This window comes from Ceratosolen solmsi, unplaced genomic scaffold, assembly GCF_000503995.2.
Source record: "Ceratosolen solmsi marchali unplaced genomic scaffold, CerSol_1.0 scaffold63, whole genome shotgun sequence".
In the NCBI taxonomy this organism is placed as follows: domain Eukaryota; kingdom Metazoa; phylum Arthropoda; class Insecta; order Hymenoptera; family Agaonidae; genus Ceratosolen; species Ceratosolen solmsi.
This window is the reverse complement of record NW_011948437.1, coordinates 715,245-859,423: the sequence shown is the minus strand read 5'-3', so window position 1 is coordinate 859,423 and position 144,179 is coordinate 715,245. Positions and strand designations below refer to the sequence as shown.

The window sequence follows — 144,179 nt, the reverse complement described above, 5'->3', positions numbered from 1 at the left end:
TTCTAATTCGTTTGTATTTGAATGATTATTATTGTTGCCGTTATTTTCACATAAATACAAATTATATTTTTGTATAATTTTCTACGTAAAGTATTATTGATAAAGTTAACGTTCTGTTTTTCTTTACACGAAGCTTAATAATTCATGAAAATAATTCTCATATGTTTCAAAATAATCTAATTATTATGGAATCAAATTTCGTAAAATTCAAATAATTATTTATCAATAGCAATTAAATATATAATTATATACCTGTTTCGTGATTTGTAACGGAGCTTTACCAATTGCATCAGGATTAAGAGCAGAGCCAGACATGAGAATGGCTCTTTTAAACAAACCTGTGTATAAGTATGCTTTATTAATTTTTTATTTTTAATTTTATTAAAATAATCATCTTCAAATGTTATCTAATTGAATTTGAATCTTAGTAAAAAAAAAAAAAGACATTAAAATGACGAACATGATTATTTTAAAAGATTTATTTAATATTATTCATGAATTGTAGAGAGAAGATTCTTCTTTAGTATTCGGGAAATAAACTTAATGTTATCCTATACTAACCGTCAATGGGACTAAGCAGAAGTAAATTAACGAAAACGGCACCAGTACCATGACCAAGTAATGTTATTCTATCAGGATCACCACCGAACTGTCCAATATTATCCTTGAGCCAGGCCAAGGCCGCTATCTGATCAAGTAGACCAAAATTACAAGCAGTATTATCCTTGGTTCCAGGCCGAAGGAAACCTATGCATATAAAAGAAACATAAGATGTTTGTTATTACCATTGCTGATAGAAGAGATTTGTTTTAATTGAATAGGGGGACGAGAAGGTTTTCATTTGAGGTTGGCTGCATCGGTTTGGAAAGATTCCTTCAACTCGCATGATTAAGGATAAAATGATGCTTCGAATCTATAGGAATTATTATGACATTAATTAGTATTTACTAATTTAATATGCTTTTTTCTTAAACTTTGAGCTTGTAATATTATGAACCCATAATGACCAAATATCTTATGAAGCGAGTAGAAAAAATAATAAAAGTTTTCTAATATATATAATATAATAAATAATATAGGATGTATACAAGGATTAGTGAAGAAAGAATTAGTCAAGCTCTAAGTAAAGTGATATTGCAAAGTTGGAGATTATTTGACTTTTGGGCTTAAGTTTGTGAAGATTCTCATTAGTAAATGTAAATACATTGAATTATGTATCTATTTAGTAAACGGCTTATTTTACCTAAAATACCCAGTCGAAAGTTGACAGTAACGAAAACAATGTTTCCATAAGCTGCTAAAACGCTACCATCGTATGGATTACCGCTGTTCCATTCGTAACTCTCGCCGTGAATGAACACTATAACAGGAAATCTTTCTGGCTTATTTCTTTGGCCTAGAATAATAAAAATGTATTATTGAAGTATTTAGTTTAATAAGAAATCCGCTGAAATATTGTAATTTATTATTAAACTAATTGAAGATTTTTGAAATGGGTATTATTATTATTATTATTATTATTATTATTATTTATTTTATTATTTATTTAAAGTCACGAAATATGTTTGTATATTATGATTTATAAATGGAAATATTGCACCTTTGTATGTTTGAGTTGATGAAATAAATCAATTTCAAAGTATAATTTTACTTTGAAATAAATTGAATTACAGTTATACGTTACATTATCCTATAATTGTTACGAACATATTTTTTACATTTATTACTGTTATTTTTAATAATTTATTAATTTTTTTTATTAAACATAGGATAAATTCATAGAAATGAAAACAAATATTAATATTAATGTTTCGCATATTTTAATCCAGCGTAATTTTATGGCCCACGTTTTATCAAATAAACAATCATTTTAGTAGAGGAAATAAATACATAATTATCTTTAAATACATTGATACATAAAATAGTTAACACTAATATTATAAAATATGTTCTGTAAATTATGACATTTTAAATTTGATAAATTTCTAATGTAGCTGACATATTAAATATTATAAAATATATTTATATATTTAGTTTACAAAACATTCGTATCTTACAATAACGGATATTTTATAAATATATGTGAAATATTCAATAATCAAGTGCGATTTAAAAATAATAGAGCGTAAATAAAATAATGATAAGTAATAGTGAAATTACAATAATTTTAAAAAATACTGATTTGTAACTAAAGTCAACTGTAAATTAATATTCAATGTAGTAGGATGAAGTAATTTAGACAGGCAGTTGTTAAAATGAAAAAAATGACCTTCTCTCATATACTTCATTTTATATTATTTTAATTTTTGTAATTATTTGTAGGTAAGTGAGTAATAGAAGTTAAAATATATCTATAAGGGTATTTAAAAATTAGTGAATGCAAATTTATGTATTAATTGTATTACTTGTCTCTTTCTCGATATCTTTTATTATTATGGAATAACAAATAAATAAAAAGTCGTACATAACGTATGGGAAAAGATAGATGTACCTTCTTTTCTTTTCAGCAAATGAAACAATCAGATTTGCATAAATTTTTTACATATTTTGTTTGTATCTTAAAATAGAAGTAAAATTTATTGGTATCGTTCAATAATGAAGAAAAAAGACTGATTTGCAACTCTGCAATTATTCCATTGTCTCTGTATTATTAGTATTTTTATTCAATTGTCGCTCTTTTCTTCCCTTTCTCTCCCCTTCTTCTTCTACTTCTTCTTCTTCTTCTTCTTCTTATTATTATTATTATTGTTGTTGTTATTGTTATTGTTATTTTAAAAAGCATTTCTTTTAAAGTTGAATAAAAAGTTTTAATGTTAGTTTACATTTTGAATTGTCATGTATAAATATAAAAACAGGTAAATAATATTTTATCTAAATGTTTGTTTTTTTCATATTCTCGAGTACACTGGAACACTGAATCAATTTCATATTCTTATAACGAGCGAAAAGAAGACTAAAGTACTACGATTACTTATACAAAATCTAAGCATGAAATATTTTATTCTTAACATTACTCAATGATAATATAAAAACTTGTGATTGTAAGTATGTATTATTTTAATGCTTTTTATCGTCGTGTGTAATGAAAATAAAATTTCCAAAAATTTTATTGAAACAAGAATTTAACATCAGAATATCCAAAGAATTCAATAATATTGTTTATTTAAAAAGCTTGAGATAAATAAGTACGCACTTATTTATGGAAAAAGTTCAAATATTCACATATGCATACATATCTATACTGAAGAAAACTGATTCATTTGGAAGAATTCGAGTAAAATTGAACAGCTTGTAGGATGTTAATTACGTGCATACAATTGGCACATCAGTGAGAATAATTTCAGTCTCTGAATAATTTCATTTTCATTATAACCATTTAGATACTGGTAATATAAATATAACTTGTTACATTTTAATAAAATGAAAAAAATGTTTTGGAAATTACAGTGACTAATATACATATACCAAAATATCTATAATTTTAATATTAGAGTTCTTCAATAAAAAAAGCTTAGTAAAAGTATCCTGCATTTAAATAAAAAAAATCCCATTATTGGTTTAAAATGTTTTAAATTATATTTGTTATATTTTTAATTTAAAATATTATTAAATATGCGATTAATTATAGTGCAATACTTTTCTAAGGATAAAATTCTCTAATGAAAAACTTCTAAAAATAAATTCAAATATTTAAATCAATAATAACATATAATGAAAAAAAGAATGTAAAATTGATATTAAAAGTACGAGAATAATTTTTTCTATAACATATTTAATACAAATGTTAATATATATATTAAGAATATTTGACTAATTATTTCTTTAAAAAATCAAATTAAGTTATTCTTTATTTCATCATTTGTATATTTAACATTTATGATTAGTCAGGTGACTTATATCCGCTTAGAAATTAATCAAATATTATATAATTATATTATACAATTTGTATGTGTTAATATGAAAATTATAATTTATTAGCTTTCTACGTATAATTATTAATTTTAATACTTTACATAGCTTAATCATTAGAATAGTCTATTGAACAATTGTACAATTGTACAATTGTATGAGAGTGTATTTTAAAGGACATGATGCCAGATTTGCAATATTAACTTTATTGTAACAATATTCAGTTATGTGCATGCACGACAATGTTTGTACATCCTATGGTAAACTCTTGGATGTATGTTAAAACAGGATCATTGAGCAATAGTAAGGAATTAACAAGCTGCTGCCATCACTAAGCTTGAAAGAGAAATTGCATGGAAAGTTTACGTTTTACCGTGTAAGTAGATAATTTCCAGACTCGGCCAATAGATGTCTGGACCAGTCTTTACTTCGAGCATTATCTAATTTATGAATGTATACATATATATATATATATATATATGTACACACACACACACACAGACAAAACACGTATATATTATGTTTCTGTATATTTGTATGATTTATGATTTATAAAGATTATAATCTTATAACTGAAGTATATTAAAATTTAACCTCTAAACTATTTATACTCTCAGCTCAATTTACAATATTCTTATCTATGCAATATTATAATAAAAAATTTTCTATGATTTTTTCTATTCTATAATAGATGTATCTATGTATGATTTCTATCTATCTATGTATGAAATCTATGTAGGATTTTATGATATAAATTTACTCGTATCCTTTGCTTATAACCTTCATTTATATAAAAGAATCAAGCGTTTATTTTATTTTTGTGTAATTTTTAAATTTATTATCTGAGTCATTCACTGCATTATTATGTTTTAATCAAAACGAAATATTTGAATAAAATATATGTTAATCTTATAATAATATATGTATAAGAAATAATTTATAATCGAATTTATTTATAATAGAATTGTAAATTTTTCATTTATAAATTTTTAAATCAACTATAATTCTCTTTTTTCACGATTATCAATATAAAATTAATGCAGCGATTTATTGGTAATAATAAACATTTTATATTTTTGTATAATATAAAATAGTTATTCTTAAACATATGCGTTTAGCAAGTTTTTGATATTTTCATATTTATAAAATGTACTAAAGACAAGAAATTGGCAAAAACTATATCTTACAATATTGAAAATAAATTTCCAAAGTTATAACTCGCAGTTCATTATTATTTTTTTGCGCCAAGCTTTTTCATCCTTATCATTATACTTTGATCTTTTCTCTGTGCCAATGATCGTGGCATATCAACACACGGAGGAAGCCATAGTGACAAAAGTTTTTCATGGTATAGTGCAAAGCTGTGTTCGATGGGTCGAGTAACAGTTTTATATGCAAATAAAAATGGAGCAAACAGTAGTGTGCAAAAGCCTGAAAAATAAAAACATATTGAAAATTTTTTTTATCTTCAAAATTTCAATCACTTTTTTTCAATCTTAAATAATATGTTTTATAAATGAAATAAATATGTTCAATAACAACTGTAAAAAATGATATCCTTGTTTAAATAGTTTTTTTTTTCATCAGTAGTACTATTGTTAAAAATGTTATTTACATTTCCTTTAATAAATATTTATTTACGGTTAATTGATTTTGAAATAAAGCAATTTCATGTCTCATATGATTATCTATTTTTAAAGAAAATTGTAAATTCATCGACATTAGTTGAATTTTTTTAAGTTATTTTTAGCTAATGTTCAACCCATTATTGTACAATTCATTATTATTTAATATTTCTTCAATTTTATAAACATACCATATAGTTTTGTCAAATCAAGCTTATTTACATAACAGTCATTGAATGTAGATACTCGTTTCAAATAATAAACATTTAATTGCAATTATTTTGAAAATACATAAAAGAATACATTAAGTATTCATCAATTAAAAGTAAGGATTTAAAAGTTTGAAAAATTAATCAGCATAATCAGTCTTGTATGATATTAAGACATTAGTTATAACTGTACAATCATAAATACTTTGGCTACTCTATATCGAACGAAGACACAAACTAAGTAATAAAGAGAAGAGTATAAATATATCTTCAAAGACAAGCATCTGTTAGTCAATACTACAATATCTCAAATAAATCTAGTACCATAATAGATATCTGTTGAATTTGATATAATGAAAGGGATTTCGGATTAATCTTCATTACACATAAATTTTATACTATAAATAGTCGATTACATTAGAGTATGAGAATGTAAAGAAATTTGATAAAGAAAAAATAATAATGATATTAGTATATCTTGAATAATATTAGGTAAATAAAAATTATTAAAGATTCAGTATGTCGAGCGAGATATCGCTTTAAAGGTGAATTTTACTTTTAAATAACTGAAACGGGAAAGCACTTTATTTGTCAACATTGATCCGAATTCTACAGATAAAAGGTTAATAAATACTATCATTTCAGTCTAAAATACTAATTTTATAAAATGTAGTATTAAAGAATTCATAAATTTTACTGTTTATTTCAAGATAATAAAGATGTAAGATGGCAATTAATAAAAATAAAAGACAGTATAAGCCATAAAAGGCATACGTATGCATATGTGGATTTATATTTAAGCATAAATATGTGCATATTTATACAATAAAACTATAAGGTAATTTTACGTAATCTTTTGAAGTAAATTGGATTTTCATCGGGTAAAATCCTTATACATAGAGATTTATTGCCAAAAGTCCCCTTCTTATCCTACATATTAACTTGAATAAAGAAAAACGTTTTATGTAAAAATTGTAGTATTAATAGAATTTTAAAGATTTTTATATAACCTAGAAGCTTTTGTATATATATATATATATATATATATATATATATATATATATAAAAGCTAAACCCTTTTGTAACGTGTAATTGTACAAGTATTAACCTTTACATTATTCTCTTCTATTAATAATAACACCAATTAAAAAGTGATTAATATTAAAAATAAAAATTATAGTTTATTTTTACATTAACATTTATTTTTAAAAGAGCAATTTTGTAAGCTGTTAAAATATTTTAAATTAAGATGTAATTGAGTTAAGTAAGTTTCTAATGTTGTTAGTTTTGGTACTTTTATTGCTAAAATAATCATTTTATTCTACTTTTCCTTTAAGTATTAAAGTAAAAGAAACTTTAAATTTATAAAGTCGTATGATTGTCTATATGGATACGAGTATACGTAATTTTTAAATTGTATTATTACATACAACATAACTATATTATAATAATAATTGATAAATTATGAAATACCAGGAGAACATAAAAATATGGAACTAAATATGGAATCTATAATCCTCGCTCGTATAGAAAATAATTAAGAAATATATGGCATAAAAAGTACTCATTATTATAAATGCTTATTGAATATATATTATAGTCAATAAATATAATTGATAATATATATAACTGAAGATATAATTAAATTAAAGTAGGAAAGAATTTAGTCCTATTTAAAATGATAAAACTAAATATTCAGTTTGATCGATGAACATAAACACTATTCGTACAGTTGAAATAATATTATAAAATTACCAAAAAGAAGAAAACTGCGTTAAGTAAAAAGAGCTAAACTGGAAAGAGAGCTTCACGTATATTTTACGAGTCGGCGAGTCGGCTTAGCAGAGTGGAAAACGACTGACGCCATGAAAAATTATGCTATTAGTATACAAGGAATTTGGTTGTTTTGTTAATGGTTAAAGTATTTAGTTGAATAAAAATTGACCTAGAATAGGTCAAAACAAAAGGAAAAATATACAGGAAATATGGTGAAACAAAAGAGTATTCACTATTCTTGTGGAGTCTATACTTTTATTATTACTTCAATGATTATCACCAAAAATACGAATGTAGAACAAAAATTAGGTATACATTGAAAATATTTCTTGTTAATTATACAATTTTTAATCATTTTATTAAAATTTCAGGTTTTAACGTATAAATTCTTTAATATTTTTTCCATAAAGCACTAAAAATTTACTTTGAATCTAATTGAATGTCCGATTCGTAATTAGACATTTAATAGCCAAATTGTGACAATTATCAATAATAATAATTATTTCATAGAAAAGTATAAGCAGATGGTATAAGCAACCTGATTACACCTCTATAGAATTTTTCTGCATTAATAACTATCTTGGGACAGTTGTTTACTTGCTGTCTGATTTATTTTTTCAAGATAGAATGATATTTATTATAGTTTTTGTTTACGCCAAGTTATAACTTTTTTTTTTCTCGTTGCGCTTCTCTGGAATATACTACCGATTCGATGCAACTTCGTAGTTTATTTGAAATACTTAATTATCTCGGATTATACACTCAAGACCATGTTTATTGAATCAAAGCTCTATATATATAAACCAGATCTATAAACTACATCAATCGCTACTCACTTCTTATACCAACTAGCATACTAAATTCACACCTCTATTTTAAGAATATTTTCTCTCTCTTGTAAACACACGAAGTCAATTATCACATATCTTGCTTAATATTTACCGAATGATCTTTTAATGTCGAACGTTAAAAAGTCATGAAGTTTGCTCTAATTGAAACAAGATTAAATTTCACGTGCATATTTATATCTCAAATTTTAATGTACGAATAATTATAAAGAATTTGTATATATTTCATAAATTTCAATACAATTGTGCTTCAGTATTTGTATAAACAGTTGACACATTAATTTGTCCAAGTTTCTATTGGTTCAACATAATCGAATATATATATATATATATATATATATATATATATATATATATATATATATAGGTAGAATAAATAAAAATAAGTTCATATAAGAGAAAATTAATAAATACGTGTAAAAATACTCGACGTTTCTAATAAAATCTGGGAGCGTTATAGAGTTTCAATAATGTAAGAGAACAAAAAAATGAAAAACAAGAAAATTATATTTAATTGTGCCAATTACATTAATCAATTAAAACAATGTTAAGAACCTCAAATCAAATAAATAAACTTTTAAAACAAAAGTACCTGACAGCAGTTGCAAACAAGTAGAGAGAGAGAGAGAGAGAGAGAGAGAGAGAGAGAGAGAGAAGCGCTTAAACGCTTAGCAGGTAAAGCTCATGAATAGCGGACCAAGTTGTATAATGAAGTATTAATTACAACTTTTGTATTTCAATGACAGCTTAAATTATGAATTATTTAATAAACTTTCATTATCATTTTTATTAATTTTTACATTTTAAATTATACTATGATTTTTCATATTAAATTCTTATATATCATATATTCGATTAAAATAAATGTTTTCTATTTATATAATAAAAATAAATTAAACTAAAATCAAAATACATATTTTATCATTTTAAAATTTGCATTCGACAAACATTCATGCACTGTATTCACCCTCAAATATAACTTTATATAAACAAAAAACTCTAGATCTCATAAAATAATAAAAGTCTCCATCTATAAACTAGGCAAAAGTTTAAATATTAACACGTATATTTAAATATTAAAATGTATATGATAATTAAATTTAAAAAAGAAAAAAATCGTTATTTCCCTCCGTTTCACATATATTCTGTATATGTATAAAAGTCGTTTTTACGAGCAACTGTAATAAAAATATTCTAAAACAATAGAGAGATAAGAGAGGGCGTGGGAAATTATCTATAAGAGATAGATAGATAAACAGATAAATAGTTATATAAATAGTTATGCAGATAGATAGTGGTATTGAAAAGAAGAGAGTGAGAGAGAGAGAGAGAGAGAGAGAGAGAGAGAGAGCGAGAGATGCAGACAGTAAAATAGATAAAAATGTATATGGTTGAACTAACTAAAGCAATTCGCTGAGTGACAGTGCATGCAATATTCGCTATGAGGGAGTCCGGGAATCAAACTATTTTCTCTAATTTGTTGTTTTCTCTAAAATGTTAAATTTCGGTTAGTGTTTATGTTTAAAAAATATGAATTTGTAAACATTATCGAGTAATTGTATTAAATTTTCGATGTACATCTAAAATTCAATCTGATCTCACATATTATAAAATTAGTGAATAAACCAATGATGATCAGATTATTGTATAATTGTACACATTAAGTCCTCTCTAGCAATTTATGTTCAGTCTTTAAAATTGTATGTACCCATGTATGTAAATGCGGTGGCTCTAGTTTATGTTAGATAAATTATATCAAGAACTTTGCCACTGCGAAGTACTCTGAATCATACAAATTCGTATAATTTTATACGATTATATATATAAAAAACGTGCGTTTATATAAAATAATTTGATTTATTTATCAATAAATAACAAAAATATAAATATATAACATTGTAAGTAATTGATAATTTGATTGCAGATATTGGATGTATTTAATAGTTGAATTCAAATATTTCAATTTGAATTAATGGATCAAATATAATTAAACATTAATATATGTCGTATTAAGTAAGAAATGAAAGAAGCTGAATATATATATATATATATATAACAAATATATGTATGTAACAAATGTACAATGTGCCCCTCTGTATATGTGTTCGCATGCGTGTGTGTGTCTGTGTGTGTGTGAACGCGCGCGTGCGTATTTTAATATATAAGTCAATATTGCGATTGTATTACACGAATTTAATATATATAAATGACAACATCTCTATTAAAAAAATAATTATTTATTTAAACTAACACTACTATTATTATTATTCTTTAAACATAATAAAAAATTACTCTCATAATCTAAAATTTCAAAAATAATAATTATTTGATACTTATTATATATTGCATATTATTATAATTACTTATTCAAAATTTGCTATTGATTTCCTTCTGTAGTTATAACCGAATTATCGCAAGTTCTTCATTATAATTATAATAATTTCTGTATATATTATTAAATGAACTTTTCTGAAACGATAAGAAAACGAGTAATAATTTTTTTGTATCGTTTAATTTAATTATCCAGTTTAATTGTAATAAATTTCAATTTCGTCAAATAAAAGTTATTGATTATTGAAAACTAAGCAAAATGTAAAATATTCTTATATTTTGTAAGGCTAAGTAAATTCATTAATTTTATCATTTTTCCTTTTATAACACTAATTATGGTAGACACTGGTAGTGTGAATAATGAAATTCATCATAATTTACAGTACCTAAAATACTTAATATTTTTAACTAGCAGATAAAAAAATCAACTAAAATAATAAAAATATTCATATTTAAGTAGATTTTTATACTTAGTTTATATCTACCACCATAAGAATACAGAATACCACCATAAGATACGAGAAATTGCTACTTACATAGTCTTGTTAGAGGTCTCAATATATTAAATTTGAATTTAATGTAAAAAAAAATCTTATCTTACTTCAACGTATTGTCTTCTTCTGAAACACATAAACTATGTGTCGGAATGATGATTGTTCTTATTGATTGATTTTACATATTTCTCCCCTTTTGCGATTTATCCAATCATACATGCCTGCATTCATTTCATTTCCGATCCATAGCGACACCGCATACCCAACCGAATTTTAATCATTTGTAATATTAACAATTACCTTTATGAAACTGATATATTATTCATACAAAACACAATTTATGATTTATAAACATACTAATTTAAACAATGCATTTAACAATTTTGTGTTAACTATTTTGAAGTTTTGAAAATTTAAATAAATAAATTTGCCAACTTTCAATGTAAAAAGGGCGTAAAAAAATTTATTATTTCAATGTCCTCGTATTAGTTTAAATTTATATAAAATAACACTAGGAAAAAATTGAATTTTTTTCGTATTTTCGTAGACAATTATCATATTGAACTATTATAGGATTAAAATATAATGTACGAGTATTATAAAAGATTTAAGAATTATATTTAAAGATATCAAATATTTTATATTTTTTATAGGGTCCTTTTAATTGTCGATATTTATTTATTTAATAAACAGAAAGGCGTTTTACTGAAAATTAGATAACGTAGAGTAGAATATCAAATAAAATTCTTTATCATGGAACAAATTAATTTGATTTGAATTGTAATTAAGAATTTTGTTTTCAGTACTTAAGAGAATCTTGAAATGCATTAAACTTTGATGTTAACAGTTTCGCTTTAATGATAGGGTATAGAAAATCTAGCCTTAAAGAAATTTTGTAGAAACTCGTGAGAATAATGTGAGCACATTCGAAAATAACATAAGAAAACTATAAAGGATTAGTTGAGCTAGAAGTAAGAAAAAGTAAGGAAAATAAATATAAAATTAAATGAAAAAGAAAAAAAGTGTGTACGCTCCCACCGACATAGAAACTATCAGACAAGTTTTATGTACTCCAGTGGTTCAAAAGTAAAATGCATCAAGAAGGAAACGATTTTCGATGTTTTGCCTTCTTTTTTCGAACCTGTCGTATGTTTTACACGTTCATTCTATATTTTTTATTTTCTTAGTTTACAATTTTTCGAAATGGTAGAAAGATATTCTATCCATTAATGCTTATCTTCATTGATATCACTTAGCTAATAGACTGCAAAATTAATACAATCAATAGTTAGATAATCAATAATGAAAATTAAATCAATCAGTTAATTAAAATACAATATTGTGAGCTATGATATTGTAATTTTTTTTTTTTCAATCGCAAATTTGACACATTAATGTTTAACAATTTTTTATATATTAATAATTAAATTACAGAAATATAAAGACGAATATACACCGTAAGGTATTTAAATGGAAAATATATTGTTTTAGTACCCATTCGGATCTTATAAACGAAGTCGCTTAAACTAATCTAAATGTTGATTTTTCCATAACTAAGAAGTAACGTTATCAAGGGGATAGCGAATGACTGCATATGATATAATAAATAATATCTGCGTAATATTAATAACTTACTGTTATTTTGATGAGGTGCATAGATGTTCAAATATAAGCAATCTTCGCTTTGATTTTGTAAGAATGGTAACAATCTCTTAAGATATCGATGACGCGTCGTATCGATCTCCTCCTCAGTATTTGGCAGTACCTGGGGGCAAACTGGCGCAAAGCTATCAAAATGCCGGACACCTGTCCAGGGAGTTTGGGTCGTTGGTGGCTCGAATCGATGATGGCCTATAGGGGGCTCAGCGTATGGAACTCCTGCATATTGAAAATATTAATAATAAATAATGTAATGCTAAATTTATGCAATTTATAATTAATGAAGATGCGATAGTATCCATTAGGCGAATGATTTTTATCATCACGTTTGATTTAATCATCATTTAGTTTGACATTGATATTTTAGTCAACAAAATAATACTTAAATAAAATTATTGATTATATATTTACTGAATAATCAGGGAAATCCGATACACACATTTGTAATTTTACCTAAAAAAAAAAATGGAGATTTACAAATTTATCGAAATACTAATCCTATACGTTTATTGGACATTGAAGAACTGCAACATTCAATCATTTTTTATTTCCATAACTTTTCACGAACTTTTAATTAATCATAAAATATATAACATAGTTACCATAGAGTATATTAATAAATAAAGTGGGTATAGAAAATAAATATTGTATATATCTTGTATAATCATATATATATATATATATATACAAATATATGATTGTTAATAAATAATTTATTACAAATACCTAATGTCGAATAATAATTATTTTTAATCTTGTTTTTGATTAGTACATTATATTTTCTTATTCTTTCTGATAGTATTTTAAAAATATTTTTTTAATAAAAAAAATGTCATTATTGATTATATCAATGAATTATAGTGTTACATTATCTCTGAATATATTAATAAATATTAGTAATGTAAAGTATTCGTTCCAAGTAAAAATTATTATTATTATGTTTATTATAATGAAAGTATTTGAAAGGAAATAAAATTTCTTTTTAATTCGCTTTCCAATTTATTTATTAAATTTAAAGCTATGGAACGCTTTGTTATTTTAATTACATTGTTTTTAAAATACTTAATTATATGAACTTTAACGAAGTTTTTGATGTTATCATTTCTTTCATTTTTTTTATTATGATATTTTGTTGTTCGTTTAAATTTACTTTGAGGGCTTTTACTTCTATTAGGTACTAATATTCATGCTTTTAATATGTAACATTTGATAACATCAAACATTTTAACATTAATTGATTTATCTATTTTTTATCAAATTTATGCCTATTTTAAGAATCATAAAGATTTATTATTTGTATATAAAATTTGTTGTTTTCTTTTTAGAATTAAATCAATTTTCTTGGTTCATATTACTTACTCTTGTAAAAGAATGAAAAAAATATTGATGAAGCGATTAATTAATTAAAATTATTTTTACATTATTGATAAGAAAATGTAGCTATGAAAATGAAATAAAATATTTTTATTCTATTAAAATTACAAACCATTATCTTCATTTTTATTATGAAATTAATAAATTTATTTTTTCACATATTCAAAGTTCAATGGATGATAGATTTTTTAAATTATTAGTTACAAAAATGTTTCTATATAATTAATGATTTATACTTGAGTATTTTATACCATTTGTACTTTTAAACTGACTATATCGAATAATGATTTGATTCTAAAATTTCATATTCTGTTTTGGATTTAATAGAAAATCTATTTTCACTTCGTTAAAAAAAAAAATTTATAACAATAGATTTAATTAATTAATTTCATTTTTCATTGTAACTTCCACGAACGATTCTTATTATTGTATTATACATACAAATATATCATTAGTATTAATCATTCAATATTAATATTTGAAATTAGTTGTTATTTGCATTCGACTCGCATCCAATTAATTTCATCTGATATATCCAGAATTACATTTTCTATATTCAATAATTCATAATTAAAAATATTAGAAATTATTTCGTAAATTTTTGACTAATTATTTTTTTTTCATATCTATACTTGTTGGATATTAGACAAAATAATGTAAAATACTGATGTACGAATAGTTATTATTTACTTATCTGAATTTGTAATGAAATATTAGTATAAATTAAAATTCTAATAAAATATTAATGAAGTATTATATAACTTATATAAATGATATGATATAGTTGTTGTGTATTTATGAAATATAAATGAGTAAAATAAACCATAATTTAAACATATATATACTGTTTTATTAGCGAGGAGTTCTTCATTTATAATTTAATTGAGTCATTTTTGAATACAAAAGAAATTATATTTGCATCTAAAAAAATTTGAAGTATTAATAATTGTTAAATGGGTATTATTTAAAAGTTTTATTTTCAATTAAAGCCAATATTGACGGTATTTAAAATGTTTTTTGTTTCAAAATTGTTTATCAAATCCAATAAGTAATTTTGCGCCAAATATTCTTTAATTTACATTAGATTATGTCATATCGTAAAATGTATCATTTCATATAATTTTATATCATATCATATAGTCTTATGTGATATAATTTCATATATCATAACAACATATTACCATACCTATAATAGCCTGTACATCTTATTATGTTTTACCATATATTGGATCATATACTATATCATATGATATATTATTTTCTCTACTGAATTTTATATTATTTCATAAATCGTATAATATCAAATCACTATATTATAATATACAATATATTATTTTAAATATGTGAATTATATTGAATATTTCATTTATACGAAATAATCGTTTCACATTATTTTATATTATATTATGTTAAATTGTATTAAATTTTTATTATATTCTATTACCTTTTCATTTTTACATATTCTACTAATAAATAATTTGTTCCGATATTCATTAAAAATATTTCGACAATCATCCAAAAAGTTAAATAGCGAAATATTACAACAATACATATCTATTAATAGAAATTAATTGTTGATATAAATAATGCAAAAGAATTTTTTATAAATATGATATGACGTCAGATAAATATATACGCTTCTTAAATTAAAATCTATGTAAGGCTGAAGACCATCAATCTATTTTGGTAGTTTGACCGACACACTTCTCTTCCCATTCAATTTTCATTCGCACGATGATAAAATCGTATTAAGTCTCCATGTACGTAGTTCAAATTTAAATAAAATTTAAAAATACAACAGTTCTTAGTTATTATGATGAAATTCTATAACTATATAATCTTGACCTGTACTCGAATGAAAACTAATTCCAGATAAAATTATCATATTTTCAAACTATCGATAATTCTTAGTAATGAAACAATATATTTTAGTATTTAAAAAATCGATATTAATTAAGTAGATTTGTGAATTATACGCAATATTCTGTACTTCAATTGACTTTGGAAATGCAATGATAAAAGTTAATATAAGATACAGTCGTTTTCAGTGAAATGAATTGCAAATTTTAACTTAATATTAAGTGTAAAATTACCATTATTAAATGCAAATTTTTAAAATTATTATGATATTTGAAAAGGTAATTTAAATTTATTGTAGAAACTAATTTTCTTATAGAAAGCTCTAAGATATTTACATAAGAAATTTTAAATTTCTATTCGAGATACCAACTTCATAGAGTGAACATAAAATACTGAATTATATATTGTATATATTGTATATATATATATATATATATATATATATATATATATATATATATAAACAAAATATATATAATTATATATGAATTATTCTACTTGACCTAATGAAGGAATATCGAATATATGATATTTCAGAAAAAAGAGAAAAATACTACATTAAAAGATATTTTGAATCAACACTATTATAATATTCCTAAGATTAAAAAGATAAATATCATTAATATATTCAACATTCGAATTTGCTGCATTTTCCAATGTGAATTTTATTAAATACAAAACTTATTTCCCCTTTACTATTATATTAGTCTTTCTAAATTAATTTCAATTTGAAATCAAATATTTAAAAAATATTGTTAAAAACATATTTTGTAAAACATATTTGTAGAGTTTCGTGTACTTTCCCATAGATGCAAATATAAATTGTTTCATCTATATTAATTTATATATATTTTGATTGTTACTTTCAGTAATCGAATAATAGAAGAGCTCATTCATTACAATTATTACATTATTATACTTTTTTTCGGTTATTAATTTTTCTATAAAAACGATTCAGTCTTTATAATCTGTTCAAATATATAAAAAAATTTGTATTTACATTAATTTGTAACAACACAGATAGTTTCGGTATTATTAATTAAATGTTATATTTATTTACTTAATAAAAAGATATACACACACACACACATATATATATATATATATATATATATATATATATAACACTTTCAATCAATTAATTAAGAAATACATAAAAATAAAAAAAAAATTTGGAGTTGAAAATTTAAAATAATAGAAATACAAGTACTAATGAAAAATGAAGGGATAATATACATAAATAAATACTATTCGTATAATAATACAATAGATATGATCTTTACTTTTAAAAATAAAAAGTTAATATATTCAATCTGCATCTAACATATTTCACATGGAACAACATTACATTCCTTGGATTATTAAAACTGATATAAAGTAAACCATTTTAAATAAATCGGTGTATTAATACATTTTGTACTACTAGAATATAATATTAAATGAAATTTTAGTTAAATTGTAAATAGTAGTTAAATTAAAAAGACAATAGTTTCGTCATAACGCGATTAAATATTTACGTAATTCTGACTTAAACAAAAATAAGAAAAATATTTGAACGGCGAATAATAGATGAATAATATAAAAATAGAAGTATATAAACTAAAATTAAAAGTATATGCAATTGTATCACTTATTACGATTTCATTTTTAATTATATAAAGCCGCAAGGGTACAACCAAAGAAATTCAGTATATTATCAACGGTAAAATTATTAAAATTTACAGTTCCATAATTACTTATTTATTTTTGATTTGCTGTAATATATTTTGTTCGAAATATAAAATAAAACCTTTTATATTTTACATTCATAAGTCATTATAAACATATATACGAACTTAACAATTATACATATATGCATACGCGAAAGAGAGAGAGAGAGAGAGAGAGAGAGAGAGAGAGAGAGAGATCGAATGGAAATTTATATTTTGTATACAAATACCAAGAAAAACGTCGATCAGTTGTAGATGTGCTGTCCTTGGCTGTACAATTGTACCTCTCAAGCGCCCATACTTGATTTGAATTTCTCGCGTTCTCGTGCCATAAAAATTACCTCCAGAATTTCTATAATTGTACTGACTACGATGTCCATGAAAATCATGGTGGTCCATGAGAATTTGAGTACAAGATAGCAATACGAGACTTAATTCTAGTCGCAACATCGTTGTCATTGAATTTTTTGTAATTGACCGAACATAAGAAGTAGTTCCAAGTCAAGTTTTATAAAACCAAACTAAAATCTATGAAGCAAGAAAATAAATATATAAGTAATATATTACATTATTATTTAGCTTTGGTATCAGTAATTCAATATAAATTTTTAATATTGTAACTACAATCATCATTTTATCAATTTTTCCATTCAATGAAAGTATGTAACTCTTGAATTTTTGTAAAAATAATATATTATACATTTGTATGAATGATATACATTTATTAAAAATGATAAATTTTATAATATTATAATAATTATTAATTATTGTTTGAAATGTATTGTTTGAAAAGTTTTATTATTCTTGTCATATTGTTATTGTTGATAATAACACGTTGCCAATTAGAGTAGAATTAATAGAATCAAAATTTTCAATAAAATTGATTTACTTAAAGAAAAACTTTATATTAATTATATAAATTTAATTTCTATTAATTTGAAGGATTCTTAATTTATTTTAAATATATGAATAAAATCAATTACTACTGCTACAAAAATAAAATATATTAATATCACATTAAAAAATAATGATTGTGTAGAAGCTGATAATGATTCTAATAATAAATTTGTAACACTAAATATGTTGTCATTCTATCGAAAAATTAATCTCATAATTACATTGTTATAATATTTTTTAGCATTTAAAATATAATTTAAAAAAGATTTAATTAAGATGTACGTGATTACATTACATTTTTATGTGAGCACTTAAGTGTGATTTATTTATTGAGATCGATAATCTTTCAGACAGGACAATGTAAGACAGTAATATATATTTATATTACATATACAGTATAATGTATTACAGATAAATTGTAAATTGTAATTGATAGAGTATTTAATAGTTTTAATAATTATAAAAACAGTCTTCTAAAGCACATTGTAAAAATCTATAAGATTAATTTGATTAGGTTATATCGATCGTGTCACGTGTATTGAAATTCTTTTGTAGCTACAAATGATTTCATGTTCCTATAGAATATTTAAGAATATTTAATTCTTTTGTTCTTTTTTTTTCCTATGAACATTGATGATGAAATTAATATTTTAATCAGGACTTATCGGAAAAAGACAATATAAAATCCTTTAATTTAAAAAAATTTGGATATACAAATTCTTAAATTTCATTCGATTATAAAAATTATATGACATATATTACAAAAATGTAATTTATCTTTATTTATGTAAGTAAATTAAGCACTTGTACTCGGGTAATAATAAAATGTAATGAAAATCATTCAACATTGTATATAAATTCTTTATTTATTTTTTTTTTTTTTTTTTTTTTTTTTTTTTATAAATTTATATAAATTTTTTATTTTTTTTATTATTTGTCTATGCTAAAATAAATTTCAACACACTTACCATAAGATTTATTATAATGCGGCAAATATTTTTTACGCAGAAAATAGCACTTGTGTTTTAACACTGGTAAGAAAAACACAAAAAAAATAGACGAAAAAACAAAATGCAAGTATTACATACACCATACTTTTGATAATACATTTTAATTATTTATAATTTGCAGTTCTCTGATGTTTTCAGGACTGTTCATGCAAAGCACATTGGAAATGTACGTATATACGCACAGCACACACTTCCATAATCATGGGAACATCTAGCGGTGAAGTTGGTTAAAACGACGTTCGAGTTAAAAAAAAAAACCAAGACATCAACTTCACTGCTGCACTGCCAGTATATCTCTTACTATTTTTAGTTGGCGAGTGAGAGAGAAAGTGTAAGAGAGAAGGGGATAGAAAGCATGAAAAAGTAACAGACGAGAATACATTAGGGTGAACGTCCATGCACATATACGAAATATGGCACATGCCATTAAAAAGGAAGATCAGCAACCATGGAAAATCTTGGATCGTTTTAAACAAACGCAATTTCAATTCTCTATCCGTGTCTTGCACACTATCGCTTCAATTCAGCTCCTTCTATGATGCTGTCGAGAATTTTATTGTGATATATTAATATACACATTAGGCCTTTGTTTAACAATATTCTAAAGCTAAATCACAGATTGACACTGAAAATTACGCTTACGTTAAAGTTTCTTAAGTACTGTTTAGTTGGATATTTTGTTTTCTCAAGCCAAATTACGTAGCGATTCATTCTCATTTCTATAACACTTTTTAATATAAGAGTTTCTGCACGAAATTATTTAAAGGATTGGTTTAATATTAGGCACATCGAATAGATATTGATAAGAACGAAGGCACGTGAAGATCATCAGGCACTACAATCAAAATCCGTTGTAATTTCCAAATTCTTAAGAAGATAATAGGAATTTCCAAATGCCCCGTGATAGATGTAGTGGAAGAGGGAAAGAGCACGAGTTGTTCGTTCGTCGTAAACTGCGGCCGTCGTGACGCTGAGGCCTACGACGAAGTCGGAGGGTACGTAGACCGGCGTCGTGCGGAAATTCGAAATTTCTAAATTTAAAGACTGGCCTAACGTAGAACAGCGAATGCAGGGAGAAAGAGAGATTGCGAGGCACGGCGATGGAGATGGAGATAAACAGAAATCGTGCTTATGTGACAGAGAGAGAGAGAGAGAGAGAGAGAGAGAGAGAGAGAGAGAGAGATAACAGGGAGATGAAAAAGAGAGCACGCACACACATACGCACGCACGCACACTCGGGCACTTTACATACGCATAATATGTATACAAAATTAATATTTCTATGAGCAGTGCAAAATATACGTTTCATACGTATAATATACTTTTAAATTATTATTTCAGAATAAATTCGAGAAGACGAATGGTCGACAAATTTCGATCCTCTATTAAATTAAAATAATACAAAATACAATTATATTAGCATATGGCTTAGCATTTCATATTCCAAAGCAATCTAGGATGTCATTATATTTAACGATATTATAAAAATAATATTAATGTGCACATCTACGTATGATGATATGCTATTATAATTTATTATGTACTGCGTAAATGTAAACGCACAGCGGTCGACTATCATATAATATAATATGTAATAGAAAATTATAATTCTATTTATGTGTTACAATATATTATAATGTATATATAATAAAAAGTATATTATGGATTTCAAAATTATGTTTTAAAAGTTTTACAGTAGTGATAAAAATATAATTAACATATGAAAAACAAATAAATCTAAATAAAAATGACAAATAAATTAAAGAAGAAAAAAAAGGGAATAAATCATGAATGAAATTGTATGATAAATTCTGAAGGGTATAGGAATGAGAAAATTAAAAAAAAAAAAAAAAAAAAAACAATTCACTCCAATCCTGATTTAATGCGTATATTAATTTAACAATTATTGGTCTCTTTCAAATAGACATTTTTCTTGTTCATTCATCTTTAAAATCAATCATAACTCATGATTCGAAAATTATAAAAATCATATGATAAAAGCTAACAATGAATATAGTTTGTAAATGTTTTGTATTAAATATATTTTAAAAAATCATAAATTTTTTCAAACTCTATATTATTATGCATTTAATTATAATTATTTTTCTTCGTTGCAAATTCAATAACAATCAAGTTATCAAATTCTCTAGAAATAATTTAATAACATCAATAAATTAGAAACTATTGGCTTTAGTATTGATGATAAATTTTTAAATAATAAATTTAGAAATTTGAAAACTTTCTATTAAATATGAAATTAAATATGTATTGATATTAAATGTTCAAGATGTAAGCTTTTACCTTATTAATAATAATTTTCAGACAGATTAAGAACAATATATCTCATTCCAAAATGATATATATCTTTTATATCTGAAATTAAAAATTTTCTTTCACATTATTTATTTAATTTAATAAAAATAGACACGATACAATATAAATAATTGATATAATACAATACAAAATATATAAAATATACAAAATATTTAATTCAATGTGGAAAGTATGTGATGTAGTACGTAAAGTAAAAATATTTAATGTAAAAGTATGGTTGTACGTGAATCCTCAAAATTTTTTAATAAATATCTCACTTATTTAATTTAGCATCAAATGTAACAGTAATCAGTTTTTAGTTATTTACAATTGCAGTTCACTTTTGACAGTTTTTTACGAACATCATTAAATTTATACTTTTCTATTTTTTTTTTTTTTTTTTTTTTTTTTTTTTTTTTTTTTTTTTAATTTCATCAACATAATTGAGCCAATTTAATTAATGGAAAATATTGTCGATAATTTTTTTTCTCGATTACACATTTAATAATTTTACTCTCATCGCGAGCTTTTTAATTTTCACTAATTTTTCCATTTTAGAGCTTAACATCAATAGTATTTATTCAATGTAGCCTTGAATAATTTTATAGCTATAATTCAGATCAGTAAGTATAGTAATTAATTAACAAAATCAATTATGAACAAGTATTTATTTTTATATTCACATCTGACAATAAACGAACGGAATCTAAATACTCTTATCAAATAAAATGGATAAATAAATGAAATGAAATATACTTTTTCAATTTAAAAATTGAATTGCAAACACCAACAACAATTATAGTTTTTACAGAATTATTGTATTTATAGTTTTTGTAGTATCTGCAATGTTGCTGTATCACTTAGATTCCGGCATTCGATAATTATAAAATAACCTAACGAAATACCGTAATATAGAATTATTTATTCAGTTTTTGTGATGTAAAAGAAATTGGGTTAATATTTTGCATAAAGTTGAAACTTTATATGAATCTTTAATTTACGCTTATTCTCAGCTTTTTTTCTTTAATATTTACATTGACGACAATTGATAGAAAAAGAAGATGAATAAATCCGTATAACTTCTCCGTTAATTAATTTTGTTTTAATTGTAAAATTTCTATTTTTATGAAGTAATAATATCGCTCTCTCTTAGACTACAATCAAAATATCGTGATGGTAAAAGTAATCCAAAGCTGCATAATGAGGAAAATTATCTAAACAGACGAAAATTCTACGTGACTTTATCGAGAGAAAAAAAAAACGAGAATGATTAGGAAGAAGAAAGGTATCATTATCGCGTCATTGACAACTCTGAGAATCTTATATTATGCACGAAGTGGCGAATGACTGTAATAGAATAAGTTATCGACCTTCGTGTCTCCGTGCATTATCGCCGTGAAAGAAATAACTTACATCGTTAGTTATCGACCTTCATTCTTTTCACGATTTTGCCATAGATAAGCGTCTTATGGGACTGGCATGTTATGTTACACGCCTTTCGTATTATTCTATTTAGATGACACTATTTTTTGTTTCGAACCCTCTTCATAGTTATATGACACTGACACGTCAACGCCACTATTTTAGTTTTCGTAATATTGTCTACCCAATGTATTCTATGTTACAAATACTGTTGCTTTTACTTTCGATGCATATAAAATACAAATGACTTATTTATTTTTCTTTCGTAATGTTTTATTTACTCTTGATAATTTAATTCGTTATAATTGATCGCGTCAGAAATTTATCCAATAAAAACATTCTATATTTATTAGTATTAAAATTAATCAAATTCAGTCGAAATCTTCTCTTAGGGAATTTATTTGGAAAATATATTACTACTAAATAAGAAATATATGTTGAGAGATGAAGAGATATAGTTAGATATAAAAGAGAATACAGAAATATACTAAATAAGAAATTACATTGTTATTCAATTTTATAATACTAAAAAAAAAAAAAAAATCTCAATATTAAATAATTATATACGCCTAGGTGACTATTTCTTCAAATACAAGTATAATTAGAAGTTATGATTAAAAATTATGTTTAGAAGATTAATCAGAAATAGGAATCATATCGAGGAATTATCAATAGCTTTAAAATTTAGAGAAATAAAAAAAATACAGATGTTTATAAATGTAGTGTGAGGATGAAAGACGAAAAAGCAAGGTATAAGTAAGTATTAACGAATGGAAAATATAGAGGACACGGTGATATTATTAATATTAAAATTACGATTCAGTCATATCATGCAATAATGAGAGAAATATCGCGCTCTTCTTCTCTCTATCTTTATTACCACACATAATATGACTAATGATACGCTTACTTTTTCTTTGTACTTGCAAATTTCAATTGTAATTCATGTTAATATTGAGTTGGAATATACATTATTGTCATTATATTTACAATTATACTTGTGTATTTTTTTTATTTATATGTTATTTTATTGTAATTTTTCATTTTATTGTAATTTTTCATTTTATTGTAATTTTTTTATTTATATATATATATATATATATATATATATATATATATATATATATATATAAATAAAAAAAATTTATTCGAAATTAAAAATTATTCATTACGTAGTAATTTGATATCTGAAATTAACATTTATTCGATCTTTTTTACTATTATGTAACATTAATATAAAACTAACTAATTATTTTGAAAGTATGCATTTATTTTGAAGATTTTTATGATAATTATAAAATTTTCATCTATGAACATTATATTCGGATATTATTTTTACATTCAATTAACGTTAATTGTTGTATTTATTGTAATATATTAAAAATACATTATTATGTTATTGTGTGAGGCAATATTTTTTTAATAAGTTTTAATGAATGAATTTAAGCATTAGCGCGTACAAATAACGTATAGAGTCAAACAATAGTTAAAATATTCAATATCATGTAGAAAAAGCCATAAAGTTGGAAAGAATGTATGTGAATTGGAAAATTATTAAAGTCTCCCATCTGTGCCCCGATCAATTATTTATATAATATTTCATTACGTCAATATAATTATATTACCGTCGTGTATAAACGATATATTATTTATCTCTAATCACGCTTATATTATGCAACTTACTGCTTTACAATTTCCATGATTCGAATACTTGAGATGTTTAATACACAAAGGTATTAATTACTCAAATTACGTATAGATGATGATGCCACTTATACACCGATGCCAACTCATTTACTTTCATAAACACATATACGCTTTCGTATTTTGGAAATTATATAATTGTTTCTCATGCTCGATTTATTTAAAATAATTCAATGAACAAATACCTACAGAGATCTTGCATTGGCTGACGGAAGTTACCCGTACACTTAACGATGCCCAGTCATGTATGGTGTGAACAAGAACTTGACTCTATCATAAAACTTCTGAAGAATATATTAAAAGCTTATGGTCGTAATGTGTGACCAACTGCTTTGTTTAATAGAGTAATGATGTAAAATTTTAGCTAAATTAAATTCCTTCGATCCTATTACTATTTATTAATATATTTAATAATATTTCTTTTAATTGTAGGTAATCAATTTATACATCGATAACTTTTATTTCATAGACAACATAAAAGTTTAGAATTTATCATAAAAGAATAAATATAAATTATAAGACTAAGTTAAATTAACTATAAATAACAATAACACATAATTTCAGTAAATTTTACGGTTATTTTGAAATGATTTTGTGTACAAAGAATTTATAATGAACGTATTAAAAAAAAAAAAAAAAAAGACTGCAAGAATATATCAAATAGAAAATTAATATTTACGCAAAATTTATATCTATTGAAATAAAAATTTGATCTTCGAAGTGGAATTAAATGTAGTCACACAAAAATATGATATTATGTATTTTTCACATATAATTCCACATATATATATATATATGTATATATATATATATATATGTGTGTGTTCCATGTATAAATAATATTAATAAAATATAATTAATAGACTATCTTTGGTAGATAGAGTAAAAAATAAGTTAAAAATGTATATTAACAAAAACATTTTGTTATAACAGAAATGACTTTTAACATATAAATACGATCTACATTGTTTTAGAGTCTTTTGATTATGGTTTATTAAATTTTCTAAAAAATAATCAATTGCTTGTAAATTGTAATTTTTTAAATTATAGATATTGAAAAATAATAAAATAATAAATGGTAAGATTTATTTAAATCTATGTAAACGATCCCATCAAATAAGATAGCTTCTTCTATTTAATTAATAATTACATTCGTTTACAAAAATTATATCAAATATCTGATAAAAAGATAAAAATACAATTAAAATTTATAATAGAGTAAAAAATAATTAAACGGAAACTTTATGATACCCTTTTAATTACATGAAATACCTCTTTTAAAGTGATCAAGTCTACGTGTTGTATACTTTACTCATCACAGGAATTTACTTTGGAAGTTAAGGGTAATAAAGTTTTAATTTAAAGAAATAAAATATGCAAATACATAATAATAGATGTTTAAAGAGTCTTATATATACTTAAAGTATTCATAAGTATAAGAAGGAAGATAATTTTATTTTTAAATTAATGAATATTAATTATATTAAATAACACTTATAATTTGCACCAATCAATAATTTCCAAATACAAACATAATGTTAAATATTTATATCATACTTCTGAAATTTCAAACCATAATTTTTTCCCCAGAGTTTCTAACAGAAATGACTATTAATTATTTTAATAACCTGATTTTGTAATAATATAATGATATAATTTAATAATTATGGTAATGACAATTATATTATAGTAAAAGTTCATATTATAGATTATAATTCAATATTTTAATATCTGAAAATATTAAATTACTTTTTAAAAATATATTTAATTGACGCATACTTTATAGCTATATTAAAGCAATATTAAAAAAGTTAAAAAAAATTTTTTTTTATCTAAAATAATACTATTTTTACACATTTTTTTTTTCTTTCCTTGTTTATAATCCCGTAGTCGTATTCATGTGAAAGCAGTGATTAAGTATATCACATAAACATGGAGATACGTATACAGTAAAAGTCATGTAAACTTGCAAAAAAAAAACAATCTGTTAGCTATAATTTTTCTATTCTAATTATGAGCTTTCTGTAACTAAATTTTAAATATTTCATGTCTAAGTAATAAACACTAATAATACATCATCGTATAAAGTATTGAATAAGTTCATTACTAAATTATTGAATTTAGTAATATTACGGTAATTACGTAGAATAATAAACGTATAATACTACAAGAGAATTCATGATAAAATTTTGTTTTCTTAATTTCTTAATATAAATCTCAAGAGTTACTTTTGCCATATGAAAATGTTATTATTTCTTAAAAACAAGATACAATTAAATGATCGATGTTTTATAACGGCAAAGATAATAATAAATAAAAAAAAAATATATATATATATATATATATATATTTCTAATTATTTTAAAAGAAGCTTTTATAAAAATATAAACATATTAGATAATTGTACTGCACATATTCAAAGAAAATTTTGTAAGCAATGAATATGTAAACAAATTTTATAATTCCCGTTGGAATATACATACAATTGAAAATTGGATTAATACGTTACTCTTAAGTGCTTTGACGTCATAACATCTATGTAAAGAGAGGGACAAGGACATAAATGACATAATTATACAGAATTATATAGATGAAAAAATTAAATTATTTATTCATTTAAAATATAAAACCAACGGAAGTATAAAGTATTCGTTTAAACACATACTAATGCGATTGCTAAAAATTAATGATATTAATTCATAATTTTATTAATAATAGATAAATATTTAACCTGTCTTTTATTTAATAATATATTAATGTGAAATTATCGTACAAAAAATAGTATATTTTTTAATTAACGTTGAAACAAGCGAAAAAATATTTTCAATATAATAATAGTATTTCTTAATAAATCCTTGTTGACAATAATGGCGAAAATATCGATAAAGAGTAAAGTTAAGAAGTGATCTCGTCCATTATAGTATTCTATAAAAACAATTCATTTAACGTTACAAGTGTTACTATCTTTCGAGTATATAGACTTTTGTTAGCATCGCACAATCTTCAGTCAAGGAGCTCATTCTCTGAAGCGAATATTGCAGCTCTTCAATAGTCAATGGTTGTTGTGGTTGAAAAATATTACCACAATCATTTGCATGTATAGCTTTGCACTATATAATGATAACAAAATAATGATTATGAATCTTTTGTCTCTTGATTGATGGCTATATGGAAATTGAAATGTGCTTATTAAAAATTTATTGGAAAAAAGAATTGAGCTAAATGTAATGCTAAAAGTAATGAAGATAAATCCTTCATTGCTCGATCATAATGTTAATTTTTGAAATTTCACAAAAGTTTCATTATTAAACTGATTTTATTATTTATAAAAGTTTTAAAGATTCGATAAAATATAATATTAAGGGAATGCTTAATAGGCAAAATATATTATACAATTAGTAAGTTATTGATCTGAGCGAAAGTAGTAATGTATATTATATATATTATATATATATATATATATATATATATATATATATAGTCATCTGAATATTATGGTAATTATTAAATTGAAAATTAAATAATTTAATTTAAAAATTAATAATTATTCGTCGCAGCATTTTCGTAATATATTTTCAACTACAATTGAATTGCATAATATTTATTTAAATTTTCTTATATAAGTAATTAATATACATTATCTCATATTAATCCACGAATAATCTAAATTGGCTATTTTGTATTTCATATTTTACGACTGAAAAATTATTTCAATATTTTTTATTTTATCTTATTGATTTTCATTTTGTTGAATAATTACAGTTACTATTTATTGTTCATTGAAATATTCTAAAATACGTAATATACGTTGCAAGTAATATTTTTCATAAATATTAGAAATGCATTCTTAAAATATTAATTAAAAATCATGACGACTTTTTGTATAATGTACACCTCTTTGAATTATTATCATTTCATTAATGTATTATTTTTAATAATCTAAATCATTTTCTTATCAAATTTATTATAACATACAATTAATTATTTAATAAATAATAATAATAATATTAGTATCAAATGTAAGATAGTGTGAAAATTAATATATTAACATTATTATGAAGTTATTTGAATTATTTTTTACAAAATTTTATTAGATCTGATTTGGATAAAATCTAATTTTCATAGATTTTATAAAGTTTCATTATAATCATAATCATTTTTAATATAATATGTTAGACAGGAAATGTACAAGTAGGCTAAATTATTATTTATATATTCTTTACAATAATCTATCCATAATATTTTGAAGAAATATTGAATTTTCCATAATATTATAATATATACTACGAACGTAACAAGGAATAAATTACCAAACAATATCTTCTTAAAGATGATAAATTAATACATTTTTTAGTTTACCCAGAGACAGGACAATAAATCTTTATTTATTAAGATGCAAAAAAGTATATAATATAATTTAGACAATAATTATATTTATATATATATATATAACGACTCTATAAGATCTCGAGTGACACTTGAAAATCACGTTTGATGAGTTTATAAAACACGTTCTTATGGGTGTAAATACATATAAACTGTTAATTGGAACTTTGTGTTCAAGAATAAATTAGTTATTCAAATAAAAAGGATAAACGAATATTGATTTATACACCATTCCGTTAATTAAATATTAATATTTAATTTTCCAGCTTAATGCAATTGTAAATTCATTTGCATATTTCGATTTATTCAATTAAATGTCAATATTATTGTAAATTTTAGTTTGCAAAAAATTTTGTCACAAGATTTATTAGTATTGATTACATTTAGCTATTGTATGAAATATTTATATATTTATCACTGATTTTATTATTAATTTCAGTTTTTTTTATGAATAATATTACCATCCTAATAGAAATTATTTATATTTGATTTTTAATAATTATTTACATTATAATATATTATTCTGAAGTTAATTCTGATAATTAATCAAGTACTTTATAATATTTATCTATTCAGAGTAAATAGTATTATGATATAATCTAGTTAAGTAGTTTATTTTCAATAAAAAATTAAAATGTCTCTCAAAAATTGAGGGTAAATATATATATATTAATAGTGTAAAGATAAATTATTAAAGGAATTATTTTGAAGGAATGTATCAATGTATCCATCAGATCAGTTGATTCTGTGATGGGTTTTAGAATCGCAACATTTTGCAATTATTTTCGAAACTATTTAAAATTACACTATACTCATACCCGTAACCCCTAACTGTATAAACTTTTTTTGTTTTTAGTAAAACATACGAATATCTTAGAATTGCCTTATTTCTATACTACACAATTGGCATCATAAAGCAATTTTAGTAACATAGCAGTGGCTATGACCCTCGGAGCCCTTCACGTGCATCTTTCATCCGCAAAAATTTTACGCTATTTTTATCTTACTTCCCCTCTACAGCAGAATCTACAAGCTACTTTGTAAGTTGTAAAGGGTACTTGAATTCCATACAAATTTTCTTGTACAGACTATGCTAGTAACCGTCGTTATTGAATTATTTAGCATTCTGGTACACGGGAAACTCAATTTTGTATTAACATTGCAATATATTAAATAACGTTATTAATAACGTTATTTTAAAAATTAGCATATAATCGATTGATATTTTATTTATAGATTTTATTAAAAGTGGAATTTCATATTTTTATTTAGGAATATGAAAATAAATATAAGTAAGAGTATCATTTATGTGCTATCTCATTTCAGAATAAGGATATCAGGATAAAGGCAATTAAAAAAAATTTGTATACAAGCATCGGTAGTTCATTCCAGAAATCATCGGTTCTGTAAATAGAAAATTTCTAACTTCTATTCTCAACTCAGCAAAGCCATTAGCCTTTTTCCAAATTTTCTTTTGTACATAACAAAAAGAAAAAGCGTAATAATAAAAAACATTTGTTTAATTTGCTTTTATGTAATATCAGTTTCATACTATCGATATAATAATAAATATTATATATATGCATGACAGTAACAAGCATCCATTAAAATTAGCTACTCAACATTCGATCTGTGATCAGTTAACAATGCCAATAACGAAAATCTTTCAAAACAATTCGAATACAATTTTCTACTATTTATACTTTACTATTTATATAAGATATATGCTAATTATATTATATACAAATGAACTACATTAAATATATAAATAATGTTTCCTTTAATTCTTAAACAATTATATTTATTCCAAATTTACATTGAATCTCTTACGTATACATTTATTCTATCAAATTATTTAATATTACAGGGTACTTGATAATATATAATCAAATTAAAAATATATAACAACGCAATTTATTTAAGTATTTTAAAAGTTTAAATTTTAAATCGTGTAAATAATGCCATTACTCGCATTGCATACGTATGTAATTAAATGAATAAATAATCAAATAATATTTTTAAATAACGAATAATATAAATTCATCGATCATAGGATTTGGATTTAAATTATACATGTTAAACTAATACCACTACCTTTTCACTCACTTTAAATTCAATTGAGATTATATTAAAAATCCATCATTTCCAAGCTTCGCTGCATATAATTTAATTTTTTTATCCGTCATGTTTGAATTTTTACTAATATCATCAGTTCATTGTCAAGTACAGTGTTATTAGCAAGCAATTACTTTTGCTAATCTATGTTTTTTTTTTTCTTAAAACAAAGAATTAAGTTTTGTAAAATAAATTATTTATATTGAAGAATAATATTTTATACTAAAGATAAAATATATTAAAATATGAAATATTAAAGTATTAGAGTTTTGAATGATGGAATGAAGGGATGATGGAATGGCAATGAATCTGCTTAGATATATCGTCTACAAATAGACTTTTAGCGAGGAGTCTACACACACACACACGCATGGAAATGTGAAGGATAACTTAAGCGTTAGAGAAAAAAGGTAGATACCTAGAAGAACTTTAATAGTAATTTTGTTGTTTCAACTACTGTATTAATCAACGTGAATAGAAAATTTTAATAACATTAAAAACAAACACGATATTCTAATGAGTTCAAAGCAAATGTAATGTAAAATTGATTGAATTTTATACATAAAATAAATCACTTGTATATTATACACATGTTAACAATCTTTTTCTTATGTTGCTATTAAGAAAACATTCATATTTTCATTATTATTAGCTTATAATTAGTATAACATTTAACGATTAACCATTCACGAAGAAGAATAATAAACCATACGTTTTAGAAAATAAAATTTATTTATATATTTAAAATAAAAAATTGATCCGAAAAAGAGATACCCGTTTCACGATAAATTTTCATATTTTTTCGTACAAGTACTTATAATATTTCAGCTTGTGAATTCACTCGAGTACATATAAAACAAATCAAACGTGTCAGGAAATAAAATAGTAAATAGTAATTAGCATCGAAATGTCTTAACAACGAGTTATAATGATGACAATGAATGATATTGAATCGCATATACACAGAAAATTATTGAATTTCCGTATAAATAATACGAACCACGTGAGTTATGCGCGTAGAGATTATTCAGAAAAAAATATTGAAACTTCAACATTATTTATAATTGTTTTTCTTATGAAGTTCATGACTGAATTTCTTTATATATTATAGCAGAATGTAACATTGATAGTGAATTTATCATAATTCTTTGGATAACTTTTAATTGATTGCTCTTAAACTTCATTAAATTCCAATGATATATTTATTATATTAAGCAGTTGACTATCAATATAATTAGATTTTTAGAAATTTTTATATTCGAATAAAATATTGCAATGCATACATTTAAATCTCTTAAATTAAATTTAGAGTAAATGAAAGTATTTCAACCATTAATAGTAATGGATATTTTTATAAAGTAACAAAAAATTTAACACGTTAAAAAGAATTTTTTTTTTTTTTTTTTTTTTTATTATTATAATATAATAAATTGTCTTTGAATTATTTTTAATAATTTTAATAATTTTCAAAGGAAGTCCCAAGAAGTTCAAAATCGGTAATAAGTTATTGATTATATATATTTTTAAATCGAACAGTGATCGATCATTCAGCACATTGAATTGTGGCAAATTGAAAATCATAAAATCATAAATAAATAGAAAAAAAATTCAAAGTAAAATATTTATGTTAAAAATAATTTAAAAATATAAAACAAATAAAAGTAATATTAACTTAACAAGCACAAAATGAAAAGGAAGAGAATGATAAATGGATTAATAATGTTATAGATGAGTAAAGTGAAAATGTAAAGAAGTAAGCTATAGAAGTAAATGAATTTGAAATTATTAAATTTTGAAATCATTCACATCTAATGTCCAATAATTATATAATTATTTTAACAGAAAATTCTTATAAAAAATGGAAGAGAATATATCATGAAATATATTCTGAGATGGTAGTTTTATGAAAAATAGTAGATAAAATAGAAATATAATGAAAGAAATGGTATTTGTATAATAAATGTTATAAATATAAAGTATTAAGATATAAATTCCTGATAAAAGCATTAATATAAACAATTCGAAAATGAAAGCAAAGAAAGATACGAGTAATGGTAGGTTTGCATACTAATAATGCAAATGAATGCAAATTGCTTTTAAAACAATACAGAAAAAAAAGAAGAAAAGAGGCAACTGTATATTATTGGTCAATAGTTTGAAAGCAAAATTAGAAATAAAAAAATAAACGATTTGTATATTCGTCTTATAAATAGTATAGTAGAAATATGAATAATAATAAAGAAGTCAGAAGATTTTATTAGTTAAAATAAATATGAAAAATGTGAGTTAAAGAAAACTGAAAAAATTCATGTAATATTAGTAGAGATTTTGAAGACAGTATTGATGTTTCTATAGCATAGCATTTAATTGTATAAAAATAATTTCTATAAAACTTAAAATATATAATAAGTCTCGAAAACTGAGAAGTAAATTACATAATACGATTTACAATATGATGGAAACATCTTTTTTTAATGTACGCGTAAACATCTGATTAATGTAACTTACTGTTTTAGCACACTTATCCTTTTTAATATAAATGATTAATAATAAAAAAAAAAAAAAAAAAAAAAAAAAAAAAAAAAAAAAATCAATTTAGTCAATAAAATTTAATTTTTCTCTCAATTAATTTAAACTGACAAGTAGTTTTATGCAATATTATAATAGTATTTCGGATCTAGAAATCTTGAAATGGGCAATTTTGCATTATATTCGTTAGACGTTCATTACAGAATCAGTAAACAATTTCTTAAGTGCAGAAGTAATTTTGAATCAATTGAAAAATGAATTGGTCAACTTTCGTGTAATATAACCTGAAAGAAAATTAAAATTATAATTGTTAAAAATAATCATATCATGTAATTGAGTCCATTCATTAGTTTGTATGAAAAAGTCCATTTGATATGAATGTACTTGTGAAAGTACCTGAATAATTAAGACCCAATCATTCGTAATCGCAAAGACAATATCTACATTCCAGTAAGTTTGTAAAAACGTTGACTGTATTAAAAATATATAAGTCATTCAAATTGACATTATCATTGTAGTAGTAAGATTTAAAAATGTTTCATGCTTTTGAAAAATGAGCTGTTTGTAATGCGAAGCATCGACAAGCAAATATAGTAAATCGAAAGTACGAAGGAATTAACAGTTTACGAATCGCCAGACTGGAGCTTACGAGTTACCGACGCGCAAGGATTTCGTCTCTCATCCTTAGAGACTCTCTGCCGTATCGACCGGGCTGCGAATAGACCAAAGTCACTCCCCCGTTTCGACGAGGCGCCTGATCTCTCGCGCAGTTTCCGCCCTTCCGCTACCATCGAATAAACCTGACGAAGAAAGGACGAGCCCCAAAGACAAAGGGGGAGCTATAGTCTGCTATTTCGCATGGATATTGCCGTTGACGAACGAGCGACGGTTATGGTACGGTCAATTTATTCTCTATCAAAGTCCCAGTGAGTGATTGCTTACTCATCATTGCCAATTAACCGATGATAATCTTTCGTATAAATGACCTGTTATTGCAGACAATTTTTAACTTTCAAAGATTATTATTAGTTAAGAATAAATTCTTAATTATCAACTCCCAATAATCTTTAATGCATCTGACAAATGTTTGAAAGTTTTTTTTTCTTTTTTTTTAATAGATTATCTTTTGAACGCTTCAGCTGTAAAGTGAATAAAAAGTATTTCGAAGAATTTCCTTTTAAATATTCGAATTTCGGATTGAGTTAAATTTATATCAAGTCTTTTTTATATAATAATGACATTATTTTTGTAAATGTTGCGATAAATAATATGTGCTTCAAAATGTTTATACTATTTTAATAATTTTAGAATTAAAATTAATAATAAATCAGGCATTTGGTAATTAATTTTCTATAGTAACGAATATATAATAACATTTTTTAAAATATTTTTAACATGAAATATAAATAAATGATGGCTGGTTTTATAAAAAATATTTTTAAAAAAGTCTATCAGTACTAATATGTACGTAACAATATAATTCATCTACACATACTTTCGCAATGCTTTCCTGTGCAAAATGCATATCTCAGTCCTGCGAATATTCAACTATGAGTGTAAAAAGTGTACGTACGAGGACGTGGTCACGTTTCCCAGCTTCATAGCGCGCGCATTTACGATGACTCCTCTACTCCCTTGCGAAAAGAGGGATGTAAAAAGTCAGAAAGGCGAGGGGTGGGGGGAAGAGAGAGAGAGAGAGAGAGAGAGAGAGAGAGTGAGAGAGAACAAAATAGACATGCGCAAACGCTCGAACCTCCCGAACTGCTATACAGAGCACAGTTGATGTCAGTTTGTCGTACCAGAGGATCCAAGTACTATAACATCGTGTTGTTGAATAACCATTGTTAGAAAGAGAGCAAAAGAAAAATTATCTACGCTTTACCAATATCTCTCTCTCTCTCTCTCTCTCTCTCTCTGTGTTTCTCTCAATTTATCTCAATTAGATTCTCTCTCGCACCTTAGCACCTTATCATTATTTTACAATATGCACGTTTTTATTTATTTCTGCGATTTATATATTATTATATCGAATAAACGACTAATTTATTTGTCCATAAATCCTTCAATGATTTGCAGTGAAGAAATATAGTAGTGATATAGTAGGTATTTGCAATAATATCCATTTTCTCTCTCGCTTCCTCCTCACTTACCAGGGTTGTCGTTCTGCTAAATGATTGACGAAGATATGCACGCGACTTCTCATAGGAGATTTTTCGAAGACGATTCAATCAGTTTGGTGACAATGACAACAACGAAAGATGTAAAAGATCTAAGCTGAACTTAGCAAAAATAAAACAATTGTTTTTATACAAGTGAAAGAGAGGTTATTTTGATCTCTCGATTAAGGATATTATTAGCCTCTTGCAATGGTTTATATTTCTTTTAAATTCTCAAATATGTTTAACAGTGCCGTATAAGTGTTTATATCTTTATACTATAATATATACATACACACACGCGCACGCACGCGCGCGCGCACACACACACACACACACACACACACACACACACACACACACACACACACACACACGTAGACAGATATATCTAGATAGATAGATATTTATAATATATTTATATATTTATAAGTGAGTGGGTGGAGATGGTGAGTTTATTGTTTGTGTCTTATTTATTGTGAGAATCTAAGAAGTACTTTCTAGGATTGTTTATTCATTTGTACATTGAATTATCGTCGGTTAATTTGAAATTCTAGTTATGTGAATCTTATAGCACACTACATCAGTCCGAATATAATAAAGTTAAAAAGCATATTTATATCTTAATATTTTATGAACTACGATTAAGAATGTAAAGATATAAAGAAAAACTAATCAACATACAGCAATGTAAACAGTATGAATTTAATATATCGTGGATAATAGCATTATTACATCATACTGATCAACTGAAATTTGAAATATATCCTTTTATATTACAAAAAAAAAAAAAAAAAAAAAAAAAAAAAAAAAAAAAAAAAAAAAAAAACCCAGCACCGAAAAATCGACAAAAAATCATGAGATATATAGTTCGATACATCTCCATCAACATTCGTAGCACATCTGTCCGAGTCTTCGTATATTTATTATGATTAAAAAAAATGTGCAAAAGACTATAATATGACATGAAAGTCCAGAATATTTATATCGAATGAAGTAGCTCCTTGTTTTATAATTAACGCTTCAAGTTTTAAGACAGTTTCCTATCATCAACATTGCAGCGCACATTATGAAAACATTGGTTATTACAATCATATACACAATAAATTAAATTAATTGATAGCAATGATTAAATTTGAAAAATACAATGTGTCTATCATGATTTTGTTAAAAAATTACTTTTTTAATGGGAGTGGAGCATTTGTTTTTCCAAATAAGAGATACTGTCTGGCTACTCGACAGTTAAAATGATTAAAATTATATAAGCAATAGTTGAGTTAAAAGTAATCAATGTAGGTAGAATGTGGAGATGGTAGTGAGGAAAGCACGTATGTAAATGGCGGTTGAATCGTCTTTAGTCTTAGCAAAATTTATTCACGCTCGTCATTTATCCAAGGAGGGGCAATGGGACGACAGCAAAATTCACTTTCACCTGCAGCGCAACAACTTCTCGCCTGGCTAATACTACTACTGAGCCAGAGCATGGCTGAACTAAGTTCGAGGGTGGTTAAAACACAATACGGTGAATTGTCTGGAGTGATAGTATCCTTAGGTCGTAGCCTAGAGAGCGTCGAGGTATATCGTGGGGTACCCTATGCTTCGCCGCCAATCGGAAGTCTAAGATTCATGCCACCCGTGAGTTCCGCTCGCTGGCATGGTGTGAGAGTAGCGGATAAGTTCGGCCCCGTATGTCCACAAAAATTACCACTATTGACTGACAAGATGTCTAAAGGCAGACTTGATTACCTTACAAGACTGTTGCCTTATTTGAAAAATCAGAGCGAGGACTGTCTGTACCTCAATATTTACGCTCCCGTTCAAGGTAAGTTGGAACATTATTTATTACCTCCTTTGATTATTTTAGGTGCAGTGGGTTTTTTCTTTTTTTCTTCTTTTTTTTCTTCTTTTTTTTCTCTTTTTTTTCTTTTTTTTTCTTTTTTTTTTCTTTTTTTTTCTTTTTTTTTTTTTTTTATACTACATTCGTACTTTTTTACTTGTCTAAAAATGTATTAAATATTGTAAAAATTGTAGTTAAATATATTATAAATGGTAAATTGGTACAATAAATATTTCCTCAATGAAAATGATTGTTAATATTTTTATTCAGACGATATATCTAAAGTTTTTCTTTAATAAAGTATTAATATGAAAGTAAATAATAAATTGAATATAATTTACAAATATTTATAATATATTTACCACATATTTTTATGGATGATTTTGTTGAACTTTATTTAACTTTATTTCTTTGCTTTTTATAAAATACTTTTATAATCTTGTTTAAATGTAGCCACCTTCGATTATTGAATTATTTTCAAATATAATTAGTATTAATTTCTTGATAAAGATTGATGAACTAGAAATATATATATATATATATATATATATATATATATATATATATCATCATTATAAGATTCTAATTTGTATATATTTATATAAAACTTTATGAATATTCGTTATTACTTAGTTATTTTTAACACAGTTTTATATTTTAAACAGTTTACTTCAGTTCTAATTTTGAAACTCGATTATCGATAATTCGGTAATCCTTTTAAGGAACGGTAAATAAAATCTAATTTATTCATATATTTTATTATTGTAAACTTTAATAAATACTAATTTAAATATGTATTTATTGTTATTAATTATATAATTAACACCTTTAAAATAAAAATTTATACGTTATACTAAATATTACATTAAATATAATTTTAATAATATTATACAAAATATGAATTATTTTTACCGACATAAGCAAATAAAAAAATCTGATAATAAAATGATATTACAAAATAATTCAATAAATAATGTAATCAATTTTTTATTATAAATATATTTTAAAATCAATGTCAAGCATATTGTATAAAAGTAAATAAAATAATATATGAAATTGTAGATTTTCATTAAAATATTTGTAGAAAAAATTATTTTTCATTACTTATAAAATGCAAATATTTATATATTTACCGTAATATTTACCTTCGAACCAAACCTTAAATTATGTTTAATACATTTCATTCAACAATGTTATAAAATAAAATAGTAAATTCTTACTATTATCTCAATTTTTAAATTTATTACTATATAAATTTATTATATGTCTCGTAAAACATAGTTTTTACGTAGTAATTCATTTTATGATTAATGAACCCAAGCAAAGGCATAGAAAATGTTTAGTCAGTTGAGTTTTAAATGTTTCGTCTACACAAAACTATAATTTTGTTCGTCTATAACAAAAATAACCTTAAATAATACTTTTATTTATCCGAACTAAGAAATTTGGATAAATAACAAAATCAAAAGGCTTAAATAATACAGTAAGTTATTTATTGGATACATAGAAAAATATATAATAAATAGATAGAAAAATGTTTTTAGCTTCAATTCTTGTAAAATAATAACGACTTTAGAAAATGAAATAAATAATAATGAAAATTTTCAAATAAGTAAATTCACATTCCCAAACAATATAATAATAGATTATCTTTTAAAATAATTTAATTATATTAAATTATAATTAATATTATCTTTTAACTATATCTGTTAATAAACAAGTTCGACATAACGATTGAACAGTTTACTATTCGTTCCATTTTCTCAATCTCTTTCACTTACTGACCCTATTCCTTTCTTTTTTCTTTAACTTGAATAATTTGCTTACATTAAAAATAGTAAAATTATTTTTATTGTGAAGAATACTAATAAACATATAGAAATATATAAACAGCAAAGTTATTACTTCACTCATTTTTATATTATTTAATATCATTATAATAGCATCCTTTTATACGCTAATCATATAATAATAATTGAAATGAAAATATCATTATAAATTATATTATTATAATTATAATTATATTATATATATATATATATATATATATATATAGATTGTATACATTACATACATTATATGTATATTATATATATTATATATATTATAATTATATTATATTAATATTATAATTATATTATTTTTATGTATCTTTAAAAGTTGAGAAAAATTTAATGAAATAAAAATAATAAAAATATTTTGCATACACAAATAATATTCATCAGTTGCCAATTATAATATTTATAATGACAATAATAAAATTTTTAATTTTAATGATATTCAACCATATATGAACAATATGTTAATACTTTTGGTTTAGGAAAATTACGTTAGTAAATTTTTTCATAATATTAAATAAAATTAAGAATTATTTATCTATTGATTAACTTTTTATTTATTGAATGTACGTGCTTGAACTAAAGTAATTTTAAAATCTTTTACTTCAAATGGTTTATATTAGTCACACAATTTAAAGTTGAAAATTGTATTCGCTTGCATATTATACTTTTGTGCTTTTGTCCCATGGCAACAAGACTTCTGTTTAAAAAAAAAGATAGATAGATACAGAAGGTGATAGAGAGAGAGAGAAGAGAGAGAGAGAGAGATAGAGTGAGAGAGAGAGGGAGAGAGACATAGAAAGTTCAACAGCGAAAAAATTTAGTGAAAGAGGAAAATTTACGTCTGATCTGTAGTTTCTACAATTACTTAATTTGATTTCTTGCGTACAAATTCAATAAATAGTTCTTTCCTTTTATGTAACTTCCTCAAGTTCGTATAACAATATGTATTTTTTTTTATTTTCCTTTACCTGTTCTTATTTTAAATTTCTTTTAGATTCGGAGGAGTCATTAAGCATTTTCTAATTTTCTACAAATTTAAGTTTTCTATACAAATAATAAAGGATTCTTGTAATTCTATATTATCGCTCTACATCGTTATACAATTTGAATTTATACTATCTGGAAAACAATTAAGTACATCTACAATGAAAATATTAATTAAAATAATTCTATTCCCATTAAGAAAATATCTTTTTCCTAATAATAGGTGTATTAAAATTTTACACCACATCCAATAATTATCTATAAATACTATTTATATTAAGATAAACTGCTTTAAAATAAATTATGGTTTTATTTTTAGAATACATTACGTGCATGTCTTGGGCTCATGATATTTAATACATCATACATGAAAATTTTAAAATAATATTATAAAACATATAACATAGAATTATATATTAAAAAAATTGTCAATCACAATAATTAATTGTTCTTATACATTCTCTTAATTTTTATATAAATATATTAATTTACATAATCATTATGTATTATTTTATTATAATTTTCTAGTTACTTTCGAAATAACATGTAATTATATATATATATATATATATATATAATATATTATTCTTAATTAAACAAAGAATAAATAATAAGATCAATTTTATCGTAAATTTCTAAAATAAACTGTAGTTTTATTTCTATAATCCTTAAATTTAACTAATTGAATCATTTTATTTACAATGATAATCTGTTTTAAACCACATAACGTTAAAAACTTTTTTACCCACCAAACTCATATTAGTGACAATTATTCTTCGTTTCCGACTAATTAGTGACTAATTTATTATTCATAAAATTTCATTGCAAAAATATGAAGAAAATTACTTATTTTTTAACTTCCGATTTGATATTTCATATAAATATTTATTCAAATCCAATAAATATGTAAAATACTTTTCTTTTTGTTTTGAAAATAAAACGGAAATTAAATTGGCTACAAATATTTTTCAGAGCTATAAAGAAAATGATATATCCTTTCACATATTAGTAGTTATTTTTTTAAGTTTATAAGCTTGTTATAACTATTATTATTAAAATAACTTTGAACTTAAACACATATTTTATTGGGATTGCACGTTAAACGCAAACTATTTTGCAATGTAAATATTTTCAGTATTATTTATTATAATCTTCATTCATGTTATTGTTGATTGCGTAATTTATTTCTATAAAAACAGTTTATAAATAATAATATTTTTCTTACATTTATTGTACATACGTTAAGTTAAATTCGAATTATTTTATATAAATTCAAATAAAGAATTAATATCTTGTATATAAGAAACTTCTTTGAATACATGAATAAAAGAAAATAAAATTTTATCAATAATTAAGGTAAATTTCTTAAGAAAAATTAACTACTTATGATTAATTGAAAACTTAATGCGATATAAAAAATATAAAATAAGTGATGGAATTCTAATTTTAACATTATTCATTACAAGAATTATTTTAATGTAAAATTTTAATATCTTAATTACGGAAAAAAAAATCTTACTTTATGGAATTAATATCAGATTGTTCAAAGTTTAAAAGTAACATTTAAGTGTAAATAAATTTTTCATAAATGAATTTTAAACTTTACTTTGTATTTAATTATGTACATAAATAATATATAAGTGATTGTTAAGTGTTTTGAATGTATTCCTGATTATTAAAGAAATTTGAAACAATAAAAAAGTAAACACATAACTATCATAATTGTACAATAGGTGTAGTAGAGAATTGCCGTTTTAAAATTTCAAATTAAATATAAAATTTTGTTCTCGTTTAATTTGTAAGCATTTAAGCTACGTAATTAAAATACGTAATTAAAAAAATAATTATAAATATTAAACGGTATCTCGATAGAATTTTTAATTTTCAGCAATATCGTAATATTTTCAAATAAGTGTGAATATTGTAAAATATATTCGAAATATTTATTTTTGGTTTTCAAAACATTAATTCAATTAGATTTATAATTTCAGATTGTGTCCGACTCATTAATAATTCTATACGACGGACTTATGGTCGTTAAAATATTATGTGCAATTTATAAACCGAAAAAATTCCATATATCTTTAAAGTAAGAGAATAAAAAGATCAATTGCCTTGCAAATACAGTACTAAGACTTTAGATTTGTCGGATCAAAAGACTGCGATCATTGATAGTAGGCAATATGAATGAAGAAAAATACAAGACATTAGATTCTGCATGATAAGGGATCTGATATGATCAATTAGAAAATTTCTAACAATTTGAAAAATAATCAAAGAAATTCAGAAAATCAATGAATTATGTACAAGATATCTAATTGCAAATCAATTTATTCGTTTAACGTGATTAAATTCAGAAATACCAACAAGTTTCTTTATCTTCTATTGAGAAGAGTAAAGTATTTTTATTTTTCCTGATATTAAGAACCATAATATTTTCTTAATGGGAATTTTCTTAATGTAAAATGATAGTAAATAAAAATTTATACGAAATATGAATTTGATAAATTAATAATGAACTTATTTAAATAATAATTAAAAATTGCGTGAATTAGATTTTCCATATTATTATGTATTAGAGTGATTTGAAAAGTATAAATATTTATATAATTCCAATACTTTTGTCAATTTACATTTCATAGGATCAAAGCTTTTGAACATTAAGTTTTTCTATTATCAACGATAAATGTATTTATCTGAGATTTATGTAAGTAATTATCTGTCCTCGTGTATAAAAAATTCTTTGATCCACTAAAATCTACCGCCAACAATTATAATTTTGTAGAATTTATTACCTTACTATTTATAAATCATATGTATTATAAATATACTCTCTACAGAAAAAAATCACTGGAAATTATTTTACTCCTATTGATGAATGTGCGCATTGATTCTAATTGATGATAAACTTTTAATCGTGATAAAATATAAATTAGAAAAAAATGTTAATATGAAAATTGTTAAATAAAAAAATTAATAATGAAATATTAATTCGTCGGTAATTTTAATTACACCGATTGCTCATAACTGAATACGTATTTATGTGTACGTCAATTGCATAAAGTCTACCAGAACATTTATATATTTTTATAAGAATTATACAAGTAAACAAGTTAAAAATTCTAATGTAGAAACGTAGATGCGCAGGCAAACATAAGCATATAAATACGCGAGAGAAAAGAATTTATTGATCAAGGCCGATGTCTCACTATAAAATAGTATTTTATATTCAAATAGTCGAATTAATGTCGATTTCATGGAGTCTTTGTTTCAACCGGAAAGTCGAGTTGACAAACAATGTCATAGACGTTGGTTGAGTTATTATTTGAAATGTGTGTACTCGGGAAGTAAAAATTCATCTATTGACCTGGGAGAATATCAGAAATGTAAATAATTTTTCTCTACGTTAAAGTTGAAGCGTAAAAATGTGAAAGCCAAAAAAGAACTCGAGAAATATCACTTTGGCGTTATTCCTTAAGCGCCATTGTTTTTTCTCTTTTCGATAACCACTGCGACAATTCCAAGAAGTTATCATCGACGAGAAAGTGATAATTTTGCCACTCTAAAAGTGGCACTGAATAATTCTACTGAAAATATATAACTATTGTGTTTGTTTTATATTATTAGCTTCAACTTCTTTGTACACATTTACTATTATGAATACATATTTCTTGCGTCACGCTACACGTATCTGTTATTATTAAATTATTAATTTTTTTATTTTAATCTATATCAAACTGAGGATATAATAATCTATTACATAGAGTTTATTTCATTGAAATTCGATAGAAAAGTTCGAAATCATAACCGTACCGTTGACAGTGAGCATTATTTGAATTATTATTAGAATTTTACATTATCGTTTATTAAAAAATTAGGCAGTTACATAATATAATACTATCAGTGTTAAGTATTTTTTTTTATAAATTAATATCGGTATTATTAACATAATATATATATATATATATTATCACTTTGTTCGATAATAATAATTTTCTTGTGAATTCATGCTAAAAATTTTTTTTATTAATTATAATATTTTATAAGTACTTTTTATTAATAAATTGAACTTTTAATTTAATATATCTTTTGTTTATTGTTCTGCAATCATTATTCGATCCAGCTTATATGATAAAATTTTTCTAAATTACTTTTTGTATTTCAATTGATGAAAATTTTCCATAAATTTGCAGAAAATTCATCGTAACATATTCATAAAAGAAATTACGTTGATCTCATAATATTCAAAGTATGCATAAAGCGAATAAATGAGAGGAGAATACAGATACATACACATTATTATTATTATTATTATTATTATTATATTTTACGTATATACCTTAGATATAAGATGTTTTAAGTATAGTTTTCAGGCTGAAAATTTTGTTCGAACAGTTGAGTAGATTTTACTAACTTTTCTCTCGCATTTTTTAAAAATTTTTTCTTTTATTAAAATTCACTTTCATAGTTTTTCATCAAGGTAACGAAACAATCGAAATGCATTAGTATTATTAGAATTATATTTTTGACACTTTTTTTTAACTTTTAATTTATTTTAACACTTGCAAGAAATATAATATACATACAGGGATATAACATAATATATTTGACTATTTTTCTTCATAACGAATTCATTTTCTCGATCTGTTAAGCTATTTTAAATAGTCTTCATTTCAAAATAAAAAAAGTAATATTGAATACGAATACATTTACCTAGTTAATTAGAAAATGAAATATTTATAAAAATTTTAAAAGATAAAATATCTATTAATGCTACTAAATTGAGTAAACTAATAACGATTCATTCTTTATACTTTTTTTATTTTGAAATGTAGCTTTAACAATGAAACTATTTGAAAACATCTTGCTAATGTTTTTATAACTGATTAATATGATTTATACGTACGTGTGATGACTATTCCAGATTACTATTTTAACAAAATAAATAAGACCTCAAATTATCATTATTACCAGTATATTTATAGGGGTTAAGTGTACATATTCACATATATAGATAAATAAAAATTAGTTTATTCTATTTATTTTGGTAAAAATGTACTACTTGTTTCGCTAATGAAATTGCATTTTGAATATAAAAAGTATAATTAATATTGAACATAATTTTAGTTTTTTTGAAAACTACAATGACAAATAAATTATCAATCAAATTTTTTTCTAAAAAAAGTAATCAATATAGAAATAATTACTTTCAAAGTAAAAAATATATAATAACTTTCTTTTATAAAATTAACAAATTGTAACAAATTTTTTTTTTAATCAAACGGAATTTATTGTTTAAGTGAAGTTTAATTGACACTATGTTTCAGATTTTTCGATTAATTGTAATAAACTGTATTTAGTAAAGGGGAATTCATTGTAGAATTTAATATACATATATAATGAATTTTTTATTTGTATATCTCAATAAATGGTATATCATTAAATTTTGGTCAATGCACAGTTCATATCATTTTAATTTTTAAATATGAAAAGTAACAATGATGAAATTGTACGATTTATTATAGAAAGAATACAACTAATATAGTTTTTACATTCATTTATGAAATTAATATAAAAAATTTAAATGTTTATAAAAATATATTAACTCTATTAAAATACAATTACAAAAAAAATTTATTCACTTTGATGAATAAAGTTACATTTTATTTAGTATTTTTTTTTTTTTTTTTCATGATTTCGCATTCAAAAGTAAATAAATCCATAATGATATAAAGTATTAGTAGTTACAAATAAATATTTTTCGTATTCGAATTTTACTTTTGTGAGGACTTTTTCTTTCACTTTGATTATGTACAATAAATAATTTTCTATAAAAATCTATGTATGACCATAAACTCACATTAAAACAAATTTTGGCTTATTTATCAGATTTCTATTTAATATATAGCGTTTATATCGTATCTAATTATAAACGAATGAAAATAACAACGATAAGCTAAATTAACTAAACTATATATTAAACTTTTACTCTAGATTTTCTTTAATCGTATACTGCATCAGTAAATTACCGTTATGAGACTTAAAAAGAAAAAAGCAAATTTCATTTGCTTAGTTCTTGGGAAAACTATCCTAACTGTTTCTCTCTCTCTCTCTCTCTCTCTCTCTTCCCTCACTGACTCTCTCATTCTGTACTATTTTAACTCCTCTATCGTTTGATTTGGTTTTCTACCTCCTAATAATATTTTTTTTAATATTGAACTAGTGAGATATAGTTTCACATGTCTTATATATCTTAAAGCAATGCATTCGAAAAATCTATCGGCCTTCAAAAAATCTTTTTTCTTATTCCATTCTTACTCATTCTTAATATTCTTCATTTTTTATAATTTTTGAAGCCACTATAATATTGTATTTGATAGTTTGCAAAACAACTTTTGATTTTTATTGAATTTATATAACAATATGAAAACTGTAGTTAACAATATAAAAATTTAATATTATTTACAATTAAAAATTAATATAATGTTATATTATAATATATATATTATATTATATATATATATATATATATATATATATATAGAATATAGTATAGAAATATATTTATTTATTTAATTTATTTAATTAATTGATTTAAATGTAATAATATAATATAATATTATATTAAGAAAATTATATTATTAGTATATGTCAGTAGGAGATTATTATAAAATATTAATTCTTTAGTTGTTTACTCGTTATTATATACAATATATATCCAATAATTAATAATGCAGTGCACGTGGTTTATAAATTTCATATAATGCATAATGTAATTACTTCTTAACTTCGGTGTCGATTGTTGGTCGGTCGGCTTCCATTATTGGACTATCGAATGATTTTAGTTGCTCTCTCTCTCTCTCTCTCTCTCTCTCTCTCTCTCTCTCTCTCAATGTCAAGCTATGTTCAGAAGCTTTGGCCGAGATGAAAATTTAATTATAATATGAATAATATTTGGGAAACGTATTATTTACATTTAAATAATATAATATTGCAAATTATATTATGTCAATTATGTCAAATTCGATCAATAATTGAACAAGAAAACATTATTTATCACTTATCACTGCATTGATATATTTTCATTTACAGATATATTTATACTTTAGATTATTCGATGCTAATTCATTATTATGAACTTATCAAATATTACTTATCGAATATTTTAAAAAATTATCAGTACACTTGTCCAATTTTAATTTTCAGGACTTTAACTTGTTTCTAAAATTTCCTAACAGAATATATATATTTTTAATATTAATATTTTTTTTTAATATTGTACCCTTATTATCAATTATATTCTAATTTTCAATAAATACTTTAATTGACGAACAATAGTGTAGAAATATTAAATTAAAAATGATTAAAAAGTTGAAAATTGATCGATGAATATATCGACGAAACTACATAAAATTTAAATACAAAACATTTTCAGATGATATTAATAGTTTAAAAAATTAGTTAAAATTGTAAATATATTTTAGTATTAAACTTATAAAATAATATTATTATCATTTTAATGTTATTTTTTACAAATATGTATTGAAACGTTTATTATGTTGAAAAAAAATTAAAGCAACGGAACAATTATGAATATCTATGTGTAATAAAATGTTTTTATGTTTCATGTACAAAATCTATCCACGTTTTATTTTAAATTTTTAATTAAATTTTTTTTTTATTTTTTGTTTTTTTTTGTTTTATTATTTTTAATTTTATTATTATTTATATATATATATATATATAATATATAATTAAATATTTTTAATTAAATTTTTAATTAAACATTTTTAATTAAATCTAAATTTAAATCGATTTCTAAAATAATGTAGATTAAATTCATAACAAGAAGCGAGAGGATATCCAGAAAAGAATATATTTATACATTTACATTATAATTTATTTTCATTAAACATTGTTCGTCACGCCTATTCACGATATTTATTCATTTAATATACTCATTTCGAATTCTGTACTAAAATAATTTTTTCCACATCTACATATACGTTATAATACGATGTATTTGCATTGCTCTATGTACACATACGTATGATTTATGTACCAAATAAACCCTAAATAAAACAAGTACATAAAGAAAGAAAGAAAAATATGAATAATAACGTTCTATAAAGTTATTAATAATAAATAATTAAATGAACAATTCTGTTGGTTTTTGAATGTATATTTGAGTACGTTTTCTTATTTCTTTTTCTCTTTTTTTCATATTTTTATCGTTTTTTTTTCAATTGCTTTTATTCATCTATGTGAATTTTATTAAATATATTAGTATAGTAATGAAAATATTGATACTAAATTATATAAAGTGAAATACTTTTCTTTAAAGATAATTTAATATCACTAAATCAAATGTATCATAATTTTTTTTTTTAACCAAATTAATAAAAATAAATTAATTATTAATTTTTCCTGAATATCTATGTTGATAATACTTACGCCTGCATACAAATACATACTCATACATATTTTAGTAAATATATCATCAAAATCTTCTCAACCATAAAACACAATTTTATATTTTTTATAAATCATTTTGTATTTTGAGGATTTATATTCATAGATAAGTCATCATAAGATGACTACGAATATGAAATTTGACAAATTTTTGGTGATGCGTTAATGTATACACAACATCTGAGATAATCTGCCGATACATTGTAGAAATGTATAAGCCTGAGGTAAATATGGCTTCGATAGATTTTGAATGTGAACGAATAAGTGTTAAGTACTTGACAAATGAAAGTAAAATCCACCGTAAACTTCGAACTCCTTCGATGATGTCCAGACACAGGCTCAATGCACCACGATAATGGTAGGATAATCGAAATTGCCAATTTGTAGAACTTTCGTATCGGCTAAAATTCCTGAGCAAGCCGCCAGCGGAAGCAAGGATCTATGTATAAGAAAATTTTCATAGAAGGGAAGGCAAACGCGCGGCTTTAGAAGTCGCATTTGAGTGCAAACTTGAAGATATTAACAACCATCAGTCGATCTTCGCCTTCGTCTCTTCATGTAAGCCATACTAAGAAAGCTATCCAATGGTATTTCCACACTCGCAAATGGATTTCATCCGATGATAAATTAAATTAAACTTACGAAGAATAAAATGCTTAATAATATTAAAATTAAATATTTGGTGTAAATGTATCGCCCTGGTTCGAGTTCGATTCATTGAGGTCAGTGGGAAAACCCGCTGCAGAAGTATTACAGTTATATAAATAAACAGATTTCGTAAACTGGAAAACTGACATTCAAAAATTAAACTAACACACAGTCAAATTAGTTTAACATTAAAATAATATATATACATATGTGGCTAATTTCTACACACTATAATTAAATTATATGTACAGCTTACCAAGTAAATATTATAAAGTAAGTATATAATGAAAACAATATAGAAGGGTTCTACGAATTACTATTCAATTAGAAAGAGTGGAAAAATGTAGTAAATGAATTAGTACATTTAGTAAATTAACTTCCGGTGGTGGCTCATCGGTCACATTGTACGGAGAGTTCGCTCAATTTTTTTTTTTTTTTTTTATAGCGCTGAGCATTGTATTGGCAACATAGTAATTCCTAACCAGTCATTTTGCTCCAATTGTGCATTATCGGTAAGGCTCGAGGACTATAAATAATCGTATGTCACTAGGATCAAGATCGATCCTTCTTGATAGTCTGTCGTCTACTTCCCAACTAAAACCATGTCACCAAGATATCCTTGTTTCCGGTCTTTCGTCAGAATTATGAAGCTAAATTATTATTCGAGCAAGCTTCCTGAAACTACGGCTTTCAACGTGTCAAATGATGGTACAGACATTTATTTGGTCACATCGTACCCCAACATTTCTATCTGCCAGAATGGTGGTTATGTCGGTTACCCGGAGAATTCTACAAAACTTCAAATATCTTTAGTCGTCATGCAATCTCGTGTTACATGCCCGTTTTAATAAAAGATCGCCGTTACTTTGCCATGTTATAGTAGCAAAAGTTCTTGAGACATTTTCTTAATTCTTGAGACATTTCTTGTTATATATTCTTAAATTGAAAGCCAACCCTTACTTCAACTAAAGACTTATTCCGTCTTATCACCTTATTATCGTCGTTTCCCGTAGGAGCAATGACGTTCTTAATTATAGCTACATATTTCAAATATTTTATCTAATCCCTCGATTTTACAAAGATCTTATTGATTTTTTTTTTTAATCGCTTTAAATTATCCAATACCTAAATAAGAAATCGTACTTCCAATATAATAAACTAAAGGATGCGAAAAAAAACAACAATATCTTCAGAAATCTTGTATTCGAGGAACAATATCTTATTCGCCTAAATTATATATAAGTATATTATTTTAATATATTTTATTTTGTTTCATATAATTAAAAATTTAACAAAAACTAGTAAATATTAGAATTAACATTAATGTTTCATTATAAAATACTTTATTTGGAATTTAAGTAGAACACTATTACTATTTTCTTTATTACGAGATATTTGAATATAAGATATTTAATTAAGAGCAAAATTATAAAAATAACTTTCATTTATTAAATTTATTAATGGTTACAGATAAAATAGCAAATAGTATTTATAATATTATATTGGTAAAAATATCGAGAAATTATTAAAAGAAATTCCATCGTACTCTATCTTTTTAAATAATTTATTTTTGTTAAATTTTGTATAAACGTGAAACAAAAGCCAATCTTTTCAATGAAATATACTGAGTGAATAATTTTTCATTTTTCTCTTTTATCGTATTTATTTTAAATTAAACTAAATTAATATTTATTCATTGTAGTTATAAAATCAAGCTTATTTCTTGGCAACTTCCTTCCTATCTAAGAAATATTTAATAAGTCGAGAAAAAAATTCGTACTTTAGTAAGTGAAATTTAAGTGAAAGAATGGCTTGTCGAACAAAAAATAATTTTATAATAATTATAAAGTATATTTTTTAAATTAAAATATTTATATTATATATGTTAAACGACGCATAAGAATTTTTTTCATTAGCGGCATTGCGGAATACAACGAACATAATTTACAAAAGAAAATTTTTATTCACATTTTTAAAATTCAAAGTTATTTTAATTCTCTAAAACATTATTATTTCCATTTTTTCAGGATATAAATTATTATGAACAAAAAAGAAAAATGCCTGTGAAAAGAGTTGATATAGGAAGATTTATGCTGTAGCTTATAATTTTAATTTACATTATTTAACAAAACAACTAATATATATTAAAATTATAATAATTATATGAAATAACATATTCTACAAGCTTGTTAGAATAGTTTTAATAGAATATTTGCATTAAGAATTTTAATCATTATATATGAAATATAAAACTTTTTATTCTATTCTAGAATAATATGTTTGTGTCAAAACTTTATTTATCATAAGTCCTTATGTAATAACAGCGAACGAACGTTTGATATTTAATAATTATATTATTAATCTATAAATGAATATCTGTTTCATTTGTTAATTAATATTATATTTGTGCAGTCGCTAATTAATACCATCTTGTTTTTTTTTTGTTTTTTTTTTTTTTTTTTGCAAATATCAGATAAATATAATTATGGAATGCATTCTAATCCGATGTGGAGTTGTAAAATGATTCGTCAAATCCCACAATCTTCTGCTGTCAATTTGTGCCACTCAACTTTGTATTTTTATATATGCAATTGTTCTCATTTATTTATATATTTGAGTCAATGACAATCCTTACTTAATTGCCAATTAACCGAGCAAAATTCTAATGAACTGAGAAACGAAATGTTTCTGTAACTCCTTATTTCTCAATTTTTACATATTATCATTCAACAATAAGCAGATATAATATATTAACCACATTTATATTTATTTTTAATTTTCTATTATATTCAAAAGGTAAAACCATAAAAAATTATAATCCAATGCACTTTCCACTTCGTTAAATTTTGAATGAATGAAGGAATGCAGAACCGAACTTTTCCTTTGTATGAAATCTCAGTAATTAATGGAGACAGGAATGACACAGCTGTAAAATAAAAAGTTAATAAGTACATTTTGAAAATCAATTATTGTTATTATATATATATATATATATATATATATATATATATATATGTAAAATATATAGGTGTTTATAAATTTTAAAATTACTAATATTGAAATGACATCTTTAACAAAGATACATATACTCTAAGCTGTTTGATGACTATTAATTGTTTAAAATATAATGAAATTAAAAACGTAATATCTTATTCATTAATGAAACAAATCCTATTGGCACTATTTAATTAATATATTTATAATACAAATATATGAGCTTTTTCTTATTATATTGCAATATTACATTAAATTTATTTGCAATCATCTTACATCAATAAAAAATATATTATTATATAAATTTTATAAAAATTACTGTGTAATGATTTAAAAAAAACAATTAATGTATTTCTTTCTAAATCCGTCCCAAAGATTTAAAAAATTATATAATTACTAGTATATTATATAACTAGTATGTAGCTAAAAATGACTTGAAGATTTGGTATTTAGTATGAGATAAGTTTATAACATGATTTTTAAATACTATCGATACTATCCATAAGAATGTAAACTTTCTAAATAAACTCTGCCTCATTAGTATCATAAAAATATATCGAGTATTATTGAAAATATATTAATTAATAAATAAGAGATTTTGCCCAGAGTGTTTACAATATAGATTAATTTCTATAATATTTTTCATAAATAAGTAATTTAATTTGATAAGCTTACGAAATTTCAACAAATTTGTTGAAAATTGGTATTAGAAAGTATTTTTTTTTTAATTTATCAATATATTTAATAAATATTGAATAAATATTTTAATATATAGTAAATAAAGCATTCATAAATAGAAAAATATTGAAGAATATAGGAATTCAAAATATTCAAGTTTGCGAGAAGTTATACAATATACTGGCAAGTTGCCAAAAGTTTTTTAATACTTTTTTGGTAACTACTGAAGCATGATGTAACCGATTAAAATGTTTTTATATTAATTCATTTCTCTCTCTAACTCTTATTTTCTTGTATGCTTGTCTTAGTTTAATATGTCGATATTTCGCGGTTAGTAAACATATGTTCTAGCGTTGCTAGATTTACATTTGATTCAAGAAATAAAATATTAAATTCTTTATAATAATATGCATGATCGTCTTTGATAAATGTTTCATTAAAAAAAAAAAAAAAAAAAAAAAAACAACGACAGCCTATTTATAAAACCTACAGAATTACTATTACTAATAGATAAAATTTAAATCACAATTCGATATTTCCCAATCACTTTTTTACTATAATATAGCCCAACTTCCCAACTTCGTGTCTATAGTATTTAATAATTATTTTCTCATTATATATATTTCTTCCATACAGTTTTTATTAATTTTATTAAATATATTCTATTATTACGTAATTATGTATTATAAGCGTAATATAAACATTTACAAAGTATAATTTATTATTAATAGTAAATGAATAAGGACAAAGCTCAAAACAGTACTTATATATAGATTTCTAAGGCAATAATGTTTAAATATTATAGCAAATTAATAAATATGATTCGATTACATCAGTTATGATAAAAAAAAAATATATATATATATATATCATGCAATTACCAATAAAATATGGAACTGCAAGTTTAAATATTACAAGCAATTTAGAAAAAAGACATATAGAATAAGAAGAAGAATATATCTTCTTACAACATTTATACTTTCATCATAAAAGATTCAATATAAAGAAGTATAGGGAAATCTATATAATACATTATATTAATAAATTCATATAAAAACGAAATTTCAAAAAAAAAAAAAACGAATCCTCAAATCTTCTATAAAATAACATTATGATTTATTCAATATTTTCTACTTTTTTTTTCTTTTCCAGTAATACTTCATTCTTTTTATATCTACTCATTTACTTTTTCTATGCGCGAATTCTTTTAACATCCTTTCATACTCGGCCTGAACTTCTAGTTGAAGTTTTTTGATCCCCCGTGATATTTTATCATAATTTTTTATTTAAACTAGCTTCTGCATCTATCTAATATTGGATTGTATTTTTAGTTCTATTTATCGGTGAAAATTAAGTTAAGAAAACATTACAATATATATTTAATTAGATAAACATTCTCTTATATACGGACCATATTATTATGCTAAAGTTACTCAATTTATGATGATAGTGATTCCAGTTACAATTAATTTTGAATTTTTGTGACAGAAACTTTGTAACCTAAATATTTGATTTTTATAATTGCATAATTATGAAAAGAATTAGTAATCTACTTTCAACTATATGATATAAATTAAAAAATGTTCGCATTGTTTTAAAATCGATATGTTTAAAGATTTCTCCATTTAAATATGTTAAGTGTCAATTCCATGAAGTACGAATAACGTAAAACGTTTACACATCATTCGATATGCCATAAAAACAGCTTAGCAAGGACAAATTTATAAATATATGCTTACAATTATTTATATAGTAATTTTACAGTAAATATCAATTCACGTGGATATATGATTTGAAGTATTTCTAATCCAATATTCATTTAAATTGAATATGATTGAAAAAAATTATCCTTATATACAATAGTATCATATATAATATAATATAATATATTGAAAAAGTGAAAGAAATTTATCTAGCCAAGAAAATTGTGAATTTTTAATTTTTAATGCATGTAAATTGAATTGAATAAAATTTATAAATTGATTTTACGTATAAACTATTATTATTAAAATTATTACTAAAAAAATTATCCTACTGAAAATTCCGTAACTTATTGTAATGTCCAATTAATAAATGATTATAACTGTAAAATTTTTCTTATTAACTGGAGAAATAATATTTATTAAAAATTAAAAGTTCAAGGGTTTGATTAAAATTTACAGAGTTTACATAAATGTAGAAAAATTACTACTATTATATATAAATATTTATAAAAAATACTATAGTAATAATTAAATTTACCGCATATAATTAACTACTTATAAACACTGTATTAAAGGGAATAAAACAGAAAATGGGAAGCTTGCAATACAAATGCAATAGTGCACTATGAAGAAAATGAAAGACAAACAGAGAAAGTGAAAAGTATCTTGTGACGCTGCCTAAGCAGTAAGCCAGAGTGTATGTCTATAGAAATATGATATTTCTTACATTTTCATGTGCGTAATAACGATCTGTAAAGTACTTGAAATACGTATTCGTATATAGTGAATATTTAGCTAGAAATTTTTAGTTTCATTGTGAGATCTCAAAACTAATAAAAAATTGTATTTATATTGATTGTATTTAAGCGTCGCCCTTGTAGCAGTGCAGTCGCCCTTAAACAAATAGGGTAAGTTGTAAAAAAGTAATCTCTATCGTTGCAAAAAGTACTACCATTTGAAAAAAAAAAAAAAAAACTTTTAAACATTCTTACCTCAACATTAATAATATTTGTTAAATTATCATAGTTTAGATTTTACTAAATTATACTAACTTATTAAATAATATTAAATAGTATTTTAAAGTTAAAGTTTTATTTTTATGAATAAAACTTTAAGAATCTATTTCATTAGGTATTTTGAATAAAATATGTATAGTAGATAGTTTTTTATTATTACAGAAATCAATCTTAATGAATCATAAAGTGAAAACTTGTTTAACTAAGCGAGTTCAATATTAATTATCTAAATTATATAATTGTTTTTTTTTTTTTTTTTTTACAAATAATAAAAATATAGTTTGAATATATCGATCATTTTCTATAAACAAAATAAATTATCTGTTTCGCCGTTTAAATATTGTATATATTACTCTGATATTCAGTAAATTTAATTAATTTTACTTATTTTCGAAGAAAAATATCTAATAAATTTATAAGAAATAAAAACTTCATAATTATTTGAACGTATTGGCCAATCATAGATAAAGATAACTATGTCTTTTAACAGAATGGAACAAGTGTATAAACTTATTGTACGTATTGTATTTCTAGTTATTTTTATATTAATGTTGAAATAATGTATCCACTATTTTTATTATGATATATAAAGTAAAAATATAGATAGCAAACGAGTATCAGTAGTGACTTAAAGTAAATGAAGAAATGGACAAGAGACTTCCTTTTTCTTTCGCCACCATCCAAGGATTTCCGATAAAACGTACGAGTGAGAGAGTTCATTTTTTACCGTAGAGAAATGTAAAGAATCTCAATATCGCGAAGAGAAGACTCGTCTTCTCCATCTCTTTCTCTTAGTCATCTCACTCTCAATCTCCTTTGATCCCTGAACCACTGAAGTAAATGACTTGATTATTTTTTTCTATTTCCCTTTCCGTCGCCGTGTATTCTTTCTCACTTTGCCTCCATCTCCTTTACTAACTTGTAATTTATACTTATGATTTCTTTCTTACGTAATCTTTATGCAACGATTTATATTTAAATAACACTAATATTGAAACAAGAAAACGAATGGCTTTTATATAACTGTATTAAGTTTCTTTATTATTTATTTATTATATTAAATAAATTTATTTAGAAATATATTAAATTATTGCATACATAAAATAGCAATTTAAATGGAATGTACTGATGACTAAAAATGAATAAAAATGAATTATTTATTAATTTTATCAAATGTATGTAAATAAATTATTTTCGATTGATAGATCCGATTGATTTTTGTATATTATTTTCCAATTAGTTGATATTAACTAGCACTTAATTGACAAATAGAATTGACTGAAAATAAAAAAAATAATTAAACGTCACAAAAGCACTAGATATAATAAAGATTAATAATAAACAAACTATTTATAGTAAAAGAAGTAGCAATGTAATAATGTAGGTAAACTGTAATATATTGTGAATACGTTAAAAATACAAAGGCGTTGTGGTAAAGAAGAAGTACATTATACATATCTAAGCTTATTTGATAGTTAATTAATTGTTCATAAATAATCAACAATAAATAATTGATGCTCGAGAAAATGATATTTGCATGCAAAATATATTTTCTATTTTCTATATAACATTATTATTAAAAAATTTATTAAGATATTTATTATAAAAAATTAGTATTTATGTATAATTTAATTTCCTAAACAATAATAAATATGTTTTATAATTATAGAAATATTCTTAATAATATAAAATAATTTTATTTTTTATAGCCGAATGAACTTGAATTACATTAATAAATTTGTACTCATTGTATCTTTAAATTAATGTTTCATTTTTAAATTATTAATGATTCACAAATTAATCCTATTCATTAATTAACGATAAATAAATTCAATTTGTTTTATAATATTGCGTTAATTCACAAATATAATTATAAAAAAATATTATTATTCAACATATGAACATTCAATATCTATGATTGACAGATTAAAATTTTATTTATAAAAGCATATGCTCGATTAGCTATGACTTTGAAATATTACAGTTCAGTCAGACAAAAATAATAGTGCTTTTAACAATAAATCAAACTTAAATATGTTATATATACCTTTATTGACTGTATTACTCTAGAAATTCTTTCTATTATACATTATTAGATGCTTTTTAACGTTTTCTTTAACTCATTAGTAGTTTGCGGTTTCATTGGTTTAATGCATTACGAAAAACACACACGCACACACGCACACATGCACGAACGCACGCACTCACGCACGCACGCACGCACATATATCCTTTGCTATGAGTTCAAACTATAAGAAAAACGAACAAAATTATATCGAAACGAAAATATAAGAAAAACCAAGAGAAAATCTCTGAGGTAATTTTTCTAAGTCAACTAGATACATTCGTGATCGTCGACAAATTTTCGCGTATTCCGAGAGTAGCTGAATTCGTTTTCCACACAATCTCAGCTTCTTTAAAGTTCTATAACAACATATCTAGCCAACCGGTAACTTATATGTGAAAAACTTTACAAACATAGCGAAGCGAAAAAACAAAATCGAAAATACGTAGACAGATAGATGGATAGATAGATAGATAAACACAACCGAGTGAGAGAGAGAATAAAATATTGCAAAGGAGAGAAACAATCTGTACAGTTTTCCAACGTTAAGAGGTTGCTGCTAATTTTTCTTTTTCGTTATTTTTTTTTACTTTTTTTTATAAACTACATCAATAAACTATGCATATGGTTAATACATCTTTTCATTTTATTAAATTACCGTTTTATCGATATAATTTTGAAACTAAATAAATTTTAAAAACTTTTTTTAAAACTATATGAATTCACAATACCGAAAAATAAATTAATAAAATCTCTTGATAAAATTAACAAGACACCACTCAATAAATATTGTATATAAAGTAACTGTGTTATCTTTTTAATTACATTAGCTATTAATATTTTTTTAACACATTTATAAGGATTATATATATATATATATATATATATATATATATATATATATATATTTAAATTTTCATTAATTACTTTGTTCTATAAAAAGTAATATAACCATTTACCATATTTACACCGTTTAATAAATAATTTTAAGCCTATCAGTTTTTCTAAAATTCTTGACGATTATCTATAAACAAGTGCTTCAACATATAATCATCAATAATAATAGATGAAAATAATGAGCATCATAATCAAATTTACGTTAAGATATATATATACATATATATATATATATATATATATATATATATCATATTTAGTTCGTGAGGAAATAATAGAAGCTGATTAAATATAAAAAAGAAAATGTTAATCTTTATTTGTACTATTCCTGTACAATCTGAGCCCAGGTAAAATATTCCAAAAAGGTTTTGCTAAATTATTTATATTTGTGATTGTGATATATATAAGATATTACAACATGTAATGATTAAATTTGAACTCGAATACTACACATAATATGGCTGATTTTAATCTGTATTCCTAAAGCAGCATTTCTGCATTAAACTCATTAGACTTTGTGAAACTTTACTTAATTAATTTACAATTAAACTAGAATTATTTTAATTTAATATTTCATCTTATTATAAATACGTAATCTGTTGTGAAAAAAGTCATTTTTAAAAGAGTATCGAATAATTTAATTTATAAAATGGTAGAATCTTGGTTTTACTATAATTAAAATATAATTTTGTATAAATACAAATAATCGAGTAATCTTTTCATACAGTTTTTTAATTAGTCTAAGTTAAATATTAGTATGCGTGGCAATATGTATCCAGGTTAAGTAAACATTGTATGTTTCTATATAAATATATGTCCAACTAATTATTAATAAGAAAATATTTAAATTATTATTGTATTAGAACTTCGTATAATCTATTTCTATTATATAAAAATTTATTTTCAACGATTATTTCCGATTATTATTTTATTAACGATTATTATTTTCAATTTTTAAAAAAATGCTATGTTTATTATAAATTAAATTATTAAAAATATTTCTACTATAATAAATACAACATGATATATTATTACAGTGCCAAGAATGAGTTTGGTGATTTCTGAAATCGAGTCGTATCTCATCCCTCCTTACTCGCGACTTTCGAAATTCTGAGATTCTCACTCACTCTTATCGACAACTTTTTATTTAGACTATGTCTTATCGATTTTTTTTCTATTCCAAATTTATTACTTCTCATAGTTCTTAAAATCTTTTTTGAAGACTTTTAGGAACTTTCTGAAGTATTCAAATCTCCCACATAATTCTAACTAGTATTGAACTATAAAATATATTTTTATCTTATTCATTTTTTTAAAAGCAAATTTTCTTTAAACCTGAATAAATTTATTTCAATTACTCTTGATTACAATAATATCGGCTTTTTTCTTTAATTCCAAAATATTTAATGCCCAGCGGAGATCACATATCTTTAACATTGCTTACCCACTTTATTCAATATCATGTTGCACTTTAAATGAATTAATTCCCTGATATGATTTATACTATTTAATCTTATTTAAAGATATTTTGTTGTACACTACATTTCTTATTTGAGAAAAAATGATCTGAAATAGAGCAGGTTTATCTTATGTTTTGTCGTTACTTTTTTCATTTTCGATTTATCTTCAATTTACCAACTGCTTATCACTTGTCTGTTATATTGACTTATTCAGTCCTGACGTCCTATTCATGCTATCGTCATTCCTTCTTCTCATACTAACGACTTCCTTCCCTCTTTCGGAGCATAACGTTTACTTCTTACAAAAGATATACATGTCTTATGCTTCTTTGACAATATATTCAATTGATAATATGTGTATTTGTTGATGGATCATACACACGAATATCTAATTAATATTTTATATACATTCGTATATATAATTATATCTGATTTAAAATTAATTAAATATAAATAATTTTTCGTTTGTATAAATATCAATTACAAATAATTACTTTATTAAAGAGAGTTGTTTAATGGAAGTATTATTTAATAAATAAGTTTATTATTGTAAATATTTTATAAATATATAAAATAGTAGACAAATATTTGTAGATGCTATGAAATTCGAAAAATGTTTGCTCATAAATTGTCGTAGTTGAATCGATCAGTTTTATTCGATAAAACTTCCTTTTCTTAAATGTATAATATAGTAAAAAGTATCTGAAGAATACGTCAATTATAATTTTACAATCCATATAGAGATATGTGGTGTAAAATATTTTTTAGATGAGTTTTTAAAAAATACTTTCACAATATTCCATATTATTAATTAAAAAATGCAAATATAAATGCATTAATATAAAATATCTTTTCTACTATGCATTTTTTACAAAACAAAGTTAATTGACCTAATTCTTCGTTTTCACGAACGTTCAGTGAAAGATATTCTGATATTGTCTATAATATTACTTAACGAGTGAAGAAAAACAAACGTATAGTAGACAATTTTTTAACATATTAATAATCGAAGGTTTGAAATGAAGTTTCTTAACATATGATAATTTTTTATTTTCGTGTATTGGTATGAAGAGGATTGCGATTGAAAGTGGTTGAAAATAGATTAATAACTCAACAATTTTGTAGAAGATAGCTAGCTGCCTATACACATAAAAAGCGCACAACACAGAGTACTAGATAGATTAACCATAATTCCGTTTTTATATGCATATGTGCGACACAAAGTATCAAATTATTATAAATTAACTAAAATATAAACATATATATATATATATATATATAAGCATATAAATCTTAAAGTGAATTTAGTAAATTATAAAAACGTATGTTTGAATACTTGTATATATAAGCATTCCAGGAAATATTTGATTTATCAGCTTATACATATATATATATATATATATATATATATATATATAAATTAATCTATTCGGATCCCGTATGAATGTTTATATTTACATAACTAAACGAATTTCGAGAAAAAAATATAAAATAAAAGAAATAATGGAAATTTATTTTGTATAGTAATATTTGTTATTGAATGATTTAACTACTATTAAATAACTGAATAAATTAATATTCAATAATTACGAGGAATAAGTATCAAAAATTAATTAGAATTTCTTAGTTTTGCTGTATGATTCAATTTAGAACAAATTCATTTCATTATAATATAATATTGTCGATAATAAATTGTTGAAATATTTTGTACATGTACAAAGTATCAAAATTTTATGCAATTAAAAGTATTAGGAACATTTTACAACCAAAAAATATGAAACTAAACATAAAAATTACATTTAATAGAAGAAAAATATAAATAATTTTTATCTCATATAAATATGTTTTTTATAATTCATGCATTATTTAACATTTTTTCTGAATTGGTCAATTTTATTTCATTGTTTTGCCATTAAAATTTCTATACTAAAAAAAATCTCCGAGATAGAGTCGGAAGAATACAAATTGTCGACTATAGTTTGTATTGAGTGTCGTGAAGAGATTTTCGCCAAGTCGAATTTCATCTTAATGAGACTTTCACCTTATTCCTTTTAAAGTCTTATATTGTAGAACCAAAAGGTTTCAATAAATATATTTTTATATTTTGAATAAAAGCTTAGAATGTTCTAATAAATTATAAGTATATCTGAATAAATTAATAGATATTATATTTCACATTTATGAAAATCGAAAAGTAATAAATTAATAAGATGTTGCTTCACTTACAAAACAATATTACTCATTCATTAATAATTATATTTAGAAAAGTTGGTGTAATTAAGAATGATTTTAAGTAGAAAGTTCATTTATTATTTATTATTTTAAGATAATTTCTGGACAATAATCGAAACTATCAATATTAAAAAAAAAAAAAAATTTGTGTCAAATTATCCATATAATGAAAATGGACTCAATTTTAATGATTTAACGTTAGAATAAAATTAAATATATTCTATTGTAATTTAATGACGTACTTAGCATATACATTTGCAAATATTTTGACCTATTATTATTCATAAATAATTTGCTCTGAGATATGTATCATTCATATCTAGTTGTAGTCATATATAATAAAAATAAATTTTAATAGGTATATTATCATTAGATACGTAGGTGCTTTTATATTTCTAGAACGCATATCATCAAAATTCAAAAAATTTCACGGAACATAACAAATTTATGTTTTGTACATTATGCGTTTTTCCATTTTCAAATGTTTAATTTTATGTGCAGTATAAATTCTACGTTATTATTGTTGAATTATAAATTTTAAAATACATTTTATTACAACACAATTTACTTATTTAGTTTTTTTGAAAATAGAAATTTATAAGTGGACATACATGTAAATATTTATCAACTTTTAATAACTTTATTAACAACTTTTTGTAAAATAATTTATACTTATAGTTAGCATGTTTAGGTCACCTTTCTCATTTAGTCTCCCGTAAAGCTCTTAGGTTCTACGCAGATAACTTCGAACTTAAAAAGCTGTACAATTATCCAACAAGCAAGTAATTTTTATTAGCATATAGACATCTTTAATGATACGTTTAATTGGGCTTTCATTTCGGTGTAATATGTGTTTCCATCCAGCATGGACCATAATAATAATAATAATAATAATAATAATAATAATAATAATAATAATAATAATAATAATAATAATAATAATAATAATAATAATAAAAGATTTTTCTTTTTAATATTAATCTAATACAGAATTAAAATTCTAAAATGGTACTAGACAGTTTTTCAAAAGTTATCTTACAATGCAGGATAAAATCTCCAGTATTAACCGTTCCAAGTTATAATGTCCAGGCTGTTCAACTGTGATGCAAAAAGCAAGACATGTGGAAACGTGATATCTACATACTCACAAAAAAACTTGTCCCTTGCACATCATGCATTCCTTATATCAAAATGGCTTTAAATAAAAATAAAAAAAAAAAGGGCAACGATGTACCCGATATCATTCAGAGACATATATATTTGACTTTGTACGTACACGTTATATTAAAAAAAAATCTTAATAAATCACTTTAATATATCAAAAATATAATGACAATGAAATACATACCCAATTAAGAAATATTTGAAATTCTACGTGTGTACTTATAGGATATACGAGAGGAATAATAAAAGAGATATGCGAATAGACGGAAGTATGGATCTTCAGTGGATAGCAAGAAGAGTATCGAGCGAAGTAAAAGGAAGGCAATGCGGGTCTAGTGTAAAGGAGAAGGAATAGAACAGATACTCGGGCGATGAGAGAGAGAGAGAGAGAGAGAGAGAGAGAGAGAGAGAGAGTGCAATAGCGATTGAAAAAATATTCCCACTATTCATCAATATTTCATAATTAATATGTAATATATATAATTTGAATAATCAATGAATATAAATATCGAATTAGGATTCGTTATAAGCGATTCTTGGTTAAACTTTCTCACCATAACTGCATCGCCATCATTATTTTTCTATTATTTATCATGTACTTTAAATGTACATTTAAATTATTAATAAATTAACGTGTATAATAATTCACGAGAGAAAGGAATACAAAAATATTTTTTAATATAATTATATAGATAATTCATGCTGGAAATTTTTTAAATAATATTAATTTTTTTTTATTAAAATTATGAATAAAATGAAAAATTGTGATTAACATTTTATATTTTTTTATCCTTATTTATAAACAATACGAATAATTAAATTATAGTAAATAAAATAATAGTATAAATGTAGTAATAGTATATTTATATTAATTATATAAATTGATTCATGAGATATAAGTCTATGCACGTGCCATTAACATACATTACACATATATGTAATTTGGCAAATATGTGAAGCTGTATTCCTGGAACAATTTCTATTATTATAATAAATTATAGTAAAATGATTACTATACCGGACTTTATTATTAATTCAACCTAATAAGTTATTTATCTAAAAGGAAACCAAAATTTGAATTATAAAAAATTATCATGTGAATGGAGCAAGCAGACTTTAAACATCCATCAAATTTATTCAACTGTTTGTAATTTACATATATGTATATATCGATACAAAAAATGTATTTTCATTAATGCTGATTAATATAAAAATGACTATTACAATAATTGCAAATATAATTAAAGTTTTTATATTTATATAAAATTTTTTATACATTTCTTTTTTGTTACATCGAGTATTTTTGGCACATGTATTTTTAAATAACGCAAAAAGTGATATCTCTAAATAACGACTTATGAACAAATATTCATAAATAAAATAAACATGTTTTTCAATTGAAAGAATATTCATAAATGTAATATGAAGCTTTTGAGGTATTTTTAATTATTATTAAACGAGATATTGGAAACCACATGACTTTTAATCTGAGTAAGGAAATAACCATAAATTACTCGTCTCAATTGATGAAAAGTCAAATTACAAAGGAAGAGAATTTTAAACTAGGAAAGCAAGAGAAAGATCCATATAATGATTTTCATCTTTTAAACGACTACCTAACAAGTTCATTCGAGTCAGCGGCTTTTATAATTGGCCGAAAGTAGTTGAATTACGGGAAACACCCTTACATGTAACTTCTCCTTTCTCTTATCCTTCTCTCTAACATTTATTTTCACTCTGGCACAAACTTGACATTTTCGCTTCGTATAATTTTCATTTTACTACTGAAAATCTTATTATAATGTATACTTAATGATTAATGCAATTTTTCTTTGTTCAAACATAACTTAAGCAATGAGAGTTTTAGACTGCTAATTTACAATATTCACTTTTAAAAATCATTAATTCTTCTGAAAAATATTCACTATATCACAATATTCCATATTATATACTGAACAAGTTATTTATTACATTTAATTTACAAACTCTACAATTTACAATCTCTACAAACTCTACAAACCCTATAATTGAAAATAATTAAAAAAATGTATTATTAATGTTAAAACATAGACATTAATTAAAAATAGATCATATTTATAAATTGTTCGTCTGAATTTCAGTAAAATAAAATAATCTTTTTAAAAATGATTTTAAAAAATATTTTTTAAATTATATCATTTATTTAGTATTTCATTGATCTGAATTTATTTATTTACATTTATTTAAAAGAACTACTTTATAAATACTATATATTTTATAAATTATATATAAGAATTATTCGAATAAAATTGAATGAATCAAGAGGTTTATACATACTTCAATCCCCATCAAACTTGCATCGATTTTTTACAAATTGTATATCAAAGTTTTACTTATACTTAATACTTATATTCATAGAAACAAATTATATAGGAAAATAAATCGAAAAATTCTTGATCATATCTTATTATAGCAATATTATATGATATAAACTATGATTTAAATTATAAATTATGATTTTAATCTTCTTCCATGCGATTATAAGTTGCAATTTACGTACAATCACAAACGAACTGTTTTTTTTAATTCGATCGTTTCATCGAAAAGAAAATCTTAGTCATTATTTTATGTGAATATTGCGTACGTGTGATCTGAATACAACACAAGAGATTTGTATTTTTTCCTTTTCAGAGAATAATCTTATTCGGATGTTTTGAATTTATTACACCGACCCATAAAAAATGAATTACCAATTTCAATTTTGTCGCGGCCTCCATAACGCCAAATATTTTTACGCGCTCCAATGCTGGCGAAATATCACGCAGAATCTCCAAGCATGAAACTGGGGATTAAACAACCCTCAGTGAATCTATAATTTAATATGTTTAATATGTTGAGGAAGTGATACTATTGTTTCAACCGTAGCCATGGAGCATCCTCGAACAATCCGATCTTCCTCAATGTAGCAAAGAAGATTCTCAATTTATCTTCACGCACCCTTCCTATTATCTAATTACTATTTTATTATATCAGGGCATTCTCGTCATTGCCTCTTCTCACACTCTTTATGCATTCACTCTTTTTATATACTACGTATCTTACCTATTTCCCATATCTTCTTGCTACTTTATATCGTTCATGTTTCGTCTGTCCTGTTCTGTCCTGCGCCTTATATCAGTTAAGAGATGTCGCGTCCATCGGCGTAAATGGTATAAATTACTATTACAGCCAAGTTATTCTAGCTAAGCTGGTTATACTATTAGAAAGATGATCGTTACTTACATTAATCTTTCTATAGATGCTTGTGGGTATCGGTGTCCGTTATTCTCTTAATTAATGGGGTGAAAATTATTCCCTTACAAAGATGAACGTTTGACGATTTTATTTTCAGTTTTGCGATAACCGACAGTTTAATGTTACTTGAGTTATATTCTGTTGCCATTACAGGTTGTGGTAAATCTTGTGGTAAATTGACTCGTGTAAATAGACTATAAACATTTGGGAATATAATGTTATTTGTTTTTTCTAACTGAACCAATAATAGTCATTGCTATAGTTTTTGGATGCATGATTTACTTACCACGTACTCTTATTTTTATTAATATAAAACAAAATAAATGTAACAAATGCCTAGAAATGTATAATAGTATATTCATAATATTATATATATATAATATACAAAGTTAAAAATTATTGCTACAATAACGATAACGAGAGCCGTAATCCCTTGAAATAACCAGTCATATCATAGATGAGTTGGGTCTACGCAGAGTTGCGAACACAAATTTGACAAGTCAAAGGAATCTAAAATTGTTATTCACATGTTCTGTATTCATGAATTAAGATATTATAATCACAATAATTACTGCTGTATAATGGTGTAAGAGAAAAAAATGTAATTTAAAATACTCCTTTATATTAAAAGATAACGACTAGTCGAATATGTATAATAAAAAAAAAACTTAAATAAATACTTAAATATAATAACTTTTTCGATTAAGATATTTAATACTAATTTAATAATAATCAGATATCTAAATATCTTAGTGAAAGGAAGAATAGATTAAAGTGAATTACTGAATTGCAAAAAAGTAGGAAAAAATATTTCTATAGGAAAAAATAAATCTGTATTTTTTAAAAGAATTTATACATTTTTACATATTTTAAAAGTTCTAAAAGCATTTTAAATTACACTTTTTATTATTTATATTATCATTATTATAACAAATTTAGTTGATAAAAATATTAATTTAATAATGAATTTGCATACAGTAGTTATTAAATTTATGTAATATATATCGAAGTTTTGTTTATGATAATCTTTACACTTTTAAATTTATAGTTTATCTATATGCATTACTTTTTCTCGAACATTTTTAGTTCGTTTATTTAAAAATCTTTTTTACAATAATATTTACTTTAGTCATTCAAAATATACTTCGATTCTTCTTTCATAAGAATTAAAAATTTAACGATTATTTAAGATGTTGATAATTAAGTAGGGAGTTGAGTAGGCTACATATGTCTCGATAAGATTATTCGGAAAAAGCAAGGGCAATTAATGAGGATTCATACTATCTTTCTTTTTATTCATTCGCCATGTTCTTCATTTAACTTTTAAAAGGTATTAAGTAAAGACAAAGCGCCGAATTTTCGATTCATGAAGACGCTATCTGCGTTGAAGATTAACTTGACTATATGGGATTGAATATATGAGAAAATGGGAGAATAAGAACAATGAGGGAGATTGAGATGAGAAAAAACTTAGTATGAAAATTCAGAGAAAATAACATAACTATCTTAACTTCCATTTCTCCGTGCTGCAAAAAGTATTGCAATTAACAAATATCATCTAACCAAGTCTTTTTTATAATGAATACATTCATAATCGTCGAAAATTATTACAAATGAATTACAAAACAAACTAACTCTATATTGATTATTGAAATAAGGAATTAAAACATATTCAAATATATATTTGATAAAACAAAAAAAAAAAAAAAACAAAAAAAAAAATTAATAAAAAAAAAGTATAAAACGCAATCAGATCGACAATAATACGTTACAATCAAAATATTGCTGTGACCGATAATATATAGGAATGAACGTAAATTTATTAACAAACATTTATTCAATATCTTTCGTACTATCATTTTCAAGAATGATAGAAAACAATGTGTATTCAATTAAAAAACAAAATAAAATTCTACATACGTATATGTTGAATGTATAACATAGAATGAAGAGAATTGATTGTAAAATTTTGCTCGAAATAAAAATATTTTTATTAATTTTATAAAAATAATTAAATCGTAATCAGAATTAGGTTAATTTAAATTTTTAATGCAGAATTGTTAGTAATCAATATCAATATATCGTCATATATAAAAATGCAAAATATAAAAATTTATGCAAATTAAGCACTTAAAAGAATGTTAAAGTAAAAGAAATTAAAAAAAAATACTAGAGCTCTACATTATAATAACCCAAAAGAACTTTAAACTGTACTTCATTATGTCAGGATAATCAAATAACGTGTATTAAGCTAAATTAGTTTTATAGTTTAATTGAAAAATGGAAGTGTAACAAAGAGGAAAAAAAAAAAAAAAAAAAAAAAAAAAAAAAAAAAAAAAAAAAAAAAAAAAAAAGGCGAAATTGAAAACCTCTTGAGAGAAATTATAATCAGAAAAAATAATAAAAGAATATAGGGATGCACTATTAAATGAGTTTAAAAAGAAAAAAAGTTCGATCAAATGTTGGCGATTTATTATTACAAAGATTAAGAATAATGATTGACATATGCACGTATGTAATATAATAGAAATATTTCACTTAAAAATTGTTTAATCTCTCTAAAATTATTTCATTATTTTAAAGTAGAATTTTTTTTTCATTGAAATTTTTTTTCTAAATTATAAATAATCGATGCATCCAAATACAGTATCACAAAATGTATAAATATTCGTAATATGTGCGTAAGTTGAAAAGAAATTAGAGATTCACATTTAAATTAAATAGCGCGCAGCTCAATTTACGATGTCGATAATGATTATCAAATGTAGAATTTAGTATTATTTTTAAGGCTCATTTTAATTGGATAGAACCCACATCTTAAATTACGCGCCATATAATATTTGATGTCCGAGCTTAATTGAATATTTCAATCAAATTGGCACTAAGATCATTTCACTGTCATTTCTCTTATAATTAGATTTAATTTTTTAAGAAAATTTGAAACTCGTGACTTCAGTTTTTATTTGTGAATTGTTATTTTTTATTCGTATCAGAATTGCGATTTCGAGTTGTAGATTTAAAGTATGAACAACGATAACATCGAATATGTAATATTTTAATGGATAAAAGTGTTAAGAATCTAACATATTATTAAACGTCCAATATAATCAGGGAATATGAAATTTACATAATAATATAAAAATTGTAAGAATAATAATATGGGTAAAGTTAGAAAATAAATTCATTATTGTGTGCTGTATTCGAGTATAATCAATTATTTCCCGTCAAAATTATAATTTTTCAGATGTAAAAAAGCCAACTACTAGATCACATAAATTTCTAGTAATTTTTTAATTAAATTATTAAAAAAAATTATGAATTATATAGATGTGAGTGTAAATTCGTATTCGATTAAATAAATATATCGTCTGAAAGTAGGTATTAAGAGAAATATATTGAAATTATTGAGTATATTATTGAGGTGGACATTTTTAAATAACTTTTGATTTTAACGTTAATACGTTCAATGATTTTACCATTGAGGACGTATATCAAACAAGTTTAGGCTCCCTAAGTTTCAAGTGTAGATTGAAAAGCTTTGGTCGAGATAAAAAAGTGTCCGTTCTATAACTTTACGTCGGCTACGCAAAGTTATCCACGTGGCCTTAACTACGAGGATCTATGCCTCTGTATAAGCGGCGATAGAGCTTATTGTGTGACAGGCAAAGCTTATGAAATGCTAGGATCTTCAGTTGGTGACATAACGGCATTTGTTCTACATAATTATGCTTATATGCATAATGTCCACTAACTCATGCCAGTACTTGTGTTCATATATAATATTATAATTTAAAATCTGCTACAAATGGTTTAACCTTATTTTTATTTTGTCTTTGTTAGTCTGCAAAGAATAACTTGTTATAAAATGAAAATTCTTTTCCTGTACATTTAGCTACAAACCCATGTATATGTTGGAATTACATTATTACAGACCTTCATTTCTTGTTAGAATTTTCTATTAATACTATCGAAGACAATTTTCATATTTTATTATTTTGATAGCTGTTCCATTGTATTTCTATTATTGGAGCAAAAATAATAATTCAAATTTTGCACGACTTTGAGCTAATGCGCGAATTGCAATTACTTTTCTATTTTGTTTAAGATAACGTGTGATTGTTATTTCACATAATGTAACAAGCAATATAATAGCCTTCAAACTTTCATCTTCTGTACATAAATTAAATATTATTTTCAGCTCTTATCTTCTGCCACTCTCTTGTTTAAATTATTGACCGAGCAAGTTTTTTCTTCTTCTAATTTGGCCTACAATTGAATATCACTTGAAAATTTTGCTCATTAAATAATACGAAATAAATTAAATTTTGTAATTAATAAAGAAAAAAAAGTATGAAATAAATGAAATTTTTATTATTTGATTACCTGCATGTTAGATTGGAACATATTCTGTTCAAGACATCAGCGGAATAAGAAATGCATGAAAAATAATAACATAATTATTATTATAGAAAATAATTTTGTTAGTTCATTTATCATTATATAACATTGTTATAGAACATAATAGCATTGATACAAGATATAAATAAAAGATTATTTAATATTTTAAGTTTTTATTATAAAAAAAATTTTTTTAAAAAAAAAAAAAAAAAAAAAAAAAAAAACAATTATCACGCCTATACTCTAGCCCACTTTTATAAAAATTTATCGGTCTACGATCATTATAAGCAATTTTGCATAAATTGTTATTTTCTTAAATTTACTATTTTAATTTGTATATGATATGTTATTATATACAAAATAAATATGTACATTAAAGTATATGAGAGATATTAATCATACTAAATGGCATATTCCATTTAATTTTAGCTCTTACGTACTACAGTCTTGTTGCTCGTAGAAAAAATAAAATAAAATATTTTAAAAAAATTTTAATTATAGAATAAATAAAAAATAAATGAAATCAAACATTCGATTCATAATATTCATCAATTTTTTCGCAGCTCGTGAAAAGCTGTTTCATCTACTTACGTACGTATTTTTCATTTTATGGCCTTCGAGATTCATTATAATACTCATTATCAGCGAGATATCTTCAATGTTTCTAGCATGTTATATAGTGATAGCTCGTTCTATTTCCTAAAAGTTTCATTTACCCTCACACCAACTTCTCGAACGCTATTCTAATAATTTCATTACGATCTATCACGTTATCTGTCTTTGCCTCCCTCTCTCATCCTCAGCCTCTTTCAACCACTCTTACTCTCTCTCTCTCTCTCTCTCTCTCTCTCTCTCTCTATTCTCGGTTACCTATACAATAGCTCTGTGCTCATTAATTATTCCTATAAGGGTTATGAGCACAAACGCGACAAACTCGATTACACTCATGATATCTGTATCGAATATGTCTTCAAAACTCGAGCTCTGTTTTACATTTTTTTTTTTGCAATAAAACAGATAATGAATAAAAAAATAGTGGATAAAAATTGTGTAAAGTAACTAAATTTAAAAATTAAAATATCTGAATTGGCTATCTATTTCGTTTGCATTATCTTCATTTGGTTGCTGATGCTCATGATTTCATTTTTATGTTATTTTATTATTGAGTAACATTATTATATATTTTCTTTAAGTGATTTATATAGGTACGTTAGAATTATATTCTCTCTCTCTCTCTCTCTCTCTCTCTCTTTCTCTATTATATAATTGATTAAAATTATATTTTGTATACTTTTTTTTTTAAAAAAGAGTTGCTTTTTCATAATTTAAATCTTAAATTAGATAATAACAAAGTAATGAGTATAACAATAGTATATTGATGATAATGGAGATCTTAAAATTATAATAAAAAATTAATGCAAATAATAGGAAAAATTATATATTTAGGAATATGAGGTAAATAAACTTTATAGAATAAGTATTTGCATAGGAAAATCAGTCGTAAAAAGTTAGGGATATTTGGAATTCATTGGCTACATTCTTATAAAGACTTAAAATTACTTTTACTTCAATATGTATAAATGCATTACAACGAATAAAACAGTAAAAAGTTTCGTAAGTAAAACTTTGAAATGAAAAAAGTTACCATAAAATTATTAAATACTACATTGACACTGTAAATCCTGCCAATGTAGTATCTGCGCTGGTACTCGCCAAAGAGGATATAGAGGGTCGCACCCAGTTTGCACGATACACGATAAGCTCTTGGGCTCATGCGCACTAAGTACTACTACACATATGTAGAAGCTTAAGCATTCATAGAGTTTATCTTCTGATTGGAAGATTCATGTTTTGTCGATCGAGCCAAAAAATATAGCCGTTAATCCAACTCTTTATCTATACAGCGACCCATCTTCTTACTTATCTAACTCGGGACCTCGTTGTTTCATCCCTTACAAGTTGCATGTCCACCTTCACCTAATTTCTTCATCTTCATCTCATATTACCGAATAACAAATAATAATTCAACTTTATAAATAATTTATTTGCATGTATTATTGCTCTAATGAACCGTAAACAATTTGCAACAGAAATTAAAATATTGTATTGTTAATATAATTTGTGTGTGTGCGTGTGTGTGTGTGTGTGTGTGCGCGCGCGCGCGCGTGTGTGTGTGTGTGTGTGTGCGCGCGCTGAAATGTACCGTTTCTCTTCGTTAAGTGTTTATTTTTCAAAATTTGTAGAAATTCTTAATTATCCGGATAAGCATTTTCCATCAAAATCTACGTCTTTCTCCTATCTGTCGAACATGATACCGAATATTAAATTCTCCTACAATTATACAAGTGTTTATTTTCTAAAGTATGCTGCATCGAGCAAAATAAATACTAATTACTTTATGTACACTGTGAAAAAAAATCAACAAAGTAACTTAAGAAGGACTTTTTTACAGTACAGTATAACTTAATTTTATGTATCTTGCAATAAAATATATAGTTTAGGCGTATTAGTCATTTTATATATAATAGTCATAGAATAATAGTCATTTTACTTTCTTATCTATATTTTTTTTTCATGCAAGTTGAGAACTTATTGATATTAGACGATATAGTAAATTCTTTAAGTAATGAATTCAGTATTTTTACTCGTTAAACTTCCTTTTTTTTCCCAATATTTCCACCCGATTTATCCACTCTTTATTAAAAGAATACACATAACATTATGCTTCTGTATCCTGAAGTTGATATGAGCTACTCCTCGCTCTATTATGCTATACTATAAATATCTACAAATATCTGCAGTTAAATATTGAATAACCAATTATGTGTAATGTGCCTACATATATTTCTACGTGTAATCGGATCAATAAGTAAGTCATTCTTATTATTTACATTTACCTAATTTTATATATAAAAAATGTCACACGAACATATATTTTTCATAATGTTCTTAAATAATATTTTTTTTTATATTAAATAAAATATGAGATATACAGATAATAAAATATCATTTTTAAGCTTAAAACTTTATTATCCTAAAAGTAAATGAATTTAAAAAAAAAAAAAAATAAAAAAAATAAAAAAATAAAAACAATGTACATATGTAAATTCTATTCCTTATGTCGAAAACTAATCATTTATAAATATTTTGCAATTATTTAAAGTACTCTCGGGATATAAATCATTGGTAATACGTACGACCTCGGACAGATATTCACAAGTATTATGAAGAATACGCATGCGTGTGAACGAAAGATAAATAAATAAAGAAATTTCATACCATTGTCTCATCTAATAATAAATATGCATTGCTTATGCATAGTTGCGTTAACTACTACCTATTATTTCCCAAAGGTGCATTCATACTTGATTATGGATCCTAAAGGTAAAGAAAATTACTGCTGCGATAAATACAAATTAATCACAGTAACGAATAATACCGACTCTTTACTTTTATAAAATAATTCATTTATTTTTAAGATTTAAATATCGATACAGCAAACTCGATACGTCTTAATTAACATAAATAATACATATATCCAGTACAAATATTTCTTATTAACTTATTTAAACTAATTTTAATTAATTAAATTAATTTGAAAAAATAAAAATTTAATTGCAACAAATTTTAAGTTTAATATTGAAAAACTAAATGCACCATTGTATTTACAGTTTAAGAGATGCAATATTTATAAAATATGTATGTTAAAATTTTTATTTCTTTTAATATTTATCATCATTGAGAATTATATTATAAAATGTATTTTGTAAAGTATAGTTTTTAATCATTAAAGTGCGATATTCATTGTTATAAAATTATTTAATTAAAAATAACAATAATATAATCGCCCAATGAATTTTTTTATTTTATATTTAAGCACTTACTGAACACACAAAATACAACAAAACAACACTCATAAACTATAATAATTTAATGCACTCAAGAATGTAAGAAATAAATTATAAAAGTTCTTTATTAAAAAATAAAAATAAAAAAATTGTTATTAAACAATGAAAAGATGAAAATTAAGAAAAGTAAAGTACTTTTCTAGTTATTTGTGATGATATTCTTATGTTTAATCTTACTAATATTATTTTTTAAAGTCATTGATAAAATTATTTATAATGAGGTCGATGCAAATTTTAAGATACTAATAAAATATTTTAATTCTCAATGTGCGATTTTCAACGAGTAAACTGTTTGCACCAAATTTGACTGCATTGCACTTATGGAGCTTAATCTAAAGATTCTTCAAAAATAGATCTTAATTAAGGTAATATTAAAAAGAGAAGAAAAAAAAATCTTATTCTTAAAAAACATAGGATATGGATAGATTCCTCAGTTTTATTTACATCGATAACTGGAGAAGAGTATTTAATGACTTTGCTGATTGACACAATCGATTCTTTTGTTTTTAAAGGTGGAAGAAAAGAAAGAATATTACCTTTATTTTTAAATGAAAAATAATCCAAATGAAAGAATTCATGACACAGATATCATTCATTATCTTACAAAGAACGAAAATGTCTAAGTTTTTCACTAATTTTTCATTCTTTTTCAAATTTCATTTTTTCTTGGCTAAAAAGAAAATCTATTTATTGATTTTGACATTAAATTAACGCTAATTTATAATGGCTACAATTAGAATAACATTAATGAATTAATTATTAGTGAATATTTAATGGAATAATATACATATTTTTTAGAAGCATCCAATCTTATTCGGTATTATGAATATTTTTCGTAAATATACTTATATTATTCTTTTTTTTTACATAATCATAAAATAATCATGTTCAAATACTTGACAATGTTTGATGTTCGGAGCAAGCAAGTTTCGCCTATCCTATAAGTAATATGAAATGCACTCTGCACTGTATATTCTCTCTCTCTCTCTCTCTTTCTCTCTCTCTATATATATATATATATATATATATATATATGTATATCGCTGAGCTTATCTGTTGTAAGCACCCGTGCATGTACTTTCCGTGTCAGTCGTTCAGTTCACGTCTCAAAAAAGTACTTTGAGCAAATGACGAAGAAAGTGATATACAGGTTCGCTTAAAGTTTTAGAAAACTATAATAACATGATTTATTCGTCATATTACCAATATCGTTTTTCAAAATTATTATCTTTGATTGATATTGCATAAAAAAGGTAAAAAAAATTTCGAGTATCTTAATAAAACAAATATGTAGGTTAAGAAACTTTAATAAAAAAAATGTTTAATTTTATATTTATTTGCATACACGGTATGGTAATTTGTACATTTAAAACATTGAACAATCGCAATCAATGGTCTTACATTTTGAAAGGAAAATTATTGTCTTAAAATTAAAACAAGTATTTCTGAAATTTATAAATTTTTATATTTGTGACTAAACTTAACAAAACTATAATGATGCCTAGAATATATTTGTATGTTTATAAATTAATTATCAATCAATAAAGATGCAACTACTTATAAAACAACTAAAGTCTTTATTCATATGGATATTCAGAATATGTAAAACAAATAGAAACTGTTTTTTTCTATTTATTTTAAAATAGGAAGTCCATATAACGATAAGAAGCAAATCCATTTAAGTCATAAATAATGGGTAATACAATTGACACTTCCAAGTTCGACACTATCCAGTTTATTAATTTTTTCAACTCTCAAGTAATAGCTAATGGGCACCATAAATTTAGTATTACAAATCTGATCTTATTTGTAAATTTTTTTTAAAAAAAAAAAAAAAAAAAAAAAAAAAAAATCACTCGAAAAAAAAAATTTCAATAAGTAAACAAACGAGCTAATTAAATGTATAAATCGAAAATTTAAAAGCTCAAGGCTACTTTTAATCATTTTTTATGAATTCGCAATAGACTGGTGTAGTTATAGATGCATTATATCATAATTAGTAGAGCAGATATTACAATTGTATAATCCGTCAATTCCGTGTGTGCTGTTAACCAATCGACATTAGCGTATGTATAATCATAATTCTATATGCATAATCTGGACATGGTGCATTATTCATTTATATCGAAGACGGTAAAGAATGTGTAAAGGATTCAACCGCGTGCAAATGATCGAGGTAACAAGGATCCATCTATTATATGCAGGCTTATGCATACATACGATGATTAAATGGCTACTGTAATGACGGCGAACAAATGAACTTTTAGTTATGATCCAGCATAGAGAGATTTAGCTAGTAATAATACTTGCATTATTTATATATTGAAATGATAAAAAGAAGTCAATTATTATGTAAATGCATGATTTTCAATATTGCATCGAGTATCGTTCAATAACATATTATTTAAATTAAATTTATATTTATGTTCGAATTAATGTCTTTGCTGCCGATATTGAAAAAAATAACTTATTGCGTTAAAGATTCTTTATAATTTCTTACGCAATATTAATTTATGGAAAGTTCTAATCTTTTTTCCACAAAATCAAAACACTATAGAGTTTACTACAATTAATGCGTATCTAAATAGAGGAATAAAGTATAACAATACATTTATAAAAGTTCGCGTTAATGCTGTTACGATATATTAAAAGCACATATCTGAATGCTCGTGAGAAAGAAAAAATCAATAATGAATATAAATATTCACTTACGCGCATGGAATAGAAAAATATATTGACATAATTAAGGTTTATTAAACTAAATTATATTCATTTTAAAGTTTAAAGTTTTTTTGTTGTAGTTAGTGTACTCGTAATTCAATGTAATACAATTTAATCATCTCTTAAAACTCGAAATACTGATTATTCAAGCTTGACCTTTTCTTTCCTATTTCCAGTACTAAATAATTTAACATTGAAATTTTTAATTATTCTGTACTTTGTATACTTATAATATTTTGCTACTACTCTATTATTAATATAATTTTTACTTAATGACATTAGCATTATTAAAATGTAAAATAATTTAAAATATAAAAAGTATCAAACTTCTTCTTTTTTTTTTTTTTTTTTTTGGTCTTAATCCATCCATTATTATCAACTGAATTTTTAGTTACATCGGCAGTTGAATAATAAATGTACAGAAGAATCCTTATTATTACACGAATCAATATCAGTGCATTATCAATATAATATTACGACTCTTATAGTGTATCGATAAAGACGTAATATTAGAGTAAAAATTAAATTAGAAAAATATTAAAATAGATTAAGAAAATATTAAAAAATTAACATTAAACACCCAAAAAATACACTTGGAAAAAATACTCTTGGAGTCGAATAACTTATAATATTGTATCTAGCGATAAATAAATTAAAATCTTACTGTCATATTAAATAGAAAACAAGCTGAAGTTAAAATAAATAGTATATACACAAATTTTAAAAACAATACAGTGCTTCGAAATACTTTAAACTGATTTAGAATATGGAATTCAAAATTATTGTTATAAAAGTTTACTATAAAGAAAATTTAATAATTCTTATATTCTTCCTAATTAATAATATTTTCATATAATAAATTTCAATATATTGCATATTTTTTCATCAAAAACCATTATTTATTATTTAGATAAGTTCAAATACTTCTTTATATATAAAAGTTAATTATTTAACATTTTTGTTTTCTTTTTCTCTTTATTTACTTAACGAAAATAGATTTTAATGCAATAAAATATAAGAAATCAATATTGATGCACTTTTAATGTCCTGGGTTTGATATCATAAAAGTATACTTTGTTCTCCAACAGAACTATCGATCCAAAAAAATATAAACAAATAAAAAAATTCACCTTAACAACTCGAATAAAAGGTGTTGACAATTCAAACTCATTTTCAAACTTCTCACATTTTTATTTCTTATAAATTTTCATTACGTGTTCATGTATATCTTTATTTTTAACTTTGTTAATATAATTGAATCTTTAAAGATAGTATGAAAGTAACATTATTATTTTGGTGGCCGGTTTGTTTTATATTTTCACATTGGTTGAAAATAACACGAATGTAATGTTGATTTCTAGGATATCAGTGATTTAATATTAAAGCTAACTTTAGAAGAAATATTGCCGTGAAATCAAAAGCCTCAATATTTACATACCATGTACTTGTGAAAATAATACGTAAAAATTATAATTACTGTTTTGGTACGAGATGACCCGTACTCGGAGAGACTCGTTATTTCAATTTGAAATTCAAATTTGATTGAATTATGGTGGCTCCTCTAGCTTGAAATACAGATTAATGGGACTTTATGCAAGTTCATTAAAAGAAAAACACTATTTAATAATAAAATTGCAATTCAATAAATATTTATCGACGTAATTTATCGTATAAAATCAAGTAGTTTTTAAATGTTTAAATATTGTATGATGCAACAAAATATTATATAAGTTCTTATAATCTATTGAATCTATTATAATTAATAATAATCAAATAAATTTGTGGATACAATAAAGCATAAACTTATAGACATGAGTGTGTATGTGTGTGTATGTGTGTGTGTGTGTGTGCGCGCGTATGTGCGCGTGTGTGCGTGCGCATGCGCGCGTATGTAAATATAGTTATATCATAATAATAATAATACTCTCACAATCTTCTCCTGTTATCGGAGAACAAAACATGTTAGAGTTTTATTTATAGTTTTAGAATTTATATATGTGCTTAAAAATATTGGAAATAATAATCAAAGAACAAAATAAATGAATGAAAATATTTTAAAACTTTAATTAAATCTTAAGTAAATTGAAGTATAAATCGAAGAAAATCATGTTCTTCGTGCAGAACATAAATCATAAGAAAAGAAAATTTAGTTGATTAAATAAAAAAATTTAATGCAAGGAATGATGCAAAAATAAAGTTTTAATTCCTACATTTAATACTGATCGGATATGACATAGACTTATAATGCGATTTATTCCAAATTTATATTCATTATATGAATTAAATTTAATTTTAAGTATTAATCTATAATAAGTCGTATTCTTATTGAATTTCACTAATAAATAGTCATACATTTATGATTCAATACTTACCAATTCTCTTAATAAGTACATAAGTACAATTTTAAATTACTTAAATGTGTGTATGAAAAAATTAATAATATGATATAAAACTATTAATGTCATATAAAATTAATATAATGAAAAATAGCTATTGTTTATATAGTGTTCAAAGATTATAAAGTATTCAAATGCTTAGGTAATAAAGTAATTGGGAATATCAATAAAGATATATATATATATGTATATTAGATGACAAAGACACGAATATTCAAGAAAGCTTAAAAATAAAAATGTTAAAGAAAAGAAGTTCTTCAATAGGAATAGATAGAAGAGAAATATAGTCAAAAAGAAATAATAAACAAAAAACAAATAGCAATCTACAGAATATAACGTACACTTTATACAAAACATGAAAAGAATAAGATAAAAATAAAAAGAATAAAGAACAAAATAGTGCCAAACAATACTTGCATATATGAGAATCGACTATTGTTCACATTCCACTCAGCCGGTCACATTTGTTTTGCTCTTATTTTCCCTTTACTTGACATTTTCTCAACAAAACTACTACTATTTTAAATTTAATCGCATACCCTTATTATATTTATCTTATATCAACTAAGTTGGCAAAACTGTATTGAAACAATCGTTATTAGAAATTGGAAATATCGAAAATAAATTTATTCTTTTCAATAGCTGTAGATTATATGTAATGTTACAAAATTCTTATTACATATTACATATATTATACATGTCTACATACATGCTTATTATAATTTAATGATATAATATAATTCTTAAATAATTATTACAGATCATCATCAACAAGAGCATAAAACTATATGAAGATGTCTGAACCAATTAAAAATTTAAATATAATATCAATATATTTTTGTTATTAAATTTGTATATAGTGATAATACATCTAAATGATACTAATATTTTTATTCGTGGAACGTCGATTGATATTTTATAAAATAATAGCACTTATAATATAATCTAACATGCATAAATAAATATATTATTCTGTATTAACAAATAATCCAATTGATAAGTAAGCCTTCCCACTCCCGACTAAATCATATTTTCTTTTATATGCTTTGTACTAATATACATTATCGTTTCAATATTTATGCATTTATTTCAATGTCACATATTAATTTTCATTTACGAAACTTCAAAAACAGTTTTTAACAGAATCTGCTTACATACAACATTATTAAGAATATCAAATATAAATATTATAAGAAGAACACCGTTATATAATAACTTATAAAAAACAAATTAAAACTTTATAAAATAAAACTATTAATATATGTCAAAGTTCTTTATTTACATATATATAAATTTATAAATTCACAATTCCGAATTTAAACAAAAGCAATTTTTAATTAAGAATGCATTAGTAAAATAATGAAAATGTACTTAATAACAACAATGAAGAAAATTATATACTTAAAATAAAAGTATAATTAGTATTAGTAACATAATTTGAAACAACATGGATGAAATTGAAATAATCAGCCATTAAAATCATGTGACAAACAAAAATCTAATTCTTTTCCATTTTATTGTGTACATTTATAAGATTGTTTATGGCCTACGTACTAATTATACAGCCTAAATTTTTAATTAATATTCAAAAATATTATAATTTATTATAAAACTGATGTTCCTTATTTTAATTTAATTAAATACAGTAGTATCAGTTGAATAATAATCACAATAAGTTTGACATATGCATTTACTACTTTTCATTACGTCAATTACATGAGCTGCGTAGACTATGTAGAATGAAAAAAAAAGTCGTTACAAACATTTTAATCATTATATCAATTGGAACGATCTATTTTTGAATTATGTATATAAATAATATATAAATTTAAGATTTGCTCGACCATTGTACTATATTTTTATGTTACCTATTACATGGTACAGCGTAAAAATTAAATATTTTTATAAACGAACTTCAACTGATTATTATTATTACAGTATCTTATGATAAATTTTTTCCATAAGTGTACATTTTTTATTGAATTCAAATTATCAAATAAATAAAAGAAGCACAATTACTATAACTGGAAGAACGTAAAAATTACTATTTAAAAACTATAAATATTTTTTTCTCAAACACGAGTTATAATTGATAATGACATATTAAACAAAATATAAATGAATCTTATATATCAAAAGGGAATCTTAATTTAATATAAAAGACTTATTAAATTTTAGTTATATAATTCATAAGAAATAAGTGAAATAAAATATTTAATATGAAACGGATGATTATGAAAATGCATATGTTGTTAAATATTTACACGTTATACGAAATATGCTTTTAAAGTCAACTCCAGTCAATTTCAACATAAATATTTACAATAAAAATCAATATAAACAATATTTTTGTAACTATTAAAAATATTGACTTACATCTTATCGAATAATTTCTAAACAAGATATGTACATTTCTTTATCGTCTCGAATGTTTCATCTTGAATGTCTCAATTGATCTGTGTGCATCAATACGCGTGCACAAATACTTCAAATACTTGAAAATTAATGTTATATATACAACAAGCATACACATTATACAAAATAGATGTTCGTGTATCATTTGTTTCATATCATTATATTTTTTGTCATAATGTGAAGTTCATTCACTCTATTATTTTGTCACCTTGACTATTTTTAGTGTAAAATTTCAACTTCAAATTGGCATTTAATCTCTCGAATTTTCACTTCGTTTTAATCGTATTAATTGTAACATTAGTTTTTAATTAAAAAGAAACTAACAATAGCCCTTGAAATGCTGTGTAACTGCAACATTTTAATTCCCATAATGTATTACATAATTTTGTTCGATAATACGAAGGTACGTATATTACTGCTTCGACCCATCAGCTCAGTGCTTAACGATTGGATTAGCCGTATTAACAAATACAGATTACGATTTCAATTATCATTTACTACTATATATAGACATTCTTTCAAATCATTATTATAATGATCTATATTCATATTTTGCAATTTAAGAGTCTACAATCATTTATATTGATCATACTATATTCATCTGCATACCTATTTCATAGACAAGTGTTTTTTTTTATTTTTTATTACTTGATTTCATTATAATCCCCGATTAAAATGCATAAATATCATAACGTTAAGCGATATACTTAATAATGAACATTATATTACTGTTGAACAATACAATCGTAATTCTTAAAAAAACGATTCCAAGACTACAATAGTAATATATTGTATAATAGTAATATATAATGTATATTATATTATATAATATAATAATAATAGTAATAAATATAGTAATTATATTTATTAATTAGTGATTCGGTTATTGTTAAAGGCATTTAGCCACGTCATTATATTCAATATATAAATTCAAGCTTCTAATCAACTATATTATTAGTTAAATACAAATATTATTTGGGTCTCATCTACTCGTTAAAACCCAGTCAATACAATTCTGTCCGTATATTAATTTAATTACAATTCAAATATAAAATGAGAGATATGTAATAATTGCTTAAAATAATAAAAAACAATTTAAATAATTTTCACTACTTATGATTCCGTAATATAACTTAAAGAATGTTTAATTATAAAAATAAAAGTTCTTTGAAGTTTCAAATTTAAAACAATTTAAATAAATTCTAATAAAACTTTATATCTATTAATGCATTATATTGAAATTTTCCTAATTAGTATAGATACTATTATGTAATGATTATAAAACGATTTCCAAAAAAAAGAAAGAAAATATTATAACGTTATCTTAGAATACGTGAATAATTCAATATTTTCTCACTATTTAAATCTTATACTCAATGAACAAAATTAATAAAACATTTTATGCATAAAGTATGCTAATATTCAAACGTTATTATTTTATCAAGTTATAATATATCTTATGTTTTAAAAAATGTATAATATGTATTTAAAAAATTTATCTATATATGTGTGCGTGCGTGTGCGCGCGCGCGCGCGCGTGTGTGTGTGTGTGGGTGGGTGGGTATGCGCGCGCGCGCGCGTACGTGTGTCTATATATGTATGTGGTATTTCTCTGAAATAGAAATAAATTTCTAATTAACAAAAAAAAAAAAATCCTAATACTCAGATGATAAATCAAGTACTAACATCTTTCATTCAAATAATTCAACAAAATATTCAATACATGAATAATCAATTTATGACTTTTCATTCTTTTATCTTCTTTCATTCATTTTCTTCTTATTTAATTTCTATTATCTTATTGTTATGAAACGTACGTTTATTGTATTAATAAAAATGAATTATTAGTACATATAATATATTTGATTCATGTCATTTAAATTATGTTATGTATATACCATATGATTTAATTTATCGTACGCAGAAAGAATGTCTTTAATTAAAACTAAATAAAAAAGTAATTTTTATTTAAAACAAATATACCGCTGATAATGTTAATAATTTCGAAAACCAAAATAGATAAAAATACAATTAGATAACATGACATTCGATTGCTTTATATACTTTACTTGGTTTATCAACGACTAACTTACAATTCTCTAATAAATTTTTTAATACTTACAAATCTTAAACTTTATGAAGAACATCAAGAAAAGTAAAAATATTAATCTTCATTATATTTGTAATCTGCACTAACTTTCACCCATTGCGACTCAATATTAATGTGAGATTTCATGTGTTTCTAAATTTCCTTCCGACTACACGCACGACAGATATTTTTTCGAAACACAAAATATTTGCGTATTTGTTTACATATTTAAAGATTCTGTAATCAACCCGACAAATCATAAGTTTCTTGGCATCTTTTGTATGTGCTTTGATATAACAGTATTTCTTGACTGCGCGCCCTTGTAAAATTCACTGCAAAATAAGATTTATAAGTATGATATTAACAGATACCCTGTAAATCTTTCAATTTATCAACATCATTTCATATAACAATTTAAATCATACAATTAACAATTAATGATAGTGTACTTAACAAAGTATGAAATCTCTCATCAAATACGCTAGTATTTTATGGCCTGAAGAAAATAGAATTTACGCGTTTATATTATTTTTATCGCCATTTATGTAAATACAAAGACTAAATACGTGAATATTTGGCAAATAGAAACCATCGGAGTAGAAATTATACGAGCTAGGAAAACTCATAATTTGTCTAAATTATTAAAATTCATAACAAACTCTAACATCATCCAGTCAAATTGATTGCAAAATATATACGTTCGTATGGAAATATCCTCAATTTTCAAACTTTTATATCTGAATTATACTAGTAAGTATTGAATTAGTTTCATGCTTATTATTGGTAATAATAATAACATTTATAGGTAAAAAGCTAGCTTTCAAAATAATTATAATTGTAATAAGTTATAGAATGTAGAAAGAAAAGTCGTTTCAACAAGCTTAACTACGTTATTAAAAGATCTCATTTCAAAAAATCGTTCAATATTTGGGACAAATAGGCGATCCTTTTTTTTCAAATAACTTATAAATTTTTTCCAATCCTCTTATATCCAAAAACAAAATTAATATAAATAATTATAAATATTAAATTACACCTTCACACATTTATATGAAAGGTATAAGGACTACTGAAGTCTCATTTTAACTTACTTTATTAAAACAAAAATATTGAAATTTATATATATATATGTATGTATGTATTTTATAAAATTAAAGAAATAAAAGAAATAAATTAATAAGAAACTTACAATTTTTAATAATATTATTGAATATATAATATAAATAAATTAGGTATCAATGATGCCATAATAAAATTAAAAAAAAAAAGTAATATTATTATATTAATAATAAATTTTAGATAATAAATAATTAATTAACGAACAGATTGAAATTTAAATAACATTAAATTTTTAATCATAAATTTTTAAACATTGAATCATACGAAAATTAAGTATTTAATTATTTGATTTACAAATGCATCTATAACAAGTTACTACCTTAAATTGAAATAAACGACCGTTGTTATTACATTTAAATTTAACTTATAATTAATATAAAATAAAGCAAAAATATTGTAAATTGAAATTGTTGTGTGTAAAGAATTTTAAATATATACTTTTGTAAGAATTTTATGATAGTTTACTTTTACGAATTTTAATCGTTATTTATGTGGTTATAACTGAAATGGCAGTTTAAAAATACTTCTATATAATATTATTATGAATTTATATGCAAGAAAAAAATTTTTTTTTATATAAGAACGAGCCTGATTGATTCTACAAAGCTTATACGAAGCATATAAAAATATAACTAGTACATATGCATTCTTAATAATATTAATTTTGTAATCGAAGGTAGCCGAGGATATCTCAAATCGAGAAGTCAATTGATAAGAATTCGAAGAACAAAATATAATAAAAAATATTTAGTTAAACCGATATAGAAATTAAATTATCCCCTTTATAATATCTTATTTATAGTACTCACTGAACACCTGTGTGATTTATCACAATAAACTTATCACAAAAAATGATAATAGATTATTATAATTTTACTTTTAAATTAACGTCTATTAATATTTTCAATCAGAAAATTTTTAAGTAACGTAACCTATTATGTTGCATCTATTCAACTTTCATTACATCCAAATTCAGATTCAGGAATTGAAATTGTCGACATATGTTTGTGCATGCATAAGCTCGCTTCTGATCGTTATTTGTTCATTAATTCTTAATTACATTGTTTGTCTTGTTCGGACATTCGTTTCACGCGAAATTAACTTTGCGGATAAATTCTTGCTGCGGTGTAAGTGACAGCACAATAGCTTCGAGTATCTCTATTTCGAACATTTTAACTTCTGCGATGTATGAGAAAATTAAAAAGATTACGAAGTTTAATTATTCTGCTTTTTTTTTTGTTTTTGGTAACGATATGAAAGGGAAATATTTATTTAATTTTATTACTTCAAGTTATATATAAACGAAAATAAAAAATTTCCTGATAATGCATAGTATAAAAATTTGACCTCCAATAATACACGAAAATCTTATAAACACTTTTATATCATTAAATTATCAAATTTACTTCATTCTCTTAAATTTTTATCTACAATTTATCTATTACATTATAATTTTTTGCAAAATACCGTTCTAGGAAGGGTATCTAAGAAGCTTTCCATATTTTAATTGTTTATTTAAATCTTTTCATATTAATAAGTATATATATATATATATGTAGGTTTTTTAACGAAACATTCAAGGTAGTACAATGAAACACAATACACTCCTATTATTAACAAATATATTTTTTATCCTATCCGAGGCAATGTGTATTGATGTAGTGGATGTTGGTTTAACATTACAGATTGAAATATAAAAACGATAAACAACTCCAGTAAAAGTATCAAACGGTCTAAAAGCAAAGTATGCTGTGTAGTCAAGTGCGCAAATGCAAAATAATGTGTGCGTGTGCGTGTGCGTGTGCGTGTGTGTGCATGGGTGGATGGGTGGGTGGGTGGGTGTGTTAAGAGCACATGACTAAATTTGCCTCCAATCATTCGTCTGATCGGATTCAAGTCCGTTCACGGAAACTGCTCGTAATCGTCGAAGAACACCTGCGAAGGAAATCCCACGCTACTCTTCGAGTACAAAACTTCCATCATGTCTTCCGTTATCTATTACTATATTCTTCTTACTATTTGACGTATTCAGTCGACTAAGCAGCTCCTTTCCTTCCCGTGCCTATTTTTAATCTCGTTACTTGATAGGTCGAGCTTTCTCGAGTCTCGGTTACCTACTTACTCAACTACCTTGTTTCATCAAGCAAATATTTAAAAAATATTTTTCCTTTATAGTAGATTTATTTTTATGTTTCTCTTATTCCTTCCTTTACGATACTCTAGACGTCGATATATATATATATATATATATATATATATATATATTCTCTTTGATGCCTATTACTCTTATACAGCTATTTCTCTAAAAAATTGGAAAACTATATAGATAGATTTAAATGATTTCCATCATAATTCGCGACGTATAAATATATATATATATATATTTATATAATAGTAAATTGTGGATTGATCCTACCTATACAATTTATTTGATAAAACGTCAAACCATGGCCAGATTTAATAGCCGTATATTCTACTCGAACTAAGAATATAATAATATTCGATTTAATATAATGTCCGTAATTTTCTAAAGAAAGCAAACAGAATTGTTTACAATTCTTTACAAAGTTTTATCAAAAAATAGCTATAGAATATATACTTATCCAAAAGGATTTCGAGATACTAACATTATGAAATGTTTGTGTAATGGAGAATAGAAAATTTACAAAATAACAAATAATTATTAATACAAAGATTTAGCTATAATAAATACAATATAATGTTTTTAATTGTTTTGAAAATTACATTTTATCCGAAGAACACTTGCTGACAACTGATTCGTCTTACGTAGAATAGGGTACTTAAAGTACTTCCCTACTTTCCATGCAAAAGAACTAGACTTTCAACTACATTTTGTCCCGGTGTTTTATGTATTTGCTCTTTGTCTTTTCTTTCCATCATTTTCCATCCATTCCCATTCTCTCTTACTCTCTCTCTCTCTCTCTCTCTCTCTCTCTCTCTCTCTCTCTCTCTCTCTCTCTCTCTCTCTCTCTCTCAATCTTTATTACCGCCTTAACAAATTTTGTTCCACTTTTCTTATGATTTATTCAGATAATTCATCACTATAATATTAGTGAAAAAATTGAATTGTCAATACCCTGTACATTACTCTAGGATAATATTGCAAAAATAAAATATATTCTTATTAAAAAATAATTAAATTCTTATTTATTATACAAAGATAACATTCTATAAAAATAATCTAAATGTTTTAAAAGTTTCGAAAAATTTAATTTCTATACTCTTGAATTTTATTTTATGCCTATAATGCAGCAAATTTACAAATTTCATAAAATAGGGTTACCTTCTCTATCTCTCAACAAAACTGACAAAATCATTTTTTACATATAATATTCCATATAATATTCTATGCGCCTCATCAATCGATATATAACATAATTTTTATTCTCTACATTCCTATATTTTATTAGAAGTGCATTAGGATTGAATTCTTATGTTTTCGCCATTGCTCGATGATATTCTTGAATAGAGAGATAATTGATGTCATGTATTGGCCAATGATTGGGCATATACTAAAAATTTCTTCCATTCCGAAACTTTTTGATACGTTATAGTGTATAGAATATATGATATGAAACAGCGATAGACTCACTTAAATACCAATAAGATCAGATCAAAATCTAATAGTTTGGATGCGCTTTAAAATTCTATACTAATAATAAAAATTATTAAGAAAATACGGTAACCGTTGTTTGATACTTGTTACAATATTTATATATATATATATATATATATATATATATGTAATATGCAAATTATATGCAATTAAATACAATATACAAATACAATTTATTATATCACAAATATTAAGTAGAGCCTAGAATAAATTTCTGTATATAAGAAACTAATTTTTTAGTAATATATATCAACTGTAGATATTTAACTTCATTCAGAAAAGAGTAAAAAAGCTTTTTAATCGTTATATAAGCATCAATTTGAGTTATTATAATAGCGGTGTAAATTATAAACATTGAAACTGAGATATTAACAAATAAGATATTCTTTCGCATATATACAAAAATACATAAAAATACGAACAATATATGAAAATACATACAAAAAAAAAAAAAAAAAATATATATATAAATATATAAAAAAAAAAAAAAATATATATATATATATATATATATATATATATATATATATTATATGTAGCATTCTTTTTTAAACATTTTCATATTAATATTTTTGATTTATATACATTTTAAGATGGTACTTAACTTTAATATTTTAATTTTTCTAATAAGTATTCTAATGTTATTGTTCCACCGCTTATATTTACAAGCAGCGACATTTCTAAACTAGATTATTGCAAGGGAAAAATAACGTAATGTAGCAGTTGAAATCTGGTGCTGAGTGAACATATCATAAAAGCAACTTTTTGGAATAACAAAAGAAATTTTAGGCAAAGCTTGAACCAATATAAACTTAATAGTGAATTCGTTTTATCAAAAGAGTAGTTCGCATTTTAATGATGGATAGCCATCGCTTTGATGTTATATAGCCGTAATTTTAAATAGAATTATGAACTGCTTGCAAAAAATATCATTATCTTAACCGTTTTTCTTTGATTCGATCAAATTATATTGCAAACAACAAAATTTAATTCTCATTTATATGCTTTCCAAATATTTGTAAATTATATAATTCTGTTTATTATCATATCTTCGATAAAAAATACATTTTTAATCAAGGTAAATTTATATGAAATCATTAGTCTTGTCTATAATGTTGAATATGTTTATATATTTCTATGCCAATGTCTTTAATAGTTTATATAATACGTAATATTTAAAAAACGCGGAATTCCACGCATATGAATATTTTTACTTATAATATATTCAACGAAATGTCACATAAAGACTACTTTCTCCTGTTATTATTCAATTAATTCAATAATAATAACTTATTTGTTGTATAATTAGTATCAGATATAGTACACATTATTTATAAATAAAAACTATTTTACGTTGCGTAAGTAAAATATATGTACAAACACATTAAATTCTTCGATTATTAATTCATTTATCATATAAAATATCAATACAAAAGAATAACAAAAGTTTTATATTTCATACTTAACTTGTATTCGTATTTAACTTACACGTACTGTTTTATCAAACTTTTCTTTGCAATTATCACACTATTATTATTTTCAGATGATAAATTTACAGTAATTAAACGACATAAAATAACTATATACTGTTTAATATTTTGAGAAAAAAAATTACATATAAACAATAATTATTATATAAAATAAAATACTGAGTAACATTTTATAGTAAAAAAATAATGAAACAAAACAATCAATACTATTTAAACAATATATTAGTATTATACTAGTCCTATATAAATAATCTATCTTGTAAAACTTTTATAAATTATTGTTTATAATAAAACCTTAAGATACTCTAAATGTTTTTCATAAAATAGACGATCTGCTTAAGTTTTGTTTGATACACATTTTTAAAATAAATATATATAATGTATGTTGTAAATAACTAATTTATTTATTAAATAAATTGGTTTTAATGCATATATATATATATATATATATATATATATATTTTTTATATCAGATTATAAAACATGTAACAAAAACATCTAAACTATTCTAAAACATATATTCTAATTAATAGTATACAATTTATATATATATATAACTCTAATATTACATAATAAAGTCAAAATATAAAAAAAAAAGTGTTCCATTAAGTATATTCCTTCCCAACAAAAAAAGGAAATATTTGGAATATAAATTAGTTATAAAAACAGAAAAGAATTTGTAAAGATAATCAAAAGATGCTAAATATTAAAATGAAAGCATCATGCGAAAGTACAAAAAAAGTTTCTCAACATTTGCATTAATATTAATCTGTGTATTGTATAACAAAATTTAATATATATGTTGATTGCAAAATTAAAAGATAATTTTTTCATTTGACATTGAAACTAATATTACATAATTTTTTATCTAACTTGGAATTAATTGAATTAGTAATTTGATACAATAAATAGAACAGATAGTTGAAAATTATATTAAAGTAATTAAAAAGAAAATATGTTTATATTTATGAATGTGGTAATTAATTTAACTGCATATTTAATTTTATGGCATATTTAAAAAAATTTCTTTCTTTCCTTTTTTTTTTTTTTTTTATCACAGCTGACGCTCCCAATATTAATTTACAACTCAAACATTAGTCTTGTGTTAACAACAATATTACAAATAAACAGACTAATTAATCGAAAACAAAATCGGAGCTTATCAAAAGATTCTGACTTGCAATTATCATCTCTGGCCTTTCCGACGAATTATGACAGATCGAACACTATTGCGAGTCTCTATCCGCGCATGCGCGAGCTTGTGTATATGTTGGTTGAGTCGAGAGAAAACCGATTTTCCATAATACATGTATACTCCTATATGTGCGTATGCGCAAGTGGGCGAGTCTTTCAAGAGAAATACGAAAAATACACTAAAATATTATACAAAAAAATTAATGATGTAAATGAAACACATTTAAAAAAAACATTTTCTATATATGGTGGAGACTTTGACGGTATCCTTTATAAACTATTTAAATATATAATATATAATATATCTCAGTTCTATAAAAGCAAAATTATTTTATGTTTCTGACATTATGAGCATAATAAGGCATTCATTTATGATAATTGCATTACGTAAAAGTTCCAACAAAATACTTTAACATATTAAAAATCTATTGTCTGCATAAGAATTTCTTTGATAAAGAAGCATATAAACTCACTTGAAGTTAATTGTTATTTTAAATATTCTTTGTATTTAAATATAGAAAACGCATATAATAGAATAGAATAAAATTTTTGAATGTGATATATGCGTTATTCGTTAATTATATAATAGATAATATTAGATATATTAGATAGTAAATGCTAGGAAGTTTATTAATATTTCGGTTCTTACGATGCTCTATAATATTATATCTAATATATATATATATATATATATATATATATATATATATATATATATATATATATTAGATATAATATTATAGAGCATCGTAAGAACCGAAATATTAATAAACTTCCTAGCATTTACTTTTAGTACAAGAAGATCCATAAAAAAGATATTCTTTCTATCAAAGCTTTTAACATTTTTATCATGCATTAAACTTTTATCTTTCTACACTTTGTAACCAAAGTACAAGCACTTATGTCAGTGTTTCCCTCTACATTCCGTTAAGATCAATATTTGATTAACATATATATATATATATATATATATATATATATATATTGCCACCCTTGAGAATATTAATAAACTAATTTATAAACTCTTTTATTAGGTTTAATTATTATTAATATTTTTTACTGGATATAATTGGTAAAATATTACCGACATATTACTCCTAATTAAATATCTAAATTTCCAATTTAATTTCATTATATTCGCTTTTATATTCAATTTCATTCATTAATTATGTATTTATTTTATTTCTTTATAGTTTATTGCATAAAAAATATGGATATACGTAACTTTTATGTTCTATTTATCGTAATGTTATTTAGTAAGGTAAATGGATATGTAAAAAGTCAACGAAATAAAGACACCTAGAATATTTTAATCAAGCTCGTCAGTTATCACAAAAGCAATTACGAAGACCAATTTTTTATACTTGCCATTCGATAGATAAACAAATAATATTGCACAAAATTACGTTAATTTCACCACTCCTATCGACTCATTAATTTTAACTGCAGGAATTTCAAATCGTAGACATTTGACAGTGTTATTTCTCTTCCGTTCCCTGCTTGCCTTAATGTATCCTTAACTGTATAATTAACTATATCCCCAATGATTTTACCAATTGAAGATGTAATTTGTCGTGCCTTACACTAATTACCGGTTCGGTTCATGGATCGTCACCCTTGCTCTCACGCCTCGCTCTCCTTGCACGTCAACCGAATTCACCACCTTCATATCGTCGTCTCAAGCGCAGCCAATTCGATTACTAAAGTCCTACTTTATCCACTCACATTTTATCACCTATTTCAAATATTCTAAGCAGTACGCAATTTTACATGCCTTCGCAATGATATCAAATTTTAGAATTGTGGATAGCCGTCACCTATAAATGCATAAGTGTCTATATGTTTGTATTTGAGTGAGTACATCCAATTGGTAAGGTATAATTTAATTATGTATATAATGTATGTCATATATCTAAATTTAATTTAACTATGACAAGCAGTTGATTCATGTATATATTAATTGCGACATTTATCATGTAATTTACACAATTAAGAAACATAAATATTCTTGTAAAAAAAAAAAAAAAAAAAACCATATGAGTCTATTAATATTAATATTTATTAATATGAATAATTTTCTGATTGGATGTTACTTAAGGTACTATCTGTACTCGATAAACGCTAACAAAATTTTCATAAATACATGAGAAATCAAAGATCGAGTAAAATAGATAGTATTTTTCATAAATAAGTTTATATTTTTATTGATATTATTTAAAAAAAAATTTTTATTAAATACTTTAATAAAATTAATTTAATAAATATTAAGATAATTGGAAAGATGGGCATAGCCATTAGATTATTAAATTTAATTAATTAAGAAACTGTTTTACTTATAACAATTTCTCTATATAAATTTAAAAACGCTATTTACAACGTAAAATTATAATAAAAATTAACATAGAAAATAGAAAGAAAAATTTTGAATTATAAGAAATTTCAACTACCGTTAAAATCTCTTTTATTGGAAAACAAATAGAACTTATGTAATTAAACAGACGTGTTAATGTAAATATATTAAATTTTGTCAAACTAAAGAAAAAAATACTGTCGCTTACTAAAGGATCAAGGTGGTCATTATGGTTGCATTTACTCTATCCGTTTAAAATGTAATACTTTGTAAATGTTAAAGCTACTTATTTTCTTAGCTCGAACGCAAGCAAAAATTCTAAAAGGAACTTTTTATTTTTTTTTCATCAATAGCGGTTTCTATAGTTAGTTAGATACTTGTTTGGTGATAATCAAATGCTGGACTTATAAAACAGTTATTATGTCATTTTCATCTATTAAGAGATTTTTATATAAAAAAAAATAATTAAATCTTTATTCGTTTAATTTACATTTTGAAAAATCTAATAACTGTTAAAAATAATAAGTAATCTTAATGAAACTACTTTATCGCGTTAAACTGCATCATAGGTTTTGAGAATAAAAATAAATCTGTCATCGCGTAAATCTCGTGTCATCATGTAAATAGAATTTAATAATATTATACCGAATCTAATTTATATCTATTATTGAATAATTGTAATTTTTTATTTGAATTGCTCGAAGAATTCATTGTATTAAAAGCAGCATTTATAATTTGAAATATATAATATAGATTATTTTTGTCGATTGAAATGCTCTTTAGATAAAAAAAATCATTAGTTTTAAAAAGTATTTAATTCACATTGCAAAATATAAAATTAAATGTAAAGTTAAGCAAAAAGGAAAAAAAATATTAAATCCGTGCATAATAAATTAATAATAGAATTTTAAATATTGAATGTACTCTGTGCTACGATCATTTTTCCAACGATTTCCCCTATTTATTCTTACAATATAATTAATTTATATATATATATATATATATATATATATATATATATATATATATATATATATATATATTTAATCAATGTATATAATTATTATATAAAAATGTATGATACATACATACATACTACATAAAGCTTCTGAAAAGTTATAAAAAGGCATGAGCTCCATTATTTCAATAATTTTAAAATTAATAATTTAATAACAATGAATAAAATAATTCAAATATATAATAATTTAAAATATTTAATAAAATATCATATATATATATATATATATATATATGTATATATATATATATATATTTTTTTTTTTATTTAATTTTAACAATTATAATAATAAAATTTTTTAATTTTATCAATTTTTTAAATAATTCAATTTATTTACATTGTTCAAAATATTTAATCTTCGTAAATTACCGTAAAAATTGGGTAATAAATGTAAATAATCGTTTAAACTGGAAAATTAACGATTCAACTATAAGAACATACATGTACGTATTAATAATAAATGACACCAATGGGAATCTACGTGGACGAGAAAATTTCTCCTTATACCAAGGAAAACGAACTAACCTTATCTGCTTATATGCGCCTCAATACTTATTCAGTATTTCTAAGCCATACAAAGGCTTGAGTAACATGTAGTAGTGAAGTTAATTTAGTTAAATAGCTCATTCAACTGCGTCAAATAGCAAAGATGCCCGTAGTGCACCGCTTCACTCATAGCCAAGCGAAGAGTCTGCTTAATTATTTAATTCTTATATATATATATATATATATATATATATATAAGTTTCAATGAATAATGTGGATTTTGTTTGGAGAAGTTACTAAATTTATCTAAAAATAAAGTAGATGCATTTCTATTCGAGTTTAGTGGGAATGTAAAAAAATTCTATCTGCTTACCCATAACCACAGAATGCGTTTCTGCAACTTTTGATGTTAGTATGAATTTATGGAAGACTTTCTGAACTTCTAGGAATCTTCATAGACGATTATATAATGTTTATTTGCCGTAAAAAGAACGATTTTAAAGCTTTTCAATTTTAATAAAGATGTAGTCCGAAACACAAGAAAAGAGAATCGAATATGAAGAAAATTCTTTTCCACGCTCATATTCTCTTATCTTTTCTTAGATTCTAAATTTCTTTTATAAACAGACACGGCCATTGTATTGTTCGGTTTATTTGTTTCGTTTATCTTGAATGTTTTCTCCAACAATTGTAGCTCTTCATTTATATTATCGACAGTCGACTCTGTTATTCGTCAAAATTGTTTTGGTCTTCTTTATAAATTGGTAAGTCGTTGCTCGATCAGTAAACTAGGAATATTGTTTTAAGCTACACTTTATTTTAAATTGGCTGTTCGCATATAATCTACAAATAAAATAAATTTAATAAGAGATAATAGAATACTAACGAAAGAATAAATGTTGTATTTATTAAAAATAATAAAAGCTCCCTTTACGTTAGCAGTATTTTTATGCTGAACTTTGTCAAATGTATATAAAATGAAAATATTAATAGAATTTTATTTGTATTCTACATTCAATAGTAGCTTTTAATAAAAAAACTTTTATCATTTTTATTATTTTTATTAAACCTGAAACTGTATAATTACAGAATATTTTTTTCGAATATATATATATATATATATATATATATATATATATATATACATATTGGATTAAGGTATTTGTTATTTAATAAAAGCCTATATTTTTCATTACTTTTATCATCTTCTACTGTTCGAAAGTGAGTGTTTGTTTTGTGGCTCGAACTATCGACTCAATAGTTCAGTGGATTAGTCTCTCGCCGTAGCGATTAGGAGGCAAAAGGCACAAGGTGAAAGGTCTGAAAATATTATGTAATATATATTTTGAATGAAGATATTGTTTTATTCTGGTTTACGAATTATTATAATATTGCAGTTTTGTTGGTAGCTTCGAGTAAGAGAAAGAGAGAGAGAGAGAGAGAGAGAGAGAGAGAGAGAAAATTATTCTATTGCAGTAGTGAGTGTGCTTCCACACGTGTCATTCGTTGTCGTTGATGCTATGGATATTACTGTGGATGTTGAGTATTGAGTTTATCCTGATGTTGTAAGGATCAGCATGAGTAGTCGACAAAGCTCATCAATGAGCATGTGAAGATGGTAATGCTGATGATAATCATAATGGTAATCAATAAGGCATCGTAGGGAGAGTAAGCATACTTAAAAGGAGAAAATACTGTAGTCTCTGTGGTAGTGGTTACGTAAGTCGACCATGCTCCGAAGGAAGTATGGGAGTATTAGAGAGTTAGTCACACGCAAGAATAATAAATGATAAACCGAGAAAGTCCTGACGTCGACTTGCTGGAACCATTGAATAGCAATCTTAATTTGGTAATAGTATTGTCAGGTTTGAGTAAACCGTGATGTGGTAAGTAGTATTGGATTGGATAACTGGACACTGGAGAAGCTCGTCTCATGTGGTCAAGATTCTCATAATGCTATCATGAATTATTGGCATTGTCGCTGATATTCTTCTGTTTTTGAGAATTTTTTCAACAGGCTCTGTAAGAAGCGGCGCGCAGTTTTGTATGTGTTTCCAAGACCGTCAGCGGAGGATGTGAGCGGAAGTCGAACGATGTATTATCTCTCGCTTCAAGTGCGTGAGTAAGTATTTTTATAATGTTCTTCGCACTGTTGTTCTCCTGGTGTGTACTTGAGAGCGTTGCCTGAATCTACCTCTTCCAGAATCCAAATTTTTGTCAGTAGCTCTTGCAGTGTGTCTTCGTCATCATGCCAGGATACATGAAATGCTGTGAGCATCGAGTGTCGTATGGAAGTTACTGGTCCCGACACAAGCCATCCAAAGATGGACAATTAAGCCATTGGCACATGGGGGGAGACGCCGGTGATGACTCGAGGCTTGATTATTTGTCTATACATATTAGTTCCGAGAATGATGTCTACTGCTCGAGGTACAAAATACTTTGGATCTGCTAAAGGTAGGGCTTTCGGGTGTGGCCAATTATGCGACACGGGTTCGGAGGAGAGTATTACTGCGGTCAATGTCTCGCGGATGTGAGCCTGTATCGTAACAATAGAATTAGAATTGGATCGAATGAAGAGTTAATTACACAACACCTTCAGTTTTGGTTGTTTGAGCTCCCCCAATTCCATTAACGTGGATGGTGGAGTCTTTCTTAGGAATGTGTAGATTTCTGACGACACTTCTGACAACGAATGAGAGTTCGGAGCCTGTATCAATGAGGAGACGAGTTTGCACGGTTATGTTGTGTCGGGGATCAGACGTTGGGTGAAGGTGTTGCTGGCAAGTGGAAGGGGCAATGCAATTATTCAATACTACATGCAGTGTTTCCTTTCTTTCCTTTATTAAATATAATAATTTAAAATAAATGGTTAATAATCATAAAGTGTGCGAATGAAGGTGCGAGCGAATAGTTAGAGGAAGTTTCTTCAATAGTGTTACGTGCTGAGGAGAGTATATGTATTCTTCATTATGCGAGGAGTGACTCCGTCCCTTCCGAGAAGTGCCGCTGTAGTAGTATGCGTGTGAGCCGCCTCTGTTGTACCGCTGCTGCCTAAGTGAGACTGGGTTGCTCCTGCCTTTGTGTCGGTGCGTAAGAACTGCTGCTGTTGCACCGAAGCTTTCTAAAGGGGGACCCGCTGCTGCTATCTTAGGGTCGGTTTAATCCGCTAATATATGTAGTATGATTCGATAATTTCACTCTTGATTAAGTTAGCACTATCGCGTTATTCGTTTAAGTTTGATTAGCGGATTCTGAAATGTGCTTCACTATTGTATAGTCAAATCGCTGATTGGTTAAGCAATTACGTACGTGTGTATCTCCAGTGAGTGATCACTGTAGAAAGAAGCTTGAAGACTGAATAGTGAGCTGCTGTGTTATTGTTTAAAGTTTAGTTTTTAAGCGCTTCATGTAGCAATGTATTATATTGTTTATGGCATTTTCTGCATCTATAGTGTCCGCGGCATGAGTCAACGTTGTGATGACGTAAACAGTTTACACACAGTCCTTGCTCTACCACAAGGTTTCTTCTATCTACGACTGACATGTTTCTAAATTGTTCGCAGTAGAAAATCATATGGTTTTCGTGGCAACACGAGCACCAATTTGTCTTGGATTGTGCTGTAGAACGACTTGACAGAGGTTTTTTTACACTTATTTGGCAGCAGTTAGAGAATTTTCTCTTTGAGGACAAAGACCGCATCGGCAAGGATCTCGTTGAGTGTACCGGGACCAGTGTAACATGTTTGCCTTGTCTTAAAGACCTCACTCGCGTTGTGAGGAACGTTTTTAATTGGTCTAAATGAGGGTATGTGATGGATGTCCCAAGTGACGCTTCCCATAGCTCAGCGGTAGCGCCGTCAAAGTGGAGTGAAATCTGATGTACTAATATGTAATTCCATAAGTCTGGCAGTACATTCAAGGATAGGAGGTGCTGAATTGCCCCTTCGGATCTTTTGGCCAGGTTATCTAAACTGTCCGCGTCATCCTTTATCGGTTTTACTAGAGGGAATAGTTTAAGAAGGACGTACTGCTAGCAGAACTAAGGATGTACTGCTGATTGAGGAGCTCCCATGCTAGCATTAATGATTCGTTGGTTAATGGGAGTCCCTTTATTAGTGGCAGCGCTGACTCGTCTAACGAAGTGTAGGGGTAATGTAACTTGTCTTCCTGACTAATGTCATTGTTATCCAGGACGAGTGTTGTGAACAGATCGCTGAATCGATCCCAGTCTTCTTGTCTTCCTGAGAACTTGGGGAGTTTTATCACTGGTAATCTGCTCCCGGTTGATTTTGTTTGAGATGGTGAAGCCTTTTGCTCGTTGCATTCGACCTTGCATCTTTGGTGAAGCTTAATGATGATTCCTCGCGTGCTCTAGTATTGAACTGCTTCCCCCATGAAGGCATCGGATGTCAGATATTCGTGGTTTTCTTGATCATCTGGCCAGATGATCTCCAAGTATGCACGTTCCTTGGCAAAGGCCTTGTGAATTTCCTCTGCCACTGAGTATGAGACCGAGAGTTTCTCTAATGTGACGTCGGGTTCAGGTGTGGCATATTTTTCAGGGAGGGTCTGTAATAGTTCAATGCGCTTAATCTGTGTTTGTTCGAGATTGCGAGACCTTTTTTCAATGCAATATAACATCTGGCAAAACAACATCGTAAAATTTATGTTTAGATTTCAAAACTTTCTTGCTCTCAAATATCTAGCAATAGTGTCATAAAACATTTGGAAAAACAATACAATAAACACGGAAAAAACCACTCAGTTAGGCATATGTACGAATTCGCTCCGCTCGGTAATTACTTCAAGCATTATTGCGAGCGGACCTACGAGGACACCTCCCCCCTCCCACTGTCAACAAGTTGTCATGCTGTCGCCAGATGCGTCAGCGGCAACGAGAGCTCTTCTTGCCATGAACACCAAGAGACAACTATGGCCTTTAATTAACAAGAGGCGCTGCCCGCGCTCTGCAGGGGAGAAGTCTCTGATTGGACGACAAACAAGGAAAAGGGTTCAAGTGAAGTTCACGGTCAGAAAATGTATTTAAGGGGCGCATTTTTCAATATTCGTCACTTTTGATACAATACTCTCGATATAGTACACTCTTGATACAGTTCGTATTCAAATAAGTGTCTAGTGGAAGTCCATTAACGCTGTCACGGGAACAGTAGTTACAAGTCCTGGAGGAACGACGACATATCCCCGTATGTCCGCTAACGCAGTTCAAGAAACCGTCTTTACATGTTCAAAGGGAGCGACAACAATCCGTATATCAGAGTCCGGAGATGAGTCAACGATTAGTCTTCGTAAGTAGTAATATTACTACAATAATTACGTATACTTAAGAATCAGAATACGTCTTCGACAATCAACCACGAAGAAGAGGCTCTCACCTGAGAGACAGTGCGGAATAATTCCAACCTCGTCGGCAAAGTCGCATTATCTGGTGCGGGACTTGCCGACCTTTATCCTCATCTTTGTGAAAAGTATGACTCTTAAGAATCCACAGCGTGCTGTTCAACGCTCGCAAAAGACACAACAAGTAGCAGTATCCTTCATGAGGTAAAGGCCCTTCAAACTCTTACTTCCATCTGAATATATTGCAGTACGCCAATATCAGGACAAGGTACGCTTGATACGATACGACTATTTTTTCTCTCATAACAACAGTTACATGTGCAGCGCTACATACCAACCATGACCTCAATTACGCACGTGCTCATCCAAACAGCGCGAGTGTCGACGAATCGAACTTCGCGCCATTCTGCGCTCACAGTCAACCATCACGCTGCATAGATGAGCGTGTACATTATTCCACCACGATAATTATTTCCATAATCAATAATAGTAATACTAGTCACCCTCGACATCAACAAATAACAGAATAAATAGCATATACATCAGCCATATTTATATTGTATTATTATAATATCCCTTCCACTTGTGACCTTTCATCGACCATACCACACAACACCCGTGATCTCTGAGTTGTCAATGGCATCAATTTGTATCCTTCGAACCGGTCTTGGTAAAACAAGCCCGAACATCGAATACATTTTGTACAGTGTTTTTATTTTCATTGCAAAATTCATTGTTTATCTGTGGGGATGAGGCGCTGCGAAGGGTTCGGGCCCTCGCTGATTTGGTAGCCTTGGGGGTCTTGGTGCTCTTGACATCCATTGTGGCCTTTTTTGATATCTCACTTATTTTTTATGAATTGACGAAGAGGGGGTCGAAGATCTGCCACTGAAATCAAGTCTTCAATGATTCCAAGTGTAGGATCACCTGTTGTCTAGGGTGTATCGCTTTACACTGTGTCCGGCAGACCAGATGTTTGCAGGTCCGGCTTGTTTCCTGGAATCTGCTATCTGGCGATGAGACAATCCGGTTCGAAGGACGAAATATTCGAACGTGAGTGTTTGTTTTGTGGCTCGAACTATCGACTCAATAGTTCAGTGGATTAGTCTCTCGCCGTAGCGATTAGGAGGCAAAAGGCACAAGGTGAAAGGTCTGAAAATATTATGTAATATATATTTTGAATGAAGATATTGTTTTATTCTGGTTTACGAATTATTATAATATTGCAGTTTTGTTGGTAGCTTCGAGTAAGAGAAAGAGAGAGAGAGAGAGAGAGAGAGAGAGAGAGAGAGAGAGAGAGAAAATTATTCTATTGCAGTAGTGAGTGTGCTTCCACACGTGTCATTCGTTGTCGTTGATGCTATGGATATTACTGTGGATGTTGAGTATTGAGTTTATCCTGATGTTGTAAGGATCAGCATGAGTAGTCGACAAAGCTCATCAATGAGCATGTGAAGATGGTAATGCTGATGATAATCATAATGGTAATCAATAAGGCATCGTAGGGAGAGTAAGCATACTTAAAAGGAGAAAATACTGTAGTCTCTGTGGTAGTGGTTACGTAAGTCGACCATGCTCCGAAGGAAGTATGGGAGTATTAGAGAGTCCCTTCGTGGACGGAAGGACTTAATAATAGATAGTTATAGTCGACTATTTGAGAAACAGTAGTCTGCACTTGATTGTTTAATTAAACGGATTGGAGAGGTGAAAGAACATTCTCCGGCCTGGTTGGCCTGAGAGAGCGTGTTGCTCCAGCCTTCGTGGCAGACTTTATGTAAACCGTAATTCGAGCGTGGATGACCAATTTGTACAAATAATAAATGGAGGATGTACCTTATGAACGACCTTCAGGGCATGCTGTTTTGGCTGCGTGTCTGGCACACTTTATTGATTATAATTCCAATGGCGTCACTGTTAAATTACTAACTTGTGATTGCAGATTCTATTAATAATGCAAGCACGTGATGTAGGTCGATTGACGGGCTTGCGGCTAAATTTCGTAATCGTAATTGATAACTGATACCTGATTGATTGAGAAAATACGCTAATTCGATAAACGGATTCGATAAACGATGACTGTTGATTGAATGTTAGATAAAAATGCAGTGAGCTACGGTGCGTGGGGCGTTGCTCTTAATAATCATCGCGTGGTAGCTTGCGACGCCGGCAACAGCGCCGATGCCTGTTGCTATGCGGAAATATTGTCGAATATTAGAATTTAAGGCGTAGGAAAAATCCCGAATTCGCTGTGTCGTGTTTACAAACACGAGTGCCCGAGAGCTTATAAATTTCCCAATTTTAAATTCTGCTTAAACTGCTTCAATCCCGAGCATCAACATATTTTTTTAATTTTACGGCCACTTCTCAAACCTTAATAAATTATAAAGTTAACAACATATTTAGTAGAACTAATAGCAAATAATATACAAAAATATAATATTAAATAACTGTTTACTTGTTATATCGTAAACAAAAATTCTGTCTTTGCTAATGTAGTCTAAAAAAAAAAAAACGAATTTATTTTGTCTGTACTAGCTGGCACTCGAAGTAACGGGGGTAAAAGTTATCCAGTAATTGTCTTTCTCCACGGTGAAAGCTACGAATGGAACAGTGGCAATCCATATGACGGAAGTGTGTTAGCAAGTTATGGCGGACTTGTTGTTGTTACCGTCAATTACAGACTTGGCATTTTAGGTGAGTTCGAGAATACTTAATAAATTAAAAAAGAAAAAAACAACATTTATTTACAATTATATTAGTATTAGTATAATTTACAGCATTCAACATTTTCTATTATTAAAACATCATCTATTAAATTGAAAAATATTATTCTATGGTATAAATATTTAAGGCAAAAATAAATTTGTAATTATCCAATAATGTAGAATTTTTATATTTTAAGAAGATTTGATTAATCTATTTTATAATTTTTTCTTTTAGTTTTTCTCATGTTCATAAGAGAAGAGATTAAAGACAGATAATGATAAATAATATTATTTAAAATTTGATTTTTTATTATATATTGCTACATCTTTTTGGCTAAAATAAAATGTTAAGTTTATTATACAATTAAATTATTTATCTAAATGACAATTAATATAAAACGTTTAAGCTCTATTTGTATTTGAAGGAATAGAAAATTTGGTTTTTCAAATGCATTTAAGTTCTAGAATGAAAAAAATTGGAGCTCCTCACTCCTATTCTATACGTAATCTTCTAATTTTTACTTACACAAACATCATAAATTTAATGTTAGAAAATTTAGATTTTCTTATTATTTTGCAATTAATTAATTAATATAGTAAAACAAAGGTTTTCTTAAGTTTTTAATGTATGGAAAAATGAAAAGTTTTAAATAAAAAACTATTCCAATAATATAAATATTAATAATATATTGAGCTACAAGTACAAAATCTTATGATTATAAGATTTTATATAGCGTACCACAAACATTGTAAGATAATTTGTTGTAAGTTTTATAATTTATTGTAATAGTAATGCTATTGAAATTTTTATCATAGCCTGAGGCATGGCAAAAATTTATTAATAATAAAAAAAAAAGTATATATCACTTTATTTTAATTTATATCAAATAGAAATTTAAGTGGAAAGTAGTTTTCATACCTTGAAACAAGAAATGCGAACTTTGAGAATCAATTTTATAGATATTGGAAAAATATTATAGTTTGTACTGAAGAGAAATAGTAATTCCAACTAATAAATATTGCATTTAATTTATCACAATAACAAATAATTATATTTTAATTAATATTTTCAAATTTTCAAATATTAAACGTCTTTATGAAAATTGAATTAAAATAAAATAAATATAATCCCAATGCAATTATATGTAGCGAAAATTATTTTTTATTTCTTTTTTATTTTATGTGAAAAACTGCTATTTCAAAAAGAGTTATTGACAAAGTTATTTTAATTGAAAGTATATACATTTATTTCATTCTATACTTTTTTATTGCGCAAATCGAAGTTTATTTACAGACATAGAAAGTAAACGGGAAGTCGATGAAGTTTAAGTATATTTCAAAAATACAGATTATAACATATCGCTTTTTTTTTTTATAACAAAGTTAATCAGTGACAAAGAATAAGTACATTATAATTTTAAAATACTTATGATGCATCTCGTATTAACTATACACATTTCAATATATATGTGTATATATATATATATATATATATATATATATATATATATATGTATGTATATGTATTATATATGTATATATATGTTCACTATTAGAATTTACGTATCACATTTTCCACATTATATTTGACACGTAAAAATGTTCCATATTATTTTATGTTCTTTTTACTTATTCTTTAAAACTTCACATTTAATTGGAAATTTTTTTAATATGATTCTATGAAATTAGAGGAAAACTACAAAATGATTGTATATAACAATAATTAATCATGTTGGAAAAGATAATTAAATTCAATAAAAAATAAATGTGACATAAAATAATTATGAATTTTTATTAAATGCTGTAATCAGATAAAATGTAATGTCTTGCATAAAGATAATTTAAATTTTATTTATTTATAACGTTTGTGTTTCTATACTATATTGACATAACTCGATATTTAATAATTAAATAAATTATTTTTATTTGTAAAAAATATTATGTCAAATAAAGAATCATTAGATAAATAGGATTAATTATTAAAAATGAACTAGCTAAAGATCATCAATCTCTGCAACGGATTAAATTAAAGAAGAAGAAGTTTGCTGAAGTGTAAGAAAATAAAAGATAATGTAAATAAAAACTATTCAAAAAATTGTTTAAAACACGATAAAACACTTTTTTTCTATCTTTTACTTTGGAATAATTTTATGAAATTATTTCAGCTCCTCATAATTTTTAAAGTTATTCTCAGTAAATTTTTGTAATTATTATCCAATTATGTCCTCTTAAAGTTTTGAGTAACAATACATAATAAATTATAAAGTTTAACGTTGAAAGTCAATATAGATAAATTCGTTATAATGAATAAAACTGTTGTAATCTGTGAGAGACTTGTTTCGTATATTAATGGGTTTCTTTTAAAATAGTTTATTATTTTGCCGTTGTAAAATATTGATTTTCCTTTCATTTATAATATCCAAAGTTTCTTATTGTATTATTCGTTTATAGAAAATTTATTATTTTAAAAATTTTATTTTATGTATATAATACTGTTGCTATGTATTTATTAACATGGAAATTAAGTTATTAATTAGAATATTTATTTTCATTAAAATTATATTTTTAAATAAATAATTTATTATATATATAATAAAAAGATATATATATATATATATATATATATATATATATATATAAGAAAACGAGATTGAGATATAAATTGAAATAAAAAAATATCTTTACAAAAAAAATAAAATACTTGTCAGTTATATTGATATAATAATCTGCCTGGTAGTTTTTTTAATATAATTTATTTAATAATGTATATAAAATAAACATTTTCTCTAAAATAACTTTAAAATGTAAAAATGAAAAACGCATATATTATTATATCAGTTGAAAGTTCAGAAGATTGAAAGAATACAACTTTTATTTGATTTGGAAATAGTGGGCCTTTCCAATTCTATTCTATATGCGTGAGAAGTATTTTGAACATTTTTTACCACCACATCTTGTCTCCATAATAGGCAATAAATAATCATTGAGGTTCAGAAATTTATGAAATATAAATAAGAACGAGAATGCTAATGACAGAATATTAAACATTTTTCTTAATTAAATCAAAACAGATCAAAATATTTATCAAAAATATATTCTTTAGCATTGGCTTGAAAAAAAGAAAGAAAAGAAATCAACACTATCGCATTTCGACTTACTAGCCTTATACCACCAAGATTCGTGTCACTTCAACTTCCGTCGTTCTCAACTCGAAGTCCAAGTCTCATGGGTAGCAACGCTCGGTATATTTTGAAAATGGAGATATGCTTTTTACAAACTCAACTTCGCACTGGATAAATGGAAATGTTGTTTTGCGTAAATCTTTAAACACATTAATTTTGAAATGTTGCAATATTTTCGGAACAATTTATTTAATACATGTTTTAGAACTTTTTAATCTTGACACTAATTTAATAAGAAATCGCTTATTGAATTCTATTTTCCATGGTTCATAGGTCACTTCAACTTTTATAAATTTACAAATCACTCTACAAATTCTCAGAAATTTATGGTATATTACATTCTTACTTTATCTCGGTAAAGTCAATACTTTTAAGACTTTTTTTATCAGTTATATATTAATGGAAGAAGAAATGTGAAAACTTATCATTTAAAGAAATTAGGAGATCTTTTTTTTTTACACAAGTTTTTACATAAATCAAATGGGCAATACTATATATGGAATAGCATAAAATAACATAATTAACAGTATAGGCTATGAATTATAGCCAGCCACAATGAATAAATTGAGAAATAAATAAATTATCTCCTATGATTCATCTCTGTAAAACTAATTCTAAATGAATATAAATCGAATAGATTATTATTTACACTGATTTATTTATATTTATATCCGATTTCAACCCCCAAATATATTATTTCTATTGGATATGCATAATCATAGCCTATTATATGTTTAAAAGATAAACGGTTTAAAAGATATTATTGAAAGGTCAATGGATGAACTTATCAAAGTTATAAATATTATGTAAAGCTATAAAGTTTTGGCCAATGCTAATTGAGATTTTTTACTTCTTCCACTCTGAGCTTTTTGCTATGTACAAAATTTAGCTTTAGCAAAACTATAGTTAGTGATTGACTTCCCTTGGATGTTATGGATAGTTGATGGATCTTTAGGGGCGACCACCGGACCATCAATAAAAGTAATCTATTTCACCATTATCGAACCTTCTACGATAACGAAAAAGTTCAAAAATTTTCTCACTATTAAATCTTACATATATTAAGGTAAAATTTATTTATAAGACACCCATCTATATATATTTTTTTAATATTTTTGGGATTAGAAAGCAAATATTTTTGGATAATACACAAATCTATAATATTTTATCCTCAAATGTATACTTTATTATGAAAATACTAAAGAAATTGTCAAATTCTTTGAACTATAAAGAAATTCAAATTATATATTCTTTAATTATATATATATAATTTAAATAATAATAAATAATAAATAATAATTTAAATAATATATATATATATATATATATAGATAATATTTTATTAGCCTTTATCAAAACTATTTGAATTATTTCATAAAATGATTAAAATAATCATGCGTAACGTCTTAAAATATTTCTCATTATCACTATTTATATAACTACATTTGGATATCGAACATTAAATAAAGAATGATATATTTATTTTGTTTATATCATTAATGCAGAGAGAAAGTAGTGTATGTGCAAGCGTGCGTGCACCTTTGTGTGTGTGTGTGTGTGTGTGTGTGTGTGTGTGTGTGAGTGAGTGAAGGTAGGTAGGTAGGTAGGTAGGTAGGTAGGTAGGTGTATATGTGTATTCTCTCTCTCTCTCTCTCTCTCTCTCTCTCTGCAGGTGTGTGTGTGTGTATAAGTGAAAGAATTTTAAGTTAATATCCAATAAAATATTACTTTCCTTGTTCCTCTCGTACTTTCAAAAACTTGAACGAGTTTCAGTTGTCTGGAGATTATCGATTTGAACTTTGTATTGAAAAGGAGTGACGAAATTTTTTTTCTGTTATGAATTATTACATAAAAAAATAATCTACTATTCCCAATAAGACAGCATAAAATCAAATTGTATGGGTTTCGCACTTTTTACATTGTTTCGCAGTTATTTCTTACAATGTGGTATACTCGTAAGAATATAATGATCCCACTGACAGGATATGCTATATAATCAAAAACGCCTATCTACAAGCAGAAAATTATAATTTCTTTCAAAAAATAATTAATTTTTACGATAAAAAAATTATATATTATCTATAAGCTTATAATTTATATTATTTTTTTTTTTGAAATATAATTAGTCAACGTGTCATAAATTAATAATTTATAAGTTAATTGTATTTATAATATAAAAATATATATATACAATTAGCTTTGCAATATTAAATTCAGAATATTAAGTTTGCTAAATCACCCAATGGATTACGTTTGTTTGTTAAATCTTGAATTCATCATTACATTCTTTAGGTATACAATGTTTCAAATTCAGTAATTTTCTAATAATGAAATCTTACATTAACAAGACATCATCAGCGATCACTTTATTATTTTCATATCATATGCTTAAATGAATGATTACAGATGCATAAAATTATAATAAAACACGAAAGATAATGGATTAGTCGCTCGAATTAATATCAGATTATATATTGAAATTTACAAGATGCATTCTATTCATTATTCGTAATGACTTTTAGAGACTTATGATTAGTTACAACAGTTCCCGAATAGAGATAATTATAAATGATCAGACGAAACAAGAAATATAAAGTTGTAGCAGCAGTTGAAGAACCAGAACAAGGACAACGAAGAAACTGGAAAAGATTCAAAGTTTTAAAATTATCATTGCTACTGTTATTCGGTTGTCATAGCGACTGCTGCAACCAAATCTAATAGGAAACTCATTACAATCCAAGTCTTCCGTTTCAGTAAACTAAGTTCTAAGGCATCTTCACAATTCCCTTTCGTCCTTCTTGGGCACATACCCTCCTTCCATCGCTTACTCCCACTCACCTCCCCCTGCCGTCGTTTACCACTGCCCTCGTCCTTTTCAACTCTCTTTCCATCTCCCTCTCTTCTCGCACCTCTTCCTCTATTATTACTCTGTCATAATTATGATAAATGATTGATTCTTGTAAAATAAATCGCTACCAAAATGTTGTAAAACGAGAGAAAATGGAAGTAATACTATGATTGATTAGGTAAGATAATTACTAAAATTGTCAACCTTTCTCCTTTTTATCTGATTATTTCATCTATTATATTTATAAAATGTAACAAAAAATGAATTAGTTTTTAATGCTATTCATAAACATTTTATTTATTCTATTAAATTTATGCATTTGTATTGAATTTTGTTATTAATTTACAACATGTAATTCGTACAATAATATCTTTAAAATAATTTCTAATTATTGCACTGTATATCGTAATTCTATAAATACTTGCGTTCATCTCCATATTTAATTCAAATTAAATAATTATATAATCGGAGATTACTAGGAATTTCAAATAAACCGAAAAAATTTTCAATAAAACATGCATATAAAAAAATATGCGACTGCATGTAGTATATTTCTAAATTAATTTATTTGAAAAATAATGACGTACTCTCGAAATACTTTTTTTTTCCTAATGACGAGATCACAAATAAAGCTCGAAACTCTAAATATTTAAATTCTAGAGTTTATAACAGAATATTTTCAAAATAATTAAATTTTTGAATAAAAATTATATATATAGTTAATAAATATATAATAATAAATAAATAAATATATAAAATAAATAAATAATAATAAAAATATATATATAGTTAATGGTATTTATAAATTGCATACAGAAATTTTATTAAAAAATAAAATTCATAAATACAGTCGACGTGTTGAATTCCGTACGACACTTCATCCTTAACTACTTTTTGAATAAATATCATTTATCACTTTATTACATATATGTTAATATTAATGACAAACATGAACACTGAGCTATAAATTTCAATAAATAATTCACTTTACCGTGGACTTTTATTACGTATTTATTGATCGTGTACGTTGATAATTGATTTTTTTTTTTTTTTTTTTTTTTTTTTTTTATTTACTTGATAATGCATTATTAACGAATAATTCATTGTCATCCATCAATTTAATCAATTATTTAATTATTTCATATTGCTAATATTATTTGTAAATATATGTATTTCTAATGAAGTTTCCTTAACTTTCAATCATGACATTTTTACATGAAAAGATATACAAATTTAATAGTATATTAATCACAACATGCAACGATCTTTACATTAATTTTTATGTAATAACATATATTGTACATATTTGTTATATGTGTTTGTTAGAGATGCTCATGTTAATTTATAGTTATGATATATCAAAGTGGTGAAAGTATAAATATTAATTAAATTTTTATTATTTAATCCAATTGCTTTACAATTAAACTTTACCTAATTTGAAAATACTCGTGGACTTGAGAAAAACTACAATTTCTAGAAATTATTTCTTACAATGTTCTTTAAATTTATAAAATAAACTGTCATGACCAAGATAAAAATATATAATTTGAATCTAATTACAAATACATGCATAGATTAACTAATAAGCAGAGCGTTATTATATTATGAGTAAATATCAATTTTCATTTTCTCACTCGAGTTTTTATTGCATAGCATGTATTAAATATTTTATGTGTACAATTGAATTGTTACTATAGGAAAAGAGAGTGAGTATGTGAAGAGAGAATGCAAATATGAGAAGAAAAATGACAGTGATAGGGGATAGGAACAGTAAAAAAAAAAAAAAATGCGATATGTCATATAGAATGAAAACGACGACTGTGTCAAAGCAAACAATGGCCGACAACGTTATTCCGGAAAATTTGAATTAATGTCTCTGCAGGCGGTACATACATACTTGAAAAGCTATCATCATCGCTCTAGAAAACACCTCGGAAGCGCGCAAATCCCACATGTCGGAAGATGTTTTTCAAATATATATACATTCAACACATACCTCATGCAATTTTTAACTCATTTCTTTGACAGAAAATTGTGTGGCCCAAAAAAATAAAAATGCATTTCGAAATTTTTTTATTTATTTCGCGGCTGACCGCTAAATTACGAGAGGATCTTGGTTTAAAAAATATTTGCTTTATTTTTAGGTACTTTTTAATTTTTTATCGTTTATGAAACCTTGAATTATGTACTTAATGTAATACGATGTCATTATCGTTTATAAGATATTATCATAAGTAGCGTAATTGATAGATTTCTATTTAAATTTTTGTTACAAGGATTCACACACATACACACGCGCGCGCGAGCGCGCATACACGCACAAATAAATTTATATACTTTTAAATGATTTATTTATCAAATATTAATAATTTAAATGTAGTAATGGATTTTATGTCAAACTAATAGCAAAAACTATCAAAGCTACTATCAAAAAATTGTTTAATTAATAATATAAAAATGATAAAAAAAAAAAAAACATAAAAATGTAATCCATCTTATAATTGTTACAATTCTCCCGTTAAAACTTATTTAATCTCAAGCGTTGAGAATGTATATGATTTATCAAAATAAATACAATAGTAAACAATAAATGTTTATTTAAACATTAACACTTTTCCTTTTCCTGAATATTATAGCGAAAAAGCAATTAGTTATTTAAAATAAAATTTAAATACAAAAACGGAGACTTAGGGAAATACTCATAATCAGATAAAATGCAAATAAAGTATTATGAATGAAAGCTAAAGAAATATTGAGAGAGTTGTAAAAGTTTTTTTTGTAAAAAAAAAAAAAATTTTTTACGTAAAAGGTATAAGTGATATTTTTTTCCATATCAATGAATAGTATGTGTAAGATATTTAATAATATGCAATAGTAATATAACAATATAAATTTGTATTTGTGCTATTATAAACTTCGTTACAATATCAATGTAATGTTATTAATAGGAATATTCAAATCCTGTTATGTCAATGCCTTTTTAATTGTCAATTTTGAAATTAGCTTGTTAATATAAATCACTTAAATACGAATTTACATAATTTTAATAAAACGAGCTTGTTCGATAGAGGAGTTTATATTATCTTTTCAATATTGTTTCGATATACATTTGCTTCTAAAGCTCCATGATTTAGATACAAAAATTGTATGTAAGAAGATGTAATATAAATTCACATTACGTATACTGTACAATGTAATGAATACAAACACATTTTAATTAGTATAACCCTGGTTGTAAAACGCTATAAAGAGGGGAGAGGGGAGAGGGGAGAGGGGGGGGGGGGTTTTAAAATGTGGGAACTGAAAAGAAATAAACTGAAAATAGGAAAATACTTTGAATTCAATAATATTTGAAAATTTCACTTATAAAATATATAAAAGTCTGAAATCGCGATGATCTGTTAGGTTAGTAATTTGGTAAGTAGATACACCAATGAATTTCCTTTAACTTCTTTTACTTTAACTTCTGTTGAAAAAAAAACTTTATGACATTTAACGAGGAAGTGAAGAACATACACGTGGTTTGATTTAAGTAGATTATAATGCATCGGTAGTGCTAGGCGAAAAAGAGGGAAATAAAAAAAAAAAAATCGCCAGGCAGGGAACATCTACAAGATAAATTCTGAACAAAAATGGAAATTTATATTTTCAGCTTCTTGGATATTTTTCTTGAACTTAAAAAAACATTAATTATAAATCACATATAAAAAATATATATTACTACGTTCATTTATATTATATATTCTACGGGATTGTAATTTTTTATTTTATAATTATAATAGAAAATATGTATCAATGCATTGTATTTGTTCATAAATATTGATTAATAAATATTTAAACGTTAGACAATAATAAAAAGTACCTTATATTTAAGTTTTCACCTTATAAAATGTACGACTGAAATTTTTATCGTATGTTGTATCAAGTAAGATCTAATTGTTTTCCCTATTATAAAATATTCATAAATATTACCATTAAATTGTTTTTAATAGTAGTAGCTTGCAAAAGATAAAAATTTAAAATTAGTGTTTAAAATTAGTAAAATTAATGTTCCAACCTAGCATTAGTTGAGAGAAAAGAAAGGGTGTTGGAGACTGTTTGACTTTTTGACTCGAACTGCCAATGTTTCGATAGCTTTAATTTACCGCCCGCCTTAGCCGATGCTTGGGAAGAAGTCATGTGGAGGGGCCTTTAGAAATGCAGTATGCGCTTCTTCGAAAAATATGGTTTATTTACAGTCACACTATTTTTTTTTTATTGGATTTATACATTATGAAAGGGTAATACACTATATTCAGTGATGTCCTTGTAGTTTCTTATAGCTCATCTTGTGTTGAATAAGTTGTCATCTCCAGATGCTCCTTGAGATGTTGTTGTTGTTGTTGTTGTTGTTGTTGTTGATCTTGTAAGGGTCAGTGACTGATTATGAGACACGCTCCTTATTAGTGAGTGTGATTTGTGCTATTAATAATAGCGTCATGTTAATCTTGGTAAGGACAGGCAATAATTTAGGTCACAAAGACTTTGTGTAGTCAGAGTGATACAGCAGTCTGTATGAGTGATCTAATCCTGGGATGAGTAGTTCACCATTATTAGGATATCCGGGAGTGCGTGTCTTGGTAGTTTCTCTGGCTCTGTCGTGGTATGAGGGAGCTAACGTTGATAGCTTGCAACTGTAGCACAGGAGGGTTGATGCCTGATTGCACCATCATATCATCTGGACGATAGTTTTGAAATACTGACTTGAGGGCTTTCTCCAATGCTTTCCTAATGTAGTAGCGAGTGGTGCTCCTTGGAGCACTTTTTGTATTTTATGGAGCTTTTGTAGGGACCTATGTGGTCTCTCAGGCAAGTGAAGCCGGGTCCGTGGCTTCTTACCAGATCGTGTCTCTTCAACGCTCACCGATTGTAATGATTCTGTCCACTGGCTTGACTGTGAATTTTTTTACCGATACCTGGTAGGAATTTGACGTTCTCCTAGCTGACCTGGTTCGGAGCTGTGCTGGCCTAACTTGGCGCTGCGCAGCGGCACTAACTTTATCCGTCTCTGAGTCCATCTCTTTCAACATCCTCATCCGAGACGTTAGAAATTCTTTTAATTTTTCAATGCGTGGCTACGAGGTGGAAGAGCTAATCGATGACTCCCACAATTCCCTTGTGACACGATCGAGTCGATGAGAGGTGAGGTATACAACTAGATAGTTCCACAGTTCTTCGCCATTTCCCATGGTTTTTAGTAGTACCATCGCTGCTACCATACTATTGACTAGTTTTTCTAATTCTTCTTTCTCCCCTTTAATTTTGGTGAAATCGGGGAAGGCCTTTCTGAAATATGATTTAAATATCAAACGTTGGTTATCATACGGAGCTGTTAACGGTTCCCAAGCTGGAGCAAGGGAATCGGTGCGAAGGTGATGCATTTTCTCCACATTATTGGTCTCATTGTTATCCAAGACTAGTGGCTTAGAGAGATCATGAAAAGCCTACCAATATTCCTGATTTCCGAAGAAGTTGGGAAGATTGACGTTTGGAAGTTGGGCTCCTTGTGGGTGTGCTTTGGTTGGGTTTGGTTTGGGTCTTTTATCGTATGAATTGTCTTTCTCATATACATTTCTCATCAGGTAATCGTGATTGAGAATAGTAGCTGGCCAGTCCACGATCATGCGTGCATGATCCGCGAAGGCCGTCTGCAGCTCCTCCATGTGTGAATTGCATCTAAGATTTCATCTGGTGAGATGTCGTACTCTAATGTTTTGTGTTCCTCAGCCAGTTTCCTCAATAATGCATTGCGGGACCATTGAATTTTCGCCATTACTTCAAGCTCAGCGGGAGGGTGTGTTGGAGAAGCACTCCGGAGTGCTGATCTCTTAGAAGTCTTGCTGCTCTTACCTTCCATGTCATCCCTGGTTGCCATGATGATGTTGGATTGCACTGTAGAGAAGTGGGAGGTCGTTAATCTTCGGATGCTTCTAGTGTAGTATCATGTTATGCATAGTATGCAGTGATAAAAATGCAAACTGCTAATTTTTCGAAGTTTCATGTATACAAGGCAATTGCGAGATGCACTAACTTCCACTATAATCCTGCTCGTTCCACTAAAGTATGCTATCCGGCTCGAAGGACCAAATGTTCGACTGGCAATAATGTAGGTCGCACAGACTTTGTGTGCTCGCGGTGATACAGTTGCCTTGATCCGATCCTGGGATAATTAGTTCACCATTATTCACGCTCCAAATGTTCGGGAGCGCGTGTCTTGGTTAGTCTGGCCCTTTCGCGGTACGAAGGAGATAACGTTAACACCATTAAACTGCAGCAGAGGAGGGTTTTGTATCGTGAGCTCACTTAAAGCTTGATTATTACCTTATCACCGTTAAGTGACACACTCCCTCCTCCCTTGGCTTCTCCACGTACATATAATATTTTAACTGTGTCGTCCCCACATTTAAGGCCTCTGACTCTTAATTCCCCACTCAAGGAGCGCCTCTGTCCTAGTTTTCTCCAATAGGAACGCGCCGTACTCGGTGGCACGACTGAGCATGCGCACCTCTCTCTTCCGACTTCAGAAAGAGTTAGGCTTTGACAGCGACAACATCGACAAGGGCGCCTCTAGTGGCAGCACCTTCAATTAGGAGGCTCACTTTTCTCTTAGACTTAGCCGAGAGGAGCTCCCTGGTCAAGCGTCGCCGTTTGGCTTGTACAAGCTGCCACATGTGGTCGACTTGATAACAATCGATGAGTTGTGTCTCGTTACATCGTTAGCATTGCGTGTGACGACTATTAGCTACAACGATTTTCGGAAATGTTTATAGACTCGATTGTTTTCATACATCTGACACTCTCGAAATGTTCTTACAATCTAGCACAAATAGCCCCGAGGCATCTTTGCTAGGTGAGAACAAAGGGGTCGATCATCGCGTGACCTTTCCCAACCTCCAACAATCGCCGGAATTTCTGCCCAAATGATAACATCCGAGAGATTCTCTCGAAGATTATACAGGCGAGCACTAATGGTAAATAGTGGACGAACTACTAATAATAACAATTCATCTTTCGTAATCTATTTTACTAACACTACATGCACGAAAAAATGTATGATCGTTATATTATATTTGCAATGGACTCAGTACGAACAGTTGTTGCTCACTTTTACAAATCAAATTAATGTAAGGCAAAATTGTTGCCTCCTTACTTGCTGATTAATATATCATAAGAATTTATACTAGTTGAATTATCGCATAAACAACCTGTTGATCTGTTGTCTTGGTTTAATTGATATGAAAAAAAAGAAAAAAAAAAGAAAAAGAAAACGTTGCTCTTTAATCTAAGCTGAAATAATTTTAAGACAAGGCTGCTTTTTATATTATATGAATAGATATAAAAATTATATTAGTTGAATTGATACAAATATACTATTATTTGTTCATTATGTCAATTTAAACATTGAATTTAAAAGAAGTCATTATTTACTACGTAACTTACTTTTTCAGTTAATGAAATTAAAATTTTTTATTTTTTAAAATGCATTAATTAATATGTACAATATAACTGCAACTGTCGAGATAATTTTAATAAATTGAAACATTTCATCTTTTCACTTTAATGCTGTAATTATTTATTTCATATATTGCAAATCTCAAACTCTGTATTTTACATTTTGTGATAATATTATTCTAAATTTATCCATCATATGCAATATTATTAATTATTTAAATTTATGGAATATCGAGAAACATATTTCCAAATGAAATTTCCAATGCCTTAAAATGAATTATAAAAATACTATAAACAATAGACCAATAAATTTATTTTTTAATATTTTTTCAAGTGCAAAATTGATGGATTGTTAGATTGAAAATTCAATTTTTTTTTTTTTTTTTTTTTTTTTTTTTTTTTTTAACGAAATTACCGAAAGTTGAAAATGAATTCTTATCGTTATTCAAAATTAATTAATCCGTTAACACTCGTTTAGAATAACATTTCCATGAATTTAAAATGAATATCAGTTTTGATAAAATATAAGTGTACACCTTAAGTCTACGAATATAATAAGCTAAAAATCAAATATAATGTATAAATATATAAAAATAATTGATAAATAATCAAAAGAAATATGCAGATGTTATTGATTAATAATCAAGAGAAATTTATGGGAAATGATCGGATTCTATACGGAACTATGATGATTGAACAAAATGTCAAAAATTATACGAGGATAGCCATCAATGCTTATCAAAATATAATATAGCGATTTTTTTTTTTTTTGTTGAAAAACCGAATTTCCGTTTAAGTACAATTATGAGTCATTAAGTTGCTGATGTTTCGTACTTTAACAGCAAAATGAATCTTAAGACGATAATGTAAAAGATATCAGCCTCAATCTCGTATTATTATTTATTGTTAAAACTTTATAATAAAGCTTGAAATAAATGTATAGCAGAATTTTAACGGGAGTATATGCATCGAAATAATGGAAAATTATAATTGTCATAATAAAATTATGAGCGTATATTGGATTCCATTTAGATTTTCATTAATTATAGCCATACACTTTCAACATTATACATTATCTATCATTATTATGTATAATATTCATAATTCAAATATTATCTTATTAATGATAATATACTATAAATTTTTTTTTTTCAAATTAATCATACATTTAATATTTGCATAAGAAGCGAAAATAAAAATCTTTAGCTAAAGAATGATAATAAAAATTTCGCCAATTAAAAGGAATTAAATGTCAATAAAATTGCATTACACATATTTTCAATTTTTGACTACAGGGTTTCTAAACGTCAACGCGGACTCACACTTGCGATCCCCAGCCAATTACGGATTGATGGATCAAATCGCTGCAATGCATTGGGTACAAGAGAATATTGCTTATTTTGGAGGTGATCCGAAAAATGTCACATTGATTGGCCATGGGACCGGCGCTGCCTGTGTCAACTTTTTAATGACAAGCCGTGCTGTGCCAGATGGTAGGAATAATTTTGCTTATTATCAATGATTTATACATTTTATTAATATGATTCTAACGAGTTTCTAGCTTTTATAATAAACGTTAACTAAAAATATATTCTAAACGAAAGAAATATTCCGAAAGTATAATAATAAATATTATTATTTATTTATGTATTTACTACACGATATATGCGAAAAAGTACCAAAGTTTGCCATTATTTTAGAATTATAATTTTGTATATTTAAATGCTAATTAACTTGAATCTTTTGTTAAACATATTATATTTAAAAGTTTTCAATAATTTTATAATTAATTAATTTTATGCGTGCGTGTGTATAGGAATGTGTGAATATTGTAGGTACATATATATATATATATATATATATATGTGTGTGTGTGTGTGTGTATGTGTGTATGTATATATTATGTAGGTAGTACATAGAGTAAATGAGGAAAAGAAGGATAATCGGAAAAAACGATTGGATAATTATACAAGTTTTATTCCAACTCAGTGAACTAAACTAGGCAATAAAAATATTATAAAACTCTCGGTCTTATTCAATACGATAAGACATTTATATACTTCTTAATCCTTATTCCCAACCCTTACGAAAAATGGTTATTATGTATATATATATATATATATATATATATATATATATATATATTGCGGAGAGAAGTAGCCACCTAGTGGTTATCTTTGTACTTACTTTCTGTCAAGCTGCTCATGTTACCTTTCTCAATCTATCTCTTTCTCTCTCACTCAGTCCTCTCTCTACATACATTCGTATATTCGTTCGGGCTTTCGTAACGGCTAGTGATTAGGAAACATAAACAAGCTTTATCGTAGCGTATAAGGCTGAACATTCTATAACATTTTTATTCTCCAGTTTAGTTAACGTATAACACATATTATATATAGACAGCAACAAAATTGTAAATCAATATAAATGATAAAGGTTAACACCACATTCGTCCGATAATTTTGAAGACATTTTTTTAAGTTAAACAAACGTTACAAATATTCTAAGTCTTTATTACCTTAAATACTATTTTGTTAATAAAATGACCTTATGTTATGTTGAAAATCGAATTATCCACAGAATACCCTGTCAATTCTATTGCCATAATAACAATTATTATTATTAATATAATGTAATTTTATTTTTATTCGTGAAGGTTTACTGTTCCATCGAGGCGTCCTTATGTCCGGAAGTGCTTTGTCACCCTGGGCTTTAATAAGGGGAGCTGCTAGTTACGCTACTCAAGTTTCAAAAAATCTCAATTGTTCGGTAAATAATTATATAACTAATTTAATGAATATAGCAGAAGAAAAATTTGTCGCTATTTTATACGGTAAAAATTGATGAAATTCTTTCGACGATTGACAGGAAATGAAATATTTTCAATTTTATGGCCTTTTCCTTCCTTCCTTCCTTCCTTCCATCTTTATATATTAAGTAACAAACATCACATTATCAAATTCTTGATATTGTAAACTTATTAATTTTAGTAATCTGCTGAAGTAAATATGATGTTGTGATTGTAATAATAAAGTGATTTCGTATATATAAAAATATTGGTATACAATTCGACGTGGAGATAGTTCTGATCAATGGGTTATTCTTCAGAATAGCATAATCAATTGTAATTAATTATCAATCATTTTATAATTATTATTTCTATTTTCCATGTAGGACTAACAGTCAACGGGTGTAAAAATTAAGAATTAAATGAATTAAGAAATCAATAACATTTTTTAGTTTAAGCAAAACTAAATTAATCCTAACTCAAAAGCTATTTTATTATCTTATATATTTCTTATTATTTTTCCTTTCTTTTTTTTTTTTTTTTTTTTTTTTTTTTTGTTTCATTTATATTTACACTTATATATATATATATATATATATATATATTATAATTATTTATATAATTTATATAATATCATCTATGTTACTTATCTTTGTTACAAAGTTTTTTGTATTTTTGCATTAATTGCTGAAATGTTGTTGAATGAATTATTTATCATTGATTTTTCTAGTAAGAAAAAATAAAACAATTCATCTTTATTGCCTATAAAGCACTTTAGTTCATTTATAAGTGGTAATTTTTCTAAGATTTTAGCTTTTTTAGTTTGGCTAATTTTAATAATTGCCTGAAAAAGTCAGTAATCTATCTTGGACTCAAAGTTTTTTTCACTACCTGTCAATGAAGCAAATTACGATCATCCCTTATAAATTTTTAGCTCTGAACATTAGAAATTTTAATAGCGTCCAACTCATATTTTACATAATCTATACAAAGCAAACTGTAATATATTTTGTACGTTTTAATACTTATAAAAACGAAATGGTTATTAATTTATATATTTGATAAAATCGTTCTAAATGAAGAAGAAAAAAGCTGCCATTTTTCAAAAGCACACTCAAGATATTAAATATATATTATGCTCCAATCTATAATCTATCGAATTTAATTTACTTTTATCTAACGCAACGCCGACAGTCCATGGGAGATTCGCAAATGCTACTTAAATGTCTAAGAGATGTACCGCTAAATGTATTACTAGCAGTACCAGTTCAAGGTTTGGAATTTGCTCCAGCATTTGGTCCGAGCATAGATGGAGTGGTCATTGATCCTGGCGAGCCCGAGGATCAGGACTATACGCTCCAAGTCGATACGATTAACACGCTGAACAATATTCTTTTAAGAAAGGATGTCATTGCCAAATTGTCGAGGTAAGATTATTGCTTACGCGCATCTCTCATTATTTATTGTATTATATGATACATTAGTGGCCGTAAATTTTACGTAAGCTTTGTACATTTTAAAATATATACAATTCCCGCGTTTTCAATAAGATTTCAATTTAAAAAGGGCTATGGAAATTCATTTTAAAAATTATTTTCTTCCCTAACTTTTGCTTTATTTTTATTTTAATTCAATTTATTATAGTTTTGTAAAATTTTTAATACCTTTTTACCCGTTTCGTGAATAATGATTAATTTACCTCAATTATATTTAATAATAATTAATCCCTTTCAACTGTTTGTCTATGATAATTGTCTGTAATAATTCTATGATCCTATATTTATTATTGTTGCAAATATTATAATTAATATTACCGTGAGTAATAGTACCATATATTTAGATTTTTATACTTGCGTGTGCGCGCGTGAGTGTGTAAATATCCAAGCAATGCGAATTTTCTTTGATCTTTATCGTAAAAGCTTTCTTAATTCTTAATTCTTTGAAACAGAACTTATACCTTTTTAATCTTTGTATCCTTTCTTCCGAGCTGTACATCTCTCTCTCTCTCTCTCTCTCTCTCTCTCTCTCTCTCTCTCTCTCTGTCAGTTGCTGATTTCCCGAAATATAATGTATTATCAATATTGGTATCTTACTATTCATATTTTACTATTTACCACTTTAATATGCAATTTTTAATTTGGTATGTTTCATACACGTTTACATAGATACGACCTTATGGTAGGCGTTGTACGATCTGAAGCATATTTTTCGCTAACAGCCGAAGATGCGCAATATGGTATTGAAGCAGAGCGACGAATGAAAATACTACGAGAATTTGTACGTAATACGTACACATATCATCAACCTGAAATATTGGCAACGATAATCAATGAATATACAGACTGGGAAAGACCAGTTCAACATCCAGTTAATATAAGGTACTAAAACTAAATTTCTTCTTCTTCTTCTTTTATTTATTATTTTTTTTTTTTTATATAATAAAATCGAAAAATATAAGAACAATCCAATGAACATTTTTATGCTTTATAATTAGGGATGAAACACTAGAGGCATTAGGGGATGCAAATACGGTTGCTCCCGCAACTCGTACAGCTGACCTTCACAGTAAATCTCATCGTAACTCTTATCTTTACGTATTCGATTATCAAACAAAATTCGGCGATTATCCTCAAGTAAGTAAATAAAACAAAAATAGATACTTTTATATTTTTTAATTATTTATTTCCACTGGCTACATTGTCATTTTTACCAGAATTTATTTTGAGAGAATAAATGTAAGAATTTAACGTGAACCAATTTTATTTCTAGATCAAAGTAAAAGTTACACTCTCAAATATTCTTTTCTTTTTATTTTTTAACCTTTCTCCCAATCAGTACTTTTCATGGTATAACGCGTATATGTATATATATTACACTAGAACATCAAATTGACGTGAAAAGTTTAAAATACGTAGGAGTATCGAAAATTGAATTTTATCTATGACGAAATTTATCTTTGAGGATGAGGATGTCAGTTTCTCTTTAATTAACCGTAATTGAATCTGCTTTTAGTAATGATTAATCTATTAGCCATTATCCATATCACTAAATGTAAATTCAATCTATAACGTGAAGTAAAGAATCGCAATGAGAATAATTCAATTATTTATATCAGATCATAAAGTGACATAAATCAATGGTTATAAAATTAAATTGCATTGTCAATAATATGAAACTCCAAAGATGATGGTAAGTTGGGTAGGATTCGAGTAGTTCTATCGAGTAGTTTTGACAATCACTTTAATGCAAGATATAAGGGAACAAATGGAAAAACACAATATCCATAAGACAAGAAGCGATGTATCCTATTTGATTATTCACACGGAGCATTAGAAAATACAGGGATGCACGTAGAACTTAAAAATATTCTTTGTCCACAAAAGTGCCAAATTGATACATGTGAGCGGTACTTGATAACGTATACACTTCATATTTCAAATCCACGAGTTCATATTTAAGAGACAAACAAAATAATAAATATTGTCTCGCGAACAAAGCTACTAACGTTATAAAATGCATATTTTGCATCGTTAAATGCTGATCTCAAGGAAAAGGTTGGGAGACAAGCATAGTTTATCGTAAGAGACCGTAGCCATTTATATGCCGGTAAGGTTATACATCATACGTGATCTGAAATATCGTTATTCCGGTTAGATTTAGTGGATGGCCTTCTTATCGTACCTCTCTCTTCATTCGAAGAATCGAGCACTAGAATATAGCAGCAGTAGACGTCTGAATCTAAAACACATCGATCAATCTGCCAATCCCGCTGGCAATCCTTGAATCGTACCATTTTACAGACACCCAGGTAACGATGCGCTTCCAGGGCGAATAACAAATGCCACTGAGTTTTGATTTTATAGGATGTACTCGTCCGTCGATCGTCATTTTCTCGCGATAATACAGATTAAGATAAGAAAAAGAAGAAGAAGAAAAAAGATGAGATAATTAACGTAAGACTCCCGATATACGTGTTTAATCGACAAAAGTTCCACACTACTTTTACCTAGACCTTCATGAGAGATACGCGCACTATCATCGCACTTGACGTGTATGAATCTCATACACGTATCTAGATAAACGTAATAAAAATCTACAATATATATATAAATACTAATAAAAACATTCCGTTCTATTAACAAAGATTTTGACCTTTTTAATGGATTTTTTATTTAAAAAATCCATCGTAATTATGTAATTCTACGATGCAATCTAACTACACAATATATTTTCTATATACTATAATATATAATACCATTGTAAGATAATAATAATTTTATAATACATTAATTTTTTGTAATATAAATTATTATTCCGTTATTCCGCTTACACTGAAGCTCTTAAAATGATTTCTATAACTAACAAAAGTTTGAACTTTCTTAATAAGCTTGAAAATATTTTAAAGGAATATTTTAATAAAATTTAGTTTATTTTTTGATTATTTTTTATGTTCATAAATGACGTTAGTAAGTGGAAAATTTGCATTTACTTTTAACAAAAATTTTATAGCTCCGAATTTTAAAGACATGTTTAAATTCAATCAAATTCGATTAAATAATTATTCTTCCGCGTTCCATTCACATTCAATACAACAATCAATCATTAAATATCTCATAAAACTTTAATAGATCCATTGATATAAAATAGATATAAAATAATAATTTATTAGAATTAATTGACTTATTGCAAATCTGGACGAAAACGCAAATTGCTAAGCATTAATCGAAATCGTCCAGCACCTTCCTCTATTACAATAATCCTCCCATTAAAAACAATATATCACTCCCACAATTAAGTGACTATTAATTTCTTCAACATAAATCGTTTCTCATTCTTATTTGACCACGACAGCGCCAGGGCTGCATTCACGGCGAGGAGTTGCCGTACTTTTTTGGAGCGCCGCTCGTCTCCAGCTTAGCACACTGGCCCCGGAACTACACGAGAACGGAAATTGGCCTCTCCGAAAGTATTATACTATACCTCGCGAATTTCGCGAGAACCGGGTAAGTTATATGACTATTTCATTAGAAGAAACATTTCGAGTGGTGTTTTAAATAAAATTCAACCGTCTCTTGCTCAATTAAGAAACTTTTCAAACAGCATTTGTTCGTACAGTAATTGAAATAAATTTCATATATGCTTAATACCTGAATAGTTGAAAGTTTTTTCAATGTACTCTTAGTACTGTTATGTATTTAACGAAATATTCTTGTATAATTGAGCTGTTGAATTAATGCTACGAGAACCATATTTTATATAACGTCAAATTTTATCACACAATCTGAAAATTTATAATTCAAAATTTATTATAGTTTAGCCCAACTGCACAATGTATTGAAAAATCTAAACTTTTTTTTATTTATCTTTAGTTATTCAGACTTTTATACTAAAAAATCAATAAAGAATAGGTCGTATTAAACAAAGCTAACGCTCTTTAGAATTATTATAATATTGTTTTAAATGAATGTAAAGTCATTTACTAATGGTTTATAAATTTCATTCATAAATCATTTGTGAACATTTGAAGTGTTTGATGCCGCGAAACAGAGAGAAGCTATTATTCGAGCATTTTTACTCGCGATTTCATTATATTTAATAATTATTGTATGATGTACTTATAAAATAATAATAAATTTCTGATTATAGTTCTTAAAACAGATTAAAACAGATAAACAGCATCCTTTTTCGTTGCCTTTTGCTAATTCATCGTGCATTGTCATGTTGCGATGCCAACATCAAATACAATATTAATAATTATTATATTATTATTATATTATCCATATTATTATATTATTTCTACTGTTGCATATAAGATGTAATATTTTGCTTAAGTAATCCGAACGTGGGCACGCCAGAACCAGGATTGCCAAACTCTCGACCCGAACGGACAAAATTGAAGAACCTCGAGTGGACAGCTTACGAAGCCATGCATAAAAAGTACCTTAGTATAGGTAAGTCTATTAAAGCTGCATACATGCATACGGATAAATTATATGGATATAGTATATCTATATAGATAAAGTATATGGATAAATTAAAATTTACCTCTTATATTGCCAATGGTGATTAATTCTATCTCACGTAGCATATATATTCTGAATATCATTGATATAAATAAAATTAATTGTCTTTATTATAATTATAAATTAAGTTTTAATATTAATTTTTAATTATCAAAATTTGATTACAAGTTAATGTATTAGCATTTATTAGCGACTATTAAAGTTCTTTTAAACGATATAAAACAAATTAACAAGTTACTTTAATTTTTTTTTTTTTTTTTTTTTTTTTTTTTTTTTTTTTTTTTTTTTTATAAATCGTCGATATTTTAACTAAGTATTCTGTTATATTCATTGATATTAAAATAAGTAATAGGTAGTCTTCTATAAATTAGAAGAGAGTAATTTGATGTAGTTGAACTGATTTTGCTCCCATTTATTATTTATTCCACCAAAGCTTTATCGAAATTTTGGACTTTTGCGCATTTAAAACTAAGTATTATATTTATACTTCATTTACTTTTATTATTATAATTAAATAGAAATTAGTTATTTATTAAGCAATTTTCTTGAATTTATTAATTTAACTTTTCATGTAAATTACATCTAATAATATTTCAACTAATTACAGATATAAAATCAAAACTGAAAAATCATTATAGAGCTCACCGACTGTCATTTTGGTTAAATTTGGTTCCTGATTTGCACAAACCAGGAACTGATGATGTTCCAAGATCTCATCATCTACTGGATTCAGAACAGGTTTCTTATTTTAGCTCTGTTTCTATTTTCAATTCAGATCCGCAGAACTTAATTAAATATATTATTGATTATTATTGTAAGGTAGAATTTTATATACGAACTAATGGACGAATAAATAATAAAGAAGTAATTTTTTAATATTTAGCAATTAATCCAATGAGAGCAATTATGTTAAATGTTTTAGGATATTTTGCCTATGTATTTAAATTTATTAATTTAAAAGTAAAATATATATTAAATGTCCATAATTTAAAAAATATTATTAAAGTATTTTAGAATTTTTTTAATTGAATCGGCAACTCCGAAAATTTTGTAATTATATTAGTTTTTAAGATTAAGTTTCTCCAACTCTTTTGATGTATATCTTAATCCTTGATACTTTCATAAAAATATCAGTCGGTACAAAACCTTTATATCAAAAGTTTTAATTTCTCTGTCTTCTAAAAGATACTAAATTTGTTTATTTTATTTTCTACGAATCCCTTTTATACATATGCCATGGCCCATTCCCAAGCTAACGTTACAACTTAAATAAGACAAAAAGTATTAATAAACGGAATTTACTGGAAACCCTGATAAAAAAAAAAAAAAAACTTTTAATGAAAAAAGAAGGCAAAAATAAACACAAATCAAACAAATTTTTTTATAGGTAAGAAAATCGTATAAGATCTATCGATTATCAATTTCTCTAATAACTTTTATTTTTTCGAGCCTTTGTATTTACAATCGACGTCGGTGAAAAAGTTTCATAAAATGAGTGTGCTTGAACAAAGGAAAAAGCTTACTAACTTTTATAAATATAAATTATTATTAACTATATAGTAAAATTAAAAAAAAAAAATATATATATATATATATATATATATATATATATATTAAAATAAAAAATTAATTATTTAGTATTTTCCAAATAATTAATAAATATAATATATATTTTATTGACATTTTAATTATAATAAATTAAAGAGTATTTTTATTATAATAATAGATTGCAGAAAATAACATGAAATTAATTTCTCTAACTTCTTCTGATTATATTATTTAAAATACGAATAATATTTAAAATATTTTTTATTGCCATTAACAAACTTTTATTTCATACGATACGTTATTATTATACGTTATACATTACATATTATACGTTAAATTGAAATGACATATATGATATTAACAATTTATTATCTCAATTATTCAGATAATATTATCAAGCTTTGCTGAAACTAACTATACTCCTTTCATTTACTCATACGCTCTTATCATTTCAGTAATGAAAAATAGTAAAACTTTTCTACGATTAAAATTTATATTACTTCTCGTACTATTGATAAAGTTTTTTCTAAATTTCAAAAAATTCTAACATAAAAGTTAATGATAATATTGAATTAAAAACTTTTCACTTGTGATTATAACTCGCAGACCTGGAAAAACCGCTGTTCAAATGTAAAATGAAAAAAAACTGAAATGCTCGTTTTATCGTTCACAAGGTCCCACCGCGTTTCATTCAAAGGCTCCCAACGACATCAACGAACCCAACAACAACACTCGAGACAACAAGCGAGCGAACGGTTAATACAACTTCAGCCCACCCTAGTGAACTCGCATTCGAAGAATCGACCAGCCAACCAGAGGATGGCTTTGCCGCCTACAGCACTGCCCTTAGTGTGACCATCGCGATCGGCTGCAGCTTGCTTATTCTCAATGTACTTATTTTCGCAGGAGTGTATTACCAACGCGACAAGAACAATCCCCAGCATTACCCAAAAAAGTGTCAAGAAAATGGTCAGATGCCAAATAATATATGTGGTGAATTAGGTAATGTATTTTTATCAGAATAATTTTTCAGTCTTTTCTAACGATAGAGCATAAAGTCTTTAATTTGTTTACGAGTTTTGTATGATCGTTGGATGTTGTATTATTGTACGTATCTATAATATTAAATGACTGTAATATCTTTAATGACTGTAATGAACATGAAATAAAATTAATATATTTTCAGCGGTATACTTAGATGGATTTGAGTAAAAAAAAAAAAAAAATGACTATAATATAACTGGATTGTAAACGTTATTACATTTACATTTTTTGCAAAATAAATTAACGATAAAATGTATAAAAAATACTTGTTATTTAGATAAATATTAATACATTTTTTCGACATCAGCGACAAAAAATTCCAAAATCTTATATTCAAAAATTCAAAAATCCCTACGTTCTACGTAATGTAGAGAGAATTTTTCTAAATTTTTTGATTTTTTATTTATTTGTTTATTTAATTTTATTATTATTTTATTTAATAATTTGAACTATTTTGAATTTTGCAAATATTTTCGTCAAATTGAATGAGATCGGAAAAAAATTAATTTTCAAGCACTTAAAAATGTTTTTATAACTTGCAGGACAATCGTGAAAATTTTAAGAAATATTATTATTGAGCGATAATTGCTAAAATATTGATTAATATTGTTAAAATCACAAATGACAATTATTTTTCACCCTATAACACGCTATAAATTTCTGTCTAACTAACAAAAGTTTCCTGTTTTATTTATGCAGAAAGTAAGGGAGAGCGACGACACATTCAACATATGCCGCCTCCTGTTTTCGCCGATTCGCAAAATAACAGTTGTCACGTACCGATGCCACCGCCTCCGCCGAAAAACTCTAAGCCGAGCAAGCAACAACAAACTATTCTATCCAACCAGAATCTCATAATTAGTCCTAACCACCTGCAACAGGTAGATAACCTGTCAACAGCAGGCTCGAGTACAATAAAGAAATCAATGCATCACGATAGCCAATCTCACACTATGGAGGAGTTGAGAGTCTGAAACGACGAATTGCAAGAGCCTGCATTCTCTTGCGAATTCATATAGAAAATTTAATATAAACTTATACATGCGCATGTATAAATAAGTGTGTGTGTGCGCGCGCGTTTGTGTACGCATCCATATAATACGGCATAATACATAAGTGGGCATATATATATACGAATATGTACATAAGAAAATATTAGTCGACAAAAGTCGGAGGAAAATTGTGTTCTTTTTACTTGACCATAAGAAATGTAATGCAGTTTCTTAAAATCGTCATTAAATGCATCATCATTAAAAAAAGGCCAATAAGACTAATGATTATAATAATTAATTATATAGGAATTATCATTCAGTTTATAGAAGATATCAGGTTAAACATAAATTGAAGAATAAATACATAATTCTTTTTAATTTTGTTTAATATTGTTTTAAATCTTCATTATACGCATTATGCGCATTTTTTGTATAATACATTATACAAGATTTCAAATGAAATATTATTTATAATATTTACATCCATTTATTACTATATCATTTTATAGTGAATAAAAAAATATATATTAAATAAAAACGCGATAAGAAGGTGATAATTAAGGCCTTTTTTAACTACACTCCACTATATTTTATTATTCTTTTCGCAAAACTAATGTCACCTCTCACATACTCTCACATATAGCAATATCATATCAATATGTACCAGATTATATCGCTGTTTTGTTACTTTGCTTGCAATATAACTATTTATATTTATGAAATAGTGGTGGTAAGAAAAAGTGACTTGTATTAAAATTATAATAGTATTAAAAAATCTAATTGTCATAGATATTTTTATACTTATAAAACTAAAAAATTTATGATAATTTTTAGTAATAAAAATATTTTAATTTACTAATATTTGTCCGCTGCTATAATAATGTTATGTTATTTTTTGCTTATATTAATTAATCAAAATAAAAGCTGCTGAACATCATCTGATATAAAAACTTGGCGTGTTCAAAATACAAACTTCATATTGAACAATCTACTTTGTAGATTTCTGTGAGTCTAGAATATTTAAGAACATAGTTTTTTACAACAAGAATGCTCTACTTAGTAGATCAGTGATTCCTATTATTTATATATTTTTTCATTTGTATTAACGAATGAAAAAAAGAAATTATTCTAATACAGTAAATCTATAGTATAAATAATAATTCGTGTATATTAAAATGTAGTTATAATATATACAATACTTTAAAAAAGTACTTACAAAACAATTTTATAAATCATTTAAATCTTTTTTATGTGTGTGTATATATATATATATATATATATATATATATATATATATATATATTAAATAACTTAAAAGTGTATATTCAATATTAAAATAATATAATAATATAATTGAAGTATAAGATTTTTATTCAATGTATAGAAGATACAAGTTCAATATGTGAAATAGCTACATTTGAAATTTCTGTGAATCCAATCATTCTTTTCATCCAATCATCATTATTTTATTTTAAAGGTATCTAAATAAGACATTCTATTTTTTGAAAATATAAATAGATTTCTTATAAAATATTATATTAAAAAACAATTATGCAATCATATTGATTACATAATTTGTCATTATTATTGTAATAAATATAATAATACGTATGATCATGATCATAATGATAATGGAAATGATAATTATGAGAATCAATGATGGAAATGATGGAATCCTCGTTTAGATTTGTGCATTGAATTACGAAATGCAATTAGCTGAGGCTATTAAGATAATGTTTTATGAATATCTTCGGATCGACCATAGTTTTAAAATATTTGGTAATGCCAAGAACATTTCCAAATAAATCTATTGATCGAATATGTATCGGTTAGTCTATGTACCCAAGAAGAAGGAAGTTTTTTTTATAAATGACTAAATTTATAAAAGTCTGTTACAAATTATTATTAACTTTAATAATTATTCCTCTTGAATAATTGAATTACTAAAAATAAAATCGATACAAATAATGATTTTGCTTGTTGAAAAAAATTATACTACAATATTCATTAAAAAAGTCAAAACACAGATTATTAATATTATAATATGTACGTTTAAATACGTACCAAAAAGTGTATAAAACTATTAACAAAATTTCAAATAATTTTTACAAATGTACCCAATATTTTATGAATTTATTCAATTGAAAATGTAAATTCAATTTTTTGTAATTATGTTCATAATTACATTCAAAATATTATCTAGTGATTTTAAAATAATGATGTGCAAGATAGCAATATCATTTTTTATAATTTTCACATAAATTTTGTAAATAACTATCAAACTGTATATAGCAATGATAAATAAAAAAAAAAAACTACTTATCGAAACATATATAATGAGAAAAAGTACTAATCAATTAAAATTATGCCGATTTTTATGAGAATTCCTTGAAATTTTTAGTTAATAAGTAAATATGATAAAAATGATTATTGTTTATATTTATATATAACAAAAATTAGAATTAATAAATAATGTAAAATAAATATTATAAAGTATGTTGTGAAATATTTATCAAAATGTTATAGTGCTGTGAATATACTTTTTCAGTTTTATTAATCTTTTTATTGAAACGAAATAAACAGAATATTTTTATTTAATAGATAAATATATCGAAACGTAAGTGTATAATATTTATTCTAGGTAACATTTCATAATGTACGATTATGTATAATATTATTCATTTTTTATATAGTAAATTAAACGATCTCATTATTTCTCACAATAATAAACATTTCTATACTTTGTTGTATAAAACAGTTTATAAAAATTCAATAAACATTGACTGTTTTTAAAAAGTGTATATATTTAACATGTAATTCGTTTTGAAAGTAAAAACTTGCATATTGATAGGAGAAACCCTACAGTATCAGAAAAAAAATACCTAAAAATAAATAACAGCAATAACTTGTATTAAACAATACAAAAAAAATTCTATGCTTGTTTAAAATACCTTATGCTATTCATTTTACGCCTTGTTATACATTACAAATGAAGTTTTTATTTGCAAAAAGGACGAGAAAATTAATTTTCTTTTAACTGTAAATAATAAATAAACGATATGATACTTACATACACTATAATCATATAAAATTGAACATTACCTCTAAAAAAAATTGTAAAAAATGATGAACAATATTGGTAATCAAGAATCAAAATTCAATATTAAGAGCAAATGATAAATAGTATATAATTTTTCAAATAAATACAAATCATTATTTCATTTCAAAATTTGAAGTACTTCGAATTCTATCTTTTATTGCTTAAATAAATTATAATATTTATATTTTTTAAATTAGATTCGGACTTAAGCAGACAATATTATTTACAATAGCCTCGTCGCAATTCATATTCAGCATTATCGATATAATTTCTTTTTTTTTAAGTAACAACAAATTACAACTGTAAAGCAAAACAGCACTAATTAAAACGAAATTGCTTCGCGTAGTAGCTAATTTTCAACAACAAAACATGAATTTATATATCTTTATATATTTATATTCATTAACTTTCAAGATAACAATAAATTTAAACATAAAGATTTTTACATTTTTATTTTAGTTCCGTTTAACAATTTAAAAACCCATGGATTAAAAATCGTCAAGTGTAAAAATTTTACATTTTAATTTTTCTATAATAAATTCATTAATTTAAATATGGTTAGAACGTCATAAAAAAATTACCATTTTTTGCAAATGCCACACGCTATAATTGCATTAGATTTTTAAGGCTAAATTATAATTATATATTTAATATTTATAAATGCATTGATTTTCTTTATAAACTAAATTCATAAAACATTATCACTAATCTTATCTCAAAATAAAAATATATCTTTACAATGACACAATATCATTCATTATTAATCATTACCACTCATGTATCGTAATTGTGTACATAGTGAATTTTTATTGTGATGCAAAAAATGTTTAAAAATTAAATTGATATTTGAAAAACTACTAATCGTAAAATGAAAGTGTAATAAATACATGCACTTTTATGTTTAGATTATTTTAAATTTTAATTTTAAGATATTTGTAAAAATAAAAAGGACAAATTCACATTTATATCAACTATTGAACCTAATTAAAATATAAATTATGATTATACCAATTAATGTACATTATATAGAATTAGAAATCTTTCAAAAAATAAAATAGAAATAAAATTATCAAGAAAACTTAACTCTCCGGTTTTCAATTTTCCAATCTCCAATATCATACTTTTTTTTTAAAAAGAAATTCACTAATATTTCACGATATATAATCATCAAAATAAAGGTTTCATATTATTTGTGCGTGGACATAAAAAATTTACATTACATTTAAGGAAACACTGTATTACATAAAAATTCAATGAAACGTAATTGATGTAAAAAAAAAAATTGAAGAAATCATTAAAGATTTTATTAATAATAATTATCTACTTTCTATTGTTTGAATAATAAATACTTGATAATGTAGAATAAATTATATTTCACATTTTACATATGACACATTACTAATGAAATATTAGCACTGTCTTGGAAATTTCAAGAAAACATTAATTTATTCAATATAAATAAATATTCATTGTCGATTAACAAAATTTAATTTTGTGATTTAACGAAAACCTATAAGCATTTAATAAATAATGAAATGAATTAAGCTTTTTAAAATATCATTCTGTTCGAAAGTGATGTAGATTTCCTAGCTCGAACTGCCAATGCTTCGATAGCTTATTTTTACCGCTCGCCCTAGCAAATGCTCGGGAAGGAGTTATGTGGAAGGGCTGTAGAAATATCATGAGTTTTGATGATTATATGATTTATTTTACAATTACATTATCGGTGTGTATTGGATGTATCTTAAGTTTAATTGTGAAGATGCGATTTCTTGTGATGGATGTTTCACTATACAAGATGCTCCTTGAGATCGAGATGTTGTTGTTGATTTTGTAAGCATTCCTTTCGGCGAGTGTTATATATATATATATATTGTTTAATGATCGCGTCATCACAGTCATGGACGGACTGGCTATGGCAATGTACCAGTGGCCTTGATCCGATCCTGGAATAATTAGTTCACCATTATTCACGCTCCAAATGTTCGGGAGCGCGTGTCTTGGTTAGTCTGGCCCTTTCGCGGTATGAAGGAGATAACGTTAACACCATTAAACTGCAGCAGAGGAGGGTTTTGTATCGTGAGCTCACTTAAAGCTTGATTATTACCTTATCACCGTTAAGTGACACACTCCCTCCTTCCTTGGCTTCTCCACATACATATAATATTGTAACTGCGTCGTCCTCACTCGAGGAGTCGTCTTAGTTTTTCAATCAGGCGGCATAACTGAGCGTGCACTCCTCTTTTACCACTTCCGAAGGAATTAGGTTTTGACAATGACAACATCGAAAAGTGCGTCTCTAACGGCTGAACCTTCAATTGGGTGGCTCACCCATCTCTTGGACTTCGTGAGGGGGGGGGTCTTGGTCAAGCGTCGGCGCTTGACTTATGCAAGAGGTAAAATTTGGCGTACTTGACAACAATGTATGCGTTGTGTCTCGTGACATTGAAGACACACGTGAGCCAAAGATTGCCCGATGTCGCATCATGAGCTGGACTTCTGGTTTCAATTAATTTTTGGAAATGTTTTTCGACTCGATTCGAATCTATAATTTTCAAAAAAAAAAATACAATAATAGAATAGAACATAATTTATATGTATGTAGAAAATCATTAAAAAATAATAAATTTCCTTAAAAATATATTTTATAAATAAGTGATAAATTAACGTAGTAAAAATCTTAGAATTAAAATTTTTAAATAAGAATAGACAGATTTTTTTAAATTGAAAATTAAAAAATTATAACGATAAGTGAACATAAAATGTTCAGTTCAGTAATTTATTTAAAATGTGAACACCTGTAATGATCGCAATTATAAATTGTAAATATAATTTGGTATTAATATTGAAGAGAAGTAAACAACTGCTATTATTTATAAATAATAATCATAAAATAATATTATTAATTATTATTTATAAATAACAAAATAATAAATAACAAAATTCTTATAATTTTAAAGACATTATTTTTTTTTAACAGTCATGCGTTTCTTAATAGTATTTGAATAAATCATGATTAATAATAAACCAAATAAGTAAAATTGATAAAGATTTGCCATATTATCAATAAAGTTTTATCACATAATATAGAATACAAAAATTATAAGTAGAAAGCAATTGATATTGTATTAATATGTATTAATAATACTTTTATTTAAAGAGAATATAGGAAATTCCATCATTAATACATTTTTTTAAATTTAATATTTGGAGAACAATTTCATATGAGTCATTAGATCTCAAACTTTTAGATAATTAAAATTAATATATTAAAATTTCAAACAGTAAAGTATAATCGATATATTTTGTATTAGGATATTTAAATATTAGTAATGTATGACTATTTGAAAATTGATATTTTGTAACTTACAGTGACTTTAGTAACATTTAAATCGTCAAAAGCTACATATATACACAAATATACGGTTATAAAATTTGATTACATTATTTAATTAACATCGTTATGTAATAAAACTACTCCTTTATAGATTTCTACAAAAAAAAACTTTTACGAAAACATTTTTAAAAAATTGAAAAAGTACAAATTTAAAAAAGATTCAGAAGAGGCAAAAAAATAATTCCTCTATTTTTTTTTAACGCGTATTTTACAGTAAGCAAAAATTAATTAACAATTTTATCAATTAATCTTTTTTGGTATATAGTTTGATCTAACAGCTCATTATGAGAAAAGCAACAAATGCACTTTTACAAGTATTTTTGACATTAATCATAGATTATAATTTTTATAAGCAATTTTTTTTGTAGGACATGAAAATAGGAGAATCCAAAAAAAAATTGTATAATGGTGATAAAAAATCTAGTAGTTGATTACTAAATCGATATTTGATAATTCATTTAGAGATACGGCAATGAAGATTCAGAACAAGTAATAATTTAAGAAACTATTTTAGACATGTTTAAATAATTTTATTTATCTATATATAAGTTATAAAAGATTATTTATAGAAGAAATATGGCATAATTTCTTACGACATACTCAATAATTATTAGAAAAATGTTTACATTGAACTGTTTAGATTTAAACATCAAGTACCGTAAACACCTCTTGAAAACAATTAATAGTGTTACGTATTTTTACCAAAGGAACTAAACTGTTACTTTTATTAACAATTATGATTATAAATAATAAACGAGATAACTAGCATCAATAAAATATCTCAAAGATCATAATTCATTGAACACCAACACACACTTTAATTGATATTGCAAATAAACTATTTATACTCACAGTGTGGCATTTTAATAATGTGAAATATTTTAAATTTCCATAATTTTTTGGCAACGCAAATTTAAATTTAAGTGCCAAATATAAACAATAATATTTTATTATAATTGTTATAATTGTTAAGAATTTTTATTAAAACAGGAGAGAAGGTGCGACTGCAATTAATTATGAGTAAATTAGCATAAAAATTCTTTATTGAGCTATATTTATAATGTACAAAAAATGTAAATTATTAACAATATATATAAAAGAAAAGTTTCAGAAGATCTTAAAAAAATCTTAGTTAATAAGTACAAATGTCGATTGCTGTTAAGAGAATCTTTGGTCATTGTACTACAAATTTCGACCGAATTGTTCCATCATTTATATAGAGCATCTTAATGCACCATATTTTATATTTAATATCTTTGAGAGTAATTTCTATTAATAAAGAATATGATTTTAAATTATGATAACATTGATTCGTTCTAGTTATACGCTAAAGTTTTGTGAAGTATCAAGGAACTTCGCAAGTCGTAAAGCTTAAAATTGTCGTTTCGTTACTTTAAACCAAAGATTTAAGATAATACACTACGATGTAATGTAAAAATGTTTAAAATATATCTTTATAGATAGTGTGATGTATATTAAAATGTGTAAATAATTAACTAATGAATGCTTTATATTTTCTAAATTAATAAAGCTAAGCCAATTGAGTGAATTTTGATTTGAATATATCAACTGTTTAAACACCTACACATGTTTTTTTTAAGACTACTAATTATATTATTAAATTTTCCTAATACTATACAATGCTACTATATAAAAACCTAAAAAGGTCAAAGGCGCATTAATACGTATGCATATATACGTACATTACATACGTATATACGTATCATTACTTTATCATCGATTGGTTAGAATCAATCAGTTCTTCCACCCTTGGACAAAATGTATTTCTTATTAGAAACCCTTCTATAAAGATGTTTTTGTTATATCAGAAACTTGGAAAATGTCGAAGAAACATAGAGCGCCTTATTCAAGACAACTTTCGATTAATAAACAAAAAAAAAAAAAAAAAAAAAACTACGCGTTTTAAATATTTTTAGAGTCTTTACAAAATTTTTATGCCATTTCATTTATAACTAAAAAATTTATTTTTAAAATTTCCATTAAAGTTTAATGTAAATTTCTATTTCAAAAACGTAATACGATTTACCGAAAATAAAGAAGAGCTTCTCATAATTTCTGCTAGGTAACTTCAACATTTATAAAGCTTTCCTAAATTGCCAAGATTCAATAGAAGTTTTGAGGAAATATTTCTGCTAAAAATCATACTAGTTAAGTCAGCATTTGGTGCTGATTTTGTTAGCAACATAAGCAAATGAAGCCAGGTCATAAATATGTAGGATTACAAAAGATTTACTTTGCTTGCACATGTACACCGTAAAATATATGAATTTATCCCGTATTCAATTATTTCAGTTCTTCAATTTTGAATTTTTCTATTTTCTCCTTGCCAATTAATGCCACACAGTCAGTCTCGTAGTTCTAGTGTGTTATAAGTTGTGATTTTTCTTGATTTCTTTTCGTTTCGTCATTTTTTTTTCTTTTTTTTTCTTTTATATATATATATATATATATATATATATATATACATATACATATATGAAATAGTCACAGCCAACAGATAGATACCAGCATTCTAACAAATGCAGCCCTCTCCCTCGGATTCGCCTCCATTTTGCATCGAAGATTGGTTCTGTAGATCGACAGCTGTTTTTTTGCATGTTAAGGGACAATTTCTTCTTTTCAATAGCATTTTTGCCTTACTATTATTTTATTTTTCATATGTGTTATTTTGCAACATAGTAAAAGTTTTTGCGTTCCACTACGAAATAAAATCGATTAAACTTTTAAATTAGTATCTTACTAACGTTAATCAATTTTATCAATATATGCTCATAATAATAATAATAATAATAATAATAATAATAACAACAACAACAATTACAATAATAAGAAGAATAAGAAGCAAAAAAAAACAGAAATTATCGTCTCGTCATCATGGTGATTATAATGATTGTACTATGATGATAATAATGATAATGCTAATAAAAACTAAAATAATAGTTTGTAGTATTAAGCATTCTTGCGATATTTCAAAAAACCAAATATATAAATAAAGAACACAAAATTGTTAAAAAGTTATTATATTTAAACAGTATTAATGTAAATTCTAGTTGCTTTAAATATATTATATTTTCCAAATATTTAAATTATTTTTAACGTTTCGATATATGCATTAAATTATTTTTTAAAAAGATATTGAATAAATAAACTCATACTTTCCTATTCGTATTATTAAAAATATAATACACACCTTACAATATTCAATAAACTTATTATACCAGTACCCAAAATGATTTTAATTCAAAAATGTTACAGAATACGCAAAAATCTTTACAATTAAGAAGAAAAAAAAAACCAAAACAAAACAAAAAAAATTAATTATCTATATACAATTTTGATTATTAATTACGAGTAATTATTTATAAATATATGAAAAAGTACATAATTTAAACGCATTCCAATAAACATTATTGAATATATTATCAACCAAATGAGTTATCTATACAATCAATTTCAAATTTGAAGAGCTTTTTAAAATTATTATGTGATATTAAAGTGTGTATATTATTATAAAGTACATATATTTATATATAATTTATCATATTGGCAGGCAAACAGATTTGGGCAAATATATTATTAATAATTTGTTAATATTTTTAAAGGATTATAATTTCATTGATAATTAAATTAAATTAACAATTTTGAAATTATTTTATAATTATCCTATTATATAACAATAAGTGAACTAATCAGTTATGTTACATCTTTATTGCCAATGAAGTGAAATTAGTACATTATTGAAGTGAGGTAAAATTTGCAATTTGATATACAAATTACAATATAATGATACATTGTTAAACAGTTTGAATTATTATTATTTTTCTCGTAAACAATTAATTTAGGAACATTCTCATTTAAATTAAAAATTACTTAAATAAATATAAAAACCATATCTCCGTTGAAAAAAATAATAATAAATTCTTAAGTAAATTAATGCATTTATGTAAATATAATAATATAAATACTGTACTTATTTATTTAATGATTGTTAATTATAGTATTGTCGAAACGTAAGTATTCAGATGCCCAATTCTGTTAAAAAGTGCTTACAATAAACTTGATAAAAATTTAAGAACTTTCACTATATGATTTAATATAATTTAATATGTAAGGAATAATACCAAAGTAAAATTGAAATAGTTTTGTAAAATTGGGGAAAGTCGGTATCAAATATTGGAACGCAAAATTTAACAAAAATAATATAACATCCATGCTAATTAAGCGAAAATATTTCACATTGATGATCATTATCTAATTATTCGTTACCTTAAATCGCGCCACTATTATTTCATCGAACATCGTCATAAAAATACTTTTTAGTTTACTTCATTTTACATCATGGGTCAATCAAGTTTAGCATTAAAAATAATTCAAGAGCCCACTATAGTTAGTAAATGAGTATTATAGTTTTATAAAAATAAAAATTCTGCCACGTATTTTATACGTACTTATATCGTTATAATTAATTTCAAGAGATTTCGGTACTCCGAAATGCCGATATCCGCCAAGTGTGGCATATAAGCCGCCACAGGAAAGAAGGAGAGTCGGCGAAAATAGTAGAAAAGAGATTTCAGTAGGAGAGCGGACACTGAGTAGCCAGAAAACGTGCCAACGCGTGCTTCGATAAATCGATATTACATCCCGGTTGTAACGGCATTGCAATAGGCGGATCTGCACTCCGCACCTGTCAAAATCTCACGAAATTAGCTATACCGTTATAACATTAAAAAAACGTACATTACAAAACTTGTATTGCTTTTTATATCGAGTAAATGTAGGACGAATTAACATTAATCAAGTCTTTATATTAATAGTGAATAATTAATTGTAGAATGAAAAAAAAAATCAACTGTAACAAAATAAAACATGTCGGCATATTAGTTTTAATTTATAAATTAGAAGATTACAAGTGGTAATACTTAACCATACAGTTTAAAAATAATTTATATTTAGAGTTAAATAATTGAAGTAACTAAAATATCTTAGTCTTTTCCCAATTTCACGATTGTTATATACAAATTAAATATAATTTTTCCTCATCCTTAGTTTTTTAAATTCAATTTACTTGTCTACTCAATTTTTTATTAAGGTTTTGTAACAAAAAAAAAAAAGAAAAAAAAAATTATCTATGTTAACCCGAGAAACTCATATTAGCAACATCGATTACTCTATTGACAAAAATTTAGTGTATAATCCTGATCAGACTACACAAAAAATGAACGGTATTAATAGTAAATGCAACTGCCTGTTTTATTGCTAGAGGTGCGTCGCGTATTCGTGCCCATTTTAATCATCAAAAATTTTCATAATCAATCAATCACAGATGAAAATTATATGCTTCTAATGGCTTATCGATAAGTGATAATATGTGCAAAATGAGCACAAATGGATTTTTACGATTCGTCTCTCGATTTAAGAAACACTAATGAATTGATTGATTATTCAATCAAATGTTTAAATTGAATTTTTGGACAATCGGTGCATTCATTTCTTCAATTAGTTGTTAACATTTTTTTTTTCTCAAGTTTGTCGATTTAATTTTTTTGGTCGAGTCTCACTCTTTTAAATGTAAACAGCCAGTGTCAATCTAACATGCACAACTGCTTTCCGAGGAATTGAGTTCAATCGGTGTATCCTTCAGTACTACTTCTTGCACTACAATAGATAACACAACACATTGAGGTGTTACAAAAATTATTAAGGAAAATATAAAGAAATATAAATTAAACGAAAATTAAAAGGAAGGAAATCAAATGAATGAATGAAAAAAGAACAAAATTAACAAATACAGAAATAATAGAATTGGGAAATTATTGCATGCAACATTTTAGTATGTATATTTTTAATTGAAAAAAGGATACTGTCTTCTGGAGGTTTATTCTCGGTAGAATCCATACCGGGTAAAGCATCACCTATTCTTCTAAATAACTGAAACAAATAGAATAATTTTTGTAAATTAAAATTAAAATTTTATACATTTTTTCATGTGTTTTCATTTATTTAACAATATACACGTCATTCTTATAAACTTATAATATTTCGAATAAAATACTTTCAAAATATCGTATATTATAAGAATTATATTAAGTATGCATAGTAATTTCATACAAAAATTATAGTTTTATGATTTTACAGAGTAAAATCTAATGAAAAAATTTATGTTAAACTTTATAATAACAAATATAAGTATATTTATAAAGTAAAATTAATTAATTTTAGAGGTATATATTTCATAATATTGTAAGAATGAAATTGGCTTCAAAAAAGCTTCAGGACTATTATCAAAACTTATTTATTAGTCGTACCTGCTTAACATTGTAGCCAGCCTTAGCACTAGTTTCAGTGAACATGACATTCAATTCTTCAGCTTTCCGTTCTCCTTCTTCAGTTGAAACCTGACGTTTCTCACTAAGATCTGTTTTATTGCCAACAAGCATAATGATGACGTCGCTACCTCTTTCTGTCCGTACATCATCTATCCATTTTGATGTTTGTTGAAAAGAATTTGCATCTACGTAAAAAGAAAATTATAAAATGATAAGCTCTAAATCGATACCATCCTTTGTGCAATTATTAAATTTATTAAAGAAATAGAATAGATAAAAATGATTAATCAATACTGTATGTTAATATTACATCTAATGCATCTAATTTAATGTAACCATAAAATTAATAAATCAATCGTGTATTTACTGCATAAAGTACAACTTATCAACCATTCTTCCAAATATGCAACGTTACACAACTGTAATTGCAACTATTTGATTTACAAATTTTACATAAAAGCATTTAACAAATAAATAATGAAACAAAAGAAAACTTACTAGTAATGTCATACACTACAACGGCGACACTCGAATCCCTTATA

At 25.2% G+C, this 144,179-nt stretch overlaps 3 protein-coding genes across 4 annotated transcripts in view; 1 reads left to right on the top strand and 2 right to left on the bottom strand.

Annotated features, from left to right (window-relative positions):
- LOC105365276 (uncharacterized) overlaps window positions 1-19,762 on the bottom strand; it is a 35,749-nt gene extending 15,987 nt beyond the window's left edge. Inside the window, exons 1-6 of the mRNA XM_011503392.1 lie at window positions 19,660-19,762; window positions 18,025-18,322; window positions 12,828-13,070; window positions 1,244-1,396; window positions 562-747; window positions 253-338 (exon numbers count right to left, since the gene is read on the bottom strand). Of these exons, the coding sequence (XP_011501694.1) occupies window positions 253-338; window positions 562-747; window positions 1,244-1,396; window positions 12,828-13,070; window positions 18,025-18,253 (897 nt within the window). The 5' untranslated portion in view covers window positions 18,254-18,322; window positions 19,660-19,762. The remainder of the gene's footprint in view (window positions 1-252; window positions 339-561; window positions 748-1,243; window positions 1,397-12,827; window positions 13,071-18,024; window positions 18,323-19,659) is intronic.
- A 17,978-nt stretch (window positions 19,763-37,740) lies between these two features.
- Nlg3 (Neuroligin 3) lies at window positions 37,741-130,804 on the top strand. The gene is made up of 12 exons (XM_011503312.1): window positions 37,741-38,148; window positions 104,708-104,866; window positions 119,694-119,891; window positions 121,055-121,167; window positions 122,381-122,613; window positions 123,352-123,564; window positions 123,681-123,819; window positions 126,038-126,189; window positions 127,019-127,137; window positions 127,817-127,947; window positions 129,432-129,759; window positions 130,501-130,804. Exons 1-12 carry the CDS (start codon window positions 37,809-37,811, stop codon window positions 130,773-130,775), a joined length of 2,400 nt encoding a protein of 799 aa, XP_011501614.1. The 5' UTR covers window positions 37,741-37,808; the 3' UTR covers window positions 130,776-130,804.
- An 8,998-nt stretch (window positions 130,805-139,802) lies between these two features.
- The window catches only part of Rab6 (RAS oncogene family member Rab6), a 5,831-nt gene continuing 1,454 nt past the window's right edge, over window positions 139,803-144,179 (bottom strand). The window contains exons 3-6 of one of the 2 annotated variants that reach the window (XM_011503308.1): window positions 144,136-144,179; window positions 143,617-143,822; window positions 143,173-143,239; window positions 139,803-139,894 (exon numbers count right to left, since the gene is read on the bottom strand). The exon at window positions 144,136-144,179 is cut by the window's right edge and continues 116 nt beyond it. In XM_011503308.1, coding sequence (XP_011501610.1) covers window positions 139,824-139,894; window positions 143,173-143,239; window positions 143,617-143,822; window positions 144,136-144,179 — 388 coding nt within the window. In that variant the 3' untranslated portion in view covers window positions 139,803-139,823. Of the gene's footprint in view, window positions 139,895-142,413; window positions 142,967-143,172; window positions 143,240-143,616; window positions 143,823-144,135 lie in introns of those variants that run through there. The other variant, XM_011503309.1, reaches the window with a different exon arrangement.

Excerpts from the sequence above, each read along its gene's own strand:
- Nlg3 (XM_011503312.1), top strand. The coding sequence starts at position 37,809 with ATGGCTGAACTAAGTTCGAGGGTGGTTAAAACACAATACGGTGAATTG. Across the intron at positions 122,614-123,351 it reads GTCATTGCCAAATTGTCGAG|ATACGACCTTATGGTAGGCG; the intron begins GTAAGATTATTG and ends ACGTTTACATAG. Across the intron at positions 127,138-127,816 it reads TAAAAAGTACCTTAGTATAG|ATATAAAATCAAAACTGAAA; the intron begins GTAAGTCTATTA and ends AACTAATTACAG.